Here is a 144,179-nt window from a genome sequence, read left to right as displayed (position 1 = left end):
ATTCTTCTTGCATGTCCAGCAGCATCTTCCCATTTCTGGTTGCAAGACCCTCTTTTGCAATTGAATGTTTCTCTGAGATCACAACAAAAATTAAACCTCACACCTTAGCTCGGGACTCAGTGGTCTTGGAAACAAGTGGTGCCTTAAAGGATAGTTCTGGATCTCCAAATATCATCAACAGAGCATCTGGACTATACCGGCCAGTTAAAAAGTAGCCGTGACGCTACATCAGTGCAAATCAGCCAAAGCGTAAGACTACCTTTAGGCTTCATTTTTCACTACACTATTTGTTCTGGGAGACAATGTTACGAAACAGAAAGGGCTAGGCTGAAAACTGCTATTTTTTCACGTTGACCCCTTCTGGCTCTTTCTACTTTCACCCAGCTGTGCTGCTTTTTGGGAAAGGACCACCTGACACCTCACAGGGGAGTCTTTAATGTGCCAATAGCCCTGTAAACAGCTCATTTAAAGAGCAGAGCCAGGTGGGCTAACGAAACTGCTGGGCAGATAAGTTGAGTGTGTCTCATACTGCTGACTCACTCTAGCAAAATACTTCTATCCAGGTTACAAGACAAGACAATATTTTGTTGAGTTATTTCTCACATCTCAAAAGATTCACTTTTGAGTTATCTGAATCTGGTGATTGTAACCACTTAATGCAGTGGTTATTAATAACCATTTCATTACAATTGACTCATAATTTCTCAAATTCAATTTATGTACAAAATTTCATTTAACTAATGGAATTGATTTAATTATAGAATGTGAGGCATGTATGTTATTCTAAAAAATCTAATCGTTTGTAATGAAGATGGATAAAACTCACAAAACATCTCACTAGATACATTTTCATTACTGTTTAGAAAGTAATAAATCATAAAAATTCTTTAAAATTCTTTCTTTTCTCAAAGTATGCACACTGTCTTGTAAAAACAATCTTGCCTATAAGGTTCTCACCCATTCCAAAAGGGATCCATTTCTGTGCAAAATCAAACATATTCTCAGCTTCTAAGCTGTTATTTGTTTCTCAATAGCTCTGCCTCCCTTCAATTTTTATAAATATTCATTTAGTTTGGAGTATATTAGTATTACTTTATAAGTTTTAGGGCTGTAATAGACACAGTGTGTCCCAACCTAGCCAATTCATGAAGTAGAACAGATGGTGGAAGTTTGTTTAAGCAATTTTTACTGCCTGTTCTATCCTTGTTTTAAATGTCCTTCACATTATTATTTCCTAATTTCATACTATTATTACTAACTATATGATGTTGGGTTGTTGGTTTTTTTTTGCTTAGCAGATAATTCACCTTGACACATGAGCTAATCACTTTTGTTACTGTGAATTGCAGAAGTAATTATTTTTTAAGCTAGAGCCTTTAGGTCTCTCCCTGTACAGTAAATGAAGGTGTGATTGCAGCATGAATAAGCAATAACTATTTATGCTAGCTTTAATCTTGTCAGCAGGAGTAGAGAAGCCATGACTGACTCTACTTAGCATGACCTGTACAAGCACACCAGAGACTCTGGGTTTCTCCTTCTGCACTAAGGTCTCTGCTATCACCATGTTGTTATCATTCTTAAAGACAGTAGTAGAGCACTGTAACACCACTGTGAATGCTAATTAAACCAAGGGTAACTCGGACTTACCAAACTACCAAACCTCTCTTTTCTGTATGGACATGTTAAAAAGAGGAAACAAGGCTCTATGCAAGTTGTCTTGTTATAAAATGACATAAAAGGGTGAGGCTAGCTCCGAAGTCAAGTAATTATGATGGCTGTTCTTGAAAATGCTCCATTGGAAAATAACTTTCCAATACTGCCATCACTTATAAAGAACAGTGGAAAAGTTACCTTTAACCACTGGGGTGGCTGGGAAGGAACAAGTATTAGCTCTTCCCAGTAGGCAATAATTCAGTAATTTAGTGTGATTGCTCATTTTGTGTATGTGTGTGTGAGAGAGATATTTCATATTAAAATAATTTTAGAGGAAAAATATTCTGGTGCAGTGTTAAATCTTGTAGAGAGATATTTTAAAATAAAACTTTGTTCTGACTCATCAATATGTTTCTTTGCAAACTGCCAGAAATTTTTTTCATAGAGGTTAATACCACTTTGTAGGTGGTTGAATTTTTTTCTAAGCATCTCAGTATTTTGGTGTTCCTTCTATAGCAGTCAGTAGTTGAATCACCTCCTTAAGTGAACAATGAAGCACAATCTAAACTCTAGCACTGAAGGAGGTCCTTCTATAATTAAGGTCTTCTTCCCACCATTAGAGTGAGAATATTTTAAATTAAATACTGCAAAGCATGTACATATCATCTGGGCTACAAAAATACATCAGGTGGGCATACATAGCATAAAATGGGGTTTACTGTGGATGGAAATCAGTACATTTTCAAAAACACAGGGTAAGCATTCCCAGCAATTGCTCGTAATACAAATTTGCTTACTAAGTGTTACTAGCTTTCTTCTGTGACTAGGACAGAAGATGTTCCAAGTGGGGAAACAAATTATTAGTGCTCTTTTCTTCTGTGTGAAACTGTGAAAAGCCGTGATGGATTATCACAAGTTAAATTCTTTTCAACACTAGGAAAACATATATTTTTATTCTGTGTTACATAAGATATGATTTGTTTGGGATATGATCTTAGCTTCTCTGGTCTTCTAGAAGATTGAGATAAACCAGCCATATTCCCAAAAAGTTTTATCTGCCAGTCTGTAAAAATGGCAAGCTCTCTTTCTTGTCCTCACTAGGATTTTATGTCATAGTAATTACAATATTTTTGCTAAGTGGAAGTAAAAAGCACATTTTTGTGTTGGTGCACATTAAAACTGAGTTTCTTCCTCTTTCCTGGCATGAGAGAATCTGTAAGAGCTCATACACACCCATGACATTTTCTGTCCTCCCAGTGAAACACCTTTCTGAGCAAGCAGTCCATATATGTGACCTAAAAAAACTATATTGAGCAAAAATTATTTTGACTTTTCAGTTTGGCTGCTGTTCACGTATTATGGCAACATACATTGCTAATTAAATTTTATACAACTTGGAAAAGTCAACCAATAGCCAAAATGTCTTCAGCCAAGGGTGAGAACATTTTAAGCCTTTGAAACCTGGGCTAAGGCAGAAAAAACCCAAAACACCTTTCTGGCTAATTTCTATGTTGGAGTGATACAGGATTTCTACTACTGTATTGGACTGTTCGGCTATTGTTGACAGAGTGGATGAGGAAGAAGCCACTTGGTCCTTAAAGACATTGACCAGAGCTTTACCCCAAACGCTGAAAAGATTTCACTTGGGGCTGGTGTATTTCAGTCTGAAAGAGTCTGAAAACCCTGTTTCCTCTCCCCACCCCCCCAAAGACATCCAATAAAAAGAATTAGTTGAGACAATTCTTGCCCATTTAAAGAGCATGTGAAATGGCTCCAGTGACACGGATATCCAGTCATACACTTCCAGCTGGAACTTCAAACTTTGTCCTGTGCATCCTTGCTTCTCCTAATGATCCTGCTTTCTCACCTCTGCCTGACCAGAAGAAGAGGAATGACACTGGAGGTGACTGTGTCAAACTTGTATAAAAAAATGGTCCCAGAGAAATTGCTGCAAGACTGCTTCCCAGTCTGGTGTCTCAGAGAGCCCTGCTCTTCTGCATATGCAATGCAGAGGCATCAGTGCCCTCAAAAAGCCTTGCCCTCTTCACATCCCTTCCAGTTCCTCCTCTCCTCTACCCCTGCAAAATTTCAGTCATTATGTGCACAGGACTTTCCCCATTGTGATCCCCAAATTGTACCACTTTTCCTGTTTTGCTTCCTTTTTTATGTTACTCTGCTATTTCTTCTCCACCCTTCTTTTACTCATTCTTGGTTTTGCTTCTTGCTTTCATGAAATTGCATATCTTTGCCAACCCTGTCCCGCTGCTGGTTGTACCATCCCCACCCAATTTCTTCTTCCCCAGAATCATCTCCCACGCCTTTATTTTCATCTTTACTTTCTGTTTATGGTCAGTTACCCTCGGCATCCCAGGTGTAGTGCCGCAGGTTCAGTATGTTCTCCACCAAAGCAGTTTCTTCCTCCACATAATTTTGTTTTCTTCTTCTTCATGCCTTCTTTTCTCCTAAACAAGAGATGTCCACTCAGGTAGTCCACAAAGTGATATATACTCTTTGTGAGTTCAGGAGGTTATGATAAGAAGAACTTTGAAACCCTGTTGGAATATCTGACATCCTCTTCTCAAGAGCTTCTACCTTAAACAGGTAATTAGAGACAATTCAATGTCTCTAATTTAAAGGTGGCTGTATGGTAAGAATAATTTTGATTAAAGAAAACTTCATGTTGCCCTTCACCTGCTTTGGAAAATTTCAGTTTTCATATGAGACTACAGTCAATATTGCACTTATCACTATGTCTTTGCAGTCTCTTCTTTTTTGGGAGGTTGGGGGGAAGGTAATTTGCAGAGATTAATATCCATTGAAGATGAGTGATATGCCCAAGGGCATACCTTGTGGAAAAATTCTCCAGCTGAATGCATAAAACATTAAGAGGGGTGGAACAGCAAATAATTAAGAAATGAACCAGAGAGGATTACTAACCTAACAGTTTTGTTCTTGTTCTATACATGCATATATAAAATCTAACATCATAATGGCAAAAGCAGCCAAATGCATGCACTGCAAAAGTGTTTAAGGTCAGTTATTTACTTATTTATTTTTAAATAACTGCCATTGTTTGGCACAGTCACGAGTGCCATCTTGTACTAGCATACCATAAGGCCTAACAGAGGGAATGTTCTTAACAGAGGAAGGATTCAAGGTCCTGAATTTTTAAGTTGTTTTCACATGAAAATATCATATACACTTACATTTAAAACCTAGTAATTTCCTAGTGTTTTATTGTAGACATGGAGAGTGTTTATTACAGCATTGGTCAAAACATGGTGGCAGTTCTGGGCCTTTCTTTTACTGTTGTCCAGAACTCTTTCCACCAGTTTGATTTTTGGCAGATACTCTTTGTGCTTGAATTTGGCCTAAAGAGTAAATGTTTTTTTTGAAAGTTAGAGCAAAAGTGGAACAGCCATGATGACATAGGGATATATTCCAGCCTGCTTCACCTGGGAATGGAGTTTACTTGAGAATAATATCCAACCGAGGTTGTTTGTAGAGCTTATCAAAGGATGCCTTGCTCTTGAGTCGGCATAGCAATCCCTTCTCATGTTAGTTCCCATTACGTCAATGGCAGTGTAACCTTTCCCTTACAATGAGTGGCACAAATGATAGAAACTGTACTTTTTAATTAGGAAATATCATACACGCAGATATAAGTCTGGGCAGGAGCTCTGTTCATGGCTGCTTCCTTTATGCTGCTGCCTCTCATTTCCCATTCTGTTTGCATCTACTCTCTAGGCTTGAGTTGGCCCTGATTTGAGGTATGGGGGGAGGAGAAGTTCTTTGTGGTTACAGGAATAAAAGTTTAGATTAAACTAAGTTTGAAGTTTAATTTAAGTTTTCCATTAAAGAAAAGTGTAGGAACTCAATTTTATGCTGAATACAATAAAATACCTTGATTTTAGGAGCTTAGGAGAAAAACAAGGACACGAAAAGGTAGATTTGCAGAGAAAGAGTCTTTGTCTTTTTTTATGGTAACCTATTGATTAGGGCATGCGTCCAGAGTGTGAGAGATCTGGACACCAGCCTCTTCTCACATTAATATTTAATAGTTATACAAAAGGAAACAGCATCTTAAGAGAAACTAAGAACCTGGTACCATTGCACTGTCAAGCCAGTCCCTGGGGCAATGGGAGACTGATAGTCAAGTATCGTCACACAGAAGAGTGAGCTGAACTTAGGGCTCCTATATCCTGGCATGTCCTAAACGTCAGGTTACTAAGTAAAGGAAGAACATATTTTCTGCCAATATATCCTACAAAGGTTCACTAGCTCTCCTCTCTTTCTTCACCCTTGTTTACTGCAAGGTAATAAGTCAGGAGAATGCTTGAAGAATGAGACCTACATGTCTGAAAAATAACTAATGAAAAAAAATATACAAAGGTTTATAACATTGCCTCTGACCTTGCTCAGCACTGCTGGGGAGTGGTTTCAGAGATATGTGGACATATTATAACAGAAGTAACACAACTGTGATTCAAATTAGTATATTATGTTTTACGGAAAATGAAATCAGGAAATTCAACTGAAAAACTCTTAGCTAAATTTAAGTAAAATAACTCTTTTTAAAAACAAACAACTGAAGAAAACACATGCAAAATAACTACAGGTAGTATGAATTCAGAATTTGGGAATGATGAGCATTCATCCTTCATTCTTTTCTCTTATATAAATATGTGTATGTATATATGTCTATTCCTATTTTATGGCATATATTTATATGTTTTCGGCTATGTTTATTTTCCTTTTCCTGTTAAGTTTGTTACCAATGGAAAACACTTTTAGTTAGAATGTCTTTCTCTTATAGGCAGTATATCCTGTTCTATATTATCAAGCAGAATTGTTACTGAACAAATAAATGTACATATTTAGCCTTGCAAACAAGCAGATGTGATCAATCAGTCTGGGTGTATCCATAATAATCCTTTTCCTACTTTCTACCTCCCCAGACTACATTTGACCCCCTGGCCAGGGTCAGGCACAGAAGACAGAGGCTTCAACAATGAGCAGGAGCAAACTGCTCAGCACCTAATTCGGATCCTGAGGCACTATTAACCTAGACATTACTTAGTTTTCAGGTGCAGAGCAAAGCAGTCCTCTTAGGTAGCTGTTCCCAGTCCACTGGAACAGTTAGGTCCACTGTTTCCTCAGTGGATGTCTTTCAAGGTCTCAAAAAGCAGCAGATTACATCTAAATTTAGATAAATTTAATGTTCTTTCCTTTGGGATCCTTTGAAAGCACCTCCACCCTTCCACTGACTTTATTGGGAAATGAAGTGTCTATGGCTGTAGGAATAAATTGCTCATACTGAGGTTTCAGGCAAAGTTAAGTGTCTGTGTTAAGCAGACAGTTTTCAATACTCTGTTTCTACAAGTTCTGTAGGTAGAGCCTGGGATTCAACTACACACAATTTCATCCCATAATTACTTTTGATTTTGTGGGCTGATAGCTGGAGTCAAAGCAATCTTCATTTTGCTATCAAAATAACCTTTCAGAGGAGACTATAAATAGGCATGAAGATAGTATGAAAATAATCTTCTTTAGGTCAAGTGTTCACCCAAATTACTTGATTTTGAGAAGTTTTCTAAGAAACCCACCATGTAAATTCACTTCTTATATACACGTCCGAGGTTAAAAGTTAGATATGCAAACCAAGGTACATGTTCAGTGTATTTAAAGTGGCGGACTGATCTGCAGTTCTTTATGGGACTTTACAACAAGGTATCCACAAATTTGCGGCCTCCCCTATCTCTTCAAGGAGCAGACATTTAAAGCAAGCTCAGGCAAAAGCAAGGTAAGTTATATTCTTCAGGAAGTACTGCTTTACCTGCAGCAAACCAATATACATGGAGAGGTTTCCGATATCTGTACTCTGCATTTTGCCCGAACATGGGCCAGGAGGAAGTGGACTGGAAAGCATCCCAAAAGCAGGGAATGTGGAGGACAGGTGGTTACTCTTCCAGAGATATGTCCTCTAGCTGGAACAAAAGCTCGGAGGAGTGAACCCCTCTCTTATGCTGGTTGAACTCCTAATTTATGAATCTGTAGAAACTTGGATCCTGCAAATATTTGTGTTCACGCTTGCTTGATTTTAAGCACAAGCAGCACAGCCAAAATCAGACTACCAACATGCCTGGAGTTCAGATTACAGAACATCTTTGCAGAGCTGGACACACTTGCTCACTGTGCCTTTGAAGTGAGCCAGTATATAATGGTGGTGTCAAGGGGGAGGATGTGGGGCACTGGCAGCAGCAAAGGCTGCAAGTAATAAAAAGTGCTTTTCTAATTGGCTGCAATAATGTTTAAATTTTCTAATAAATAACATTCACACACATCACAAATAAGCCCTAGGTGAATGTTCCAATAGCGATATTTATTTGGTATACTGAACAGATTACATTTACAGAGTTATACTGCACAGCAGGGAAATCACTCTACATGGAGTGACAGGGCAACGGCCTTATAGCCATCCAGTCCCTTTTATAGCGAAGCACTTAGGCACGTGAGTATTGATTTCAGTGGAGCAGCTCAAGCTTAGTATTATGGATGTGTATTGCTGAACTGGGTTGCGGAGCGGTGCAGAAACCAAGCAACCTTTAGGAAAATATTTATAGGATCCAGGTGGTGTGTGATAAGCCCAAGTTCAAGTGAAAGAGGAAGACTGACTGCTTGCTTCCTTGTTCTTAATATTATGCCCTTATATTACAGGTATAACTGTCAGAGATCTTATTTTTTAAATGTGTTAAGAATTGCATTCTGCAGAAGCGTAAATGTGCTCTGTCAAGAGAAATATACTCATAACAATTAATTCATTTTTTAATTAAGAGATTTCATACTATTTGGTACCTTAAGCCATGCAGCTGCCAGTGTTTACTGCATCTCTCTGTGTATGTGTGTTTGGCCCTTACTTCCGTCAAAATGTTCTCCTCCGAGAACATTGCTTTTTTTCCTGCTCTGTGCAGGGATGCATGAGGGAACAAGATGAAACCTGACTAATATTGTTTGGTAATATGGTTGTTTGCAGTTTATTTGTTCTCTGGTGGATTTTATTATAGCTGCTGAATTTTTACTCATTAGTTTAATGATGGTTATTTTGCAGATTTCTTTTATCCTGTATTTTTTATTGAATCCTTATTCACAATACCACAGTGATTTGAATATGCTCTTCATGATGCAAAATTTAATTAGATACTAACTAAGTAAGTGGTCCATTAAAATATTATTCAGCTTGTTCAGGGAAATGTTTTGGTAAACATTTTCTTTGGAAGTTGACTTTTTGGTAAGGGAAATGGAAAAAGACAAATGAATGTTGCTGTTTATTTTGTCTCTCAGCATGCAAAGGGTGAGATAGCATGCATCTGAATTACATCTCCATTTGCAGTGGGGGAAAGGACCTTGTCATTAGAGGAATCATAGCATCCATTTATTATGCAGTTCAGGTCTAGACTGGCTATACTGTAGTCCATCAAAAAGTATTTTAGGGGAAATATGCTTATAATGTAGCAGGGAGCTCCACTGTTTGAATGATGATGATGATGATGCACTGCAGTCGCTGAAGCCACAGAATACACATTGCTGGAAAACGTCCCCAAAAAGATTTGAGCTGGAAATAAAGATATACATTGTGTGTATTTAAGTATGGCTCCATTCACTAACAAGAGAGGCTTTAATTATACATGGGTTTTCACAAACAAGCTAGTTCAGAGAGTGTTCAATTCACAAAGGTCTCTTTCTCTATACTCTGGACTCTCAGTTCTAAGCAGTTTTGCAGCTATTGAAACAGCTGCACAATTTCTGATTTGGTCATGGATACTTTTAATGTGCACATAAAATGAAGAGGAGAGAGAGGGAACATCTCTCTGCCAGCTCCATGCAAAAGAGTAAGCCAGCTTGGTATCTGAAGAATATTGAATGGGTCTGTGCTGACCTCGTGGAGCTGGAAATCAGACCTCCCTAAATCACATGCACAGCTTTGATGGTGAGCAGTTTGCCAAGTAGCAGCACATCCTTCGATGGCAAAAGGGAGGGAGAGAGACTTGTTAAGTAGAGAGGTGAATGGGAAGAGAAAAGGTCAACTGTTAGAAGGAAAGAACAGCATGCGAAGCAATGGGACTAGAAGAAATGTCAGAAATACAAGGGAAGACAATTTCTCTCTCAAGACAGTGTACTGAAACCTTTTAGCTAGAGATCTGTGGTCAACGGCTGTCCCTCATCCCCCAAATAAACTATTTGGTTTAGTACCATGAGGCTTCCTTCTGCATTCAAGAACTCCCTGGTGTGAAGCATCAGCTGCTCTCTGCTGAGGTGTGGCCATGGGGAAATATAGTCAACATTTTAGTTGTGGTGTTCATGCAGACACAGAGCGTGGAAACATTTATATCTAGGAAGCATGTTTAAACCAATGCTATGGATAAAGGGAAAATTGAAGTCAGAGGCAGAGCTCCAAACTGGAAGACCTCAGTCAGGAATTATTATTCTTTGATGCTACCATTTGGCAGATCAGTAGTCCTGTTGTGGGAGAAGTTCATCTGGGAGTTGAACTGGAATAAAAGGCAGGGTCTTAGAGGGATATGGAAGAAGTGAGCCCTTCAGCATTGCTAATGGGATTTTTTTCAATGTTAAAGGACATCTTGCTGGTTAAAAAAGAAAGCCAAACCCAAGTAACATTCAGGGTGCTCTGGGTGGGAAAGATAGCCGTGTCCAGGAAAGACAACATGGTCTCAAGATACCTTATAGCCAAGACTGGTTTCTCAAAGAACTAACCTATTGGTTTTCTGGCAGTTCCAAAACCTGGTAGATTTTCCATCAGCAGAGTAGATGATACCTCGTTAACAAATGCGTTTACATCTTCAGGCTCATCTCCCATGTAAATTGTCTGTAGTGTCAGTGCTTTCATTGCAGCCTTTCTCTCCTCTGGGGCAGGAATAGGAACTCCAATTTATTTCTAGAACCACTTAATTCTACAACACTTGCAAAAATGTAGCACCTTATAAAATGGAGTTAAAATTGGGCAACATATCTGAAATTATGGTGAGGATGACAGATACATGTGCATACAGGTATGACAACATATACGTACACAGATGATCACAGAGCACTATCATGTGAGTTTCATATCCTTTGGAAACCAGATAAATTATAGCATTTCAGGCTGAAGAAAATAATTATGTTTGTCTTTTGTTGATCTGAAAGGTTGAGAGTTTGAGGTGTTTGAAGAGTATAAATAAGATTGTAATAAATTTTAAAAAATGCAAATTAATTAGATATTCTAATATTTTCAGGCTTTTTTTTGTCCCAAAGTATTTGCAAGACTACCTTGGTATTGCCAACTTTGTGGTTCTCAGCCCATTCTAAATCTTCAGTAGAAAAATTACATCTAAGTCTGAAAAAAACAACCTTCAAATCCTCCCCCAAAAAGCCTAAAAACCGCCAACTATGGATGCAGGTTTCTAGACAGTTTTTCCTCTCTCCCATGCCATGCTGTAGCAGTTGGAGTCTCTGGGGGATCAGGATGCCTTTCTGCCATAGAGATTTCATACAAGGGCATGCTGCAGGGTCCCTATGTCCTTTTACACAGATGGACAAGACAGCATATTTTCTGGAAAAAAAGGATCTTCTCCATTTCCCTTCTTTACTTTCCCCTAAGTGAGTGTGGAAAAACCCATAGCATCTGTGGGGATTTGTGCCTGATTACTGTGGGAGTCGCTGAAACTGTTAGAGAGATGCTAGAAATCCTGTTTCCTGTGAGAGCCAGATCGGACAGGGAAAGACGAAAAGGCACTGCAGGAGACGAGGGTGGAAGAGGGTGACTATTAAAGCCCCTGTTATGCATCTCAGGCTCCCTCCCTCCCTCATGCAAACATGTTCAGCCAACTGGCACTTTAGCTTGCAAACAGAAAGCAGCAGTTTTCTCTTGTGTGTACTCTTTCAGGTTTCTGCAGTGCTTGAGTAGTGTTGCTTTTAAATGTTTATATTTTATTCAGAAAGCTTAATTGGGAGTTTTTCCTATCCTACTGAAGCTATGGATAGGAAAAGTTAAAAACTGCTAACAAATTACCACTGGCAAGTAATTTTTAAAGCATGAGGCACCACAAATTCTCTTTAGAGGACCAGCAGTCAAGGACCATGCTGAAGGGACAGTGAAGTCGTGTTTTCATTGCACTCGTTATCACAACAGTGTCAGAGACAAGGGATCCCTGGCCTCATCCTACTTTCTTTCTATGTAGTTTAACCAGGTAATATCACTCCTTTTATGTTTTTAAGAGTAATGGAGTAATTGATGACACTAGAGATAGTGTCTATTTTAAGTGTTTTGGGCAGGTCTACCCCAACCTGGGTCTTTGTAAAGCATGTATGATGCTGCAGGTGATGTGCCTGAGATGCCTGCTCATGCTTCATCAATGGCCCAGACACGACTGTGGGATCCCACTTTCTCTCTTCTCCTTTCTGCTTTCTCTTCCTCACTGCCTGGCAAAATTCCTCACTGAAGACACTATATCCACTGTTTCTGGTATCTAGTGCTGCAGACGGGTGTTACTCTGCCAAACTTGCTTGTTACACTGAACTATATAACAAAAGTGCCTTCTTCCTTTGAGCTATGGCTCAAAACAAAGAGGTTTCAAGAAAGGAGGTAGAGATAGGATCAAAAGAGAAACTGTGGAGGACTCAAGGATGTTTCAGTTACAACTGGGCCCCCTCATTAAGTGATTTGGTCAGGTGCATTTCTGGGGGAAAAAAAAAAAAAAAAATTCCTAGTATGCCATTCTGCTTGTACCTATCCCTATACACTTCACCATCAAAATGGTGGTTGTGTGCCAATGATGTATGTTTTCATGAGAGTCTAGAGGAGACAGTTTCTAATGCAGGTTAGCACAAGACTCTTCCACAGAAGCAACAGCTACACAAATTAGGTAGGTCCCTGCTGAGTCTACCTGGCTCATCCTGCGTGAGTAACTTGGGATCCTATCATAAAATACAGTCCCAGTAAGGTCAAGAGATGTTATAGTTACTTCCAAGAAGTAATTTCAATGCTTCTATTCTTTCAGCACTTTCTGTTAACTCCTCCTCCAGAGTTTCTTGTGAGAGATCAAGCTGTTGTAGGGACACTGACAGCAAGCAGTTGATCTGGATACTAATCCAAAACACAGGTCTTTGTATTGAAACTTATACTGACTTATAGGGAAGGTCTTAGAGGGAAAAGAAAGAAGCATGAAACCATTTGCAGAGTTGCTATGCTACATAGCCATTTTCTTCTAACTACTTTTTATCTCAAAAGGTGGACACATGGCAAACTTTTCCTTAAATCAGTAGGTCAGTAGTTTTCTGTGGAGTCAGGAAAAGACATGACGTTGGCATGCAGCCATTTTAGGTTACTGGAAATATGAATGGGCTTCACAAGCTCTTACTAGTGGTGCTGTCTGTGTAAATACTTTAACATACTGCCACTTAGTGATAGGAATGCAGCACGGCAAAAGAAGCTGCACTCGGCTTCCATGAAGGAGTAGACATCTGCCATGATGAGCTCATTTATTTTCACTCTATTAGGTGGGCGTAGGTGGGGGGTGGGGGTGTTGGTTTGGTTTCAACTGGATTTCATTTGTTTTTTACACAAATAGTTTGGAGATAATCTTTTATTTCCAGCCATCAGAGGTTACAAGGCTATTACTGGTTGAAGTCAATGTGCCTCTTAGATTAAAGCTTTTTATTTGTGTATTTACACGTTCTCTTCATCGTTTCAGACATCTCTCTCTCATGCTTTGCCTGCAGCTCATCTTGTATGCAAAGTTGATTTTGGACCTGACATGTAGCTTGTCTGAATCTTACTGAATCCAGTGAAAATTAGCCTCAGAAATAGGGCTGAAGAGTTGAGCTCCTAAATTTTCTCTTGATTGTATCTTGACTCCCAAGCTACATTCTCTAGTTTTTACCCTGTGTGACTTTTCCAAGAGCATAAATATCTCTTGTAGGAGGCACTGCAACTGATGTAAGATTTCCTGTTTGTTGTTATTGTCCTGAGCATGACATAAAATGACTCATCTCAATTTAGTCACAAAAAAAAGTAATATACCCCGACTATAGGCTTTACTTTCGTTATGGAAATTTAGGACTAACAGGGTCTTCCTGATCTTTCAATTCAGTTCAGTATTACCAAGGGTGACTGGGTAGCACACATTGTCTCTGTCATGAATTTGACAAGCTCCACATTGAAGCTGTTCCTTCAGGGGTTTGCCCCCATTTTTCACATGGGAAAGCTTTCTTCTTCCTGCTGTACTCAATAGAATAATCTATCGTCATCTATTGCCTACCTTTATTATGAGCGAAACTTATTTTATGAAACAGCCGAAGCTCTTTTTTTCCCCCAGAAGTTACCCTGATACACTTCCAGAAGGCACTCTTACCCTGCTTTGGTCCTTGCTTTGGTGTCTTCACTTCCTTTCTAAATGTGAGTTTAGACCCTGCCTTATTGTCTCATATTATGATAGAAAAATTATATTATCACTTAGAAGAAGATTGATTTGGAAAGAGAGATTGCTACTACTACAGGTTACATTTATGTTGTCTCACTGGTGAATAAAATGAGATAGGTATCAAGTTTTTGGGCAAGTTCTTCTATCTCTTTGATTAGTTTTAGAAATGATAGTAGTTAAAAGATCTCTTCTCCTGGTGATTGCTTTGTACTTTCCCACCATTTGCAGTAATAATTGCAGAGGCAAGTGGTGGAATGTGAGGTTTTAACCCATATTTTATGGGTCACAAATGGGCTTTAAAAACACTGCAGTCTTGCAATTTCATCTAGAGATAATTATTAGATAATGCCAGTAGTAAATTATTTGCTGCTCATATACTTCCTAATATTCACTACCCACAGGTAATTATTACACCATTTTAAAGAGAATGTACATTTGAAACTATTTGCTAGCACTTTTAAGAATTGTACACACAATGAGCAAACCATTGCGCCAGCATTGCATACTCAAAGTAGCCATATCATTATGCGTGCTGACTAGAATCAGATATGCCGCTGCCAATCCAGACTAAGAGTCCTGGACTTATTGACCTGCACGGAGTTGCCTCCTCACCCCTGATAGATCTCAGTAGAATTGCTCTGGGTTCACACAGGTGGAAGAGAGGCCAGAACCTGCCTTTTTTGTATCATGTTCTAAATGCACCTATATGTCTCCATCAAATACATGGGAAGTTTTTGGTTCAGAAAACCTGTTTTGGTTCGGTTGTCTTGTTCAAATGACTCCTACCCAGTATGGTAAGAACTCATGTAAGACTCTTCTGTCTTAAAGTAGAACTCAAAGGCTGAAAGAGAGGCCATTAAACCATTTTGACAGCACAAGCATAAAGGGTTTAAACTTCCCATTTCTGGGATAACTTTGTAAAAATAAGGAGGATTATCAAGTTGCTTTTTTAGAAAAGCTAACTCACTTGGTGATGGCTGGCATTAACCATTTTACCACAGAATAATCAACCACATGACCACCTATAACTTACATGCAGAGTAAACTGTGCACTATATTTCTAATCAAATCCATATTCTATTTGCTTGTCCATTCCAGAGACCTCAAAACCACCTTTTCTGTTTTAAATTATAATCAATTCAAGCAATCCAGATTGTTTCCACACTACCACAGACCTGGCTGCCTCCCACAAAACAGTTCTCCTATGGTCAAGTAATTTAAATGATAAATTTAATCATAAATTAAATTAATCCAAAACAGACTCTTTACCTCCAAGAAAGCAAGATTGGAAAGAAAAGTATATTGACAGCAATTTCCCTACTAATGTATTGTGCTGAAAGCTCTGCATGAAGTTGGTTCTACCACTATAAAAATAGCTTAGAAATAATCAACAAAAGTACCGAGGTAGCCTTGACTGAAGCATTCAATATCTCTGTGAGTGAAGGTCTTCTGCAGAAGCCTTTAAAATGTCTTATGACTTTTAGTAATGGCATCCGGATTCCCTTGCTAGGCAGACTTTTTTCTGTAAATACATCTACTGCATGATGCCTCACATGGTTTTGTATTAGGATCTGGAACCCCTCTAAAATCCAAAAAATCCTTTAAAAATTCTATTACGTATTGTAAAGCCTCTAAAGAAAAAAACCACCTGCTTCAATTCTGACTACCAATAACACTGGCTGAGTCACACTAATAAAACTATACTCAGTCCTTAAAATTGGGACATAAGGAGCTCCCCTCTACTGAAACCACCAAAAATCGTTCCCTGTTCCGTGTGTTGGGAGCGCACTTCCCATTACTGGGGAGCTGAAGAAAAGGAAATAAGTCCCAAATCCAGGGGAACTCTGTATCAGTATCGGCTTCTTGGTTTGAAGTCCCCCTTTTTCACAAGACTCACTGCTTGAGCAGATGTCCCTTACTAAAACTGCTGCTGGCAGATGGAGGGGACTTGTCAGAACTGTGCCTGGAAGCTCACAAGGCACGCTGGCATGGTATCTGTGTTAGCTAAAGCCATCAGAATCTCTTTCATGAGAACTTAAGTCATCCCAAATTTTTTAAAAGACTTGTCATTGTTTCTCAAGTAGATAAAAGCTTCATTACATTTCAGGCTACCAGTGCCGCCTTCTTCATGAGTTAGGTGATGTTAAACACCACTAAAAATTGATAAAGTATCAAATCGCTGCCTAATTTACAAAATAACAGTCAACTGACACCACATTAAAAGGCTGATCAGCCTTCAAAATTATTGCAGTGTGTTTATTTTTTAGATCATTTTTAGCCTTTGAAATGTCAAACGCAGTGATCCATCTGAGCTGCAAATGTGGATGAACATACACGGGGATGTCATCCGCTTGGAGAAGAGTTGAAAGCAATTGCACATGGATTCATTACAGAACTTATACATGTTCTGCATAAAATTCATGAAGAACAATGTAACCAGCCAGCCTCAGTTCTGCTACTTAATGGGTTTAACTTTTGAGAAGGATGCCCACCTCCTAGGCAGCACGCCATTCAGGCACGCAGGAGAGCCAGGGTCATCGTACCTGCCCCCTCCCGCCCCTTTTGTCGCTGGAACTCACGAACCTACCGTCCCTCATCACTCCTTTCTGATGCAACTCTGAAGCTACGTACGGCGATACACTGTTAAAGCAAGAGCCTAAAGCAAGTCTCCTCAAGCCATACCGAGGCTTCGCAAAAGAGCTGAGCTTCGGCAGCTGGAGGTCTCTATAAATAGGGCATACATACTCACCAATTCTCTGTCCAGACGTAGCTAGGAAACTAATGAATTTCAGGAGTATGCAGCCCAGCATATGGGCTCTGTAGAAATCGTTACTTCTTGTGAATTGCAATGGCATTACATGAGTTTCCACTGACTTTGCAACTTCTGGAAAGGAAAGGAATTTCTTGAAAGACTCTGGTTGTTACTGGTTTTATTGCAGAGGCTCACGCTGTACAGTACTAAACAGGGGAGCTCCTTGACCCCAAGTGATTACTGAACAGTGCATGGGAGAAAACAGAACTAAAATAATACTGGAGTATAAGAGTGGAAGAGTGGTGTACTTCAAAGTCCTACCAGAGCTGAAACTCTCAGTATGGCTGACATCAGGAGGACGTTGTGAAAACATTTTGCCCTGTCACTGCAAACGGTAGGTGCCAACAAAAGAAAAAAACAAGGGAGAGGGTGGTTTTATTTCTGAATAATTTGATTTTTTAAACAGTGTCTGTTGACTTGGGCAAAAACACTTAATTATAAACTCATACTTGACATAGGCTGGTGTGTGGTGAATTTTATATATATATGACTTCATCTAAATTGTAAGGATAGGGTAGAAATTTTTTTCCACAGTTGAATGTCTCGGTGCACTGTGGTTTCATTGAATAAAGTGGTGTAGAAATAATTCATAACAATGTCAACTATTTTATTTAATGGAAAACCAGATCCTCTTTACCTCTGGTATCCCATTTAAACAGTTTTCTGTTATAGATGGTTCAGGGAATTTTAAAATGCTGTAATACAAAATACAATTTGTTTCTTTCAAACTAATCTGAAGAACTACATTTTTGATCAGTCACACAGCGAACAGGTAGAGATTGATTTTAATAAACAATTTCTAAAAACCATGCAAGCAAGACTAGAATTATGTATACAGAATGAGGGATACAGAACTCTGCCTTGCCAGGTCTGAAAACATGCATTCACCATCACTAAAACTTGTTATTAAATGTGGTTGATAGATTGAAAATGCAACATTCGTGATATTGTTAGTGCTAGAAAGAAAGCTTATATTAAGGCTCTTACCAGCAAAGCACTCAAGAATCTGTTTAAATCTTAGAGAAATCAATAGGGGTTAAAATCCACGTATGATGTTAAAGATGTGCCTGCATCCTTTGTTGAATATATATGGACTTGAATATATGCCTTTTGGAACATGGCTATCAATGTGAAACATCATTTCAATTGTTTTTTCAAGAGTCATAATTACATTACAAAACAACAGACTTAGTGGATGTGTAGTTTTGGTCCCAATGTGCTATCATCGATAAAAGTTTACCAGAAGCAATTGTCTCAAGAGACTATAAAGTGAAACATTTTTGGAGGCATCTCCAAATAAAACCGGGTAATTAGTAACCATTATATCAAGTGTCTAGAATAAAAGATTCATTAGCACTGGATTTAAATCAAACAAAAAAAGCACCAGTTTTCTCTCTACATTTAAGGTTTAAATTGATAACTATTTTACACTTAATTTCGAGCTGTTGTCATGTCTTGTGTTTCTAATCTAGAGTGTTTGTACTTTTTCCCACTAGTAGATATTCACATCGGTTTGTTCTGGCAACCCTTGATACCAGTAATTTCTCCATCATGGATTGGATGACTGGTTTTCAGTAAGAACTGGTATATAAACAGGTAAACGCATGTTAAGCTACCTCTCTTTTTTCTAACATTCTTTAGTGATGGAGACACCAGAACCAAGCACAATGTACCAACTGTCACATCACATCCTACAAACTATGGTATGGTGTCTCTGGTTTGAATACACGTCCAGTATGTATGTGACAGGTAGGTGTGTTTCAATGTGGCTAAAACATTGCACTGAAAACTTGCATTCATTACATTATATATCTTAACTCTCAAAACCTTCCACCTTCCTTGTATTTAATGGACGCAATCTCTCTTGCAAGCATGGTCCATGCAGACCTATGCCAAGTCTATGTCTTACTTGTTGTACCCTCAATTTTGACAATTTTTATTAAGAGCAACTGTCCAGTTTCCAACCCATACAACTCTGGCTCTGCATTGATCCTGCAAAGTGCAGGCTTTTTCATCACGTCACCTGATGTATGTACACTTGAGTGCTGCACAGAAACCCAACTGTCACCGCAGTTCAGAAAAACCTTCTCTGAACTTTTGCTCTTGTCAGAAGTGCAACATTGGTGTTATACAATTAGATATATTTTCCAAAAAATCACAACATCTGAAATTAACTTCCATTCGTTATTACTCATGTTCCACCTCAGCCATTCTGCAGGAGAAATCTCAGGCCAAATGGCCTACAGTGATCCAAACTCAACCTGTTTGCTTATCATAACAATTTTTTTTCCTGCACTTGTTTTTATATAGAATCTTTCATGACAAAGCAAAGAACCAAGCATTAATAATTTTTAGAAAAGATAATGAATGAATATTTCAAAATAACTTTAAGTGGTCAGGCTTCTGTCCACATTCTTCTATATACATTCCCTTTGTAAATAAAATAATTGTAAATAAATGAACTCATAATCTTTCTGTTCAAAGTGTGGAGACAATTCAACACCAGTGAATTACAATCCAAGAGATGGTATTAGCTATTGTTTTAAATACATTTCTTAGCTAGGTACATGACAAAACCAGTGTGTTCACATGTATACACATGTGATGATTTTTTGCTTCCACTTCTCTCAAGTTTAGCAGGGATCAATTTCAAAAGAATCAGGCTGCTGCACATTTAAACATTTTTTAAAAAGAGTTAGTTTTCCAGTGTGCAGGAATACAGTTATTTTTGATAAATCCCCAAACTCCGAGAAAGTACAGATAGTGACTGCTTAACAGAGGAAATGAAGGCATTTAACTTTTTTCATAAGAGAATATACTAGTGGGTGCATCATTTTCACCTTAAGAAGTTAGGAATCAGGCATAGGATGTAATTGATGTCAAAGGTCTGCTGACTCAGACTTGCAATAAGCCTGTTCGAACACTTCTTAAACTTCCCTTGTTTTCAGCCTGTTGAACTCTTTCCTCTCCTACCTGTTCTTACCAATATAGGAAGAATGAAAACTCAAAACTTAATGGGGGGAGAAAAAAGGAAGAAACACCCTAGATTTGTCATTTACATTTATAGAAACTGAAGTATAATAGCATGTTTTGGTCTGTGAATTTCCCTGCTACTGTTTCATTATTCTTTGTCAGCTATGTCCCAAATTTAGCATAGTTAGCCCACAAATATGGTGTTTCTTCGTCATAAGTGAGCAGTCGTGCTGAAGCACTGGTTTTCAGGTTTTTGGGTGGCCAGTTCTTTCTGAGAAGCCTTTTCTTGCCACAACTGCCTCAACCAAACTTGCTTCCTTCTTGCAACTCTGAACCATGTCAGGAGCAGTGGTGATAAAAAATGTTCAATGTTTTTGAACTAGAAGTTAGATATTTTCTGAAATGATGAAAACAGCTTCACACTGAAGCTTCCTCATAGCTCAGTTTAAAGTCAATCAACCATGTGACACAGTTCTATTGGAAACTAAGCTTCATTAGTTCTGGTGCTCATGGTACTACTTGTTTTTAATTAAATTACTAAATGAGGGATTACGTGCAGAGACTGCACTGATACTGTAATTACTTCCAGTGATGAAATTCAAATTTCAAGCCGTAAGCTTCTGTAATACAAATAGATCCTTTATCTAGCCAGAATGTAGAGCTGCAGTCAGTTAAAAGTAAAATAATAGCTTTATTCACAACGGAAGGGCCGTTCTGACATTAGCATCATGATTGTTCTGTGACCTTTTCAAATAAACATGCATCTAAACATGCACTCATACTGACGCACAAGTTGTACAGAAACTAGAGCTAAAGTTGTACAACAACAACAGCTGTCAGTTTTCTTCAGTTATAATCTGAGTATGAGACATAAGTATCCGTTTTAACAGATTCAGACTTTGCAAAGGTAGTAAGGAGGGACATGAGCACATCTATTCTGACCCCCATATTAACACCAGCTACAGAACTTCAGTCAGTAGTTTCTGCATCATGTACAGTAATCTATGGTTGAATTACAGCACAGCAGTTAGAAAAGAGTTGCAGGAAGAAGATGCATCCTGCCCTTACAGGTCCTCAGTGCAAAACAGGCAGAGAGGCAGGTTATTCCAAAACTCCAGGCTCAGGAGCTGAAAATGCTTGTGTGCAAGAGTGGAGCATGGATATGGATGCTCACTCAACAGAGAATCAGCTGAGCATTGTTTTTAAGAAGACATCAAATCTTAATTTAAGAACATCACATAAGAGTGAATCATCATCTAAATTACCCTTGTTAAAATTTACCCACAAGGTTTGAAGAGATTTTCTTTACATCAAATGTGCCAAGTCACTACTCCACCTTCTTTTTTTTTTTTACTAAACTAAGAACTGCTTACATCTGTCCGTATAGGACCTATTTTTCAGCCATGAGTGCCATTTCTGTTCACGTGTGTCTGCCCGTGTTGATCTGTGTGGCCGGACAGGTATGTTTATTTATATACATATATTGTACACGTGCATTTCTGCACGTGCCTACTGGGAATACATCCATCCCCAGCCTCGCCACTGGTCGGAGCTGAGCACCTAGAGCTGCAGCAGCCTCGTCTCCATTGGGCTGCCAGATTCTGCAACCCCTACAAACCTGTACTGACATTTCAACATGTGTTTTACAAACATTGAAGGCTTCGGGATTAACTTTGATCTAAAGGCACTATACATACAGAAGTGTAACAGCAGCAACTTTTGTTTTGTTCATTCACATTGAAATGTCCCTTTTTCAATTCCTTTACTAATGCCTGCCTTTCGGCCACGTCTACGTTTGTATTTTAGTTTGAAAAGATATCTGGCAACTTACTCTTTTAGAACAGAAGAACTTCTTTCTCTACACTAGTAAAGTTCATCCGAGTCCAGAGGTACCTTCTGCCAGACAGGTAAGAAATACCGCTGTCGCCTCTGCTGTCCGTCTCTTTACAGCACGGTGGTGGCGTTACCCTGGCACTGCATGTGGAAGGAAAGCTGTTGAAATCAACTGCGCACAGCATATGCAGATCCCACTTTTTTATTATTCGTATTAACCTCAGCTCATTTTCATTTTATGTGAGTATTTTGATTCAGGTATAAGGCAGGTTTTATTATATGTTTTATTATTATTCTTCCACCTTACACCCTTAAAGGTCCCAGCGGCCTCCATTTCTACCATTTGACTATTTGCAGTGTTTCAAAGTAACCATCGGGTGCCTGTCCTTTTTAGCATCTAATTACACATTGTAAGGGCTTGATTACCAAAATGCATTAAACAATAATTAGATAAGGATAATTTACATCCAAACAATAAAGTTGAAAAGAACAATATAACTGGTAATTGGCCTTGACCAAGGTAAATAATGTCCTCTTTTTTATTTACATTTGGTTTTCCCCATAAACTGCCTACTGGGTTGTACAGAAGTAAGAGGCTAGCAAAAATCTGAATCCCCATCCATCAGTATTAATCTCACACTTTACTGAGGCCCCATCCATTTATCTTTCCGACACAAATTAGAAATTCAAGAGTTTTAACAAATGAGCCTGCAAATGTAAACTTATTAGGCCATATATTTTTACTACACACTGTGCAGTGCCCTCCACAAAGCTGTCCCTTCAGAGAGTGTTTTCCTATTTTGTGTTATTGATGGCAGCTAACTAATCACATTTTTAATGTTGTCTTTGGGGAGGGCTGTTTGAGTGAATGTGCAAACTAAACTACCCAGAATAAATCTACCTTATTAAATGCTTGAAATTATGTGTCTTTTACGATAAAGAAACTCTCGAGCATTGTTACATTTGCTAACCTTCTTTTTGCAGAAATCAAAAGACTGGGATTAATTAAAATAATACATCAAAACAGAGGTTTGTAGAGAACATGTCTGCGCATGAGAGAAAGGCCAAGAAAAATTGGTTAATTGGTCTCTTCATCCCTGCTCTCTTTCCCTACATTGAAATATCTTTAAAAATTGCTTTTAAACTAACCTTTTTTAGCTAAATGTTGTAATTATCTACGCTCTTAGAGAATTTACTAGTGAATGGATCAAAACGCAAACCTTGAGACACAGCCCTCCTCCTGCACTTGTCACAAGAGTTTGTCAAAGCTTCGGCATAGCAGGAAGACTCTCTGAACAAAGCATTTCAGATTTTACAAAATCAGGTTATTTTACTGATAACTAATTCCTGAAAGTTTCTGTTAAGTGATGTATTTAGTTCTCTATCTGCTTTTTTTAAAGGCATGGTTGTTTGTATAAGTACATGTCTAAATTTGTATCATTTTTAGAGAAGACTGGGAAAAGAAGGGACTGATCTGAATGGCATAGGCTTTTCTACAAGATCATGTTTAAAAGCTTTTAATATGCACAGATAAACACCTTTGACCAATGACATCCATGCTGTTTTATCTCATCATTCTTAGTGTTTAACAAAATGATGTAATTACTTCAAGGATCTTTATTACTTTGCTAAAAGGCGGGTTAAATCATTTTAACCAATGATCAGTAGAAATGCTAATTGCCCTTTTATTGCTCCCTTCCCAGCAGCAAATACAAACAAATCTGAATTCTTATCTTTAAAAATCAGGCATATTAATTGTTTCCAAGACTTGAGCAGTGAAGCTGGTTTGGTTTGGTCAGGACCTTTAGGACTGTTCAATGTAGTAAATTTCATTAGTGACTCCTATAGAAAAGGCAGAGAACATTTTCTGGTTTTCAGATAGGTAGGAAATGAAACTTAAGGACTAATGATTTTATTATTTTTTTTAAAGGGAAATATTAATTTTAAATATACTTCCTCATATAAAGGAAGGGTGAGAGTTTTACAAAGCAAGGTAGGGGATGAAGGTCAGTTTATTTACATGTGTAACAGTGCAGATGTCTGCTTCTGCACACTATTTAAAATCAGTTTCCATTTGTAGCAGTTGTTTATAACAGTGGTTCCACAAAAATGAAAATCAAGCACCATAGTTCTTGATATCAGTCCAAAGGAAAAACAGCTTTAGCACAGGACAAGAGTAAGCCTTGTGAAAGGTACACAAATTTTGTCTTATTTTTCTATATTCTTGCTAAAATACTCCAGTTAGTCATTATTTCATTTCTTAATTAGACTTCAGATTCTTGTATCAGCTGTATTTTTACATTAAATATATGGTTTTGCAGCTGTTGTCCCAAGCAATCTGCTTGTTAGATGTAGTCACATTTTTAGTAAATTACTTGAAATTCTGTTTGAATTTTTTTAATATTATTAATATGTACCAACTGAGAATCCTGTAGATACCACTACAGTGGTAAAATTATCTAGCAGAATTTCAGAGCAATGAATATTCTGCCATTTCAATACAATATATATCCTATAAATAGCACTCTAATGCATATGAAATTACTAATACTGTTATGTTGTCGAAACCCTATGGCTTGTGCTATAGAGGAGGTCAGGCAAGATGATCATAATGGTCCCATTTGGCCTTACGATCTATGAATTTCCAGGAGTTATAGGTATAGTTTAAGTGCACCCTCAGCATGAGTTGCCTTATTATTTAGCAGAAAAGGGGAAAAAGTAACCTTGTTCATGCTTATACTGTAATGCAGTAGGTCAACACACATTTTACCCATAGGGTGAATAAGTCTTCTTTCTTATATAAAAAGAACAGGCAATTTAACATATGTCTGTCTTGGCATATATCCACAGACCACGCGGATGTGTATGTGTAACCTCCTAATCCTTTCTGTGTGTGCTTATTCTTTTGCATTTAGCTATAGTCAAGAGCTAAGCTCATGGGAAAGGGGTCAGCTTTGTATAATAAAATACATTGGGAGAGATGAAGCAGTTGTCTCTCTTACATGCTGATGAAGTTACTTGCAATCTAAAGCAAAACAAAAAGCAAATTAATGGAAGTTTGTTTATTCTAACATCCAACCTAAGAGACTGAGCTGAGGAGAAACCTTTATTTACCCAAGCAGACCTGGGAAAATGAGAAAATTCCCATGAATTGCACAAAGGTACTTACAGAAACAGGGGAGATTGTTTTTAATCAAACATCAATAGATATCTAGTTGAAGGATAAATGGAAAGTGTACATTTTATTAGAGCTGAGGGAATACGGCAAAACATTTTCCATTAGTACTTGTGTTCAAAATTTTAAACACATTTCTTGTCCTCACTCTGTTGTGTTTCTCTGACTTGCCTAGCAAAACATTTTATGGATAAGATTATCAAAGGCTATAGAACTTGAAGAAATTTTGCAATGTAGTTTCTGAAATTATAAATCAGGCATTTACATCAAGAACTCAATTTGGAGAACTGCATGTTCACATTTACTTAGGAGACAGATGAACTCAATGAAGAAAGTTTAGAATCTAATTTTCTTTTTACAAACTGCCTTTAAGTCCTACTGTCACAAGTATTTTGACTGCAAAACTTACCCTGAGAGCTGATACTTTGCTTTGTGGCTGTTACAGTTGTTCTCTTCCATTCTCCTTTTCTTGCACTAATTCAGAATAAATCTAACAATACGCATAACTAAGTTCAGAGAGAGGTAAAGGAGGTAAAACAAGGGATGAGGATTATTTTTTTAATGAATGAAAAAATTCCAGGATTTAACAATAAAATTTCCACATTCTAATAAGTTAAATTAGAAACAAAACAAGACATTGTCTGTTTTCTTGTTAAAATCCGAGAAAAAGCAGGGGACAGAATCTTATCCAATAAGCATAGTTCTTCCCAAGACCAATATGGTGCACAAGCCTACATATTTAATTCAGTTCTACCAATTTTAACATATCTGTGAGATTTTCAGACCAAATTATTACATGGTAAGAAGAGATAACAGTTTATGAATAGGTATTAACCCTACTGTTGAAGAATGGGGTAACTAAGGAATTTTTATTGTTCTCTTTATATGAAGAAAATGGGTTTTGAAAATGGTACCTATTTTCTTTAGCAGACAAATCTTCTGCCTCTTTGATCACAAAGATATCTCAGGACATTTCAGCTATCAGGACGTATTTTGCAAGTGGGAGAAGCTGGGAGGCAATATTATATTCACTATGGAACATCCTGCTGAAGGTTACTCAGAGTAACCTAAAAGATGTAATAACATTTATTTTTTTTTTTACAACCTTACCAGAAAAACGGATGAAAACATCCTACAGTTTTTAAGATACATCTTGATCAGTTTATGAAAGGGATTACGCCATATTACTACCACTGTTATCAGTGAACTCTACTTGACATGAAGGTCACTTCAGGGACTCTCCCCTCTTCACCAACAGAATGAAATTAAATTAAAAAGGATTTTAAGCAAAATGTTTTCAATTTTATTTGTTAACAATATTTCAGTCATATCTGTTGACAAATTATTTTCTTCATTTGAAAACAATTATTTTGATATTTTAGAACTGCTAGAAAAATACCAATTGCTTGTATACATCTAAACACCAGCTTTTCTTATCAGGTTGTTTTTAGAAGCTTTCAATGGTCTTTATAGATTTGTATCCACGATGTCCACGTTATCACCCACCTTCTTAAATTACAATAGTTATGGGCACTCATAGTATAACCAATACCGATAACAAAGGCATGGATGATTTGGATATGTAGATGATTTGGTTTGCATTTTTGTATAGATAATCATTTGGCTGAACCTCCTCTCCCCTCACAAAAAAGCAACATGACATTCAAATGTTTTAATTGGTGATGTTTTGGTACACACTATAAGAAGTGATGTGTAAATCATACAGATAAGAAAAGGTGATCTGAAATAGAAGCATGACAGCAGTTGTAAGTACATTTGGAAAGCTATGTAAAAACCCAGAATTTTGAAAAATCACAATAATTTGAACAATACTTCATCCATGACCTTTCAATGCCAGTTCAAAAATGGATCTTAATTTCAAATGAATACAGCACCTCCGTAATAGGCTGCCATGAAGTACTCAGAAATAAGGATGTGTTTTTATTTACTATTCCCTTTTGAGAAAAAAATCTTAGTCTTCATTTTGAAATAATATATGTTCCTCCTATATATAATCAGAAGCAAAGACATTTTCAGGGTTTACAGGAGGACAAGATAAAATGGCAAAATGCAAAGGCATATACCAGTAATAGACTGCAAAATCAATTTAAGAAGTGCAACTGCAGTTGTCTTTCCCAGGTTTTTAATTATGTGTTTGTTTGCCATGGTGGCCTAATTTAGTCAAGTAGATGAGCCAACATTAAAAGCTGGTAGGAGAGGTAAGTAATCCCCAGGGTGGGCTGCTTGTGTAGAGAGTTTAAAAGCTACATGTACAGAAGCAGAAGCCAAGGCAAATTTGAGAAGGGGGTCCACATGATAAACAGTGAAAAGCCAGCAAATCAAATTTTTCACAATTAGTTGAACAACAACTGTGACAGGTTCAGCGCTTAGCATTTTCATTTGTGTGCTCAAATTTGGTTATCCGTCCTCTTTTATGCAAATGTGATGTGACAGGAGAAGCTGGGAGCACTCAAGCAGGCCGATCACTCACAACAGGAGCTAGGTCTGTACAGCTGAGAGGCCTGGATTAAATGGACTGAGTGCTGATGGATAAATGACATAAGCCAGGCTGAAAGCCTCATGAAGTGATTTAGAACTTCCACAAGATGATGCCCAGAACATAAATTGTACTCTTATCCTCAAATGTAAAAATAGAGGGGAGAAAAACATCAGCTTCTGCTAGTAAATAACCATGCTTATAATCTCACTAAATCCAACATGCCTACTAGAATACAAAAGTTGGGAAAACTACCTCTAATAATCACTTATGCACCAACATGTAACTGTACAACTCACTGCAGTGTTTTTGTGCCTGCATGGGAGACCCAGAAAGCTGATTAGACAATTAAAGCATTCACTCTACTTTGACGGATTGGAGCGTGGCTGATGAAATACGTGTACAGGCACAGAAAATATTTTCACAATGTATGTGCAAGTAATTTGGCAACAAAAATTATCTGGTCAGAGAATTCTATCCTGCTGCAGAAGGCATAATAATTAAGGTGATATATTGTGCTAGAAAGCATACTTACACATGAAGGGCTAAAGGACGAACTGTCTGTGTATAGCTCCCCCTTTATCAGTTTATAGGAAACTGCAATTCTATAGGTAGGCTTGCCAGAAAAGTATCATAGCTTACTCCTTCAATTACACCATTGTGTTATTACTAGGTTAATTTTTAAGATGGCTAATAATACTTAGTGGATACTTCAAGAGACCTCCAAACCTTACTAATGATAGGAAAGTTTGAATATAATGGTCTATGTGTATTTCAAATTTAAGATTTTTATTCATTTTAATAAGGTTTCTTCCAACTCTGTATCTCACAAGACCATCATGTATTTTACACTTTTCATTAAATCCAACACTTACTATGGTCTATAAATCTTTGATTCCTAATTGCCATTTATTTGTATGTTAGCAAAAGGAATAGGATTATTTTTTTTTTAAGTACCCATTCTCTCTTTTAGCTAGTGACATTTATCGCTGGAGAGGATGGATTCCTTGCAGAACAGCGTTGTCAATTGTCACTGCCTTTCCAAAGAACAGATCTTCCTCAAGGCCCCTCTGTCTACCAGTAGACCTAGATCCCTTTATCTCCTGCTGTTGGACAAAGCTTGGCATTTAAATATACTGCACAACTTGGACAACATCTCAATTAGTAAAACAAAGAGGTCCAGCATATATCACAGGCACTGGAACTTTGTTGTCGGTACTATTGAATTGTTAGGCCTTAGCACCGCAGAGACCTGGATCAGCTATCCCAAGCCAGAGGCCATTCCTAGCAGAGAATGTGGATGTGGTTGTCCTGTTTTGAAGCCTAATAGTGTGTATGAGAGTTGTTCCACGCCAGTTGGCCTCAGGATCAGAGAACAGTCCCAGCCATGTTTAATTTACTAGTATTGATGTAGACTGAGAGGCTGAGTACCAACATTCAGACAGGGAACAAGACACTGAAGTAACCTATGTCTCCGGTGAGTTCTGCTAAAAGCAAAAGCTACAGAGACATGCTGAAATGTGATAGTGCCGGATAGGCAGCAGACTAAACCACAGCATGACTGCATGACATCGAGGCATTCAGAAGTCACCACAGTCTACCACCTTGCAAAATCTTCAGGCGAGGTGCTACAGGCAGGAGCAGTTGGTGTTGCAAGAACATCTATGGGCTTTTCTCACCACTCATTTGATTGTTGGGGTTGAAGTACAAGTTGTAAGCAATCATTTGTCCTTTGTCCCATAAAAATTGTGTAAAATTCAGAACAGCCTGAGATACCCATATCATTTAAAATGTCATTCAGTATCTTTGTAAACAAAAGTACAGAATTCATGCTGAGGGTTCCTAATACGTTATTCCCATAACCACTAAATAATACTAAACAGAGGGGCTAGAGAAGACTACTCACTTTTTGTTTGGACATTTAGAAGGAAACAAACTGTTGAGTTCTTCAAAAGGCAATGTGTATTTTTGCAAGTAACAGTACATATGGTATTTGGGTACACTTTAGAGATTTGCATATGTGCTACTGTCAGCTTTGAGAACTCTATTTAAATTGACCAGTAGATCCATGGCAATAAAAGTAGACAATTACTTTTGATTGTGATTTTTGGACTCCAACAAAGATGTAAAATTACAGTCTACCTTTCCTTTCATACTAATATTTTCATTTTAAATGTTTTTGATTACCTGATTTTAGAAAGTGGTCATCAAAGCATACGCAACCTTTCTCAGATAAGACAGTACTTGGTAAGGCTCCTAACCCTTCAAATGTTCACATCAGTTCCCAATCTGTTCGGAGAAAAAAGGGCAAGACAGGACCATTGATTCTTTGGACAGCTGGAGAGATATCTGAAAGGAGTTGGCACTGAAATGCTTTGCACTGCAAAAGTGTCCATTTCTTAAGATTCAATTGACACAAGAGGCTAGACCTGTACCTTCCAGCTTATTCTGCAACCATGATGACCAAAGAGGATCCCCTACTACTATATCACAAACAATAGCTCATCATCATTCGATTTCCCATCTGAAATGATGACCTGCCTGTTAAGCTGCTCATGTAACTTATTCCTAGCTTGTTCACTCAGGCAACTGGGTTAAACAGTTTAAACAACAGGAAAGATCCATTACTTGACTTGTTTAAGCTAACCTTCCTAACTTGGACAAACAGGTTTGAACACACAAACACCATTTGACTGGAAAAGCAGTCTTTCAAAACAGCAACTGACTGATGACACAACATGCTCCACAGGGATTCATAATAAGGAACACTGAATTCTGCAATCCCTAAGCCATCCAGAACGAACCACCAAACTCAGGTTTCTCTAAACTGTTAGGTATCTTGGATGCTACTTTAAAGTTCCAGATGGAAGCCTCTGTGAAAACACAAGGCAGAGAACCAGTATTTCCTTGCACGATTCTGTGGATTTAGCAGTATTACCCAAATGTTTATAACAAGTCTTTTCTCTTCTGCAACAAACTAGGCTACCCATAGGTGTGGCAGACAGTGGATGAATTGCAGGAAAGGAAACATGCACATAACCAATTGTTTGGCCAAGAACTTAAAACCTCAGCTTCCATCTGCCTCAGCACCTCCTTCTAGTAATTTAATACTGGTAGTTTATTTCACCAACACCCAATAAACTTCAATACGCTGCTTAACCTAATCGCAAGTCCTATAGCACATGGTACATCCCTATACTTAATCTGCTTTCTTCCCACCCACTTGGTTCCCTGACTGGCTAAAGTCCCTAAATGTCAGAATAGTTTTTGTTCCCTTCCAATGGTTTAGCTTGTCTACACAGATCCATTAGAGGCAATGATCTCTTCCTGCTGCAGCCTAGCCTTGGGGCTGTTGTACCCAGCTGGCAAACCCTAGTTCTCCTAGGAAGTGCAAGTGTGGGCACTGTGGCCCTGCCGCACGACGAAGCATCTCCCACGCAGCCTGCTGCTGCATTAGCAGTGCACTGACACAGGGGCCTCATCAGCCTCTGACTCAAAACCACTGTACTTACAATAAGCTAAATGAAGGTCCAAAAGGTCTGAGAAAATTCTTCCAAGGCTTCTCACACCTCCTTTGGAGGTGATCTTTGACTCATCCAAGGCTGCCTTTCCCACCCCATCACAACCACTGAGCCATACACGAAAAGGAGCCAGAGCTCCCACAACAAAGTCCCTGCTTATAAGGCTGTTAAGACTACGTTTTTACTGACTTCCAAATGGGTACGGAGGGTCAGCTCAAATGCAGGGCCATGCAGCTTTCAATTTAGCAGGTCACTCTTGAACCACAGCTTGCCTTGTGTTTCTGAGGAGCCTGTGCAAGTGCGATGCTTCTGTCCTCAATTGCTCTTCTGATCTTCTGTGGAAGCGCTGCAGCTTCCACATTCTGCTCACTAAATGCTTTGTTAAAGGTTTGTCCTAGCTCCTGTAAACGAGAGGAAAAGAAAAACCAAGAGTTGAAGCCAAACACGTGTGAACCAAGAACAGCACAGTGGTGCCAGTGTTTCCAGTGGAAGTAGCTCAGGTTGAACCAGACCTGTGGGATGAAGAGCTCTACTGATCCCGGCTCCTCACTCCTGCCCCAGCACCCCCCACCACGTACATCTTCTCAGCCACCTGGTGAAGTAGATTAGGAAGGTAATTCAGTTGGACTACCTCATTTTTAAAAGCATAGCCCAGCTCCTCAGTAACTACATTATCACATAAATACCTGCTGTGTCAAGCACAAAGGATGGGCAGGACCCACCAGTCAGGGTCATCTAATGCTGGCATGGAACAAGACTATTTATGAGAACATTTCACACAACTTAGTCCTGGCCATGAAAGAGTTACTACTGCTTTATCTAGAAAATGAGTTCTTGAAAAACACTGTTAAGTTCAGTAGTGGGCAGAAATTATTTCACAAAAAGATTCAAAAGCTAAAAGATAGCTCAGTATTTGTTAATTCAGAGTGACTCCAGAGAGTAATTCATAAGCTTCTAAATTAATATTTTTAAGGAGGTCATAAAATGTGAACTTTAGTAACTGCTACAGCCAATCAAGCTGCCATCAGTTCTGCCTTAGACTACTAAAACACTAGTAATTACCTACTCAAATTACTTTAAAAGTTTAACAAAAGCTTATCTACAGATAGTAGCGTAGCATGATATACTGCCATCTTAAAAATTGCAGTATAGTGAATGTTACTGGTTAATCTTTTTATTATTTCAGATTCCAGTTTCTATAACTTATTCCCCTAATAAAAACCTATTTATTCAGTGTTTTCCTGGCAAGCTGTCTTCAAAAAATTCAATATATAGTAAATTTGCAGAGAAGGGCCAGTACAAAAGCAAACACATCAGTGTTTTCAGTACAGGAAGCATTACAGTGAATGAGGATTGAAAAGAAATAGCACTTAAACTCACTTGAAAGGATGTTTAGAGATAGTTCAACACAGAAACAGAAGAAACTGATATATTTTAAATTATTTTAATATTAAAGTTATCAAAACATAAATTTAGTGAAGACATACCAATAATATTGTGGGAAGTTCACCAATACAAAATTGCAAATACAGACAGCATTAACCTGTTAAAAGTTAACAAGGTCTAATGGTGACTTATGTTCCTTAATTTGTCACTATGTATCGACAGAAAAAAGTGCTCAGTTTCTTTCTGCTATACTGCCAATACCCTTACCTAATTTCTAATACGAAAAGTATTTTGTAATTCAGGTCAGGCAGTAAGTCTGCTGACCAGCACTTTGCGCAAAACCATCTCTCAGCTTCTTCTACCATAAAGGGTCCTGCTATTGCTCTTTGGTCTTTAAGCTCACATTTTTCAGTAACAGAATATTCCCACACATATATGTTGCTGCATCACAATAATACATCTAAATACACTATGTACAGGATGTTGCTTCTGGGAACAAAGACTTCCAAACTCTAAAATCAGAAAATGCCTTTTTCAGATTCCAAAAGGTAGTTTTGCAAACCAGCTGAGGAAATTTTTTTTTACCACAGCAAAAAAACCCCAACAGAAGTAGCTTGTAGGACCCCCAGTGTTCAGATGCCTGAATATTGGAAACATATATTCACCAATTATTGACTTAGTATTTTAAAAGTAGACAGATTCCCCCCCCCCAAAAAGGTACTGAATAAGTGCTTCTGGATATAGCAGCAAAAGAAGTTTTGTATTCTCTCTGTAGAAAGGGCAACCCATTTAAAAGGTGTTCCAGTAGATAAGCAGTTACAGTTCCACAACCAGGCCCATTCAATCACTAGAATAACGCATGGAAGCAAAGTTTTCAGGTATAAGCAGAGAACACTTCCCTTCACTGTAAGAATTTGTTTGAAAGACAGTCAACGTTTTAATTACTCGGGTATAGAAACTCCACCTTTGTGAACATCTGCACTGTACAATTCTATACTGCAGCAAGGTTTTCTAAACCTGCTCACTTGCTGCCTACTGGGTTTTTCTACTTTTTGTTTGGGGTCTTTTTGTTTTGTTTTTTTATAAAACGTGCAATTTCACTTAACCTTACACAACTTTTTTTGTCTTATACGTGAAGGATAGTGCAGCCTATGGGCAGTTTTGAAAACAGCAGCAATAAGAAACATTAAGATTGTAGAACTTTGCAAATAAATAGTATCCTACCACTCCACAGTTTTCTAAGGTAAAATATTACCATGGAGAATATAGAAGGAAAAACATAATTAAAAATTGTATAAAAATACATATGAACATAGTACATCTCTTCTATTTGCTACCAAACTGGTAGAAATAGCACATGGGGGATATATAATTTTAAACATTATCAAATACCTCTGTGAGAGCAGCAGCAGATAAACATTAATTACCTATTAGATCTGAATGCAAACAGATAATTGTGATAAATAAAACCAAAGAATATTTTCAACAAGAATTTATCTTCTCACAATCACTTCTGGTAAGCAAGGTTTCCATCTTTAAGCAAACTCAAAGATACTAACTTCTTGGAAGTTTCCCAGCATTTTATGATGTCTATCCACAGGTGATGATACAGCTGCCACCTTACAAGAAAAAAGAGAGCATGTAATAATCTCCACATAGCTGAATTTGTGAGTTAGGAGGAACGTTAACAAGATTTGTGATATCTCAGCACTTTCTGATATCGCACTACTGACTGAGAGGGAAAAGAAGACAACACAGAATGAGTCACATGCGCATCCTGCGTGTTTGTTGGCCTAAACGTTAGTTGTACACATGGATGTTGCACATTCAGAGTTCCAAGCGTAGAGATGTGTGGGCTACCAGTAGCTTCCCGATGCACTTGGGCAAGACAGTAACAGACAGTGTATTGGAAGTACCAGGACGAACTAGTATTCCATATCATAGTTGAAAAATTGTTTCATGTAGTTACACTGCACCAGCCGGTGGAGCTACAGTAGTAATTCTTTGATGTATTTAACATGAGTCTACCACAAAGCACATAACTGGCTACAGTGGTAAAATTTCTTCACACCGTGTTAGGTTGGCAATTTCTTCTGTAGTTTATATAAAAATGTATTATTATCTGCCATTTCTGCCCCCCCCCTTCCAGCAATGAGTTTTAGCTTTCCATTCACTGCATAGCTCCTATTCTAGAGCACAAAAAAAGATTATTATTTATGAAAAGCTTTGACAAACAGGATGCAGCTATCCAAAGTTTTCTATAACCTCAACTGTAATCTATCAAAACCTAATTCAACTCCCAAAGCAGAAAAGGAGATGGATATATGCCCGTTGCAACACAGAAATGTTCTTCTGGTTTATTCAGATTTAAACACCTGGAGTCATGTTTTATCACTGGTACCTAAATCCAAAGAGAGATACTTTTTTTCAGTTCGCACAAATAGAATTTCTGCTGACATGGTAGAGATGTATACAGGTTTCTGCAAGAAATGCAAATATTAGTATGAGAACTGAAACAGGAAAAATATCACAGAAGTGTTGAAATGGGAGCAAATGACTTTCAGTTACTGTTTCACTTGTGTAGCTATAGTGCCCTCTAGCAGTCGAAAGAGAAAATACAGGGCTTTATCTCAAGGAAAAAAAAAATCCACAAATTCAGAACTGCCTTTTTTTTTAAGCAGAGAAAGGACAGTTTGCAAATGTGAGGAAGAACATTTCTTCATGTTAAAAACAAGGTACTTTAATGGAAAGGACACTTCTCTCAGCTTTTATGCAACAGAATCCTGCAAAACTGGGAAGCTCTATAAAAGGAGAGTTCTTGTACCCTAAAGGCATTTCCCTGCTTCTGTAGATCTCACCTACACTGTATATGCATTAGCAACATGCACAGGATTTTGGCAAAAGGATATAGATTTTTACATGAATAGATCAACATACATTTTTGTGAAGTCTTTGTTTTCCCTACAAGGAGGAAACATTTTGGCTCAAACATCTTTATTGCATAAAATTCTGTGCAAGATGAAGAATAAATTATGACCTTTAAAACCTAAGAAAGTTTTATTTCCCTAGAGAGCAAATTATTGTATAGAGAGAAGAGTTAGCGTGCCTTAGAGCTGAGAAATTTTCTGTCTAGCTGCAGATCATTAGGAAAACGTTTTGGATAAGTTAGTGTTTCTTTTTTCCTTTGCATTTAAAAGAACATTAAGCCCAAGAAGTATAAGTCATTCTTTAGCAACTGGGAAATGGTCATCTGCACTGTTTGAGTCTTGAGGTCTGTAAATAACATTTCTGATTTCAAATAATCTCCATAGCTCGCCATCATGCACAATCATACCAGTTTGCTTCCTTTTTTCCCCCTTCCTTTTTAAAGAAAAGTATACACTAGATGATATAAAAAGATCTGACTTCTTAAAGAAAATATTTACCCATCAAATTACTATCCAAAAAATCTTACATGAAACTGCAACACAGAAAATAGTGTAAAAGAGTAAAAAGACAATTTTACCCTCTCTGCATCCGAAAGGTCAAAATAAAAAAAAAGTCTACTGCAGATGTTTCTCAGAAAAATGAATTTTGAAGAGCACATGCCTCAAAACTTTTTTCTCCCAGTTGCTGACAGGGAAATACTAAAATCCAGCATCAACTAGCACAGATTTGCTTAATATGGTATTCCAGTCTTCACCAGAGAAAGGTAAGAAACTGAATTAGTCTGTTGTGCTAACAAAGCAGGAAGGATCTTGGAATTTAAGAATTCAAACTGTAACATCAAAACTATTATAAAATACCACAGAGTCAGATGAGATGATTTTCAAAGACATCAACTGGTCTCAGGATGACAAGCTTACTGTAAGAAGAAAAACAAAATTAATCTTCACTCACATGGACAAAGAACAAAGTACCAACATTCAGATAAACTTTAGCATTAACACATATAAAAGGACTTTACAAATAACAAGCCATTAGGAAAAAAAGAAATTTCTTGTGCAGTATGTTCTTGAAATCCTTCTCATTAGAGCTCCAATTAGATCTAAAGAGAATTCAAATAAAAGACTGAAACACCAAAGTCTATTTTTGTTGCAACTATTTTTGATGTCTACAGATTTAAGACATGGTTCAGAATAAAAAATGCAGGCATATTAAAGTAAAAAATGAAAATAATTATTTTATAAAACTACAGTATTTAGGCAACTGTGTGACAAGCACACTAACACCTTTATAAAGGTCTACATGAGTCCACAAAAACTAAGAGTTCGTTTTCACCAAAGATCAGTTTACACCTATATTGGCTCAATTGAAAAATTTTATTTTTTTTTTTTTTGGTAGTCTTGATCAAGAACTTCTACTTTTGTCTGACTTAACAGGATCATTTGAAAGTAATGAAGTGCTATAACATCAGTACAGTAAGAAACAGCTCCACTCAGAACAGGATGATGAAGAACAATCAAAATTGTTCAGATTTTTCACAGGTTTTTTTTCCCCACGAACCCCTCAAATTTCTGCTATTTGTTACAGTTGTTCTAATCTTGTTAATTGTAACTTAATCTGCTAATTGTAATAAAAGGTAAGCGATATAGGATTAAATCTGACTACATCTTTAGTTGCAACATGAAGACAGTGATGAATTACAGTAAATGAGGTGCTTCATTGAAGGTCTCTGCCCCTTTATGTTACTTTGTGCAGTGGTACAACAGTAGTGTATGCCTTGTGGAAGAAAAAAAAAATCCCCTGCTCCTCCCCATCTGTTTTTGGTGAGACCTACTAGTTCAGGGATTAGTTAAAAAAACACAGGGAACATGCAGAATCACTTCCTTGAGTCAAAACCAATTTCTTGTGCATCTCTTTTATGCTCATGCGACAACTGACAATTACAAATTGTGCATTCCATCTAAAACACCCTCAAATAAATGTACAGTTTTTAGAAGTTATCTAAGGGCTGACAAGAATACTAAGCTTAGTCCCTCTGAAGACCTCTTCAGAGTAGATGGTCAACAACAAAATCAGATGTTTTAAATCAGGTACAGTCATGCTACGCTGTTCTCAGATACCCAAGTTACCTGGATAATCATTTTTGACTCCTTTTCTAGTTAAGGAATAGAGACTGTTTTCAGACTGTGGTTTAGAACAGAAACCTATTTTAAATGCTTGAAGTTACACCAATACTTTTCAACAGGTGCTTTTTCTAGTTAAGAAATAGACCTGCTTACACTTGTTTGTAAACTAAGTACTATACCTTTGTCTTTCACTAATAACTAACTTGTATTTCTTCTATGACTTTTCTGATTTGAAATAAGTGAGTTTTAAGAGAAGAAAAAATATGAATGGCACTGGCCATAAGTAATGTTTGAAAGAGGTTTACTTGTTACTTTATTGTTTTGTAGACAAACTGTAATATAGTCTGAAATACTGAATCCCATTATTTACATTTTTTTGTAGCTCAACCAAATGTGGTTTACTACAATATTGTCATTGAACTACATGTCAGATCACATCTTGCTCAAGCCCTTTAGCACCTAGCCAGAAAAGAAAATACCTTCTTAAATGTATACCTTTTTTTCCACAGAAATTTTGAAAAGCTGTCTGGGGAAAACCAAGGTAACCCTGCTCTCGGTGTTTCAGACTAGGAAAACCCATTTGCAGAACTGTTAAAACAAACAATGATTTAGCTAATCACAGTGGAGGCGTACTTGGGAATGCATTCAGAAGGATGAACTAAATAAGGGAATGAGTCAGCAGGATGCTTGGTTTGTTGATTCAAAAAAGGAAGGATGCTGCTTCAGGTGACAACAGATTTCACTGAAGTCTATGCTAGTAAGGATGTGACTGAACTGAAATGACAAGAGTTGACTAAGATAGTAGCAAAAAAAAAAGGAAGGGGACAGCAGAGCTAGACAAGGAATACAGGGACAGAGCAAGCCAAAAAGAAATCAAATCAAGAAAGTAATTTGGTAATGACTGAAATATGTACAGAATCCATTTAGATTGCAGCCAGGACACCGTTCTCTTACCCTGAATGACTTATGCTGAATAGCATACAATCACAGATTAGTTTTGACTGAAACAAACATTTGTGTTTGTTTCTTAAAGAGAGAGCAATCAAGCCATTCTGATCCAGGTGGTTTTCAACCATTCAGAGTTCAGAATGTAACAGCAAGGGACAAAACACATGCCAGTAAGAATTCCCCCCGACACCTTTCATTGATGGAAGTTTGCAGGAGGAAGGTGGTAAAAAGAAGTTCAAAAGGTTTCATCCCCTTACAGGCAGACCAGGGTGCAAACATGTATTAAGATATGAATCATGCACGGATCCATTACCGGGCTGAATTCAAAACAAGCAGGCAAACTTGGAATACCAATTTTAAAATTATGTGATACAGTAATTTCAGATGATTCATAAGAAGCATCCATGTAAAGAACACGCTAGTAAGTTGTCATTAGTTTTGCAGTGACTGCAGACTGTCATGAGCACTGCAGATTGACTGCAGTGAAAAGGCAGGTTTGAGCATGCCACACAACCACCTTAAGGCAGCATGCACAGTCCTTTCCTGTGCTGTACCTGTTCTGTAAGCCAACACACAAAAAACTTCCACCTCCCAGACTGTCAATCTGGCACCCTTCAGATGTACTAAATTATTGAAAAAAGAAAAGTAGGAAAGCTTGTATTTAATTCGGTGAACTAGAACAGCTCATTCAGAGCACTGGATAAAAAGGTTCTTAAAATATTTTATTTTGCCTGACATTCAGTGTAAAAGGAAATCAATTTCCCAAATACAATTCCTTATGGCAAGATTTAGAACTTACTGTAACAAGCATGGCAGTCAGTTGTGAAATTTCAATGTGAAACTAAGACTATACAAAAATTTTAAGTGCATATTTTTGCAACAAGATATAGATACACACAGGGACACAGGGGAAAAAAAACCCAAACCAAAACCAACCAAACAACCACCAACAAAAAAACCCCAAAACAGGATCCAGGTCTCAAAAACCCCTCAAATAATTGAAAAGCACAGAACAAAAATCCTACAGCTGGAGCTCTTCTCTCTGGGATACTACTACCTCCTACTTTCCTCCATTCCTATCTTGAAATTAAAAAAAAAAAAAAAAAAAAAAAAAAGGCAGAGACATGCTTTATAGCAGTTCTCCCCCACCTCCCCCCCCAAAAGACAAAAACACAGACTAAAGAAAATATACTGTTAACTGAAGTACTATCCCCTGCATCTATCTGATAAATGAGATGGTGGTTTTATGCTGCACTCATTAATGAGTTGATGGGGGAAAAAAAACCACAACAAAACCAAAACCCCAAAAAAGTAAAACCCACAACTCTAATAATTTATGAATGAATTTTCTTTTGAAAACAGACCAGCAGAATGCCACTAAATGGAAATAAAAACAAGTCTTGCTGGTGAGAGAGGTCCTTTGTAGTAAAGGACTAGGCAGTTCCCCTTCCTAAGAGGGGAAACTTCAGACCTCAGGTAACAGAACACCCCATTAGAAAGAGCCAATGAAGTACTTCTGTGGAGTATACTAACATTTCATGTATGTACATTTTTAAAGGGTGAATATACACTATAGTGTGAACTTATTATCTGCTGAGTGTTACTTTTGAAATGGAAAAACGTAATCATAGAAGTACAGGAATAAAAAAGATGATTTAGTGTGAGTAGTCAAATTTTTTAGAATAATACCTACCAAATATTCCACTTCTCTTAATGTATTTTTCTAAATTACGTTTCAGTACTGTATGTATTTTTGTGGGATCAAATTTTCTTCTACAGTTGCACAGTGCATGGATACAGAATAAATACCTTATTATTGGAATATTACTCTATTTACCGTTTGACTTAAATCAGTTTAAAATTCAGAAGACATCCAAAAGCTTTTATGCAACAGAGTACACTGGTGTGTTAATGTAAATGAAACATCATTATGTTGAGATTTTTTTTATATTCAATACTCTTTTAGCATTAAGTGATAGTGATTAGAGCTCCTTTTGTGAATATGGGGGTGGGGGTTGCCATTTGGAATGGTCTTTGTTCTTTTCTTTTTTTTTTTCTTTCTTTCTTTTTTTTTTTTCATTATGAAGGACCATTGCCTTAGCTTTTTTGGTTATTGCTTTTTTTTTTTTTTTTTTTTTGAAGACCATTCCATTTCTTTATTTTTTTAACATCTTAAAGTCATAAGGACTTATATGCAAAGCAGTCATACACTTTATCATTAAAACCCATAGGTAAAATACGTACACAAATCCAACAAAAGGCTAGTACATAGTAAAGCCTAAGCATACTACTATGCAATATTATGAATACATAACTTTAGAGACTTCGGTTTAGTACTGTTATCTATCCATTTCTGAAAACATTCACAAAGATTTTAAATGCAAATTTTCATTCCGTATCTGGAATAGAACAAAAATTATCTATGTTATAACAACTTTTGGTCATTTGTGTTTGACCAATTCGGTAAATTACAAAGAACCCAAAGAATTCTGTAACTTTCTGTAGAACTATGTAATAAAAACATTGCATATGTTCCTAGTATGATGTCTTTAGCAATCATTTACTGAAATGTAACTCAAACATCAATCTCTCAAAACGTATAACTGACCAGCTGCTTTTTAGTCTATATCTGAATCCAACTTCATCACAAAACCCCTTTTAATACAAAGATGCAGAAGTACATTAGGTAATACTAATGCAACACAGGTGCAGTTCTAGCATTGTCATTGATTAGTTGAATCATCTTCTCCATGAACGAGATTCGTTATCCTCCTCCTCTTCATCATCATCTTGAAGCAGCGAGTCATCCACCAAAGATTCTTCCTGAAACTTCAAGAAAAAACCATGATACTTTGTTACATCAGAAAATTTTAAAGATCAAAAGGCAAAATACAGATCTCTCAAACTTGTGATTTAATAAAGAACAATTTATTTTTTAATAGGTAAACAGTAATGCTTTCAAAGAAGTATACTGCATGCATATGTATTATATTAATAAATGGCAAATGAAACATTTTTTTTTTCTTTTCAGTGGACTTCAAAATGACCAGAACATATGCACCTCATACTTAAATAGCTCTTCTGATTCTTCAGCATAACATTCACGCCCAAGCTGCAATGTTCCCATGACGCTATACTGAAAACTGATGTTAGTTTTTGCACATTCAGAGTAACCATGCCTGTTTTCATCCAAGAGCTTAATCCACCTGTGCCTGAGTATCAAAAAGGTTGAACCTGAGACATTTTGATTTTGACAGCTTAATCAAGCTTAAAACCAATATAAAGGTTTAAAAGATCAGGACAGGGAGACAGGTATTTACAGAAATTTAGACAAAATATATTAATGTATTTTCAATTTGTTTCAGTAACAACATAGTAATTTCATAGACTTCACAACCCTCTGAACATTTCAGGTCAACAGTTATAGGCTTCAGAGAGGCAAAGTTAAAAAAGAAAGATAAACAGTGAGTTGTTTTAATTTTTATCTACATATAGGCAGGGGCGTATATATAAACTATCCCATCTCAGAACTTTTTTAACAATTGCACCTATCACAGCAATTTCTGGACAAGGATATCCTTCCCTAGCAAAATCTCCCAGCTGTTAGACACAAGTTATGGTCTTCCTTGCTTATTTTCTTCTCATCCCAGTAACTGTAGTTTTTTGCTACAGAATTTCCAAATTCAACAGGGAGGTGTGAAGATTGACTGGTGAAGTTAGGGAGCCTTCTGGAGAGATGTGAAGCTGTAGGCTGAAGAAAGCCTGTAACTAAGCCTTCTCTATTTCCACTAGGCTCTTTTACAACGGGAGAAACTACTACCTTCATTACTTTTGCCTATGGAAAGTGCATTTTAAAAACCAGCTCTGTCGACACCTGACCTGTCTGTCAATGTATGCTTGGATACTCTAAGCCAGACTAAACCACAGAAGCTTTCTGAGGAATTAGCCTCTTCCCCTGGTCCAGGTCTGCTGGTCTAGATGTCCAGCAGGCTAAAATACAACAGTATATGACCCCTTCCATTTTCTAGATATATCCTATAAAGTTTTTTGTTCTGTAAGAAATGAAACGTTTCTGCAAGGAAAAGTAAAGTATGTGGACTTTCGACAGCCTAGAAAACAAGAAATGTATTTATAGATAAATACACGTTCTGATAACAAAACATGAGTTAGATTAAAAAATAGACCTATGAATCAACAGACCATTTTCTTTTGAAAAAGCTACACTATTTCATCTTAAAAAAGAAAAATGAAAGAAAAAAAGAAAAAGCAAACTTACTTCTTCTTCATCAGGTTCAGCTTCTTCTGTTTCAACAGCTGACATACTAGCAACAGGCTTGTTCCACGCCAGCTTTAACTCTTGTCCTTTAAAACGAGATCCATGAATTGCAGCCTAAAACAAGTTTAAACGTTTTAGTTACATATTTCTTTGTCAGGGGAAAAATTAACTTCAGTAATACTTAAATGCCAGAAATAAACCAACAGCCTGCTTTTTCAAAAGAAAATTCTAGTTGTAATATGTTCTTACTGAATTACTGTTAATAGGTTAAACCAAAACATCATTTACTGCACATGGAATTCACACATCCTTTCAGGAAAAGGATCAAAATATATTCAGAAGAAAATAAGCTTGGAAAACCATAAATCATTTGGTAATGTGGGTAACATACTGAAACAAAACCTTGCTGGTTTTTAGTATTACCTTGATGGGTTCTTCTCCTTTCAAAGTTGGACACAAAACTGTTAATGCATAACTTACTGGAAGAAGAAAGACATCCCACAAATACAAATGATTTACTATATTAAAAAAAAACCCAAAACAACCAAACAACTCAAAAAGCCCCTTTGCGATTACAACTCAACTTACTGGAAAGCATTCCACTTCCTGTAAAGCCATTGTAATTGAAATGTAAAAATTTTTAACTTATAGGATATTGATGCCTTTCTAAGTACCAGCTGCATTAAATGGCTGCTTTGGAAATAGTATGTTCAAATTAAAGTAACATGAATGAGCATAAATCAGCGTTAGCAACATTCCGAAATAACCGTCATGGTCACAAAAGATATATAGTACAATCTGAAAGCACAGCATAATGTGAAATGCAGAAACAATTACATGTTCAATGACATCTGAACATGAATTGTGTGATATTAAAGTCCCCAGGTATAAATTTTAAATCTGTACATATAAATTTATGATAAATTTAAAAGATTCTATACTTATTAAAATGCAGCTCAGGAGCTTTTTGACCATGGTCTCATCACAATGTCACACAACTAGAATTTTTAAAAGTACTTATACGTGACATTTAGGTCCAGAAACAACTTGTAATCTTTGGAAGAAATTACTACTACATAAAAATGTAACATTTTACAATGTTCCTCTTCCTCTTCCTTCCAGGCTACAACATATATGGTCATAAAGCGTAGGCCTATTTTCATTTAAGAAGGTAAAATATTAGCTGCATTTATTTCACAATTGGCCTCAACAGAGGTTTTTAATGATTACCTTCTACAACTTCTCCAATTGCCAGTCTTAAAGTCTGCTTTAGTAGTAAACACAGAAATTCCAGTGGAAATATATTTAATATGTAAGAAAATCTTAAGGAAAATACAGATTTTACTATATTTGACCAGCCACAGTTTTCATAAAATTTTAATTTAAAAATGAAGGTGCAACTAGACACAAAGTCATTCAACAATTAAAAGTTTTAATGCTAACTAGAGTGTGGATCTCAAACATCGATCATGAATTCTGACCCAGCTAGAATATCCCCACTTTCCAGAGCATATTCTGAACTTCACCTTGAATACAGCTTGAAAACCCCACCTATTCTATTTCAGAGTGACTGATGAAAAACATATTGCTTTTTAAATGCAGTGAAAAGCATCATAAAAAAAAAAAGTACATAATGTTGACTTCAAGCTTTCCACCAAACATATCTCTCTTCTCTCCCTGCCCACATCTTTCTTCATTCTCTGCACTACCTTCTTTTGCAAGTGCTTCCTACCTCTACGCTTCTATGTTTGGTTCCAAAATACTACCATTCCTTGCTTTTTGGGTACAGAAATTTAGCTAAGGCCAAAATGACTCTCCATGCCAATTTTTAGGCAAAACAAGTTATAACAATAAAACCCTTATTTTGCTGATAAACAAGTATCTGTAGCAAGATACTGTCAAGATCGTTGTTGTGAACCATACTCCACCTGGAAGAAATAAAGACTTTATTTGGACAGTCCATAAAAACAGATTATTGTTCTAGGTGACCTATTCTTATTTCCAGGGAAGCAGAAGTTCCTCTCAATACTTACAATATTCTTATGTAAACTACAATATCAAAGAATGTGAAGTTGCAAAATGAAGTACTCAATGTCAGGAATCAGGAAGCGCCAAAACTAAAATGCTAACCTTAATGAAGTCCACTTGTGAATAAACTAATTATGACAGCTTTTATCTGCGAGCAGGTATTTCTTATTCTCCACAAAACTTTGGTTCACTGTTGAACAGTGTTCTTTCTATACAGTTGTCCAGTACTGTTTTTCCCTATCACTCAGTACATACTATGTGCTATTAACTGCACTTCCTTTTTTACAGAATAATTACAATCTCCATACAGTTAGTTCTAATCATTGCTGTATCTAAGAGTTTCACAAACAAAATTCCCATGTTTCTGTAAAACATATTTGGCACATGCTTCAAATTGTTTCTCAAAATATGTAACCATAATGATACTGTAAGTGTTCAAAACTATTGTCCCCATTTGCATAATTTGCATTGTAAATATCAGTATTTTTGTCAATCAGGTCACTGGTGTCTCAAGATAAAGCATACAAAATGAAAAGGCTCTCGCCAGCTATGAAAACTGTGTTCAAGTAAACTCCACAAGATGAACTCTGGAAAAACAGACACTTTGTGCAAAATATAAACATAAAATGAAATCTTTCTATACAACCATATCGTTGTATATCAATTCTTTCTGTGAATCAATTCTTTCTGGAGTACCTATTATTTTCAGGTGTGCTGGTTTTGGCTGGGATAGAGTTAATTTTCTTCACAGTAGCTAGTATGGGGCTATGTTTTGGATTTGTGCTGAAAACAGAATTGATAACACAGGGATGTTTTTGTTACTGCTGAGCTGGGCTTACACAGAGCCAAGGCCTTTTCTGCTTCTCACTCCACCCCACCAGCGAGTAGGCTGGGGCGGGGGGCACAAGAGGTTGGGGGGCGACACAGCTGGGACAGCTGACCCCAACTGACCAAAGAGATATTCCAGACCATATAATTTCATGCTCAGCATATAAAGCTGTGGAAGAAGGAGGAAGGGGGGACATCGGTGGTTATGGTGCTTCTCTCCCCAAGTAACCATTGCACATGATGGAGCCCTGCTTTCCTGGAGATGGCTGAACACCTGCCTGCTGATGAGAAGCAGCAAATGAATTCCTTGTTTCGCTTTGCTTATGCACGCAGCTTTTGCTTTCCCTGTTAAACTGTCTTTATCTCAGCCCATGAGTTTTCTCACTTTTACCCTTCTGATTCTCTCCCCCATCCCACTGGCGGGGGAGGCGAGTGAGTGGCTGCGTGGTGCTAAGTTGCCAGCTGGGGTTAAACCACAACATCAGGATACTCCTTCCCAACGGTGATGCAAGGATTTTAAAGAAAACAAAACCATTTGCTGAACAACTATGTTCATTATTTTGCGCAGGTTCACATACTGCCTACACCACAGAGGCCCGCTGAGCCAAACGTATAAAGCCTTAATGATCCATACGTAAACACGCCAAATTACAACATACGTCAACTCTGGATTTTAGTCTCTAAAAGTTACTTCTATAATTCTATACTTCTGTAATTTCCTAAGTTTCTAAAAAATATGGGGGGGGGGGAGAATCCCATCACGTCAAATCACATTTACACTATTACAGGTCTTCAGGCAAAGGTAAATCAAACTGATCCCAAACAAAATATATAGGCTTACTCTGCAGGATGTCAGTGAAATTTCAGGAAGACTGTGAAGGTACCAAGTCTTCAGGTGAGAAAAAAAAGAAGTCAATTAAATAAAGATAAACCAAGACATCCAGCTATCAATTCCCAAGTGTTTCTCTTAATTTCTCTCTTACATCCTGTACTTGAGTGTGCTATAGACATCCCCAATTCCTAAGTATGTCAGTAATACACTGTTCTGATAGATTTAACACAGAATTAAACTTTTGTGTCAGACTTGTTTTAAAATGTTTTAAAATAATTAGCAGCATTACATTTAATCAAATATAGAAGTATAATGTAACTAGAAAGTAGTTGAATGTTGCAGAGTATTTTCAACAAAGGTTATACTCACAGCTTCAGCTTCTGCTCTTGTTTTAAAGGTAATCACTGCATGGAGAGAAGAGTCGTCTATCTGGCAATCTTCAATTTCACCATATTGCTTTTAATAAATAAAAAAAAAGCTTAGTGAAATAGATCTCCACCTCTAAAAAATGCTGTCCTAAATGAAATGCCCTCAAAAATCATATAAAATTAGAACAGTGTACCTTTCACAGCTTTAATGACAATCAGAGCATTTGTCTTTGTAAGGAATACAGTTACTTTTACTTGCATTTCTAAAACACAAGTACTGTAGTTTCTGGATTTCCTGACTGTAAACATACAGGTATGAAGTAAAATTATGACAGAAAAATAGGTTGTTCTGCTTCAATACTTCTCTCCTGATCAGAAAGAAGGAATCTTGGGATGATTCCATTAGTCTACTATGAAACTCTTCCACAAAGATTTATTAGACGCAGGGACTGTAGAAGAAGTTTCAAAACTTAACTTGATTTCAGCATCTTAAGAACCTAACCCATCTATTCCTGTAATGGACTCTATGGTATTGCTACCTTTAATGCCACCATCACTGTAGGTGATGCATAGGTGGAGTGCACTGCTGATGTACAGAGAGTTGTGATACCATATCACAGAAACAGAAATACAGCTCAGTGCATTTCCATGGAATTTGGAGCAAGTTTAAAACAACAAATGCACAACCTGTAAAATGAAGTAATTAACATTTTTTCTCAGTGTTGTACTACTAACACTGTGAATAGACTTGTATTTGTTGACACTACTAAGGTTTTTTTGTTAATATTTTTGTTTGTTAAAGATAGTAAGTTTAATACTCCCTACAATAAAACCAAAGTGCAAGAAAACACTAAGTTCTGAGCAAATTTATGACCATAAACCAACATTACACAGCAAGCTTTTAACAGCGGCAGAGTCTCTGTCTTCATTTTTATACTCTTTGCAGTCAGTAAGAGAAGTACATAATGAAATGAAAAATACGAAATGACCAGCGAAATTTACTTTAGCGATATTCATAAGGCCGACTAAATCAGAATATGATACTGTAGATTAAAAATAAGTTTTTTCTTATATGCATCGATACTGGACTCAGAAACAGCCTATGCTTGACCAAGTGGGTTGTATTGCTGTGTTTTAAAGTTATACGTTCTTAGTTTTACACCAAAAATTTATAAAGCCATTGCTCAAATGTTCAGTCCATCATACATCTCTATAGAAAGTAATTTTGTTCCCCTTATGGGTATGATGGTTCCCTTTTTGTTCCCCCATATAGGTCTGATGTGGAGCATTTATTTAAGGGGAACACGTACATTTATGTACATATAGAGAGAGAGCTCCTGGAAACATGACACCTTAAAACCCCCAGTATAATAGTAGTGTTTTTTTTGTCGTGGTTTTGGTTTTTTGGTTTGTGGTTTTTTGGTTGTTGTTTTCTGGGGTTTTGGGGGGGGGGGGGGGTGTGGTTTGGTTTTTTTGTTGTTTTTTTAAGGGAGACCCAGGTCCTTGTTGACTTCTGTCCTTTGAAAAGCTACTTGCATGGCTGCCAGACAGGAAATATTAAGTACACTGACTGGAGTAGAATCTACTGGACTTACTGCCTCCTGGACTTCTACCTTCAGAGAGGACAACTGCAATTAAATATTGAAAAAAACAAAAACAAACCAAAAAAAACAAACGGGGGGGCGGGGGGGGGGACAGATGAAGATTCACACAATTTATGCCACCAGATATTCTTAACATTCTTTCCATAAAATAAACAAATTTCCTTTTATTATAACATTTTTTTAAGGAGGACAAGGGTTTTTATAAATTTATGTTGATCTCTCACTTCATTATATTCGCAAATAAAAATTTGCTAAAAATTATGTACATCAATTTATCATTTTTTAGACTAAAACCCGAAAAAAAAAGTAGAAAGAGCTCTGACTTCTTAAGCTTACAGACATGAAAAGACAGAAACCTCTGGCTGCCTTGCCAAGATCTGCATATCGTTGCACAATTCTCGTCTTGATTCTTAAAATTCAGGAAGTTAGGCAAAAGCACTGAAAATTTTCCGTGACAATTTTCATTAAGCACTTGTTAAGATACTTCAATAAAGATAAATAGACTTCAGGTATTGAAAGTTTCGGCACTGAATCAGTCTTTGTTCTCACCATCCCTTCAATTATTTTATCTTTCTGTACCTAAAAATTCATAACAAGTTTACATATACCCTGAACAAATAAATATTCTAAGTCCTTACTCGATATTCTCAATTTCCTTTCTTTTTAAGAAAAAAACCAACCCTTATAAATGGTATGCAGCTACAGTTATAATTAGTTGAATCAATAGTGTAATTTCTCTTTGTTTCACCTTTTCCTGATGCATCTTCTTTTTCCATGAACAGGTATATCATGTTAAAGATTCACTCCTAAATAATATTTCCACATGAATTGAATCAAGAGAAAACAAGTAATTCAATACAAGAATGTCACCCAAAGAACAGGAAAAGTGAAATTGCCACATACCGCAAAATGAGGAAGAAGATCTTCTCTATCACTTTCTGTAAATGCAGAGATTTCTAATGCCCTAGGTCGATGATCCACAACTGCATGCACAGGAACTCCTCTGCCTCTACCCCGGCCTCGTATTCCTCTACCTCTGCTACGTGATGCACCCCGACCTCTTGCATGAACCCCTCTACCACGAACTGAAGAAAGAATCCCTCGTTTGGCAGCCTAAGATGTTTGTACATAACATATTCATGTATTAAAATTCATAATCTAAGTATTTAGACAAAATTAACAAACACATATTCTGACGTTTCCTAAAAACACATCCCCAAACAAACCTCAGAAAGAGCAGCTTACAGGTCTTAAAATAACAAAAGGTGAACATGTTAATAACGTTAAAAAGCTAATACTGTTAATAATTAAGAGATCAAAAATAGGATGGAAATAGGAAAAAAAAGAGGTATTAAAAACAGATATCAAAAGAGCCCTTATCTGTGAGGATAATTCCTCACAGGAGAAAGGAACTGCAGTACAACATTTGAAATTTCATTAACAAATTTTCTTGATGTGGTAGCTACCTACTTAATTTGTCTCTTTATCTTTGTCTCTTATTTGTCTCTGAAGGTCCAGCCAGGACTTTTATTCTGACCAGAATTAATGCAGCATAATAGCTTTTGGCCGCAGAATTGTGTGGTACGAAACAGAAGCTCTAATGAGCACCTCCAAGGACAAAGTAATCCCTAAAAATTTGGCTCTACATACTCACTAATTTCCGTTCCCACAATACCTGTGTATCCCTTCTAAAGAACTGGCATGCACTCTCCAAGAAAAGTCAAAAGGCCGATGACAGTATCTCCGACAGCCATTTAAAAAATAATTTGCAAAAACCTATTTTAAGTTTCAAAAAAGTACTTTCAAGGATTTAATTTTAACATTTCTAACAAGAAAAAAAAAAATCTTTCAAACCCAAATGGATCTGATGTAGGAATCAAATGTTAAATGAAATCATTATAACAATGTTTTTAACATATCCTACAGTGTTTACAACTCAAGGACTGATAGCACTACTTTAATGCATGCCAGTGATATCACCCATGAGGAGATCAATCTGTTAAGGCTTTATTCACTAAATTATTCACATAATTTTACAATAGTATATAGTTAATTTTTTTTTTTTTTGTAAATAGAATCCTGCAGGTTTTGGGGTTTGTTTTTTTTTTTTTAAAAAACATTTTAAAATGGTTAAAGGATTATAATCCAGAAAGTTAAAGATAATGCTGACTCAACAATCAAGCTGTATACTGTTTGGGTTTTCTCACAGTAAAATCAGGGCCACCTGGAACAGAACAGCAGATTATGAGCCACAGAAGCAACACATGAATATTGTGGGAGTTAAAGTCACAAAGACAATGTGTGAATAAAAGTTTTTCTAAAGAATTTGTAAGAATACTGAAGAATCAAACAAACATCAAGGCAACCCCCCCATATATCCCTCTTGTAAATTATACAAGGGATACATTTCATGCTGTTCCTTGAATCATACTGGTGTGCTTTACTAATAACCCTGGTTTTCTCCATCTACTTTGATTGGTATTTTCTAAAAGCTTCAGAATATTCATTTTACTAGCAAAAATTATTTTCCTGAAAGAGCTACAATTGTCTTTTCCAACTCAAAATACAAACTCAGTGAGAGATGGAATAGGATTAGCACACTCAACTGCGGTGTAACTTTATCTTGAATGAGCACGTGCTTTTCTACTGCTATTTTAAATATCATTCAGTTCACATATTTTCTAAAATGTAAGATTTATAAATAAGTTTTTAGTACACTAATGAATTATTATTCACCATCAGAATATATATTGTTAACATAAGCTTTTATGTCATCTCTTAAATTGGCTTGGCTTATTAACAAACCTATTTTCACAATTACCAAAGCTGCGTAACAACTTAGTTTTAAAGTAAGATTTTAATGCAACTTAGCCATACGTATGTGCACTGTGTTCATATGTAGTTATACATAAGACATGACCAAACTTCATTAAGACAAGAGGGATTTAAGCGACACAGCAGCCTGCTTAACAGTAAAAAGAGATAAGATTATCATGCAATTTAAGTACATATTACACAATCATATAGGCAAGACAGTGCAATATAACAGAATAACACCCACAGCATTCAGAATTTCTCAAAATAAGACACAGATATGAAGAATCTTGCACAGCCTTCTCAATTTTTTAAAAAGCAAGTACTTTAAGAAAAAGCGTGTTTCTATACATTGAACGCTTCTTGAAACACTGTATTTGTTTTTGATAAGTCCTCCTCTTGAAACCAATGCTGTAATAATATTACTTCTGGCACCTCAGCCTTTTGGTTAATCTCATTAAGAGGATGCTAACATTTAAGAATAAAAGATCAAGCAGTGTTTTTAACTCTTCAGTATCAAACACACCACCACCTACAGGCAACAATTTAAAACCACTCCATGTTCTAAAGGAAGCATTACTACCACAAATCTGTAAGAAACCACATCATCTAAACAGTTACAGAAATTAAATAAATTAGCAATCAAAATTAAAGACAATACTATTTCTCTACCTCAGTGGAATTCAGAAACTGATTTTTTAAAATATTATTGCTAAATGCCTCCATTTACATGCAACTTAACATTGCACTCTGGAAAAATATATTTATGATACAATATCCAAGCTAATAAACATATATGAAAATATTTGATTAAAAGTTAATTGCTACAAAAGAAGAGACAAACATACTTCCAGCTGTAGCTCTGTATATTTTCGTCTTAATTCAGTAACTTCCTCCCCAGCTTGCATCTTCTTGTATAAATCCAGTTCAGTATCTAGTAACTCTTTCTGCATCTAAGAAATTGTTACGGTACATTATTAGTTCCACAGTTCATATTCTCTACTGAGGAAACAATTTTCTGATAAAACCCAAGAATCCATTGCTACGTTCCTATCAGAAGGCTATTTCAGAAATACACAGCGAATTAAAGATTGGCCAGCGTTGACCTCCAGGCAAAAGGTGCTGTGGCAGACTTACCTATCTGGAAAACAGATTCCTAGAAACATTAACAAAAGGGAATTTGAAAACTAGAAGCTGTACTCGAATTTTAAACTTAACCAAGTTGTGGCTTATTAATTCAAATCACAGCTCTAACTTTGCAGGTATACTGCTTACTACCTTAGGTTTCCATCTTCAAAAACAAACTAAGCACAAGCTTAGGTAGCCTTCTTGGCAAGATAAAACTTCAATGTGTAGCAGTATGTTTCTGAGCTTGCTGATGTCAAAACTTTTAGACTACCACACAAAGCCAAAGCCAAGAGAATTTTTTCTAAACTAGAGATACACAAAATAGAAAATATAAGAATTATATAGTAGTGATAATGAGATAAAAAGGGATTCTACACAAAAAAAGCAGTACAATTATGAATGAATACAAAATCCATTATCAGTATTGAGAAAAAGCATCTAAGTTTATCACAATTCCATAATGCAAAAAGCACAAATGGTAGTTCTGTTCAGACCACAGTAGAAAAAAACCAGTAACAAGACCTCTGCTAACAAAAGGTTGGTCTCTGATGTACCCAGTTGCCTTCCAGCCCACAATACCTTAAAAAAATATATGAGAAAGTTCAAAAATATATATGAAACTGAAAGGTGTCTCTGAACCCAAATTTAGACCTGTTCATTGCAACCATTGAGGTGCAGGTGCTGGTACAGGTGCAGGAAAGGGCTTTATGCAGCCATGAAAATTTTATTTGAAGTTCTGTTCCAAACTGAAAGCTTTTTTTTTTTTTTTTTTTTAATGGAAAAAGCAGCAGCCAAATGTTCCGGTGATATCACAAATGAAGGATAAAGTTATAGATGATTGTGAAACAGTTTCACATTTACACCCATTGATTCAAAACCACAGCATGTGTTCAAAGGCTGGTTGTCAAGAGATGAAGGTTTCGCAGTTGTGACAGTTGGAAACCAAGTATTACCACTAAATGATAAAGGGTTTTTTTTGTTTCTTTGTTTTTTCCTGGAAGCTTTAAAAGAAAAAAAGCTGGATTATTCAACTGGCAACTTCAACCTGAACCCCTTTCAGCCGCATTTTCTGATCATCTACAGCAATCACAGAAAAAAATCATTATCTCCTGTATAATGGTTTTCAAAGTTTTCAAAATTGGAAACAGTGTTTCTCTCAAATCCCACTGAGTTGCAACACATCAATGACATGGCAAAACAAATGCTTCTGAAGTTTAATAGTGACCAGCAGTTAGAACTCACAAAGCAGCCAGTGACACTTGTGTCGTAAAGACTTTTGAGGTTTATTTCTAGTGCTCTTAATGAAGACTTCTCTTATAAAGCTGTGCCAGGTCTCAGGAAGAAAATACCTCCTTCAAGATACACCAATAGGCAGCAAAGGTTTCTACACTCGGGGGGGAAGAGTATTTTGTAATCTGCATGAACTGGAACAAGACAAAAATAGGTAAAGATAATGGCACAGTCACATGGGCCTCATCTTCGTTTGCACGGTATTCAGAGCTCCCCAGGTTTTAAACACTAAGAAAATGCAAGAGAACCTAGAGCAAAGTCTTTCAGAAAATTGTCAAAGTTGTAAATTTTAACTGAAGGCTCTGTTAGTTCCTCACTTCCACAAAGGTCAGATGGGACCGACTGTTTTCTCTCTTTCAAATGTTAACAAAACAATGCTCAGAGATAATGCACAATCTCCCAGAGAGGAAAGCTATCAATAAAATCAACTTTTCTACAGTTGGGATATTTTGCCCATTATGAAATGGATTTGCTCAAAATGTTTCTTCACCTTCATATTACAAAGGAAATGGAAAACCAGCACAAGAACTTCATTAAAATTGTAGTTCAAATTACCATATTGCCTCACTTTACTAAGCAAAACCAACAGTCACACGAGGAAGTGGTGGACCAGGTTGCCAAGCAAAGGGTGATGTGGGCAGACAGGATCTCAAGATCAACAAAACAGGGTTGAAGGAGGACCACTTCAAGCATACACATACCAACCCACATAAATGAGGGAGGGAGGGCCTACAGAACAGTATCACAAGGGAAGATCTCATTTCTTTTCTGGGCAATCAGTGCCTCTCTGAAGAGCCTGTACACTAATACACACACCATGTGAAACAAAGAGGAGGAATTAGATGTCTGTGTGCAGTTACAGCACTACAATCTCACTGGGACTACAGAAACATTGCAGGAAGACTCACACGACTGGAGCGGTGCAGTGGACGGATACAGTCTCTTAAGGAAGGACAAGCCAGGATGGCAAGGAGCAGGAGTTGCCTGTTATGTGAGAGAGCAGTATGAATGCACAGAGCTCTGCTTGGGGACAGACAATGAGCCAGTCAAAAAGTTTATGAGTCAGGATTAAGACAGCAGACCTATGTGTGCAACTTTGCAGCAGGTGCATACTACACACTGCCTGATCAGGTAAAAGAAGTAGATGAGACCTTCTTCAGACAATTGGATGAAGCCTCCTGTTTAAAGACCCTGGGCCTGGGTATCTGCTGTAAAGGCAGGATGATTTTCAAGAATCACATCCTCCAAGTTCCAGGGCATGCAGGAAATAAAGGACAGGTGGCAGGATGCCTGCCTGGATGAACAAGGAGATCCTAACAAAACTTAAATCCAAAACCAAGGTGTACAGGAGGTGGAAGCAGGGTTAGATCACAGAAGGAATATAGAGAGACTGAGCATGCAGGCACTGGTTTGGAAAACCAAAGCCCACCTAGAGTTGAATCTGGCAAGAGGGGTGAGAAACAAGAAGAAAGGCTTATGCACATCTGTCCTGGTTTCAGCTGGGATAGAGTTAATTGTCTTCCTAGGAGATGGTACAGTGCTATGTTTTTGAGTTTGGTATGAGGAGAATGCTGATAACACACTGATGTTTTCAGTTGTTGCTAAGTAGTGTTTAGTCTAAAGTCAAGGATTTTTCAGCTTCTCATGCCCAGCCAGCAAGAAGGCTGGAGTGGACACAGCCAGGGCAGCTGACCCCAAATGGTGAGAGGGGTATTCCATACTATGTGACATCATGTCCAGTATATAAACTGGGGGGAATGGGAATGGGGGGATCGCCACCCGGGGACTAACTGGGTGTTGGTCAGCAGGTGGTGAGCAATTGCATTGTGCATCACTTGTATATTCCAATCCTTTTATTATTACTATTGTAATTTTATCAGTGTTATCATTAATAGTTTCTTCTTTTCTGTTCTATTAAACCGTTCTTATCTCAACCGACGAGTTTTATTTTTTTTCCCCAATTCCCTCCCCCATCCCACTGGTTGGGGGGAAGTAAGTGAGCAGCTGCGTGGTGCTTAGTTGCTGGCTGGGGTTAAACCATGACAACGTCTATCAGCAGCAAGAGGAACACTATGCTGTGAAAAATGTGGACTGACTGCTGAATGTGAAAGGGGACCTGGCAACAAACGACATGGAACAGCTGAGGTGCTCCTCGGTCCTCCTCCTCCTCAGTCTTTAGAGGAAAGACTTGCCTTCAGCAATTCCAGACCCTGACACTAGAGTAAAAGCCTGGAGCAAGAAGAATTACCTTTGTTGGAGGAGAATCAAGTTTGGAAACATTTAAACAAACTGGACATACACAGAAACCTGGGACCCAATAAGATGCAAGCATTAAGTACCGAGCGAGCTCGTTGATGTCATTGCAAAGTCAATTTCAATTATCTTTGAAAGGTCATGGCCTTTGGGGGAGGTTCCTCGGGACTGAGAAAAAGCAAGTATCACTCTGATCTTCAAAAAGGGCAAGGAGATCTGGGGAACTACACGCTGGTCAGCCTCACCACAATCCCTAGGAAGATGAAGGAGCAAATAATCTTCAAAACCATTTCCGAGAATGTTAAGAACAAGGCGGCGATTGAGGAAAAAGAACGAGAAATCATGCTTGACCTTAACAGCTGTCTACAGTGAGATGACTGACTTGGTGGACAAGAGCAGAGTAGTGGAAGTAGTTTATCCTGACTCCAGTAAGGCTTTCAATACTACCGCCCACAACATCCTCACAGCCAAAGGATCAAGTGCTGACTAGATAGGTGGACAGCGAGATGAACTGAAAACTGGCTGAACTGCTGGGTTCAAAGGGTTCTGATCAGTGGCAGAAAGTCCATCTGGAGACCAGTCACTAATGGTGTACCCCAGCAGTAACGTCTTCATTAGTGACCTGGATGGTAAGACAGACTGTACTCTCAGCAAGTTTGTGGACAATACAAAATTTGGAGGAGCGGCTGGTACACCAGCTGGTTGCGTTTCCATTCAGAAAGATCTTGGCATGCTGGAGAAATGGGGCAGGAGGAACCTCCTGCATTTGAACAAAGGGAACTGCCAAGTCCTGCACCTGAGCAGGAGTAACCCCAGCCACCAGCCCAGGTTGGGGGCTGCCCAGATGAAGAGGACCTGAGGGGTCCTGGTAGCAGAAAAGAAGTTGAACACGAGCCAGCAGTGCATCCCTGTGGCAAAGAAGACTGACGGCCTCCTGTGCTGCATTAGGAAGAGCACCACCAGAAGGTCAAGGGAGGCGATCCTTCTCTACTCTGCAGTGGTGTGGCCACACATGGAGTGCTGTGTCCAGCTCCAGGCTCCCAGGCACAAGAGAGACACACTGGAGTGAGTCCAGCAAAAGGCCACAAAGATGATTAAGGGATTGGAGCATCTACTATATGAGCAGAGGCTGACAAAGCTGGGATTGTTTTAACTTCAGGAAGAGAAGCTGGTGGGGCAGGATCTTATCCATGTGTATAACTACTTAGTAGGGATGAGCAAAGAAGACATCCAGACTCTTCTTAGTGGTGCATGGTGATGGAACAGGACAATCCCCAGAGATCCCTTCTAATCTCAATTATTTTGAGCTATTTTGTGTTATCAGACTATTTTCTTGTCCACTCCAAGAATTTACTAAACCACTCTCAGGGTAAAATAACTGTCATGGGTTAAAACACTGCATTTAAGTTTTCTAGACAAGAATTTGCCAAGTTTTCATGATGCAACTTGCTTCTTAATTTCTATGGGTCTGGATTCATTTCCTTGCATATGACAAAATCCACAACCAACTGTTATTCTTGGATCAAAAGTGATATAAACTATTTTTTCCTGTTCAAATTTATGAAGCACTGTACACCACCAGCAGAAGACTATTTCTCAAAAACATAAGGCTTTCACAATCAAATGCAGCTTTAAAAATACTGCCAATTTCTAGGTCTTCTATAGTTCAAATTCACTCCACAGGTAGCTTACTTCCTTCAGACCTCTCAGAAACATTTTCTCACCAGACATCCACTTTCTCTCAAAAACATAAACACGTTAAAAAAAAAAAACTTCTCTCATCTCCAAAAAAGAAGAGTTTAATCTTGTTATAGCGGTGCCTGAATTCTGGTATTACTGCCCTTAGTTCCCCCCTCTAAAACACAGTAGAATATTCCACTGCAATGGAACTTGTTTTAAGAGGTATAAACTGACTTCCAAAAATTATAATCTATGCCCCTTTTTAGGATAAAAATATGCTCCTTCAACTTTTTCCTGAGAACGATGTAAGAAGCTATAGTGAGTACATACAGGTCATTTCAGTATTTCTTCCTGATATTTCTTTTCAAAACTGTCTATCACTGTAATTTACACTGCAGTTACTTTTAATACCTATATTTCTAGGTAAAATAAAGCAGTAGAAATGCTGCTTCAAACTGAAAACTAATGAACCATTTAAATTAAATCTGGGTTGTAACATTATACCAGCTTTTTAAAACAGAATCCCAAACGTTAAAAGACTAAACATTCTGAAGATTTAAGAACTGAATGAAATTAGCAGAAAAGATCAAGACTTTTTGTCTTTACTGGAAAATACACTGTACAAAAAACCCTGCTCTTTTATTAGTATGCACTTCCTCACTTGATAAAGGAAGAAAAACTTGCAATATATTTTTAAAAAAACTTACTAATTTGTTAAAATATTATTTCTCAAAGTCTCACTTAATTCTTAATCACCTTGTGACCTGTTTAGGAACAAATACTTCTATAAAAAGCGAAATACTGCATTTTAAAAAGGTAATATAATTGCATCTTTAAGCAGCTGGGAAATTGGTTATAGCCATATACTAACAAGAATGATAGCAGAGGACAGAAAATCCTGCCACAGGTGCAACCCAAACATAGGTAGCTAGATCAAAGGAAAACTGACCAGTATAATCTTCAATCTAAAAAGCTTAATATATTGAAAAATTTCAGTGACATAAAAAGCTTCAGAAACTTATGTACCAGTACAGCAGTCAACTAATTTCATGAAGCATTTTGTGTATTAAACCTGACCAGAAGATATGCACTGCATAATGATAATCCCTTTGCATCAGAAATACTATTTTCATGATTTCTATTCAAAATTTAAGAAAGCAATAGACTATACACAAAAGATCAGATAAAACAAAAGAAATAATCATAAGATTTGGGGGAGGGAAGGGGGCGCATGTGTTGATTTTCCAGATGATGCAATATCTGTGTAACAGTGGGTAAACCTTTTAGCCAACAGCATGGTTTTAAAATTAACTATGTTCCTTTAAAAAGATGACTTCAAAATTAAACCAGTATAGTTCTAAATACTGCTGATGTGGCTGCATATTTTTATTCTGCTAACATAAGCATGTGAATTCATCTTATTAACAAGCTGACCAAAACTTGAGTACCTGAGTCTTAGTTTTCATGCTTTTTAAAGGAGTCCCTCCTCCTGGTGATACACCTTTTAATTCATCCTTTAACTTGGTAATGCTATTAGTCAAAATTTCCAGTGTTTTCATGATTTCTGCTTTGTCTTCTGACTTCATGGCTTTATTCTTCTCCAGCTTTGAAATAAGCATCTGTCCAATTTAAAAAAATCAATAAAATAAAAAAATATCTTTTTATTTAGCAACTACTATTACAGATTTCTTTTCCAGTACTCATTACAACCAATGGAAAACCAGAATATTGCATTTCTTTTGCTGTGATCTTCAAACTCAATATATAGTGCTTTTAACAGCTTACATTAAATTAAAATCTTTGTCTGAATCTCTGATTAATTAATTTGCTAACAAACACCTGATATCGCCACTTCATTTGGACAGATTTGCTCAACATAAATTATTTCAAAATTTTTATCCAACTTAAATGACATTGTGGCCTTTTTCTTCTCCTAAGCTTAAATGCAGTCATGCATACTTTTCTACATCAATCTTTCCTGCTCTTGTGAAGTACAACTCTCAGGCTTTCATTTCTCCCCAAAAACATAAGTATGTCACACCCAAATTAAGCAATTTAAACTAAAATTGCACCTAAATCGCATAAGCTTGTAGTTAAAGTGAACTAACAAGACAAGTTAGATTAAAACTCTAAACTTAAAATAATGTCGTAATACCTTTCTACGAGAATGTTTATTTTACAGGCCAGTTTTGTAGCTCACACTTACAAAATCTGAAATATTTTAAAGTAGTGAACTGAGATTTTACAACTGTATTGCTGACTTTCTTTAATGCTAATATCTCACCTTTTGTGTTTCAATGTGCTTCTCTAAGATTTCTTGCTTCTTTTTTCTCACGTCTTGTTGAAGTCGTAATGCTTCCTAGAAGCATAAAAAAATTAAAGTTTTTAGATTTTGAAAAAATAATGCTAGAAGAATACTACACTATACCTGACAACTATACAGTAGTAACTTACAGTAACAGGGAACAAAATAATAATAGAAACACAAGGGACTAATAGGCAATATTTTTCAAATTATGTTTTGGAAAATAACACATCACCGAATTAGTGAAGGATCTAATGATCTTTCTTAGATCTGTGCTGGGAAGACTTCATTATTACTTATGTACAAAGTAACCGCTTACACAACTCCACTGAAAGCTGAAAGGCAATATAATACACTACCGCAAGACATACAATATACAAGAGTTCCAATGTGCAAGGACAGTATCTTGAAAACTGTAAATGAAGTCCATCAATTAAAACACTCTGCAGTACAGTTAAAAGCAAAAAGAAATACATTCTATTTTCTAAATCTGAAGTGTTACCCAAAGAAAACCATCACTTTTGCACCTGACTGCTACAACTTGGAAGTGACAAGTACTAGCACTCCATCTGCTAAAACCAGAATCTTGACATTGCAATGGGCCAATAAAAATAAATTGAAACTGATAAATTTGTGACCTATTGCACTCAGAAGGAGAAGCAGGAGGAGATGCTACAGCTGCTGTGCTTAGCTCCTACTAATGTCACTTGAGAGAAAGCAATTGCTTCTTGCTCTCAGATACAGACTGTAGAAGTCTTAGCAGGATACTTGCAGAAAACAATTAAGAGCTTTGATATCAACATATTTAATGGGATAAAAGAGGACAGGCAGATGATGATTTTGCACCTCTAGATCACCCATCAACCGGGATTCGTTATCTTATACAAAGAGTATAAATGCATAACAGTCATAAAAAAGAAATAGTAATAAGGTTTCTGTATGTCTTCCCAAATACTGACAAATTCTGCTGCATGAAATGTTAGTTTTGCAATACAGTGTGCAATAATTTTTCTGAAGGGAAAAGGAAGATAAGACAAGGGGATGAATGCTAAGAAAAACTAGGGAGACAGGAAGAAAGAAGGGAGTGAGTCCCACAAAATCACGTTTTCCCACAAGTACTAGTATATTGTAATAGAAATCTCTGAATAGAGGAAGGAGCACAAGAGCACATGAAAAAAGAGCCAATCACTTAGCACATCTTCAGTGTCTTCTGTCAAAAAAAAAACCCTACAGATGTCATGATGAGTCAATAATTTTACTACGAGCTTTTTGCCATTTCACAGGCACTTAGCATCTTAACTTGAAAGGTAAAGGCTCTAATTCTGAAAAACATATTTTAGGGGACAAATATGAAATTAAATTCCCAAATTAGAAGTGATTTCTTTAAAGTCTGGACCAATGCCACAACTGACATGCAGCTACAAACTGCTATTTCAAATTATATTAGACTTTAGCTACAGAAGTTTACCAATAGGTTAAAATCTTTGTTTAACAGTTATACTGCTTTCAATACTTATGTTTGAATCTAACTTAGTATTGAACTCTTAATTTCTGGTTTGAAACCAATAAGATAAACATTGTCCTATATTTAGTTTTTCTAAATGGTAAGAATAAACCTGAAAAAGGAGCTTTACTGGGCTCTTTTGAAAATTCTACACAAGCTAAACTACAACTGAGTGACCTATTCAAGGCCAAATGCATTTTTGTTGCATTGTTGCATTTCCTCTCCAACGTAAAAATAAAAAAAAATGGATGCGGGAGAACTACAGTTTGGAAACAATAAAATGCAGAGTCATACACTTCTCACTTCTGTCAAGTGAAGAAACAGTTTTGGTCACAAGTACAAAATACACTGAGAATGAAGGCCAGTCTGATGATGATAAAGGCCAGTTCCAGAAAGCCTTAAGAGAGAACAATAGTGACTATCCTATACTGCCTTCTCACTCACAATAGACAATTCATGCCTCAACATCCAGATACTGCTTCCAGGAAAAAGTATTTGCCATTTTGAACTTCTAGAGAGTTTTAAACCTGCTTACACTGCCTGAACATACACTGAAAAAGTAACAAAACAATGCTGAATTTTCTTCTCCTTTGAAAAGAAATCATCACAGCAAATTTAATCCTATAACTAGTTTCATCTACGCTCTTGAGATGAATATATATAGTGCACTACCTCTAGTGGTCACAAGTTCCCAATCTAGGTCCATTTTATAAAGAAGCATATTTAATTTACCTGTTTTTTCTTCTGTGCTTCATTAGAGTCTAGCACGGAAGTGGAAACAACAGGCAAAGATTTCTGTGCTGCCTTCAAAGCAGCAGGGTTGTACACAGTTTTTGTCAAGCCAGTAGAAGTGGATAAAACCTATAGGAGGAAATCATTTTATTTTTTTGCCAGTGAATTTCAATTTTTTTTTTAAAAAAAACATGAGTGCTTAAAAATATATAAGCGTCTTTTCTTTTGTCTGTTTTGATGATATGAAATATAAAAATTTGGTGTAACAATAATATTTGGAGTTGCTGAAGTTAAACAATTTTTTTAAAGAGGCAGCACCACATCAGATACAGAAGAATTATAAACATCAGATGATAAATCCTTCCCATTGAGATTTCATATGTACTTCTGAGCTTCAAATATATAAAATTTTATGCATTTGAGCATCATTAAGGAAACAGAAGACTGAGATTTTCCCAAGAATAACTGAAGTTTTTCTTTTTTTGTTTTGAAGTTTAAAATACAATTTTTCATGGCTTTGTGAATTTTCCAAGCAAAAATTCAACATAATTTTAGAGACTGAGGTCCAAAGTAGATACAATAGTTCCTTTTCATATGCAGTTTGTGCAAAGTAAAGCTTGTACAATCAACAAGAAGTAACTCAAGTACAGGGAAGTCTTCAACATCATACAGCAAAGGAAGAGACTCCTATGTCTCTGTTCTCTTTCCTACATTTGTAATGAGGTATGAAATTTCTCCACGACTTACTGAGAACACAGTTGTCTACTTTATAATCTTTCTGAAGTATACTATGTACATCTCCGCAATACCTGAAGATTTGGACTAGTCTGATTTTTTATCACATTCCTTAAAGGACGTTTTGGTCCATGTTAGTACTGAAAAAATCCATGGCTAAGTGCTAGAGATAATATAGGCATGATCTTGTCTGCCTTGTTAGCAAATCACAGCAATTATGCAATTGGTATCATTTCCAGGAGTTTAAAAATACTTTATATGTATTTGGAAAATTAAAAGATGCATGCAGAGTCTATTGGTCACCATGCACTCCATAACATAGACACAATGCCCACCAAGAGAAGAAAAGAAAGAGACAGCCAAGAAACATTAGAAAGACAGAAAAGACCAAGAGATCAGAAGAATTTACAATAGGAATGCTTCATATAAAAGCTTTTCACTTTGTTGTGCTATTTATACTATTTCTTCCCACAGTAAAGTATTTTCTAGCATAGGCAGTGCAGAGAGAACAAAAAAAAAAAAACCCCAAAAACCACAAAGCATGTTATGGGGTATTATAAAAGGTGATATAAAATGCTCTAAGCAAGCCATTAAAAAGGACATGAAGGAATTTTTTTAAAACTTATGAAAACACATTAACGTATGCATATCCCAATCATACAGCTCCTATTACAAAGTATCTTTAGGACAGGCTACATCACAAACAGAGGACCAAGTAAAGACAAAAATATTGACACACTCCTTTTGCCCTGAACTGTCTTGATGGCAGTGAACCATGCTTCCTCATCTCTTTCAATATAAGGAGAGATGCAACAGCAGATGTACCTGCATCAACTAATACAGAAGAACAAGAAGCCACACATTAATGTCTTCTAAATCTTCTAATACTATTCAAGAGAAGGAATAGTGTGAATCTCTTCACAAGTTCATAAATTCCAAGTCCCTATACAGATCTTAAAAGGCCTCACAATGACTGTTTCATCTCCTTTTCCTCCTCCTCTTTGGGAAGCATAGCTACCAACTTTCTTACTGTAAAGTTCTTGTCAAACCCTGCACTCAGTCAGAAGCAAAAAAAATACCTAGGACATGACATCTATGATTTTTGATAGCTGTCAATCATTTAATTTCTAATGGTTATAGAGCATTATCACTGCAAACCAAGCAAGGTATTTCCTTGTAAAGGGACAGTAGTAGGTAAAACCAGGTCAAACCAAGTTTCAGAACCCTACTAAAAATGCCAAAGGAAACTGCTGCTTCACAACCAGTCCATTGAACAGCCCAGCAGCTAATCAAAATCAGTTTGTACTATAAGACAACACAGCAGAAAATCATTTTAGCATGATTTTACTCTTCGTAGAGAAGTGTTTCAGGATAACTCAACTCCTAGGGAATGAGAAAAAAACCTGTTTCCACTCAAACTGAAGCAGACTTCCCACTTCTGAACTAAGTGTACAGTATGTATATAAAATGTAGTTCAGGAATACACAGCAAGATACTTATCTGCAACTAATTTAGGGCAACAAGAACACAACTAATCAAACTACCAACAAAATATAGGCAAGAAGTCAAGATCAGTGCATTCAGGTGGACTGCTCGGCTTGAAATGAGTCGAAGAGACATCATCCTCTACAATTACAACTCAAGTATTGTTACCTTTGTATACTAAGTACAGCATGGTATCTTTGGAGCAAATTTTACTTTTTAGATTCCAGTAAATGCACTATCTCCAATATCGTACGGGCGCAAGGGGGAAATGCAGTGGATGCTTCATTTCAGGTCAAGCCAATTCCCAACAGAAAAGATACATACCTAGGCAGAGGAATCTTGTTACCAGGTAAAACTTGCTGCCTTTCTACCAAAAGGCTTCTCAAATGAATGTTATAAACACTGAGAAAGCCTGTCCCCTAAGGTGCTAAATAGATCTGAAAACATGCATCACGAAGTTTGCTACTAAAGTAAACACATCAACAACTCCGTGTTCTAAAAATTGCAACCACTGGGCAAAATACGTAACTCGTAACCACAGTTCAGGTGCACTTTTCCCACCTTACCTCTCTTTGTCCTTTCTATACTGATTAATTTCCACTTTTATCTTTTCACAAGTACTGCAAATTGTAAGACCAAGTAAGAGGGTAAATGTTTACAGCATCACCTTTTAAGGGACAAAAAAGCCCCAAAACATTTTTAAAGAAAGGCTCTCTATAGATTCCTATGTAGTGTCAAAATTTATTTATTTTTTGAATTTATTTCTGTATTCTTCTAACAACTCAGGATCCTGGAACATATCTAGTTATTTTCATGATCAAATAAATGGAACCTACTATATTAAAACAAAACCCACAGAATAGTAGCTTCTGTCCTAGCATATTTTATTCTTCTTATAATCATTTAGCCATCTGCTGAGTTTCGATACATTATACTTCATAAAACTAACCTTTAACAAATAACATTATTCATAGGTATGAAACAAACTTAATATTAATGCAAGTGATTTTATAATAAAATTAATTCTACTGAAATTAAATGTGAGAGGAAGAGAATATGAGACATTCTCTTACCTTTTCAGTTGTTGGAGTAACTGGCTTTGACACAAAACCCAGTCTATCCTTCACAGATAATTTAGTCACATTCTAAGAAAAAAACCAAAATTATAGTTCAAATATACCTTACTTTATGAATAGTTTACTGTTTCCTGTGTAATTCCAGATGTTAGAGATTTAGAAAGAACATATTTAACTAATGAAGCCATAGACTTTTGAGCAACAGTACAAGAAAAATAATACTAAAGCAGTTGATGAAATGAATTTTAGATATTTGATTTTACAGTTAATATACACCTACAAATAGACTGGATAAGACAAAAGTAAAGCCAAATTTGGAATCAAATATAATACTACATATTTTTTGCGAGAAGACCATGACATGCTAGCTGGCAGAGGATTATCTACACAGGCCCTTTTAAATACACTTCAGGTTTTGTGTTTTATAATCTGCTATTTGCAGGTATCAGTTGTAGAAAGTTGTTGTTTGAATTTAAACTAATGTTTTCTGAAGTGTGGTGGTCTTCCTTTTCAGACCTAAAACTAAAGTAGTAACACAATGCTAATAATGAAATACTTCTAATAAATATTTAAAGGCTATTTCTAATGGGAGTAACATGCCAGATTGTCTTAGTCATATTGGTACTGTGGTTACATTCTTCCTTGCATTAAGAGTGATGTACAAATACTGAAAACACTTTTAGATGCTCACCATTGGTCTCTAATGGTTTTAGCTGTTTAACAGATATAATATTAAAAGTTTAATATTAATTAATGTTAATTAATATTTAGTTTTTTGGATAGAAGCCACTTTATTTTGAAGGTTGAAAACTGCTATTTAACACAGCATTACTGCAATATTTTCAGAGTCTCTTGGTTTTTTTTTTAAACTAACTAAAAAACTATGATACTAAAAATTAAGTACCATGCTTGGGTAAGAAAGCCAAATATCATTGCACTGAGGAAAACTTTAAAATCAAAACACCACTCACAATCAAATTAGATGAACTTATAAGTAGTAATGTGTACTTGCACTATATGAGTAATTGTAACAGATACATTAATACACTATGGAACCTATTACAGAAAGAAAAACGTGCAACTGATTTTTTGACTGTCATACATACCTGAGTGACTTCTGTATTGGCACTCTGTGCTTCTGCAGGTTCAATATTACTTGCAGGTACCGGACCTAATCGCTCCTTGACTGATTGTTTCACTACCGGTAAACTAGGTTGCTGAACTAAGGGTTGTATTACCTGTAACACCACCCCATCCCCAAAAAAGCACATCATAATATTAACAACAAAAGGCTGTTACACACGTAGTTCAATAAATACACAATGAAATTGCAGCAACTGCATTTAGATTTACACTTCTTTGTTTCTATCATTCAATAGCTTTTCCACCTAATGGCAAAAATAAACACTTCATGAGATTTAGGATGTTACACTGACTATTTGTGTAGCGCATACAGCAATAACATCTATTTTGCACTTGCAGCTCACAGAAGTGATCAACCAACTCTGGTCTATTTCTATTAATCACATCTACTTAGATTATCTTAATTTCCACCTGTTAGAACTGAATAAAAAGTAAGAAGCAGTCTTCTGATTCCTCTCACAGATCTTTCATCATCAACCATTTAGTTATGGAAAGGCAGATTACAAACTTGCATCATAAAGACTCTCACTTTTTATTACAGCGATATGTCGCTTTTCATCTCCTATGTGTTTAACTTAGACAACACAGAAAAAGAAAGGATATGGAGACATGCAGTCATGGGACTGAGGAAAAAGAAAACAGAGCAGCTAATCTTCAGACCTACCATGAATATGACCTGACAGGTAATACCCTGCCTTTTTATTTTGACAAAAACATTAAACACTTAAGATCAATAAAATACTCTTCCAAGCAAGCTTCCTGTCATATTTATGACACTCCCAAGGTCACCTAACCCATTCACCCACTCCAGGCTACACCTAAGCCATTACTGACAGTATCTATGTAGTTCTTATAGATTTCCATGAAAGAGGTCCTATCACCTCTCTAGATAAAAGTGTTTCAGTATCCTTTAGCATTAGAAAATTTTTTTTAATATCTAACCTAAATCTCCTGAGCTGCCTTTTAGGCCCAGTACTTCTTGTTTTATCTACTGCAGATGTCGAGAGCACATTATTTCTGCTTCCTGGCAGAAACCATTTATTTGATGATTTATTATGGTTGACTCCCACCATCTTTACTAAATGCTTCCACTCCTTTCAGAATTTCCACAGTAAGAATTTTCCAAAGTAATCCTGCTGAGAAAGAGCAATGGTTGAGAAATTGTGCAGGACCAGATAGTACTGAAAGGACAACTTAAAAAGCCAACTGATTTTACATAGAAAAAAAATTCAAAAGCCTGTCTTCAGTGCCTGACAGAAAAACTCTGGCTGGAAACCATTATAAACATAGGTGAAATTAATTCAGCTCTAATTAATTAATAAACCAGAAATATTCACAAAAATTAACATACTTTCAGTATGTGAAGTACTGTAAGAAAAGAGCTTCCGTACTACTTGTAGATATGATACCAAATATTAATTTCAATGAAAAGGGAAGTAAATATTCATGCTCCTGAAAGGATTATGAATTAAAAATACCTGTTTACTGACTCAACAATTTGATAATTGCTGTATTTTGGGGTAGAACAACATTGCACTTAGAATTTTAATTTTCTGTTTAAATTTCTCTTGTCACTGTGTGCCCTCTATCACCCATAACAGCCTTCAAATTGTAGTCTCCTGACACATGCTGAAAGGCTGTTCTTTGTGAAGCAGGAACCCTTAATATTGCCACCTAGTACCAAGGGGAATTCATTCTCAAACCATCAAGGTTAACTTGCCAAAGGTGTTGTGCTGGGAAGCTAGTAACGTCACTAAAAAACATAAGAGTATTTAAAATCGATGTTTTGCAAAATAACAAATATACAGATCAGGTATTTGTTTGGAAATACACAGTTAATACTCCAAGATGGATAGCATAATCAGCAAATAAGCTGATGGCAGTAACTGTTCAAGCTATCCTTCTCAAGAGAGGTAATATTTGTATGAATGCAAATGACATACGCCACTGCCCTCTTCTGGCTGATAAGATGTAAATCAAGCTTAGAAAATAAATATCATTTTGAGTAGCACTAGTTCAGATCAAGCATCAAGGATATTCAGAAATTTGATTCCAAACTCAAGTCTAAGGGATGGTAACTGGTGAGATAGTGAGATAGGTGTTGTTAAAACTTCATTTTTGTAAATAAAAAGCGGGGCATTTGTTACAAAAGGAGAGAAAGGAAACTGTTAGAATACCCTACAGCAGGATTGCTATGGAAAACTGGGTCATTGATTCTGAATGATAATGACATACACCATCCACAGAAAGAAGGAATTAAAAACTTAGAGCAATAATTGAAAGAATCCTCTAACAACTTTTATATATATATGCTGATGTAATGAACAAATAAGTGAACATTTCTTCTACAGAGCCTGCCTCACATTTACTAAGTGTAGAATGTACTGTTCCACACTGACAGCAAATCCAATAAAGCAGGATACACAAGTTATTCAGAAGAAGTTGCTACACTGGGAGCTAACTGACAAGACTCTATCCAATAACCTACACGACCTGGGAGAATCCAAGCTTCCTCTTATGTTTGAGTAGAACCACTATACCCGCTAACAAGTCTGATTTGGCTTGCCACAGGTTACGCATCTAAGCTCCGCAACAGTAACTGCTGTTTCATATTCTTAAAAAGTTGCTAATGCTACTATGCACATGACAATTACCAACAGGTACTCCACTATGCAATTCAATCAAAAAATACAGAACAGAATTGCTCAGTTGGAAGGGACCTACAGTGATCATCTAGTCCAACTGCCTGATCGCTTCAGGGCTAACCAGAAGTTAAAGCATGTTATCAAGTATATTATCCAAATGCCTCTTTAAACACTGACAGGCTTGGGGCATCGGCCACCTCTCTACAAAGCCTGTTCCAGTGTCTGACCACCCTCTCTGCAAAGAAATGCTTCCTAAAGTCAAGTCTGAGCCTCCGCTGGTGCAGCTCTGAACCATTTCCATGCATCCTATCACTGGATACCATGGAGATCAGCACCTCCCTCTCCATTTAAAAATGTAAAATGTCCCATATCCATTCCCACAAAATTAGTCTCTCTAATGCAGCTCTCCTCTTACACTGTTGCTTGCATGCCCTTTTTCTCTACATATGTGTATATGTGTGTGTGTGTGTGTGTGTGTATCTGTATATACCTGTATACATTTGTATTTACCTTTGTGTAAAAAATTCTACTGCTACTTACTATAGCAGTATGCATGCTCAACAGGAAAGGAGAAAGGAAAAGAATGGAAAAAACAGCTCCTTTTGAAAGAAAATGGAGATTATCTTCCAAGAAAAGAAATATAACTCTCTTGTCTTTCTTACACTCACCAGAAGAAAAAAAAAAAGCCTATACTAGTTAAAGCAAAACATGTTATTCAGCAGACAGTACCATCAAATCTTGCTACACATGAGATGACAGAGTGGAATTCTCTGTAAGTCACAGCAGGGCTTTCTTTAAATACATTCAGTTTTATCTTGCTAATCAACTCCTGAACCTTCTATCTGAGGTCAAAGAATCTACAATTAAGAGTAACTTTCGGAAAATAATTACATGAAGCATTCATTATCTCAGAAGTACTTAGTTTACTTTCCATAAACATTTTTTTTAGAAAGTTTAAAATATTATGTTTTACATAACATTCTAGATAGAATAAACTTAGATCCTCTACCTTCTGTGTGGTAGTTTGGATTTGTGGTGCACTGCCTTCTCGATGCCAATAAACTTTAATAAAACGATTATTTAATACTGCTTCTGTACTTGATATAGCTTTCTTTGCTTCCTCGTGTGTGGCGAACTGAATAAGGGCACCTTCTGGATCACCTTGATATGCAACCTAAGATTTAAAACAGAAGAACAAAAACTGCATGTAGGATTCTCATTTGTGTCTTGATTATCACAAAATCATTAGTTTCAAGGCTCAGAAGCTTACAATTTAAACCCAATATGGGTCTTTAGATAAACACTTCCCATTCATGATTCTGTTTGAAAAAACCTAGTGTCAAGAAGCAACCTTGAGATTAAGCTAATAAATTTTAAGAACAGTTAAAAACCCCCAAGCAATCAAACTGAAGTAAAATACCTAAACAGCCAAATAGTATTTCTAATTGCAAACACAAGTAGTAGTTTGAAAGACAAGAGCAAGCATCACTGAAATAAAAAATTTTGCTACCAAAAAAAAAATACGGAGACCAATCAATAGATGTCCTATCTAGTATCAGAGCTAGACAAAGTTCATTTTGATTTTCCTTCCTTTAAGCATTAAAATGCTATTTTAGACACCCTCAAAGGACAAAATTATACCTTTTGGAAGAAGAAGAGTAGCTTGCAATATCTATCTGCGTATCTGTCTGTCTCTCTATACACATCCACGCAAAATTTTACTTGCCTTACTGAATCATACTGCTTGCTAATACACCCGTATTCTTAGGCAAACTATGGGAAGGCTTAAGAAATATTTAAGAGCAATTCAGAGAGATTTAAATTCCCTCAGTGTTCAGACAGGCACAGGAGGTTTATTCTGTACTGTACAGTATGCACAAAAATATTCTATTACACCTCTTCATTCAACAGCTCAGTGCAACCAAGAAAGCATACATAAAAACACAAGCTAGCATCTGAAACCTGTTGATAATGAAGCATGATGAAAGGTAAGACTGAGTAGCTTAGAGACTGGATATGAAATACTAACATTACACATACAGCCTGCAATATGTAACATCAACCTAAGTTAGGCCCTAGTTCTTTGCATCCGTCCTATCTTCCTCTAGTTATTTGCTTATTTCTGTTTATAAATGTGGGTCACTCAGTTATACAACAAAGTAATGATAAGGGACAAACTGCCACTACTGTGGGACTAGAAACCAATTATATCACAGGGGCTGCTTTCTGGATGAGAAATACACGTTTTCTGTATTCACAATTTATCTCAAAAAATACAGAGGGTTTATATCAGAACCGAACTTGAGAAAAGGGGTGAAGGAAAAACACTTCCAATCAATTTTCAATGTTTCAAGCAATGTATCTTAAAAGTCTTACCTGTGAGGAAAACATTTGTTCAAAATCTAAAAGAAGACTAGAACATTTAATTTCTGCTTCTTCAATGACAATTCCATTAAAAATAATAAGTTCATGTTTAAGAAACAAGTTAGAAAAATAATGAGAACAGTTTCAGGGAATCTGAAAAAACAACTGGCATTCTCCGCTTAGCAGCTACCTCTATTATTAAGTCAAAGCATACTGGCTTCTCTTTGTTGCCTCTTACCTGCAAGTTGACTAAGTTTCCAAACTTACTGAAGTGCTCATTAAGTTTGCTGATATTGTTAAGTTCTGGGGGAACTTTTCTCAATTCAAGTTTTGTATTTTCATTTCCAAACTGCACCTTCTTCTGGAAACCTGGACTATTTGTTCTGTTAAAATTTTGCCTGTAACAAACAAAAATCAAGCCAGAAATCCATAGCAAGCTAAGAAACACAATGTTAAATTGTATACGCTTACATAGGAGCATGTATGAGACATAAAGGTCTGCAGACTTAAAAAATGCAATTTTAGAAAAGTGTAGAAGAGTATAGCACACAGACCCATACACCTGCAGTTTTCCCCACTGATACTCTCAACATACTCCAGTGCATAAATCTGTGAGATAATTCATAATAATTTGCTTGTGTCAGTAAGACCTGACTTCCACATTGCTTCTCTTCAAAGACTATTTATTTCACAGCTATTCCACAGAATTTCCCCACTAACATTTTAAATAACTATTACTTCAAGGCTCGTCTCAGTCCCAGTAATCTCTTAAAATCCCTTCCAACCTTTTGTCACCCCAGGTACAACTGCGCTAAGCACTGCATCCTATATTTCCTGTCAGTAACATACCTGGCAACTCAAACCAAAATAGCAGTGACACAATTCACATTTCAAAACAAAAAATCAGTCATCTCTAGCAACCATCACATTGCAGCTTCTCTGTTTCTTAGATCATTCCAGCTTTCACAGAGTAGATCTTGGTATCATCCAAAGCAACTTCAGCTATCTCTATACTGCCTTTGAGAGAAGACAGTCAAATACAGACTGCTCTCCAGTGTGATTTATTTTAGTACAGACAGCTTATTCACAGTTTAACTTGCTTGCAATTTATATAGACTTATATGTTTCAGATTACAGAAGAGAGCTCCATGGAATTCCAACTATTAAGCCAACCTTGTGTTAATGATCACTCACTTGTCAAACCAAGTCTTCTTTGTAGGAACTCCACCATCCCCTGCACCAATTGTTCTTTTCCTGGATTCAGCATCTACCACTATTCTCATACTACTTTTATTAGGAGGTTTTTCTGTAAACAGATGAAAAGATTTCACAATATTTTTTGCATTTTCTGTGTATTTGACTGTAAAAAGGTATTCTGCTCACATTGAATTTGCACTGAAAAGCGTAATTGTTTATATTGAAATTACTACGGTCCCTGTTCAAACTGAATCAAATCTTGGTCACGGACTTTTCTTTTTAACTATCAAAAGATGCTGTGACAGATCAAAATAGCTAATAGCTTTCATTTTGTCACAGTAACATCACACATAAGGAAAACAAAAGAGGTGTGACAGAAGGCATCTGCCTCAAGATGGCTGCACTCACTGATTCACAATATCCCATACAATACTCTGAGGCTCACACAATTTCTGCTAATACCTCCATTATATTAGATGACACGCACAAAAATGCTCATGGTAGGAAATGTACAGTACTCCAGAGCACTAACACCTAGCAGCAAGATTTAGGGATGGGTGGGAGAGGAGTGGCTCTTGCTGAAGAACAGGAATCATACTGGGGGACTCCTCACTGAAAATACACCAACAGAAACATAGCAAGATTAAATACAAATACATACAAATGTAAACAAAACCACATTAAAAAAATTGGGTTTATCCTTCTTCCCTTCTCATTTTGTATGCTGCTGCTTCTTCTCAGGGCCACAGGAACTAAGAGGTTAAGATGACTCATGCATAACTGTCTGCTACCAGATAAAAATGACTCCCTCCTCTCCACAGCAAAAATCATCCTAAGATTCTGTTACAGAAACAGTAATGTTTTTCTGTATGGAAGACGTACAAATGTGATCAGTTATTACAGCCAAGTGTAAAATGTGCAATACCCTAGCAAGAAATTTCATTTTACCTGTTAAAACGCACACACAAAGAAGCTACAAACATCATTCCCTATTCAATTAAACTTCTCTTAATTCCAGAAGATTTTAAAAAATGCAATGTTTCCCAGTATTACATTCTCTGAAAACTGCCTCAATCTGCATTAACGTAAGAAAAACAAGCTAAACCAAATAAGTGTAGCTTTGAAAGCTTACCTCTGGGTGGTAGATCCATATCACCTGATGTGAGTCCTATCAAATTTGGTCTTTGGGCGTGTACTCTATGTCTATACATAGGTCTTGAAGTATTTGTTATACTTGGAGCTTCTGGATTATAGCCATCTGTGTCATACGTTTCTGGTAACAAAGAAATTGTCTCATTAAAATAAATTGCAGTTAAAACCCTTAAGGTTTCAAATACAGTATTTCATTTAATTACAAGATACAGTTACAATGGAAGAGTTGTTATACTACTATCCTAAAAAACTGCCATGACAAGTTTTCTGCTTAAACACAATGAAAATATTATTCCATAGTCAAGATTCACATTTACATGCAAATTTTTCTGTCCTGAACCAAGTTAGAAAAAAGTGTTAAACTAGTGTTGCTATCTAAATGATACAAACTTATTCTCCCGAACTATGAAATTATAATCTCTAAAAAGTACAGTATAATATGAATCAATGTTATTCTATTTAGCAAACCTTGTGGGCAAAGCCTCAGTACTACACCTGCTGTAAAAAGAGAGGGTGGAGCAGGAGGCGGCTGGTGATGAATACCCGTTGTAACAACAGTAGGAACTGAGCTAGTTGCTGAGTTTGGGGGAGCATCCATGCCAGCAGGCTGCAATGGGGGAAGTGGAGGGGGTGGTCCTGTCAAAAACAAAAGGAAAACACTGCATTCATTTATTATCCTCTAGACCTACACTACACCCAACTCATAAGGAAATTGATCTGACATGTTTTTAAGGCTATTTAAAAAAAAAGGGGGTGAGAGGCCATATATACAGACATGATGCTGTACCATTCATTCATATGAAACCATCCCCATCAGCGAGTGACTCAGAACTTAGATTACAGTGAAAAGCATTTCAATAGTTCAACATTTCTCTGAACACCTTCTTTCTATAAGCAAAATTTAATTGCTAACACAGTATTTATCTTCACCAACAGAAGATCTTTAAAGCTCTATAAAACCCCCTCAAAGAAAAAAATTCTATTTTTTAATAGTGTATAACAAAAATATTCTATGATGACAATAACTAACTTGACAGAAATTATTTTTCCAAACACCCAAGAAGAAACCTACAACTCTGATGGAAACTCAAACAGATCCTTCTTAAAAGTGAGGGGGTTTTTTTGGTTGGTTGGTTAGTTTGACTTTTTTTTTCCCCACAGGTAAGGTGACACTTTCAAAGCTGAGCAGTCAAGCCTGACATTCAATTTAATTGTTGGCAAAACCAGGTTTTAGAAAAAGATACAAAGTCACATATTTGGACTTTTCACACAGATGCGGGAATAGCATGTGAGGCAGAACTGATCACCCCAGCAATACAGTTGCTCTCTATACTAAGTGAAATAAATACATGCAAGATCTTACTTAAATATACTATCAACTGGAAATGAAAACAGGTCAAGAAACTTCCAAGCAATAACAAATATTATTCTTGAATAATTTTACCGTGGGACATATAAGTTAATAAAAAAGAGAGAATCACATAAAACTAACATAACAGTTTTTGAACAACACAAGGGAACTGAATACTAAACTGCTATTTTATAAATGAGAGCCAAGCACACAAGTCTCCATGTAATTTTCAGTGCTTGAGTCAAAGAACTTTCCAATGAAAGAGTAAACAAGCTAAAAAATTTTTCTTAGTTACTTTGAAAGTTTAGTTTCAAAATTAATCGCAAATGACATTTTCAGGTGTAAATCTGATGTGGTCATGAATTCTCTTTAATTTTATTATTACAAATGAAATGCCAAATATCGGCTGTTTCCAGGGTTTTCCCTTCTTCGCTAACAGTAGTCGATTTCAGACAACTCCTATAAAACTCAAGGAACTGAGTTTGGCCACACCATGCTTTTGCTTAAACACAATTAAAATATTATTCCATATTCAAGATTCACATTTAACATGGAAATTTTACAACAATCAACTTTGCAACAATTACCATAAAAACCAATAATTTGGGGGTAAGCTATGCCATAGCAAAGTATAGTACAACTTTCTAAATATAGTTGGCATTCTTAAAACAGCTTTTTGCACGGCGTACAACCCAAGTAACATCCAGGCTCTTCTACTCAAAAATGGGTTTTAATCTTTTTTTAATTACCTGTTACAGGTGGAAGGCTAGGTGGTAAAGGGCCTGGTGGTGGTACTGGAGGTCTAAGATTAACAGGAGGAGGACTCAGAATTGGTGGAGGGGGAGGAAGTCCAGGAGGAGGTGGTCCTTCGACAACAGGGGGTTGTGCTGGAAAAGGCAGAATGCCAGGAAGATTCACGTCTTCTACCACTACTGGATCACTTCCATGATCAAAAGGGCACATGTCTCCTCTCATACAGAAACCCTTTTCTGAAACATCAAAAACCAAAAAGAATTGTTGTTAGTATTCAATAGCTGTAGTTTGATTCAGAGTAAATATGACATATTCTATGTGTAATGCAGCAGTTTGTAAATTAAAAGCTTCACACACCAGCAGAAATTTATATCAGAAAATGAAATTGACCATTTAACTTTATTTTAACAGTCAGCACATAGGAAGATTGCAGCGACATTCTACCAGAGTAAACACAGGTTGTTGGTTTTTTTTCTTGAAGACTAAATTCTGCACTGAATTGTAACAAACTCTGAAAGCAAAGAATAAAGTGTTTCTAAGTAAAAAATGCAGAAACTGGGACTGAGAAATCCCTATTAACGTTAGAAGTTAATATTATAAAATTCCAACACGACAAAACTCACTCCAATTCCTTTTTCTCTTTTGCAATTATTTCACGAAGAATTAGAATATGTTCCCATAGTTTAATGCAATTATTTAAGAGCAAAAAATATTATTTACATATATATGTACTCTACGTGTATATATACATATGTATTTAAATATGAAATACACACATATAAATAAAAATGAATATATATTCACTTTTCTTTTACATGCAAGTAAAACGTTGGAGTGGGTCCAGAGGAGGGCCACAAAATGATCAGAGAGATGGAACACCTCTCCTATGAGGAAAGGCTGAGAGAGTTGGGGTTGCTCAGCCTGGAGAAGAGAATACTCTGGGGAGACCTTATTGCAGCCTTTCAGTACTTAAAGGGGGCCTATGAGAAAGATGGGGACAGACTTTTTAGCAGCATCTGTAGCGATAGGACAAGGGGTAATTGTTTTAAATGAAAAGAGGGTAGTTTCAGACTAGACATAAGGCAGAATTTTTTTACAATGAGGGTGGTGAACCACTGGCACAGGTTGCCCAGAGAGGTGGCAGATGCTCCATCCCTGGAAACATTCAAGGTCAGGTTGGACGGGGCTCTGAGCAACCTGATCTAGTTGAAGATGGCCCTGCTTGCTGCAGGGGGGTTGGACTAGATGGCCTTTAAAGGTCCCTTCCAAGCCAAACCATTCTATGATTATCTGTTTAGCAACAGCCCCCACAAAAAAACCCCAATACAAATCAGTGCAATATGGCAGAAAAGTTCAAAACATCTTCCAGTAAAATAGGAAGAAAGCTGAGTATAAAATTCCTCAAAACATGATGCTGAAAAGCAGTCTGTATTACCTCATCTTCAGGAAGAGTTAGAAAACATATAAATTGAAATTGTATGGAAAAACAGAAGTTCTGCAGAGGGTCAAGTAGAAAATATGAAAGTGCAGAATGGAAGAACAGTATGTTGGAAGCAACTATCCACTGAAGAGACAGATGAGCTTGTAAATTTAGAAGACACAAACAGCCATGAGAAAAGCAAATGGAAGAGACATCTACTGAGAGATTTTAGTAACGGTCAGAAACGTAGGGAAAAAAAAAAAGCCACCAGTAAAAATTTGAGGATAACTGTATCACAGATTTCCAACATATTACTGTTTGATTCATACTCAGAAATTGGAAATAAGCTGCTACAGAAGACAGACTGTTGATGGTACAAAGACCCAGTGTCATGTCTGGAGATGTTATTTCAAAAGTATACTAGCCTGCATGTTTTGTTCCTTTCTAAAAAACCTGTAGTGGTGGGAGACCATGACAGAACGTTCTGCAGCTCAGCATGCATTAGAAAACTTCAAAACAAAACTACACTTTCACAACCCTACTTGTTCCAGAGTACTGTGACGTATACTGGCAAAGCTATTCTTCACAAGTACAACTCTGCCAACGCTTGAGAGCTCAGCCTCCCATTTTCTTTACTTAAAGAACAATTCTATTACAATCAGAGTTCTGAATGTAAACCAGCCTAGATCTTAAACTCATCATTGTGGTACACAACAACAGCAACACCACCCCCTCCCCTGCAACCTCCAAAAAACCAACTCAGAAAAAACTTTAGGGGGAAATTTGAACTCTTCTGAGCTAACAGGATGACTGGCTGAATTTAGCTAGGACACTGCCAACTGCAGCAGCCTCTTGTGTGAATTTTGGCACACGACATGCAAAATGTTTAAGACATAGATAAGCACAAAACCCCACCCAATTTTAAGAAACACCTACATGGAAAAAATGGGTTAACATGAGCCTGGGAAATTGCAGCTCTAGACCTTTCTAGTTAAAAATTATCTCTTAGGATGGAATAAAAAATGATGAGGTCAGTAAGGTGCTAATCATGGCCAAAGCTATCAAATACAGTATTTGGCTTGAACATAAGACAGAAAACCTGGGTAAAATTTGATTTTTTGGATAACTTTTTAATATAAATATACTAATTTTCATCTATATAAAATAATTCTAGCAGCTAAAAAACCTATAAAAACACTAATAAAGAAAGCTGTCTAAAAGCTAAGTTAATAGAAAGTGGGATAAATTTTGCATTCAAGAATTGCGTAATAGAAAAACCACAGCTTTAGAGAAGATAAGGAAAAGAAAGGAAAATTACTGCAATCTTTTCAGAAAGGGGCCAACCATAGCTGCAGGAAGCAATTAAAAAAAATACAGACTTACCATCATAATCTCTACAGCGTTTCTTTGGCAGCGGAGGTCTTCCATAGGAGTTGTGGTCCAGCTGCTCTTCATGGAACTCTGACCAGCTTTCAGTAGTGTTATTTCCATGATGAGCAGGAGCAATAACAGTAATAGTGCTGCTCAGTGTAGGGACTGGGTAGTGGCCGGATGAAATATTTGTCACAGAAGAAACTGGAGTATAATTGTTCTCTAATGGATCTGTTCTATCCATATCATATTTTGGCTTTCCTAAATCCCTTTCTGTAAAAAAAAAAAAAAAAAAAAAAAAAAAAAAAAAAAAAAAAAAGTTCTATTGGATGATTCCTTCTGCACATTTTCACCAGAAGCAGCCGCTAACCTCTGTAAGTAATCTTTATTCCACATCAATTCAACTCAAAATATAAAAAAGATAATTGAAATGTTCTACAGGTTGCCCAGAGTACCTGTAAAGTCTCCACTCTCAGAGTTATTTATAACCCAACTGGACAGGGTCCTGAGCAACCTGCTCCAGTTTATCTGCTTTGAGAAGGGGTGTTGGACTACAGGACCTTCAGGTCTCTTCCAACCTCAGCTACTCCATGATTCTACATTCCAAAGGTTTAATCAGAAAAATAATTATCTTAAAAGTACATAGTCAGCCACTGGGATATTTTAATAACAGCTATACCCACAGTAAAGCAGAAACCCTATTTAACTTCAAGCTGTAGTAATACATATATTCTAAGAACTTCAGATGGAATGTTATTCTGAATAAAGGGAAGCAATGGGCAAGAAAAAGGTAAACATGACTTGAAAACACTATAAAAGTTACACATCTTTAACGTTTCAAGACACTTATTGTTGTATCTTCATGTTTATCTTCATTTTATCTGCATGCAAATGCATATGTTTATCACATGCAAAGCTTTGTCATGACTGGAGACATAATAGTACTTGATAGGTGTGGAGCACTCCTGCACAGACACAGCTGTAACGTGACCTTTTATTCTGATTACACACAAACTAATTTGGCAATATTACCATCAAATAAACAGTAAGTATCCAGATGAAGACAGCAGAGTTCTGTCATGAGGTAAGTTGGTAGACTCAAATAACCCCACATTAAAGGAACTTCAATAAAAATGTCTTAAAATGGCAGGTAAGTGTCAGTAAAACAGGCTTTTCTTAATGTGCTTAGAAAAAGAAACAAAGATTTCACTATAACATATTGTCCATAAGGTATTACCATTGCAGTTTATGTAAAATAATCCTTAAATTAAAATTTAATCACATTGTAATGTTTTAGTTAAACTGCTGCATGCCATTTAACTTGGTCGTTCATAAGTTGTTTGGAAAATATCTGTTCGCATATTTTCAGGAACTCTGCATTCCTACTTTTAAGGCTGAGTTACCAAAGCCCATTCTATAGAAAGAAAAATAATACACAGACTTAAACCAGACTACTTTTACCTCTACTTAGTCTGAGACAGAGTAAAGATATAAAATGACTCTCAATGCTCTCTTCCAATTTCTCAGTAACAACTATTGGGGGAAAATGCATTCTTTTTAGCTGAATAAACAGCTTTGTTTTTAAAGAAGTTTAATTTGAAAAACTACTGTACCGAAGCCTTAAGTCCTACAGATATGTAAATAAATACAAATATTTACTGTAATAATTTCAACCCCTCCCTATGACACCAAGCAGGGGACAAGACAAAAAGAACAGAGCTGTACTGTTCTGCTTGACAAGTCATTTGCTGCCAAACAGGTAATTTCTGCCAGTTCTACCTCCATACATGGGTATTAATTTCTGTATCTTCCCAAACCAGATTCTGAGTTTTCTAAAACTTAATGAAATGCAATCAATTCTGATTTTTCTGCCTCTCTTACAACATTGCTTAAAAGTAGCCAACACAGTCAAAGGTATTAGAGAAGAATGGAGGGAAAGAGGGAAACAGGCACTGAAAACATAATCACATAGGCCTTATTTCCACAGAAAACCAAGCTAAATTTGAACAAAGAAACAAAAACAACAGAAGAAATTTCGGTACATTTTGAACATAGTGTTTTAAGTTTAGTGTCTAAATTTTGTAGGCAACATTCACCGTATTTTAGAGACCAACTGTTGGTACCTCTGCTTCGTGTTCTGCTCCGGCTTCTGCTCCGGTCTCGGTCCCGGTCCCGCAATCTCTCTTTGCTCCAACTTCTACTTCGACTCCTGCTGTAGCTCCGACTCCTCCCTCTTCTTCTGTTATATCGATCCCTATAGGAATCTCTTCTGGGAGGATTTCGGTCATAGTCCCTCTTCCGAGAACGTTCATCTTTTTTCCTTTCATCACGGCTTCTAAACATGTAATTTTGTAAGTTAATTACAAGAATTATGAAGCCATAATTTAAAACCTTAACTACCATTAAAAACCTCAAGAAATGGCAATGGAAAATTAGAGAAAGGCTACAAATGGAATCTAACTGTGGCCCTTCCTTTCTTCTCAGAAGACTTCTAAAATTCTTTATTTGGTTTATGCATTTTACTTTTACCATCCACAAGATTTTAAAACGTATGTAATATTCTGTTTCTGCCCAATACAGCACCTTCTCCAAGTTGGAAACACCAAAAAGATAACAGTTACTGAAGGGAAGGCTTCTAAATTAGAATTATCACAATTCAATCTCAATACTGAGAACAGTAAGTGTTGTAATATAAACCGCAAATCCAACATTAATATTAATCATAAAACTCAAATGTGATAGTTGTGCACAACTCAGGGACAGTTTACACTATCACTTATATACTCATCATTTAACTACATATGCATAAAAGCAATAAAAGTCTTGGTTTTAGGCTTATTAGGTGACCATACAGAAAGAAAATATTTAATTTAGTAACACCATAAAAATCCAAATCCATCTGATTACTGATATAATACAAGAGGTTAAGCAAAATTTATTACCTGGTATCTCTGTAGCGAGAACTTGACTGCGGAGGGCTGTGATTTAATCTTCTAGAAAACTTTTTTTCTCGCTCTTCCTCTTTAACTATCTGAATTGAAAGTATATACATTAGATCAAAACATGAGTACACTATAATGGAGGCTTCTGCACAATCAAATAAAAACAAAAAACTCAAAATGCTGAGCAAAGTCAGCAGTAACATTGAACTGAAACAACATTTTTGCATCTAATGCAATTACAGAATCTTCATAATGTATTAAGATTTCTATTTCTAGGAATATTCAAAGCATGGGTTGAGAGAAAATAAAGCAGAATAAGCAATACTTATTGTGCTTCACTAAAAATACATCTGCTTTTGCTACAGGTGGACAAAAATCCATACTGAGGTGCAGCGACAGATCTACTCAGTGACATGAATATTCAACGACTGACACAGTAAGGTCTTTTCTTCATCAGCAGATTAGCTGGTTCAGATCTCAGTTAAAACACTTTCATGCAGCCAAACCTAGGCTGCTGTTGAAAAGGACAAACCTACTCTTCTGGCTCATAAGAACAACATAAACACTTGTGTCAGAATAAGGATGTTATCTGGATTAAGCAGCTGGAGGAATGAGGACTGCCATTTGGAATGGCAGCCTGGATTTATGCTGAATTAAAAGGCAGCATAATTACAACAGCAATCCTGAGCAAAGAACTAATGTAGGTTGCACTGCAACTCCTACACTACTCAATAACTTAATTTACATTTGCCTAGTCAGAACCACTTTGGTTCACCTTTGAAGCACCCACTTATGTTTAGGAAAATTGTGCAGCACAAATCTTCTGACATATTTTAATGCTGTTTTGGGACTATGAACCACATAATCGAACCACAGGAATGAAAAAAAAAGACAAACATTTAAAATAAAATCAATGCCTACCTCTTCTTTTTTTGTCTCTTTTTCTTGGTGCTGAAAAAATTCTACTTTCAGGCTTCCTGACGATGGCTGTTCTGGTGGAGGTAGATAGCTTTTTGTATTCACAGCATCAAACAGTTTTTCCACAAATATCTGAGTTTCTAAAAGTAAAGTGTGTACAAATATCCATTATTCAAAACTTCAGTTAATATTTGCTTTAAAAATAAATAATTAAAAAGAAAAAACAAAATCAGTGTTCACCAAAAAGTTAGAACAACAAACTTATTTAATGTCTCTTAATAAAACATCTGGAAGAATATTTCTGGAATATATGCAGAGCTCCAATACTTCTAATTCTGGCAATAACTCTTAACATTCATAATTTTCTTCCAGGAATACCACAGATACAAAACATATACCTAATATATGCATATTGTGCTATATACCTGTTTTTTAAGACAAATTACTTCAGTAAAGTTGAATTACTTATTTCAAAGTAACAAAGCTAATAAAGAGACAAATGCATGATTCTATGGTAAAAGATTGTTTGAATGACTTAAACAAGACAGACTTTTCACTCAAGCTTAATTGTTATGACAAAGACCATACCTTTCTGAAGAAATACGTCCAGCTGATCAACACACAATGCCTTTAGTTCCTTTTCACTTTTATCCTTCTTTACCAAAGCCAGAACATATTTAGCTAGGGCAGATGGATCTGCATCACATCTGCAAATAAATTAATTAAAAAAAAAAATCAAAATAGTAAAAAAAAAATAGAAGCAATTTAATTACAGAAATTAATGTCTGAAACTGGTACTACCAATATATATAGAGGACCAAAACGTTTCGTACCAAAGCAACTGGAAAACACTCAGGGGTATTTTCTAAGACAGAGTCCAGGTATGTACGATTGCTAAGTATCACCCTTCTTCCCCAGAGAAGCAAGTGTCTAGAATATTTCCACAACAGTACTGCATGGAGCACCTCATAGCAAACTAGAATGAACTATTTGGAATGAAACAGCCTCAACTGCCTAATAGTCTTAAAAATAATTACAAATACAACAAATATTTCCATAATTCCCCAATGATGAAATCAGTAATTCTGAGTGTAATACTGAGTGACTGTTAATGGGGAAAAGTCAACCTACCTAATTAAAAATTAATACAGTGATACAGCAGAAGTGATCTATGCTATAAAAAAATTCAGACTCTCAGAGAGTCTTAAATATATTTTTAAAGAATCTTATTACTACCTACATCTGAACACCATAAAAAGCAGATTAACTGAAAAATCTTAATTTCGAAAGCTTAAGGAAAAAGCAGTCATATATTATTATCACAGAAATCCCCATAAGAGGTCCACAGACAATGAAGGGAAGTTTAGGGGATCATTATCCATTTTAGACATCTAAATTCCATCTAAAATTAAATATGGAGCACTTCAGCGTAGAAGCTGATGGTCTCGTGCACATCAACAAAGAACTTAGAATGGAGTAAGCTGTATATCCACATCAAGTAGAACGTTATTTAATATAACTGATACAATTTTATTATAATGTTTTACGAATAGTAATCTACAAGGAACTTTGTAGTGGTGTTACAGAGTAAAACCCACCAAAGCAAGTGAGAATACTGCAGAAAAACATTTCACGCTTCATAATTCAAGGTCAGTCACTAATGAAATGGTGCCACATTGGTTTATCAGGCAGAACAGCGGCATCTTCTTAAACAATTTAATCCCATTATTTAGCATAAACCAAAGGAAGACCTCAGACCCCGCAAAACCAGGCAGGATTTAACATGTGCACACTGGTCATGTCATTCAGACAGCTGGCTTGTTCGGGTGGTGATCAAAGTTAATACTAGTGTTTTAAAGAACTACAACGAGGAAAAAAGAAGTGCACTGATACATCCTAACTGTACATTCTCTCTAGCAAAAATAACTGAGAAATAAGTAAAATTAAACCATGGTCAGGGAGTTGCACTGAATAAGAGTATCACACAAATACTGTTCTAGCACAGAAGTCCACTAGTCACAACAGAGGAATAAAACAGCAGTTCCCAACCTCTTCCACAATAAAACAGATGGAATTTCAATGCTGAAGCTTAATTGTAAATCTGAATGTTGATCATTTAAATCACATGTATTTTAGACACCAGGCAGAAGAAACAAAATCCATCACCATATCACACTACCTAATTCCTCTCCCCGAATAAACTATCTCCTGCACAGCAAACAACATCCTTGGTGCAAACATATCCACTAAGCAAAAGAAGCAGATCTGTCAGCATCTATCCTCAGGAGATCTTCTGGATAGCCTGCACCCAGCACAGAGTGCTCTGAAGTTAAAGGTCAGAGCTTCAAACATAACTCAGCATCCTCTAGAAAGCAGGCAATAGCAGAATTTCATGCTGTAAAAGCAACTTGAGCTGCTAGGGGACGTACCACAGTATTCTGTATTAGTCTGCATTATTTATAGACACAGAAGATGGGAGTTCACAATCAGTTTACATTCCAGAAGAACCCACACACACTAAACCGACAAAATGCAACTAAATACTGTTAATTGAAAAACAGACAGCACACCAATGGAAAACGCAGAAATGTTTTCCTTCAACTGTTGTATCTGGTTTGCCCCTGTTCAGATTTAACAATTCTTTATCCAGAATAAAATGCTGTCCAAGCACAAAGTCATCTTGGAAGCAGGCACATAACCTCCTACAAGTGGGAGCGGTAGGACTGCATGGTCCATTTTACACTGCTAGCACCTGAGCACATCATCCAAGCAGATTATCTGAAAGCCTGATATTGAACAGAGTGTTCATCCTAGGCTGCAATGAGGAGGCCCTAAGGCCAGCATTTCCTAACTTCTCAATGCTCGAATTTGCAAATTTTTTTTTTTTTTTTAATTTTTTTTTTTTACTGTTCCTTAATGCAACTTTGATGTCACTACAGGACATATTCAGTCCTCTCCCAGTTTCAAGCTGAATCATGCCTCGGAAAATTAGTGTGCTATTTTCATATTATCTATCTATAGTCATAACAGGAAAACAATTGGGGGGGGGGGGGATGACAATTTTCACATGATAATCCTCAATTCTTTTCTTCTCCTTTCTATTCTCCGCAAAAATCAGGTAAAACATTACAAGCTGAATTTTTTTATTTCAATTTCCATAAATGTGGTTCTCATCTGATAATACAGTCAGCTGTCACTGTTCAAAATCTGCTATAACTGATTTAAATGACAACATGTGCACTCAAAATTTAGCAAGGGAACAAAAAAAAAAGAAAAAACAAGTCAGTCTAGAAGTTAAAACCCACTGCTGTTAGCTATTGCAATGTACTTTAATTCTCCAGCTCCTACAGCAGTGACTCTACGACAACTTCATATTCACTTCAAAGTAATTCCTCTCTCACGAGCAGGGTAGAAAATGGAAAATCTTGTCTGGAAAGCCACCTAGACTCCAGAAGGTGTAACAAAAAAAACTAAAACAAAACCCCCAAACCCAAAGAAAACTGTTTAAAAATAACAAACAATTAGTGCTTTCACCCCTCTCCACCATGATGATTTTGGAAATCTTAGCAATGCTGTCCACCCTGGAATGACCTTAGAATTTGAATCCATCCACCCAACTCCAAGATACTCTAAAGAAAATATCCTCAATAAAAATGTACATAAATGTATTTTTAATTTCGAAAACATAAATTCATTTTTTCCTGTGGCACTGTAATTTATCACTCTGTATATGATACAACCACATATGAACAATGCAAAACAATTGTACTGAACTCTATTATTATTATTATTCAATATGTAAGTGTCGAAATTCCGCTATACCCAACAGGAAGAACTTACATGCTTTCAAGGTAAAACCCTGTCTTTATTTTGGCTTTTCAACAAATACTGGTTTTTGAGAAATACTAACAGACGAATTACTTCAACTGATGCTAATTAAGCAATAATGAATACAATGCATTTTGTGGTAGAGTGAGATGAAGACAACGTTTTTGTAAATTGATAGTATGATTTTATGTGATTTCTTTTCACTTTTTAAAATTAAACTGCAAATGATCTTTACACAGCCAAAGGTTGACTTCCTTTTTTATGTACCAACTAGAAACAGAAGTCTCCTCTTCTATATTTGCTGTTCAAAGCGTGAAAAAAACCACAAACTGATCTGTTTTCTCCACACTATTGTGAAGACCATGCTTGTTTCTGTAGCTAGGATTTTAGATAGATTTAACAAGCTTACAGTCTGGTCTTTTACCGCTTTTCAGACTCTTACAAAATGCTTTGCCCCCCCCCCCCTTTTTTTTTTTTAAAGATGATGCTAAAATTCAATTGCTAGCAACCTGAAGCAGTGGTATAAAGGAGTAACTGGTCTCATGAAGTAAAAAAGAAATTTAAACTTCATAGAACTGTGTATACAGGAGGCCTGCCTGAAAATTTCTGTTCTATATAGCCATTAGAGTTCTGGATATTATCGTTAATGGCTTTGGGGACAGCTGCTTTTTTTAAAGCAATTCCTTTCCACTTTTTCATTCAAATCAAGTTCTGAAACGTTGTGTATAAATTCTCCATCCTTTGATTTAGTCAAAATCCGCTGGTTTGAATTATAGGGGCCTCGAGTTCTTCTGATAAACAAGTTCTTATGTTCTCTCGCTTGACAGTATTTTCTTACAGAATAGTAGCCTTTTTGTGTGAATAATATGGAATATGCTTGCTTTATCTTTGTTGTACGTACATAGCTTTTTCACCCATTTTGAGCTAGCTTTATCAGTTTTTTCTAAACCTCGCTGTATTTTACACTCCTGTAGTTGGCATTGTTTTATTAAGTGATATCAGTTTAAAAAAAGCAGGAGGCATCCATGCTGATAGCAGCAAAATATACTGTGTAGCACAAGGACTTACACAGTACATATCACGCTTTATTCTTGCAGATTATAAGATTAATAGAAAAAGGCCTTTAACTGACAATTCAGAAAAATGAGAAAAATCAGAATACCACCTACACATTTCAAATAGTCTAAGCTGCATTCAAATTTAAAAATAAATTTATATTTCAATTCTAGTGTTCAATGAATGATACACATTTTCAGTTGTTAGATACAGGTTTGAAACCTCAGCTTAACTTGAACATGGTGAGGTACATCACAGACCTGAGCATAAATGGAATCTGTGTGTTAGAAGTGTGACAGAAGTTTAGACATAACTTCATTCTTATGCTAAAATTTGGCTATTAGAAAAACGTTCACCTGCATTGAAACATGTAAAACAACAATTCTCAACTTTGAATCCCATACCTACATCCCCTCAACTTTTTGTAGGCATGTGCTGCAAGCAGTGATAAGCATCAGTAATCACATAAATTTCTCCTCTTGTTTTCTCTTTCATGTTTTCTTTAACAAACAAACAAAAACCAGTTGGCACAAGTAATCTGAACTCACTTCCACTGCAGCAAGTACATCCCAATTCCTGCTACAATTAAACACCACAGCATGTTTTCTTACATCCACTTTCTGAATATATGATCCTAATTGGTAATGCTAAATGCTTTTACCTCTAGTACTGCTTTTTTGCAGAGTCTGTACTGTATTAGTCAGAGACTATGCAGTGTCTACTGCTCTACATTAAACAAGGGATATTGCTCTTGTAATTCTGCTTTTATAAACAGTATTTAATATACAGGCATAGATAGAAGAATTCTTTTGCTAGAGCTCTACATGTTCTTCACAGAATGATCTGGATAGCTCCAACTGCTCACCACCAAAGAAAACCTTCAAAAAGGAAAGTAACACCCAATCAAATATTTTGTTCAATTGCAGGAGCAAGAGTTCACAACTGCAACAAACCTCACAGAAAAGTTCAAAATCCTTTGTTCCTGATCCCATCTGGTTTTGCAGTCATTATTTTAAATTACCATTTCAAATAAAGAAAATAAAGCAGAAGAGGAAAGCTGAAGTTGTTAAATTTAAGTCTTAAATATGTTTTTTTTTTTTAATAATGTTTGAGAAGGGGAAAGTAATTTGGCTGAAAAGGACTCACTTCTCTGTACAGTTGGGGTTTTTTATTTAATTACTTTGCAATTCATTAAACACCACTCAATCTATCCATTTGCAATACTCAGATTTACATATTTTAAAATATAAAATACTAAATATGCTCTGAGAACCCACTTTGATTTTTATAATCACCATGCAATTACAGGCATCAGCCTTAACTTACAAATGCAGTAGATGTGGAATACATACTAAAGTTGTTTGAAAAAGAAATGTTACTGCTGTAGCAGTACATACAATCCCCCTTATTAACACCTGAGCTTATACAGACTTAGGAAGACTTTTCCAAAATAGCTAAAAGTAATTCAGAAAGGCAGATAAGCTAAACCAGCAAGATACCTTTGTACATAAATATTGCAGAAGAAGCATTTTAAAAGATATTGAGTAGAAGCATACAGTAAATACCTCTCAAGCCTTAAGAGAGAATAAACACAAACTTTGCATACAGTATGATGAGGAGATATTTTGCCAGGTTAGTGCCTAAGAACGTGTTTAAGCATCAGTACAAAAATACATATTCAAACGAAAGGCAAAACATGCTGTTTATTCGAGTATTTTTAATGTAAAAGGTATCAAAAGGGAAGGCAGATCTGAAAGTCTCTGTTGGACTAAATAATTCCACTATCAACTGAGAACTTTGGGCAGGTCTCCCCAATAGAGCCCTGAACTCTCCATCAAGCAAATATTGAATATAAGGCCACTAGGACTCCTGTTCAAATACTCACACTGACAGAAAAAAAAAAAACAACCAAAAAAACCCCCCCAAAACAAAAAAACAACCCACCTGATGAATTCTTAAAACAAGAGAAGGAAGAAGAAATGCAAGGAATTAAAAAATTGCAAGCTGACTCAAGAATGATAGTTGTGAAGTTGATAATGTATCTGAAAAATTCACATATTTAAATAGCTTATTTATGTTGCCTATCTTACTCCAGTCTGGCTTACTCAAGTAACGTTTTCCAACATGACAAAGCACAGAATGAGTACAGATACATATTCTAGGTTTCCTACATATATACCAGGCTGAAGCCTTTTAAATTATCAACTAATTAGCTGGAGGAAAGGTCTGAAATATCTAAACCCAGATACTATCCTCTCAGAAAAAGCACACATCTCCAGTGCTATGAAGTTCCTCATACTGCAATTCATCATTTAAGTCAGTTCTTAATAAGCAAAGTAGCCACTTTGAACTGAAGCCTTAAAAGAGTAATTACTTCTGGCCATTGTTTTTTTTTAAAGTAGTATTTATAGTGTTTGGTGCAGACCTGGTACTATGGTGCTGTAGTAAACACCACAGAAATCAGTTTAACAAGTGGATAATCCTTTGTTTTGCTAAAAATCTCACTGGCATGGCAAAACAAACTGCTGCTTAAATTTTACCGTTATTAGACAGCAACGCAACCATTACATAGAAAATTAATTTGATTTTTTTATGCTTTTTAGCAACATAACTTAATGCACACTCTTCTACACAAAGTCTACCGTCTGGTGAAAATGTTTGGAAAATGTATGAACATTCCCAAAGGGAGATATATATATGTAGTGTTTAACTGTAGAGTACATAACCCTTTTGCCAGCTGGGGGCTGGGGGGGGGGAGAAATTCCCATGATGAAGCTGTCAAACTGTTATCCGACAGTTTTCACAAAATGAACATGGTTACTCTCTTAAGAGAGAAAAAGTGTGCTTGGGGGAGGGAGAGGAGAGAGGACAGAACAGAAGCTTCCATAAAGTTTCCTTGTAACAAAAACACTACTTGTTCATTTCAGATGTATTTTATCGATTTTTTTCAAGCTAATGCAAAGACCCTCAATCTAGACTTCAATTTGGAGACAGCTAGTGCACATACACTACTTTTTTAAGATGTTAAAAGAAACTACATGAGGGGTTTCTTTCTCATTTTTTAAAATGAATGTACAGACCAAGAAGGTGCTGCAAGTCCTGAAACTAGTTCCTTGAAAAATTTAAACTACCACAATACATTGAAACCGCAAAAGCACGTCTGAAGTCCTCCAGGCAGTAAGTGATCGTTCTGTAAAGGAAATAACATGTAGGTGCATGTTATTTGTCATACTCTGATCCTGAGAATTTACAACCTAAATTTCAGAGTCTAGTTTTGCTGCCTAAAGATTAGTATTTATACTTCCCTAGAATACTGCTCAGTTCCTGACATTAACCAAGGTGGTTATGTTTGAAGGCTGAGACATGCTTCATATTTGCAGGGCTGTGTGGGTGCAAAAAAATGTCCACTGCATATTGGGCAGAGCAGCTAGTCTAATTTAGACAGCTGTACCATTCTGTTGTGCTGCTACTAAAAAAAAAAATTATAAAAACCTACAGTGTTCAATAAGTAAAATGAATGACAGACTAATTCAGCAAGATCCCACTTTTACCTTGAGACACTACTGTAGATGAGAAGGACCACTTTCATTAACTCTTTAATAGTACTTACTAGAAATACACTGAGTAATGCAACAGCCTCCAATGCTGTTACATAAATTACTGATGTCATTACAATAGTTCTAAATTATCACGATACCCAGATCTGACATGTTTATATAGCTGCAACCAATAACCAGCAGCTTAAAATGTCACCTCTAGATTCAAGACAGCTCTCATGAGGCAGAACAGCTGTCAGCTTGCTGGTTGTCCAACACACATTCAATGCAGAAAGCAAAAATCATCATAGCATCTCTATGATTTGCGATGCAGCCAAGGGGTTCCATTTCGCTGCTGATGCTCAGCATAAGAACAAGAAAGGTTTCCTGTAACAGGAATAATTTTCTCCTCTTCATATTCTGCTTTCAGCTACACCTTATAATATTGATACTTTAATTCTGTCACAGTATTTTTACACAGAAGCTTAGCACTATCAGCACTCTAAGCTAGGAACCTAGATTTCTCAAACACAGCAGCTCTCCATGAGTCAGGTGAACAAACCATCAAGTTTCATAATAGATGTAGAAGAGCAGCTTCACTAGTGTTAAGAGAGTGACATACCAATGATGTGTATTTGTGCTTTATTTACCTTAGTTACAAATAGCCTAATGTAAAGTGTTAACAAAATTAAATGCAGAGAAACATCTATTGCTTTTGAACTTCTTAGGAAGTTTCACGGGAAACGAGAGTGAAAACTCCTGGTGGGCCAATGACTGTTATTGGTAGGATGGTGTGTCACATGTATGTGGAATGGAATACCAAAGTTTTGCACTTTAACTTATTTCTGTTCTTTCAGTATCTTGGTTTATTACCATATTCCTTAAATCTTTTTTATTCACTACCTTTCTTAAATAACTGGGTGAAGACAACTAATCAGTAATGTATTAACAATGAAGCAAAGATCCAAACAGCCAAAAAATATTATGAGATTTAACAAAGAAAGGTTGAAAAGCATGAAAAACAAAAACAGAACAGTGAATGCATAACTGAACACCAGAACATACTTACTGTTTGCCATAAAATATTTGAATGATAAATATAGTCAAAATATTCTTAAACAATTTGGATTTTATTCCCTCTGACATAAGTAGTTACAACAGCACGATCACTTACAGAATTAACCAATCCAAAAATCCTTTCCCTTTTAATGAGGTATGCTTAAATACTGCATAAACATTGTTTTAGGTATTTTTTAGTCTTCCTTGCAAGTCTGATTTAGTACATGGACAAACCTTCATAAAAATATAAATACAGCAAAGTGGAAAAAATTAGATATGGGAGCCTTAATCAAGATGTAATTGGGCCAGTGGAAGATTTAATTATTTTTTTAAATTTTTTACTTTGTAATTATATTTCTTTTATACAAAGTAATTAAAACCAAGAAAATTTTCCACTGTAAAGAATTAGGGCAAAGGGGAGAACACTACAATGTCTTACAAGGCAAAATGGTCAGTGCAGCATTAGTACAAAAGAGCTTATTTTTTTCACAGGTAGAGATTCAAACAAATTCAAGGAAAAAATGAAAAAAAGACATCCCTACTTGGAACTTTGCCAATCCAGATCCTGATATTCCAGCAAGGATTATATACACAATTTATATAGGATCTGGAATGGACTAGCAGCAAAGAAACCCATCACAATAAATACGGCTCAGTGAGGACCTCATTAGTACAGAGTTTAGAAGTGACAGACACAAGGTTATAGTCCAAGTTTAACATTACTTTCAAACACTTTACAGGAGCCATGCCATGGATAAGAAAATGTGTATAACACTAGAAACTAAGCATACCGCTGTCTGCAAGCAACAAAGATGACTGTTGACAAATGCCTTCTTTGTAGAGCTGACTGAAGTTGAACATATAAAAGATAACTCTAGTCAAATACAGAGCAGCCACAGCACAAAAAAATACTCTTGCCACTTTGTTTACACTGGTACTACATTCACATAGCTGTATCTGTAGTGGTTCTGTGTGCATATTTAGCAATTCTCTGTACATGAAACTGACCTACTCAAAGAGTTACTTCCAAAACCACAAAAGCAGCCTCTCTTTGGAGAACTGCAGAAAGTTACTAGAGAACTACCACCCTTCAAGCAGAGCTGGACTGTGTAAATGCTCCAGCATGGTAACATTTGCAGTTTCTGCCTCACTGCAACAAGATAAACTCACATAAGCAGTGTTTGTATGGAGGATCACCAAGACTTTGCCAAAGGCATTAGAGCAGTCCAAAACAAACAAACAAACAAAACCCCCAACAACCCACCACAAACAAACAAAAAATTCCAAAACTTAAATCCTCTATCATCCCTCTGTTCCAAACATTCTTGTCTATGAACAGTGTTTCCCAGAGGCACCATGTGCAAGCAATCCAACAACCAAATGATGTCCAGTCCATACAATTAAACAAACACACATTTCATTACATTAAAAAGTTAGCATTTTTGCTAATGCTTTAAAATAGTTTAAAGATAAAAATTCATGATGAAATGAAATTATATTTATGGATATTGCTATCTTCTAGTTCTGAAACATTATGTTTCTCAAATATGGATGTTACAGGCTTTGGAGCAAGCTATACATCATGATTAAAAACTGCTAGCTACTTGGAAACAGGCAACTTGGAAAATAAAGCATGTTCTAACTACTCAGCTCTAGATAACTAGCACATAAATATAGACCTATACACGTGTGTATAAAATTTATTTATGTAACTTCTTTAAAGTGCACTTCTCCCCTTAAGACTACCGAGACAACACCTCCATAATGATCTAATACAGTGATGTCTTCCTTAGGCTAGTTAGGAAATTCAGCTGCCTATCTTGCAGCTAAAGATTTCTGAAAGAGCTATGACACAAAAACAGCTGGCACAATTTTTTGTTTCATTAAAAAGAAAAGACAAGTCAAAAATTCTTTTCAGGCTATGGTAACACTTCCAAACGACCAGCACGTAGGGCCTCATTGTACTACTACTACACCAACAGCAGTTAGGGCTTTAGAAGCAAGTTCTTTAGAAGTAACTGCACACTATAATTTCCATACAGCCAGGAGCTATGGTTGTAGGCACACATTTCAGATAGCTAAGATCAGAAGCAGCCCCAAGAGTATCTGACTGCTAGGAAATGACAATACTTCTCCACCAATTCCAACATTTATTGGAATAATGCAGCTACACAGGACTCTGCACAAAACTGTTGAATGACAGTTGAGTTTAACAGTCCCTGCTGGCTTGCTTTCTCCCAAAGCTAAAAAATTCGGAAAACGAAACATCCTCCAGGTCAGCAATTCTCTACCCCACGACATAGTTTTCCAGCATGAGAACCACATTTGAACTGCTCACACACCACATTTAACTTAACAGAAACACGTTGGTCCTTTTAGTGCTAAAAAGCAGAAACTTGCACTGATCACAAAAGCTGAAAATCCTAGTTTCACCCTTTAACTGCTGACTATCACTAGCAGATATCACAGTTCAATATTCAAACAGAGAAACATGGAACAACTCGAGTTTGTTACCAGAGTAAGAAGTTACTACTACATATTACCAGTGAATGGAACTTGAGGGGAAAGACTGAGGAACCATACTGACCTCTACCTAAATAATATCTGGCAAAATTTCTATACTTTTTATATTGTGAAAAGGAAACTTGTACTATTCACTCATGAAAGTTAAACTTCAGCTCCTGATGCATAATACTCAAGAAAGAGCAGAAAAACTGTATAAATGAATTTTTGGATACAGATCTGCAAAATCCAAAGAACCTAATGTATTTACTCAATAAAGGGATTTTGAAGCCAACTGAAGCACTCCTGTACATGCCACTAGTGGACTTCCAGTTTCAGATTTCACAGAATTTAAAAATGCTCTTTGTAAACTGTTTGAAACTAACATATCAATCTCCAGCTGCGCACCAACTGAGAGGTAAGTGTGTATGATTTATCATTTCAAATTACCAACATGTATTTTGGAAATTACAAGATCTTCCAAAGTTAAACATTGTCTGTTTCAAGCCTCCTGACCAGCACACTCTACTGATATCAAACTGCTGATTGGCATCAACAGAGTATTCATGCAAGACAGCACCCAGAGACTAACAGGGAGCATTCTGCACCAGAGGACTAGCTGGATCTATTACCACAGAGCACAATGTGCTTTGTTATTCTAATACTACCTTACCAATGTGCTCTGTTATTCTAATATTACCTTATGTTGACCCAAGAGGACAATGAATTCACCTTCCCAAAACTACACCTTTACAAGATGATGTAGTTAAGGAAAAAAAAAAAAAATCCTACCACAGTCTTAAGGATCAAACCTTTGTATAAAGGCACTCAGCATAATTTGCTGCAGGCCTAATTCAAAGTCCACTGAAATTAAGTTCAAGACTCATCTATTTCAGTGTGGTTTGGATTAGGTGCTATGGAAAAAAAGGACACTGCACCCACCCCCCAAAAAACACAACTGAAGCTCTCCTAAAAATGACCCAGCATTTTATAACTTTTTCAGGTTATGTCAGCATAAGCCATATACACTATACATGTACATAGATATACTTAACTATTGACTATGGAAACCATAAAGCAGACTTTTTTTTTTTCCTCTCCCATTTGACAGCATCAGCGTAAAACCAACAGTGGCCAAACACCTCAAAAGCAAGTTAACACTAGAATTAACTTATAAGTTCTAGTTCCATTGACTCAAATCAAGCTCCAATAATTTAATTCAGACATGTTAAAATGGTGTTTCAGAATGATAAGTCAAGTGCATGCTTTGATCTAAAAGTCTATAGACACCATACTTCCAGAAGACGAAACCTTTAAAACCAAGTTCACATCTCAGTTCATCATTCAGAGAAGGAAGACATGGACTCTTTGCAGAAGAACCCCAATTACTCACATGACTGCTATGATTAGAGGCCAAGCAGGTATTCACAAACAGGCAAATCACTCTCTGGGGCTCCTACTCCCAAGCGCGCTACTGATGCAATTTTTATTCAGGGGGAGGGAAACAGCAGAGCGTCAAATATTCAAAACAACCGAGAAGGATGTGCGACAAGTCTATGGAAAATGATACTGGGAAGGTCCCAGGATGCCGGAAAACGTCTCGGTGGCACCTGAGCTCTCCGAGAGAAGGTCACTGGACAGGGCGGCAGGCCGTGGTTATTAACCCGGCCTCTACGGGGGCTGAGAGTAGGGAACAGTGAGCTGCACAGGCAGCACATTACCTCCCGCTTACCCCGGGGTACAAAGGGAAAGGCGAACACGGTCGCTAGGGGGGGAAGCTGCATCCTCCGGAGGAAGACGGTCCTATCTCCCAGCCGAGGACGGCGCCGGGAGAGCGGGGGAACGACGCAGGCCCCCGCAAGAGCCGGCCGGCCGCGAAGGGCGCTGGGAGGGCATCTCCCGCAGTGCCCTCAGGGGCCTCTCCGGCGCAGCGTTCCCCTCCCCTGAGGATCCCCGTCTTCTCCCAAAGAAGGTTTATTTTGGAGGGGGCGGGAGAGAGAGGAAGGGTCGCGGCTACTCACATGGGCTCCAAGGTTTTGCTGAGCCAGGATTTCAGCGCCTCGAAGTTTTCTATGATCATTTTAACCACCATCCAGAGCGGCCCGGGCCCCCCGCCTCCCCGGCAGCAGCAGCAGCAACAACAACGGCGGCGGCGGGGTCCGCGCCGCCCCGCCGGCCGGCACCCCGGCTCCCGCCGCGCTTCCCCTCACCCGCCGAGGCCGCGGCCGCCTCCCGGTTCGGCAGAGGCCGCCTGGCAGGGGCCGGAGGCCCAGCGCCACGAAGGGGGCGGAACCAGCCGAGCAGCGGCTGCTCCCTGCGGGCCCCGCTCTCGCCGCTCCTCGGCCGGGGAGCGCGGTCCGGCCGCTCCGCAGTTCCCCCCCACCTCCCGCCTCAGGGGCGGGCGGAGGGCAGCGCGGCCGACGGGCCCGACGAGCAGCGGGGGCCCCGAGCGCGGCTCCGAAACGCACCGCCCCCCCCAGCTCCCCTTAGCCGCAGAGCCAGACGGAGCGAGCGGGCGAGCAGGTAAGATGGCGGCGCCCCGCTGTCGCGAGAATAAGGAGTCTCGCGAGGACGGGCGGTGCGCGGGGGCTGCCGGGAGGCGGGGCCGGGCGGGGCGTTGGCGTTGGTGACGTGCGGCCTGTGGCGGCGCACGGGAGCGCGTTCGTGCCGACCTCCCGTGAGGGGAGAGCGGTCGCCCGGGTGGGAGGCGGCGTTAGTGAGGGAACGCGCCCTGCAGAAGCAGAAAGGGAGGCGTGGCGAGTGCTCCCTCCCCCGTGGTGCGAACTCCCATAGATGTCTGCCACTGACAGAAAAATTTTTTTTTTCTTTTTTAAAAAAAAAGGTCGGAGTAAAAAAAATTCTGTGAAAACAGGGGAGTTGGCAGCGAGGTCCTGTGTCTTGCCGACATTGGCCCCGCGTGGGGTGGGGTGGGGTGGGGCGGGGCGCTGCCGTGGGCCGGCGGGTGCTGGGACCGAGCTGCCTGTGGCGGTTCCCTGGCCCATTCAGGCCCCGCAGCATGGACCTGGCGGAGGAGCTGAGCCCACACGGCTAATCGGTCACCCCCAGAGGCGATGGCAGTGGGGGCCCACAGACTGGCCCCCTCAGAACCGGTGCCCGCCAGTGTGGGGCCTTCCCATGAAAAGTTAACATATGCTACTGCTTTCGCTGGTACTTTGGATTAACTGAGAGCTGAAAGAAAATGTCTGTGTTGAATGTACTTCGGTCAGTTTGGTGGGCTTCCAAAAGACCGGCATCTCATCTGAGCTCATGTTTTGCACAGTCAATGAACAAAGGCGAGTATTTCAAGGAAATTGTTGACTCTGCCTTTTGCAGGGCAGAGTGCATGACTCTCAAGCTGCCTGCCTGGTTTTCTCAGAGAGGAACAGGTAATTGACTTAGATGAGACAGCAACCGTGGTCTTGGCTGACCTGTCAATTTATGAGCATCCTGAAGTCCTACCTTTGTCATGCAGAGTCGGGATAATAGCAAAGGGAGCCCTAGAGAGCAGGGGTGAAGGCAAGAAGATGTGTTTGGATATAAGGTAGGATGCCTACCTGTTCTCCCAGCATGGGAACTCCTCCAAGATCAGTCCCCAGCTTCATCCTGCCTACAGGAACCCACCACAGACCGCTAGTACTTACTTCGGTTTGAAAAAGCTCAACATAACTTTTCTGCATCTGTAGCAGAGCAAGGGTCATTGGCAATTCTGACCACTATTTACAATTTTCCATGCAGCCAAGAAGCACTTGACCTCGGCAGAGAGACTGCCAAGAAATCCAGTGTCTGAGACAACTAAATAAGAGCTGGAGGAAGCCAAGGCTGCTTGTTGTCATCCTTGAAAGTCTGTTGAAAACCAGAGAGTGTAGCAAGCCGACCAAGTAAACTGCCAGCTTAGTAGGTGCTTCAGTGAGGACTTCCCAATTACAAGATGCAGTTTGGTTTCCTTGGATAATGGAGAGTGAACAGCACATCCAGTGAGTAGGCAGAAAATCACCAGAGCCTGAAATTCTCTGGAGACTGTTCTGTAGACATCTAAAAAGTCCTTGGCTCACAGGCACCAACTTGTAAGTTAACTCCCCCTGAACCCGTAAAAAGGGTCACTAAGCTTGGGATTCTGATGGATCTTTGAAGGGACAGGCACATAGAAATTAGGCATTGTGATAAGAATCTAAATTTGTTTTTGGATCTGGCCCTTAATCCTTTGCAAAAGCCAATGTCTAGTGGAAATAATTCAGGCAAGCACTGTGTTGGTCCACTTCACTCTCATCTTTGTAACTACCTTTGATCCTTGAATATACAACGGCCAGCAAGAAAACACAGCCTCTAAGGCTTCCCCACATAAAATGTATGGGTCTAATCATGGTAGCAACTTCTCTGTGTTTGACATTTCATTTTCTAAACTGCTTTCCAGCCATTCAGAAGCACAGTGCTGTAAGTAAATTTGTAATCAGCAAAAGGACTTCATGAATACATTTTATGCAGTGGATAAGACTTGTCTGGATGTGGTAATTTTTTAACATTACTGTGTTGATAGAATTATGCTGTTACCACACTTTTGTGGCAATATTCAGAGTAACTATAATAAATAAATAAATAAATAGAAGCTGCTGACATTCCCAGTTCTAGAGTTTGCAGACTTGAAATCTTAAGGCCTTATAAAGGTTTAGATCCCACGTCATAAAAAGTGTCTGCAATGTTCTGTAGCATCTTTCAGGCAATTTTAATTTCATTTCATGGCAGGAATTAGAGGAGTACAAACTAAACCTATTAGACCTGAGGAAACCATTTCCTCTGAAATATAAAGTGGCTTCTATACATAAGGTGGTTTTTATTTAAGACACAACATCTTTGGGTTCTTAATAACAATTTTAAAAACAGAAAATAAGGAATGGTCTTTACTTAAATCAAACTGTAGTCACACGTGAAATCAGTATTTAACTGAAAAAAATCCTGAAGATTATGTTTCATTTAATACAACATAATAGAGAATCTGTGCAAAGGGTCAAAGTAATTATTAACTTCTACAATGTCATATTTCCGTAAGACAAATAAGTTTCTATTTCTCCTGTAGCTGTTCAACGTAAAATTCATCAACCGTCCAAAGGAAAACAAAACATACCCTAAATTTCATCCCTACCTGTACAATTAAAGCCCTGAAGAAGATAACAAGGAAAAAAATGAATCTTTGAAAAGATTGGAAAGTAGCAAAAGAAGAATTGAGCACGCTGTCCTTAGGTTTCAACAATTTAACACCTTCATTTAAAAAATCAGTTCCTATTGCTAAATGGTAGATATTCTGTATCATGTATATGATCTATGGATGCCAAACTTTTAATAGGAACTAAATAATAGAAATCTCAAAAACTTGAAAATAGACATACATATTCTGTGGATTACTATAAAAAATGCATTTTAACATCAATAATCTTAAAATATAAATAAAGTGTTATGTTAATAAAGTAATACAAATCTAATTCCCTTATTTATTCATGTGTCAGAATTACAGACTCCTAACAGCCCTTTTGCCTTATAAAAACTTTGTGAAGTTCTTCACAGTAGTATAGATGTTTTCATATATAACAATTTTCAAAGTTCATAGGTTTGGTGTGTGCTTAGTTTGCAGTAGTCTTATCTAACTCAGTTTAGTGACCTTTGACATCTAAAAATAATGGGTTGTATTTATTAACATTTTTATTGTTTCACGTACTCACGTGAGAGCTGAATGTTGCCAGCCAAGACAGAGTTATCAATCGTTCCTGAGATTTCTGAGATTTTATTTCTGCTGACTCTTCTCCAAAGCCATTGGACTTGTGCTCATAAACAAGCTTTGTCAATGTGTAAAGCTGCAATTTTTAAGTGTTAAAGATTTTTCTTTGAAAGCTGACATTTTCTTAAATGTCCATAGATCTCCTTTTAACTCAGATTTGCCCCTGTAATTTTTTAATACAAAAAGTAGTTGTAGAAGAGAATAACTTTAGGGCACATCCGTCTTTTTGCCAAACCTATCCTACCTTCATCGGTCCGTGTTCATGTCATACAGAAAAAAGGTTAATTATTATTGTTTTTTAATTTTTTTGTGTGTTTGGTTTTGTTTGTGGGTTTTTTTTAAGTGAATTTTTTTTGAAGCTGCCGGACTGGTCTAGAGCATTACAAAATTCTTCAGTCTATGCCTCTAACGCTTCATCTTTTTACTAGGAAAATGTGATTTAAGCATTTAAGCATTATGGGCCTCAGATGTATCTGAGTGGATGATCTGGAGATGAAGGGTTCCACGTCCTTGCAGCGTACAATGGCCCCTAGCATCAATGCATGGGCTAAAGCAGCAGGGCTGATAAAACTGGATGGCATCAGGATGGTTTGATGGAACAAAAACATTTTTGTATATTGTTCAGATTTTTAGTTTGTACTTTCATTGAGTTCGGGGTTTTGGTGTTAGCTGTTATTTAGATATGTATAGATGTACTTCTTTGTACTTCTGTAGATGTACTGCCTTTGCTCTGTGTTGAAGGGTCAAATGATACTCCTCCTGATACTCCTTGTCTACTCTATAGTGAGTTTCATCTCAGGAGGCATCAATATGATTTTTGAGGATAATGTCACAGAAAGGCTCGAGACCTGAAGACTCCCCCTTCCATCCTTCACAAATAGCAAATGTCTATCAATTCCTGAGCATCTGAAAGCTGAGGCACTTCTGCCTTTCCCCATAAATACACCTACTGTTGCTTCAACAGAGCAGCAGGTCAGCTTCATATTACTCTTACTTGACTGTGCCTCAAAAAGATTAATGTTTATATGAATGTTTAGCCCTTTGCTTTTTTCTGTTGAGTCCTGCATAGTGAATTGAATCAAACTGAGCCATTGCCACTTAAAAGCTGGTGCCTGTAAAAGCTCTTAGAGCAGATGGTCTTTAAGATCTGAATGTCTTCCTCTAATCTTAAAACCACAAAAATTTAATCACAAAATATGCTGTGGACGGTAGGTGACTTTCTGCGGCCATGGTCTTTCTATACAACAGACCTAAGCTATGGGTTTGTGTATCTCTCCTGCTTTCTGTTGCTGCAGGAAGAAGATAGGTGATATAACTGGAGAAAAGGGCTCTACCTGGCCCTGCTTGAGCAGAGGGGTTGGACCAGATGACCTCCAGAGGTCCCTTCCAACCTCAATCATCCCATGATTCTATGAAAGGCTTTTGGCAGAGTGTCCCAAAGCCACAGGTGTTTGAAGTATTTGTAGCTGGTGCATGTAGTGTTTAGCCTGAGATTGCAAGTCATAGAATTGAGCATTGGTTTTTTGAACTGACATAACAGTTGTTTAACAAGCTTTCTTGAAAGCCAAGGTCAGAACAAGTTGTTACAGTCAAAAGTCAAACTTACAAACTCTGTGGTTTTTATTATTGTTTAAATAGAGAGATATTACCAGTAGTGCATATTCAACAACATACATCACACTTCTGAAGTCACACTATGCTAATTCTATATTGTGTATCTCTGTATGGCCTTGTGTTTTAAAAAATAAAATGGGTCGGTTTTGTAATACAAGATGCTCGTGTTGTGGAACCTCATTAGCTTGTACTAATGCAGGGACAGGATTGCTCCACCTTGCCAATGGCAGCAAAATTAAGCTTAACCCCTGCTTGTGCCTATGGGAGGGATGACTGGGAGAGGGCTGAGGATGTAATTAATACCTCCTCTTCTTCCCAAAATGTGGCGGAGCAGGAAAGGAAAGACATAGCTCATAACTCTGCCCCTATGACACCAACCAGCAGAGCTTCATCTTCCAGAAATCTTCTTAGTGTAGTCAGCAAGTACCAACTGTGTCATTCTGGTCTGCACGAGCAAACAATTATGGGGCAGAGCCACACCTGGATTTGTGCCTGCATGTGGGGTAAGCGGCCGCCCACGCTCCCCAATTCCCTCGGGCGAAGCACTGTGACAGAGGCAGCTGCGAGGCCCCTGTGCTTTGCAGGAACACGGTGGCTCCGTGAGCCTGGGTGAGGCTGGAGACAGCTGTGATGCTGATGACAGTCTCTACTGTGGCCTCAGCTTTTCTGTCATGAAGCACATGCTCTGTGTGGGGGATTTACTGCTAGGGAAGAGAGGCTGGCTTCCTAGGAATTAAGTGGGTCCATCCCAAATGTTATTTCCAAACTCCTGTCTACTGTGTGTCTTATACACCAGCTAATGGCTCTGCCCCATTTTTGGCCGTAAGCCTATGGTTTTGGGACACATTGCACAGCACATGGACTGTTGACTTCTGGAGTGGCAGATTTTGAGTTGGTGCTGTCTAGTGTATTTTGCTATGTAAATCCTATGCAGAAATAGAAGATGCAGTATCCTTTCCATTTCAGATGGTAGTCATACACAAACCATAGGGGGAAGCAGGCAGGATCTTGACTTTCCCCCTTCCTGCTATCCCTTATGCCTAGCCCACCTTCCCGTTAAATTGAACAAGCATAGAGAAAAATTATTTTTCTGAGCCAGCATTTGTGAGGGTACACCATGCTGGACGTAGGGCATTCCTGAGCCACTGTATGAACCTCCTTTGCCTCTGAGATGGCTCAGCTATCTAAGATAATGATCAAACTTGTAGTAAATGAAAAGAATAATCACAAGTGGCAGAATGTATGTTATCCATTTATCTTGAAACCATTAATTTAGTTTTAATTATAAATAAATAGTCTTTGAAAAGCTTAAAAGTTAAAACTGAATGCCAGCCGTCATTAAAGACTGCTCTGACAAGTCACATGACTAACCCAGCAAGGATGGCTTCGTACAACAGATGTAAGAGCTCCATGTTGAACATATTAGAAACACTGTCAAAGAATTTTAAAGGATACCTTCTGTCATTTTTGAGGTGAAAGTTGTATTGTTTATAGTATCTATTCTTCACAGTATTCTACTGTATATAGAATCACTTATGGTGAAGATGCAAAGTCTTGGTTGTATGACTTCTTCCTACAGAAATATACAAATAAATTGCTTCTGAGAGGATGAGGCTATCTATTTTTTATTTCTGTTACTGTTTGTTTTGGGGGAGTTACTGGGTTTACAATTAGACAATTAAAAAGGGTCTAGTTTTAGCACTAAAAAGGTTATTTAAATCTTCTTTGTGAACAATTTATTAGATAAACTATTATTTTAAAGTTTTCAGATTGCCCACCACAGAGATCAGGATTTCTATAACTGATTAAGTTATTACAAAATAATTGCAGTATTACAAATATTGAAAAAGTGCTGTTGTCCATTGCGCAAGGCATTTTTATATTTTTCAACTGTCAGGTCTTCGAAAAATCTTTCAGGAAGTTTGGAAATAAAATATTTTTTTACCATTGTAATTTCCATTTGAAGCAACTTTTAATTTTTCTCTTCAAGGAAGCTGAAGCAGTACGGTGCTTTACATTTTTCTTCTCTCTGTTGTGCACAGGCCTCAGCCCTGATGTCAGTATGGTTAGGATTTGCTTAGGTCAGTGCTGCTGCAGAACCAGAAGAGGGAGCACAGACATTGTTTCTTCTTGGTCATGCTGTAGAGGCAATTTGGATTATTTCACAGAGGAAAATCATTAAATCTATTTTTAGAGGAGGTACGGTAGAATACTTTTTTCCTTCCTTTTTTTTTGAAAATTTTTTAATAAGATTTAATTGAGGAAAAATTAAGAACTGAATATTTTAAGCAATTCTTATAAAGAAAAAAATCTGGTTGTAATTTTATGAATGGCTGGTATAGTATTTTAACATTTTTAACACCTTTTACAGAATATTTTTACATTCTCTTCTCCAGCCACTGAGGAAGGTGAAGCTTATCCTCCATCTTACTGAGATTTAACAAGTTATTCACCATTGACGTAGTCGCTAACACAAACATTCTTTGGTTACAGAGCTGTGGTGGGCAGAAGTTGGCATTCTGAGACTTCTGTGCTTAAAATACAGCCCTTTGGTAGAAGACCCCCACCAGTAGTGGTCCCCATTTGAGAATTACTGGATACTCTGCTGAGCTCCCAGGAAGTAATTCTGTAATTTGGCATTGAAGAAAAAATATACCAGAGAGAAAGCCACAAACCTTATCAAATTCAAAATGTAACAGAACATGGCAGTGCATACTCTGGCAGCTGGCACAGAAGTCATTGTCATCAAAGATGCAATGGAAACACAACACCCCAGAAGCACAACGGGCTGCAACAGACCAAGCCCTGGTCCTTCCCTATTTGCACAGCATCAGCCAATGTCGTAGACACCAACTCCAGTAGTCTGTGGTTATCTGTAGAATAACAGATCCTATTCCAGAGGTCATTTTTCTCTACAGGTTGTCAGTGGCCCAGGTCCAGGCAGCACGGAGTCTCAAAGAGATGGCCGTGACTAACAATTCAGCTTCTCACATACAAAGGGTTGTAGTGAATGGGACTGTATATGGCTGGCAGCAAGTCACCAGTGGTGTTCCTCAGGGCTCAATTCTAGGGCCAGTGATATTCAATATTCTTCTCAGTGATCTGGATGGAGGAGCTGAATGCACCCTTAGTACGTTTGCTGATGATACTAAACTGGGAGGTGCTCTTGCCTCTCAAGGAACAAGAGGCCTTGCAAAGGGATGTAGATAAATTGGAGCATTGGGGAATCACCAATGGCATGAAATTTAACAAGAACAAATGCCAGATTCTGCACCTGGTACAGAATAACACTGGACACGTATAAATTGGGGGAGAGGTGGCTGGAGAGCAGCCCTGCAGAAAGGGATCTGGGGGAGCTGGTCGACAGCAGGCTCAGTGTGAGTCAGACGTGTGCCCTGGCAGCCAAGAGGGCAAACCCCATCCTGGGTGCATCAAACACAACACAACCAGCCGGTCAAAAGAGGTGATTGTCCCGCTGTGTTCAGCCTTGGTGCGGCCTCACCTTGAGTACTGTGTGCAGTTCTGGGTCCCACAATTTAAGAAGGATGTTGAGGTCCTTGAATGCGTCCAGAGGAGGGCAACAAAGCTGGCGAAAGGGCTGGAAGGAATGTCCTATGAGGAGCTGCTCAGGACTTTGGGATTGTTTAGTTTGGAGAAAAGGAGGCTGAGGGGCAACCTCAGTGTTCTCTACAGCTTCCTGCGGAGGCTATGTGGAGAGGGAGGTGCTGAGCTCTTCTCCCAGGTACCCAGTGACAGTACATGTGGAAATGGTTCAAAGCTGTGCCAGGGGACATTCATATGTGACATTGGAAAACATTTCCTTACCAGGGGGGTAGTCGAACACTGGAGCAGTCTTTGTGGTGGTTGATGCCGCATGCTTGTCTGTTTAAGAGGCATTTGGACAATGCCATTAATAACATGCTTTAATTTTTGGTCAGCCCTGAAGTGGTGAGGCAGTTGGACTAGATGATTGTTATAGGTCCCTTCCAACTGAAATAGTCTATACTATTTGACTCTAACCTAGAAGTTGTAGTCTGTCAACCCACAGAACAATATTAATATAAATATTTGTAATACAGATCTGATGCTACATTTTTAGGTGATGGGCAGAGTAAATTATCCTTCCTTCACTAATTTTTACTTCCTAATTTCCACACCACCTCTTCCTGACAAATCATAAGAAAGCCACATTTCACCAGTTCCATGTTTACGCATTTTCAGTTAGAGGTTTCAAGGGGACTAAGCTAAGGTGTTCATGTGGATGGAACTCAGCTCTGGGTTCTTCTGGTGCAACAAACTGCGCTGCCGTTAACTTTGCTTTTTCTGTTTCCTGTTTCATGGTTTGTTTCTTGTGAAAAGCAGACACCACCAGCTGCAGACAGGTCAGCCACTGCACTTGTGGCAGCAGCAAGCAAAGCAGCAACAGGAGCCAAGGCTGTCCACTTCTACCACAGCAAAAGTTTATGACAGACCCATCATAGCTGTCCTTCAGAAAGGCTTCAAAATAAACGGCCAGGCAGCACAAAAAAACTATTTTACAAGGCAGCTTTAATTGTTGTTAAGTAACATTTCTCTGTCTCAGGCCACCATTACCAGTAATGTCACAGGGAGCCCCTCAAGCCGCAGGACCCAGTGGTTGCTACTGTAGCTGGAGGTGGAACAAATGTCAGCGTGCGTTTTGGCTTGTGAAGCTCTGAAGAGGGCAAAGAGCAGCCCTTCCCACCTCAGCCAGAAGGTCTCTTGAGAAGCTAGAAATACCTGTGGCTGCTTTTTGGTGGGTGCTATGGTTTGTCTGCAGCATCAAGAGAGCAGCAGAACTTCCAAAAGCCCAAAGTCACTTGGGCAGTCGGCCACCACCCCATAAAGTAGCTTGTGTGCAAAGAGCGGAGCTTGACTCTCAGTGGAGTCATAGGCAAGAGGGCTTGGCTTTTTTCACTGTCAGCAGCAACCCTTGATCACTTGCAAAAGCTGTGGTCGTACTTAAACCATGCGTTCTCCTGCCTATCCCTATAACAAATTATTGTAGGAGGCACCAAAAGTATATTCCTCTTCCGAAATGGCACCTGGGAACTTACTCCTTTCAAGCCCTTTCAAGGTCTTGTCTTCCTCAGAAGGGCAGCAGTCAATGACAGCACACACAGTCTATTCGGGAACAGACGTCTTGCGCAGAGGCAGGCCCCGATCATCCTTTGGTCTCCCCTACCTTCCCATTAGCCCTCTGCTCAGCTAGAAGGTCCCGACTTGTGTCTGGTTCCTGACTGTGATGTTGTCTTGCTCTTGCAGCATAGCGGGGTGATGCTTTGCTTTGAGGCACAGTACATGCCAAGGGACTGATGGGAAGGAGGAGATGAAAAAGCCAGGTTAAATGGTGCCCAGAAACCCTTGTAAAATGCCAGTGGCAGATGCAAAGACAAAATATGTGTGTGCTCCCCTATCTCACTTTCCAGCCATACAGTATGTCCTTCTTCAGACACGCATCTTTGCAAATAAGCATTGCATGAGGTGGAGGCATTGAGTCCTGGAAAATCTTTCCTACCACTACTAGAGGGCTTCCAGAGAGTGCTACTCACTCTTTCTCTCTCCCTCCTTCCTCCTTCCTTCCTTCCTTCTTTCCTTCCTTCTTTCCTTCCCTCCCTTCCTTCCTTCTTTCTTTCCCTCCCTTCCTTCCTTCTGTCCCTCCCTTCCTTGCCTTCCACAAAACACCATACAACAGCTTGGGTTTTGGTTTTTTAGCTTCTCCTGACTTAGCTTCACCCATTTGGTCTGTCTTGAGCAGGCAGAAGGACGGTTTTCTTCCCTCTGCCAACTCTCTAAAGCATCCTACGAAAAGTGGGAAGCGGGCAGGATGTGTCTGCAACTCCCTGGGCTGCACTATTGTGGCCTGCTCTGCTTCTGGGAGTTTTCCCCCAAGGTTTTAGGGGCTGGGGTCTAAAAGAGAGTGCCAACCACCATCTTTTACCCAGACATTATGCGAAGAACAAAGTTGGTGTGAAAAAGTTGGAGTTAAGGGAAAAAGGCAAAGGTGGAGTTCCCTGGAAACGCCATCTCCGGACTCTGTCACCAGAGCGCATCCATCCCCTTTCTCCCTGTCCCCTAAGAAGAGAGAGCCGTTCCACTTGGGCCACTGCTTTGGCTGGAGAAAAGATGCTCTTCTCCCCCTCACCGCAGTGGCACCAGGAGACCTGCAGAGAGAGTGTGGGACTGACTGCGATGGCACCGGGACAGGCACGAAGCATCCCGGGACACATCCGTACCTACTCATGACCAAAAGTGCCTTGGCAAACTGCTGGAAAGCAGCATGGCAGAAATGGCCCCGGGAGTCCTGGTGGACACCAAGTTGGCGAGGAGCCGGCAAGGTGCCCTGGCCCAAAGCCGGCAGCCAGCGGTACCCTGGGCTGCACTGGGCAAAGCCTTGCTGGCAGCTGGCGAGAGGTGACCCTTCCCCTCTGGTCAGTGCTGGTGAGGCCAGGCCTGCAGTGCTGTGCCCAGGCCTGGGCTCCCCAGTACCAGAGAGACGAGGCCATCGTGGGGAGAGCCCCCAGTGCCCCTCCTGGTGCCACCATTGAGGTCACAACCCCATGCCGTGTTGACCCGGCGCTGCCCCCGGCAGCAACAACAGAACCTGCAGGGACAGGTTCTGTGCTGTGCCAGGACAGAGCAGCACTGGGGAGAGCCAAGCTCCCCCCGAGCAGCGCTTCCCAGCACTCTCGCCCCCCTTGGCAGCCTCGCTCGGGCCGGCCGGGCACTCTCCCGAGCCCCACCGCCACGTCCGACGCGAGGCTTCTCCTGACCTCGGCAGGATGGGCCAAGCGAACTGCTGCCGCGGGTCCAGGTAGGCTCCCCCCGTGGCTCGGGGAGGCGCCGGCACAGCCGGGCCCGGCAGCAGCCACCTTCCTCACGCCCAGCACCGTCTGCTCTGCAGGGACGACCCTGACCCCGTGCAGCAGTGCGCGCCCGTCCCTGCATCACCAGAGCCGCTGCTCCGCCAGCACGTGCGGGTGACCCAGGGCCGTGGGACGAGGAAGAGGGACCTCCTCCTCTTCAGCGACGCCTTGGTCATCGCCAAGCCCAAGTAAGAGCGGCAGGCCCCGGCTGCCTTTTTCTCCCTGGCCCTGGCCCTGGCCCCGGGGCAGGGGCGCCCACGGAGCAGCCCCAGGCCCCCGGCACCCTGGTGCTGGAGGTGCCCACGGCCGTGCCCATGTCAGGGGGACACCGGAGGGGAGCCACCGGGCTCGGCCACCTCCAGCTCGCTCCCTGCCGCTCCGCTCTGCAGACGTGGCAGCGCCCTGCGCCCGCAGCTCTGCCTGGCCCCAGGCCAGCTGCAGGTGCTGACCAGCAGGAAGGGGGCGGCCGGCGATGCCGCTGGCGAGGAGGAAGGTGAGCCCGCCAAGTCCCTCGTCCTCGTCTGGCCCTGCGGCTCCTGCGTCGTCACTTTCCGGTGAGTCTCGGTGCCGGGTCCCCAGCAGGGCTGGGCAGCGCCTCTGTCCTGCCCCACGGGGCTCCGTCCCGCCTCCGTGGCCGTCCCCACAGGGCAGGGCCATGCTGGTGCCCACCTCTGCCCGCAGGCTGGGGAGCAGCGGGCGCTCAGGCTCTTTCTCCTCTTTCTGCAGCTCCTGGGCGCTGAAGGAGCTCTGGGTCAGCGCGCTCCTTGGGTAAGCCCTGCCTGGTGGCGCAGCCTGGGGGGGCTGTGCTCGCATCGTGGGGGGATGCTCCAGGTGTAGCCGTACGAGGTGGACACACCACTCCCCTGTCCCCAGGGCTGTGGGCCGCTCTTGAGCGGGCAGAGCTGGCGGAGCTGCTTCGCCCAGCCGTGTCCAGCCAACACCTGCCCAGCCCCGTCCTCACTGCTGCTGCTGCTCTCTGCTCTGCTGCCGGGCGCTGCCCGGCTGCAGCGGGGCACCTCGGGAGCGCTCCCCGGGCTGGCGGGAGAGAGAAAAGGCGGCTTGGGTCTCACGCGGCTCTTTCTCTGCCCCTTCCCCATGCACAGGCCGCCAGAAGGAGTGGAGGGAGCCCGGGTGACCCAGCTGCCCTCCATCAAGCTCCTGCTGGAGGAGCTGAGCGGCCGCAATGCTGTGAGTGTCCCTCCTGGCTCCTCTCTGCCCCCGGATGCTGCTCCGGCCCAGCATCAGGTGCCCCGCTTCTCACCTTCTGCTCTTCTCCCCTTGCCCAGGCGACGACGCTACACGCCAGCAGCCTGGAGAGGCTGGTCAAGCGCCAGGCAGAGGTAAGGATCGCTCGGGGTGCAATCGCAGCCCTCCCCACCTCTCACACATGGCCAGGGGCCGATGCAGCTCGCCGGGGGCCCGTTCTGCAGCGGGGCTGCTTGGCAAGCGCAGCGCGTGTCTTGCAGGCTGGTGCAGAGCAGCGGCCGCTGCCCATCCCCTCTGGAAGAGAGCATGGACGTGGCCACGTGGCTGGTGAGTTCGGAGAAGACGGGGGCAGAACGGCCCTCCTCTCCTCCTCCTGCAGGCGGGCACTCGTGCTGCACTGGGGCTGCTGCTGCCCTTCCCACAGGGCGCGTCTGTCCCCAGCACTCTGCGGCAGGGGAGAGCTGAGCCCCCGGGACCCCTCGTTCCCAAAGGACACCTCTCCACCAGGGTTTTCTGCTCAGTTTTCCTTGGCAGCAGGCGGGACCCGCAGGAGGAGGATGGGCCTGCCCTGGCCCTTTGCGCGGCGAGGGACCTCAGCCGCTGCAGAGGTGCCCGGGCTGTCGGGCTCTGGAGGCGGGGGGGCTCTCTTTGGCCGGCCCCTGGCAGCTCTCTGCAGCCAGGACGGCACACTGCCCCAGCCCATCCAGGTAAGCAAGCCTGGGCAGGGGGTCCCCACCCCGCTGGCTCCAGAGGAGAGGTGGTGCCCCCAGCAGAGGGACCCCAGGTGGGGCTCGGGGACAAAGCCATCTCCTCCCCACGTCGCCCACCTCCAGCCACCCCTCCGCCCCGCCCCGCCCCAGTGAGAGCTGTGGAGCCGTCCACACTTGCTCCTGCCCCTGAGGAAGGTCCGCCTGCCCCAGGGCCTGTCTCCAGCCAAGCAGCTCTCCTCCTCTGTCCCCTGCAGGACCTGCTGGCTCTGCTGCATGAGCACGGGCCATCCACGGAGGGGATCTTCCGGCTGGCGGCCAGCGAGCGGGCCTCCTGGGAGCTCAGGGAGGCCCTCGACAGCGGAGTGGAGGTCCGCCTTGAAAGCCAGCCTGTGCACCTGCTGGCCGTCGTCCTGAAGGTGAACACTGCTGACCTGGAGCCCGGCAGCTCCCGGCTCTGTCGGTGCTGTCGGCCGGAGTGCCGGGGATGCTGCCTGTGCTCCCGGCGGCGGTGGTCCAAGACTCACTCGGAGCCCTTGGCGTTGCAGGACTTCCTCCGCAAGATCCCCTCCAAGCTCCTCGAGGCAGAGCTCTACGAGGAGTGGATGAGCGCCCTGCAGAAGTCCAGCAGGCAGGAGAAGCTGGCAGGGCTGAAGGAGTACGTGTGGCGAGCAGCCTGCCTGCTCCATGGGGAATGGCAGAGGGCGGGACTTGTCTGCAAACGAAGATGCCCTTGACAAAGCTGTCTTTTCTGCTGCCAGCCACCTCTTGGGGGTTGCTCCATGAAGGGACTCTTGCCAGAAGGGCAGGGAGGGAGGGAGGGAGGGAGGTGGCCGTATCTCGGCAAAGGCAGTCCCTCTGCTGGAGACCAGGCATGCCCAGGGAGCCTTCCCTCAGGTGGCCTTGGGTGAGATCAGCCTGGGAGGCCTGTGTTGACAACATTGAGTTGATTAACGTTGCGCTCCTGTTCCGTTCCCTCAGGGTGGCCAGCAAGTTGCCCGAAGCCAACCTCCTCCTGCTCAAGCGCTTGCTGGCCCTGCTGCAAAACATCAGCAGGAACGTGGCCACCAGCAGGATGACTGCGGGCAACCTGGCCATCTGCGTGGGGCCAAACCTCCTCAGCCCACCCGGGGAGCACATGCTCCCCCTGGACGCCCTGGTGCAGGTGACGGGCAAGGTACGCTGTGTTTACCAGCCGGCTACAGCCTTCCAGACCCACCCCAGCTTTGCTGTTCAGAGGTACCAGGCTGCCTCCTCTCTTCAGCAAATGCTCGTGGGGGAGCTGCTGGGAAGAGCAGCCCCACAGCTGCAGCTTTCTGCACAGAAGCAAGGGTCAGGAGTGGGAAAGGCTGTTTGACCCGTCTTTGGCCACCCAGGTGGAAAGCTATGGTTTGCTGTGTGCAGGTGACGCGGCTGGTGGAGTTCCTCATTGAGCACCACGGGGAACTCGAGGAGGAGGAGGAGGAGGAGGAGGAGGAGGCAGCTGGGCTTGCTGGTGCTTCGGCCGAGGAGTCACCAGCACCAGGGGCAGAAGCAGGAACAGCAGAGGTATGTCAGGTCCAGAAACAGCGTGACAACAAAAGCCTCCCCCTCAGGAGGTGGGACTGCTGCCGACAGGACAAGCAAGGTCATCCACGGGCCTGCAGCTCTGCAAAAGCGCAGAGCGAGGCTGACACAGGTTGGCCATCCCGCTTTGTGCGATGATCCCACCAGAAATGGCTCAGCTGAGCTGAGCAAACCCATCCCCAGGATCTGCCTTTCAGAGCTAAGGTAGCAATCGGGCAGGTAGGTCCTTGCCACCTGTTAGCTTCCATGTTTCCATTGCAGGTGCCTTCAGTTGTTCCAGAAAGCAAACCCCTGAAGAGCTCATCTGGGGAGAGAAGGTAAAATGAACTAGCTTTGGTTAAGAGGAGAATTGATTCATGTTTATCATGGCTTTACCTGTCTAACAATACTATTGAATGGAAAGGTTGCCAGGCTCTTCGCAGGAAAAGGAAGAACACTCCAACAGAAAGAGAAAACTAAGCTGCGAAGAGGAGAGTGATGGCCAGCCAGTGAACAAAAGGCAGAAGCTGGAACCCGAGATCTTGGGAACGGGCAACTGCAAAAACCTGGGCAGGGCGAGAAGAACAAGGAGCCCAGGTGTGTAACAGACCGACGCTGCTGTCCAGCTTTTGACATTTAACGCTGCTCTGAGTATTGGAAATATTGCCGAGGTGCACAGAGATGGCCCCGGAGAGGAAGCATGCACCTGCCCTTGGGAGAACATGTATGTCGGGAGAAACATACCACTCCAGCATTGGCAGTTTTCGTTTTGCACAGGTTGAAGCTCTGTTTCTACAAGGCTGAGCAGACACCCAGGCAAGGTCACAAGACTCACAATTCTGAGTTCTTTGACCTGCTACCTACAGAAAGAGGCAATGTCCCACCTTTCTGTTCACATCAGCTGGCAACCCTAGCGCTGACTGGTATCGTCTGAATCCCAAAGACACAGCCAGCAGTTGTTCCAAGTAGCTATAGACACTGAGATATTGGCACTTCTTTAAAAGCTCCCATTTTGCCTGAGATAACTGAGGCAAGGAAAAAAAAAAACAACCCACAATTAAAAAAAAAGCATTCTTTGGCTGCAAACCTGCCATTTTAGCATGGAACACTGAGGGATGGTGCTGTTCAGGTTTTGGAAAGGACCACGTCATAGCTCCTCGGGGGCTCCCTGCTTGAGCCCTACTGCCTGGCAAAGGGGCACTGCACATCTCTGTCAACTTGCTGTGCCCTGAGGGTATCACACGTGTTGAGAAGGGACCAAAGCAATACCACGGTCGCTGCCAGTAAGGGTTCTCCCTCCTGTGCCAGGAATGACCCCTTTTTTACAGCATGCTTCCCAAAGGACGGGGGACAAAGTCCCACCTGTTCCTGCCTTCAGGGTTTCAGCGGCGCTTTCTGACTCTGTCCTTGTAGGTGCCCATCTACGTTTCCTGCTCGGATTCCCCAGATGAGCTCTGTTACCTGGCCTTCGAGGGGCACGATGCAGCCCCAGCACCACCTCAGTGGAGGCGAGGAGAGAGTCATCATGCCCTTCTGCTCTGGCTGGCAGATTTCACTCGCGCATCACCAAGCCAGAGCCGCCCCGCGCTGCCCGCAGACCCATCCCACCCCTCGCAGGAGGCCTTGCTGGCTTGCTCCTCGGCTCCGTGAGCAAATGCCCACCAGCTGGCACATCTCCGCAGGTGGGGAGCTGGCATGTGAACTTCAGGTTATACCGAGCAACTTACACAGGGCGGTGCCTATCATCTGAGAGGGACCCGAGGGACATGCTGGACAGCATGTTCCATACTAGAAAACCCTCCAGGTTTTATTTACAACTACTCATTCCTGGCAGAGAGAGATGCTGAACCAACTTGCTCGATACAAGAAGGGAGCACCCATTGCTGCTCTTTGGGCAGTGCAAGTACTTGTGTGCAGCACAAGTACTTGTGTGCAGCACACAGCAGAATACCCTTTCTTGTAATTCTTGCTCAGACATGACCAGCTTGCAGATTCCATAGGTTAGCAACTCCAGATCAGCTACATGGAACATGTACAGGAGCCCTGTACGATGTCTAATGGGCTCCAGCTCTTTTCAGAAGGAAAAATACAAGTGCCAGGCACAACAGGGGAAAGAAATTGCACAGCTGATCTGCAGATCTTGCAATGATTGTGCAGGTGTCAGCAGAGCATGGAAATTCAGGTGCAGCTCTCCTAGCTGGCACCTGACGTGTTTCAGATGCAATGCCATCTTTTCTTCACAGGCAAAGGCTCACTTGACACCCTCAGCAATCACTGCACAAAGTAATTAAACTCCCAACTGCTAGGAGCTCTGCACCATGGCAAAAGTGAGGCATTTTAGAGAAAAAAAAAATGCCTAAATCCTCTTTGGAAAATAAAAAATCCCTATGCACTCAAAAGGGAGAAACATCAGATCTCAAGACCTGACTCTGGTCTTTCTTACCATCTCCCTGCCATTCATTTACCTGCCTCTGTAGCTGAGAACTGCAGATCAGCGTTTCGTCTGGAGTTCCTAACCACAATGCGCACTCCAGATGCTGCTGCTCTGCGGGGCCAGTGTGGGCAGGCAGAAGGTGTACCTGCCATCGCTGGAGCTTATTCCACACAAGGGTGGAAGGAAAAGCAAGGATGCCAAGCGCACTCCCGCCACACAACCATGTGGATGTGGGAGTTGATGCTGCTATTGTACACACAGCTGCCTATTTGCTAGTGCTTTATACAGACTTAGAGTCTCTGCTAACACATTGCAATACAAAGTTGTGCCCCATTCTCTTTTCCGTCGCATGAATGTCCCAATGTATATTGCAAGCAAAACACCCAATAAATAAAGGATTATTTAAATGCCATTAGGAAATGATAGCCAGCATCCCAGCCATGTGCAAACAAAGCTGTCTCAAATCTAAGTACTGACAGAGCAATTTGTTTGCAATAGGACTGAATGACCAATATGTGCCTGTTCCCCTTGCCTTTGCTAGAATACATTGCATGGACTGTCTGCAGTTCTTAGCATTTCTTCATATGCCGTTCTTTCTAAAATTTCTTACTATTTCTTTACAGATATAAAGTGTCAAATGTCTATGTGGCCAGTCTCAGTATTTGCATGAGTCCCTTCCCTTCCTTTCCCTTCCTTTTTTCTTCCTCTCTTCTGTTTCACCCCTCTCTCTCTGATATTTAACTGTCCAAGAAGACAAAAAGTTCATGTGAGGGTTGCACTTGTATAAGTCTTTTCTGTCTCCCAGGAGCTTTGTTTTTTCTTATAGGAAACCTGAGGAGACACCTGCATCCAAGAAAAGGTCTTGACAAGGAAAGAACCGCGTATGTTACTACTTCTTCTGATCTGGGAAACAAAAGCACTATGTTTTTGCCCATCACAGAAGGCCACCGGTCAATATTTCTATTATCTGGCTATGCTTTTGATCTCCTCTACCTTCCCATTGGCCCTGTGCTCAGCTGCGGAGCGACAAGAAGGTCCAGACTTGTGTTGGGGTCCTGACCATGATGTTGCCTTGCTCTTGCAGCATAAAGTGGTGACACTTTGCTTTGAGCCACAGTACATGCCAAGGGACTGATGGGAAGGAGGAGTCGAAAAAGCCAGGTTAAATGGTGCCCAGAATCCCACCCACCCTCCACGACAGGAAAAAGCCTCTCACAGGACTGATTAAGACCTGGATGTACGTTCCACATCTATATTTATTCTAGTATTTAATACAGCTTATTTTAACACAGACTGCAATAATCATAACTACAATCATTGTTGAAGATTGGAGGAGGCCGGTTATCCATTCCGAGAAAGAAAATACAAACATATCAAAAACCTCTCCCAGCCCATTAGTCTCTAGTGCAGCAGCAATTGCCATTGAGTCTTTTGCCACTTTCTTCATTTTGTTTATTTGGTCCTGAAGCAGCATTGATACCTTCGGAATGTGGACACAGCAGTCATACATCGACACATTCAAAACCCCACATACACCTTTCTCCTTTAGTAGCATCAAATCATCGGGAATGTAAGTGGCTGTCGGAACATGCTCACACTAAGTTAGGCGATGCAGGGACAGTGGATGTTTGACATGAACCTGGTATGGTAGTAAGGGGATGACAGTAGTCTTTCTTGGTGTAATTCAGGACAGAAGGTTGTGAGTAGCTAGTATTGCTACATAGACAGCCTCATATTAAAGCTTCTTGGACAGGAGGATACAGCCATAGTAATGGCATTTTATCTATGTCTTTGCACCCAATTTCTACCTGACAGTTCCAGAGCAGAGATTTCCCTGCCAGGAGTATTCTATCCTTTTCTCCATACCAGCTAGGTCCATGGATGTGTCTAGCCCACGTGTTTCGGTTACATGTACTGGGACATTCATTGTTATCCTGTTCGTGGTGTTTGATGCACCATGAGGCATTTAATGGCTTTGTGTATTGTAGGGTATGGTCATCAGTGTTCCATCGAGTACCATATTCGGTAGTCCCCCATGGAATTTCAGGGCATGGTGTAGTACCATTCCAGCTCGACCCCATGGCCTCATGGGTAGGTTGGAGAATGTAATTACATCTGGTATTTCATACCGAACTAGCCTGGTGACCAACTATAGACAATATAAGTATAGCCTCCTCCCCCATCCTCTTTGAACCTCCAGCTATAACTGTTAAATTGCTCCCATGTGAGCTCAAGGGCTAGCGATATATTGATGTCCTGCACAAAAATTGGTAGAGGGTCTTCACCTGACTTGGGGGAACCATTACAGAGGTTAGGTTCATCATTCAGGTGAATCCCACCATCATTTTTGCCATGACATTGTCATCCACACCTTCACCATCCATGCTGGCCACCATCATCGCTGCCAGTAGAAGCACCAGGATGGCTCGTTTCTCCATTGTCCTGTAGGAAAATACAAAGCTAGGCCTCAGTCCTGAGACCGAGTCTTGGGGTTAGAAGTCCAGGATTATCCACCAGGCACTGATACGGTGAGTCCTTCTGCTCCCATCTAGGGCTTTTCAGGCATATAAGCCTGTGTTTTGCCAGCGTCATAGGAACAATGCCAATGGAGGGCAGTTTCACCATGACAGGTTGGCCCACGTATGTCCTTAGTGGGAAGTGGCATCTATGAACATCCGGTATAGAGTTGTCACCTGTTAATGGACCCGTAGGACAAAATGCTCAAATTTTTGGACTTCCATAAATTCCCCATCAGTTATTAACAGTAAAAACCGCTTGTGGTAATTGTATGTCCCAGTTATGGCGTGAGATGTCAGCATGTCTTTTGATCAAACCATTGGTTTGCTCAACTATACCTTTAGCTTGGGAATAATATGGTGTGTGAAACACCCACTTGATGCCTTCCCCTCGTGCCCAGTCTTGTATCACTGTGGCCGTGAAATGCAACCCATTGTCACTTTGAATACATTCAGGAATAGGTAACATACTAAACCATTCTTGCAGAGCTTCAACTATCTGGTCCCCGGTGGCTGTGCTAATGGCTGTGGCCAGAGACAATCCCAATACCACTTGCACTCCTAACAAAATACATTTCCTCCCATGGGATGGTTTCAAGGGGCCAACATAATCAATCTGCTACATGCTCCGAAGAGCCTTGCCTTGTCTGATATGCTGGGACGAGGCTTGATTTGGGTGATCAGCCTTGAGCCTTACTTGGCATTGTGGGCAAGCTGTGAGAATTGCTTCATAGGTTTTCATAGGCACTGGCCAACCCTGGGATCGGCATTCATAATAGAGATCTGCTTTCCCTGAATGGCCTCGCTTGATATGCAACCATTCAGCTAATCAGTCCCAATCTTCCTTCTCACTGGTAATCGTCCTGATTTGGGTGAGGTGGTCCACCTGTTGGTTCCATTTCACAGTGGGGGTTCCATCCCATGCGTGGCCCTTTACCCACCCCACCTTTAAAGGCCAGGAGCTCCCTATTGCGAGGAGACCTTGTCAGTCCTCTGTCCTCCATACCTTTGTATGACCTATTTCCCATTTACTAGATTCCCACTGACATATCCATTCTGTAGCACCCTTAAAGGTTGTGTAGGAGTCGTTATAAATGACAGTAGCACCATTCTTTGCGGCCAGTAATAGAGCCTGTAATTTTCTTACTTGTGCACTACCTTCACCCTCTTCTTTGTCTGTCTTCTCAGTACCGATTTCTAATGCTACAGCTTTATATTGCCATATTGACGGGCAGATGCATCAGTGAACCATACTCCATGCGTATTTGAGCCTGCCACAAATTCAGGTGCCTCTTCAATCGGAGAAGGGTTGTAGGGTCAACCCAACAAGGTCAGATTGGGGTTTACAGGCTGTTGTAGTCTGGAGGCCTTAACTGGACCCTCTTTTAGTGGGAGCAACTGGCTAATCTCTTCTAAGTATGCATACCATTTCCTAACTGTGGCCTCTCGGGCTACTCCCTCAGGAGGAGGCGATGCATTGAGGATTAAGAGATGAGAAGGGCCCTGTACTGTAAAATCTTGTGATGTGCACAGCTTTTCAGCCTCCTTAACCACTCTAGTGAGGGAAAGGACCCCTTTTTCCCAATCTGAGTACCGTTGTTCAGTCTCCTTAAATGAAGTGGAAGAGAACAATAATGGTCTAGCTTGCTCTTGCTGTCCCTTTTGAAACACACCACAGTATGAAGCATGTGTGGCAAATCCCCACTCCACATTTAACAGATCTCACCAGTGCAATGGGCCTAGCCTCTGATAAGCCTTGAGGTCATCTGTCAGGATATTGAGGGCTTCTGTATGTTGCAGAGTCCAATCCCATTTCCTATTCTTTCAAAGAAAGTCATATAAAGGGAGAGCAATTCCTGACAACCCTGGTGTATGTTTTCTTCAGTAGCCCCCAGTACCTAGCCACTGCTGTAATTCCATCTTATTACCTGGAGTCTGTCCCTTCTCAATAGCTGATAGAGTGTTGTCAGGTACAACAACTGCTCCAGCTATCCACCAAGCTCCTAGGAATTTAATTACTTGTCCAGGACCCTGACATTTCGAAAGCGGAATGTCTAGCCCATTCTTGATCAACAGGTTCCAGATGGCTTCAGCCACTCGACCTACCTGTTCCTTGTTATCTCCACCAACTAGGGTATAATCTATATATTGTTATATATGGATGCCTGATGGCACTTCCACAGCATCAAGAAGATTGGCTAAGGCATTGTGGGCAATAGTGGGGGAATGCCTATATCGCTGGGGAAGTCGATTAAAGGTGTATTGTGCTCCCTCCCATGTGAAGGTGAACTGGGGTTTGTTCTCTTCCCTTAGGGGAAGCATAAAAAACATACCCTTGACATCTAAAGCAGCCATCCACAGGTGGGCAGCTGCCTGCATTGCCGTTACTATTGAGGTTATGCTTGGGACAGCAGCAGTTAATGGTGGGGTATTACTGTTTAATCTCCTGTAAGCAAAGCAACTGTTAGTCGCCACCTCCCATCTGGTTTACAGACTGGCCAAACTGGAGAATTATAAGGGTAGTGTGTGTGACACAATGCGTCTTTTCTTGACATTGTTAATTACTTCTGAAATACCCCATTGGGCAGCAGCTGGCAGCGGGTATTGAGAGACACAGGTTGCTTTAGATTGCAGTAGTGCAGGAGCAACCTGCAAGGTCCTCACATGGGTGCCTCACTCTGCCCCCCGCCTCCGAAACCCCACACCCTGCCGTTGGGGAGGTACCATCGTCTGCCCGCCAGCACATCGGATCCCACCACATTTCTTTCCCTCGTAAGGGCTCAAAGCCACTTCCACAGCCGCAATTCTCCTTTCCCCAGGTAGACAGAGTTGAGTTCGAGCTGTGGGACATTTTTCTGCTGCTCCTGTCTTTCCTGATTGTCTGATTCCTAGCTCATCAGCTTGTTGTTTATTCAGAAGACAAATCAGGGCTCCTGTATCAATTAAGAATTCTACATTTTCCTGTCTCGGACCCACAGGAACAGGTATATAAGTGTCTTTACCCGCAGCCCACTGGCACCACGCAGACTGGGCGGCCGGAACCCCAAACCGCAACTTCTCGTTTTGTAGCTCTTCCCGTTCCCCTCTCAGTGCTGCGAAAAGGTTAAATTCCCTTCCCGAGGGGGTGCGGTGGCCCGGCGTCTCCCCCAGGTCCCTCGTTTTCCCCTCGGGCAACTGGGGACGCTGCCCCCGGCGCCCCGGCTTCCCGCCAGAGCTCGTCCCTCCCGGCCTGCCCCGGGGCGGGGTGTGTGTGTGTGGGGGGGGTTAGGCCGTTCGGACCTTCCTGCCGCCAGCCACCCGCCCCACCGCTGGGCTGCGCCCCCCCCCCCCCCCCCCGTCTCCCTCCCGGGAACGCCCCTACGGTGTAGTGGTTCCGCCCGGGTCGGCCCGCGCGCGGGCGGGCTGTGGGGCTTCTGCTGGGTGCGAATCCTGTCTGTGAGGGAGCGGGCGAGTCTTCAAAGCGCCCGGCAGCCCTCTGGTACGGGGACGGAGCACCGGCGGCCTTCTGCGCCCCTTCCGTTAGCTGCGAGAGCCCCTTTACCCGGCCGGTGACAGGTTCTCCTCGGTCCTCGGGGTCCGCACCCCCCGCCCGGCAAGATACTCGGGGCCTTGTGGGCCGACCACCGGCCCGTCTGTCACTCAGGAATGCTCCCGGTCCCCGGAAAGCCCTCGCTTCATCATCCCTCAACAGTATCTGATCTCCCACGGTCAAAGAAACTCCCCACAAACGCTCCTTTGGTTTCATGAAGACTTGTGCAAAAACTTAGCTTGTAGCTCGCTGAGTTCGGGTCCCATCCAAGGGGTCGCGCGGACAGTGGTTCGGGGGCTCCCACCATGCCGTTCTGTTAATAAGGGGTCCCACATCCCTTTCCTCGAATTCCTCTACCTCTTCAGAGCTGTTTTCATCAGGGTCTCCCCAAATGTCCCCATCCCAGTCCTCAGGGTCCGTGCTTAACGGCTTAATCCGTGCCCGTGATTAACTTTTGGACTTGGACAATACTGGGGGGCTTTTTTGCTTCTGCTAGCATAATTTCAATTTTTCATTCCAACAGACAACGTCTGCTGTCTTTCTTGTTTCAGTTCCCCTTTCAAACAACCTATTTCCACTTGCTTTTTAGAATTATCCTTTGCCAATCTGTCGGAATTATTATTTTGGTTTGTGCTTGAATCAAGCAGGTGCCTAGGGCGGCACACACACTGCCTTTGCCTTTGCTATCTCGACGACTTCCGCGGCATTGTTCTGTTCTCTCCATGACCGCTACTGAGTCGGACCACTTCTCCTTCGCCCATTCCAGGCCTGGGGTGAAGGGTTATAGCCATGCCTCCACAGTAATTCCTCTATTAACATCATCCTGCCGACTACGCCAGTTTAACGTCACAGAGGCTCACACAATCAAATCCAACACGTGGTAAAATCAACAGATTTATTCTTCAATAAAAATCGTTTAGAACTCCAGTAACATTAGTAAACCACAGGCTCAATGATGTAAGGGGAAATTAGTACTACACAACTGACTTAAGAATTCTTAAGCTTTAGAAATGGTAAGCCAAAATGCGCCTATCTCTCACCTATAAGATGAGGGCTCCCAACCTGCAGGAGTTACCTTGGGCAGCGTCCCGACCCGAAGGAAGAGTTCCCAACTGCAGACCCACTGCTCCAAGGAGGACCGTCTTAATTTGCCCTCTGGTGGGGCCCTGTTTATACCCTTATCGAATCTGACCTGTGGTCATATGTGGTCTTTTCCATGGTCAGAGAAGTTTCACTCTCTTGCAGTGCAGGTGTGCCTGCCGCATGGGTACATGGTGCGCTGGGTGAACAACTGGCTGAACAGAAAGGCTCAAAGGGTTGTAGTGAATGGCTGGTATAGTAGAATGAAGTAAATGAAACTTTCCCATTTTTAACACCTTTTAGAGAGTATGTTTACATTTTCTTCTACAGCCACTGACGAAGGTGAAGCTTATCAGAATGGATGAATCATAGTGGATGAAGGGAAGGCAGTGGATGTAGTTTTTCTGCATTTTAGTAAGGTTTGTATGTCCTGACACAGCAAGAACATAGAATTTTCTCAGAGGCTAATCTGAATTTGAATTCTTCCTAGAAGAATCAATACTTATACAAGGATTTTCCACCTGCTATTTATGCAAAGATGTGCGGGATCTTGTTATAAAAAAGCATCTAATAAAAGAAACCTGTTTTTTTTTTCCTTTAGGAAAAGAGGAATGAAGACATACAGAAGATGACAATCACATTTTATACAGTTCCATAAAGCACTCTGACCTGGCCTGATCTACAATGATTTTTTTGCATCTAACTTCTGATTATTCTAGCAAAATGCCCATTTTTTCCTTTCCTTTCCCCATGTTGCAGCATAGGCCTATCATGTATTCCAGTCATGTGGTGTGACAGAAAAAAAGCTCTTCCAAAACCTCTCCTCTTTTCCCACTAGAGGGCTCTCCCAAAATACTCATAGGAGACAGTTCCACTGACAGACTCTTCTACTCTAGATAGGCATTTATAGTAATGTTTTGGGCATGGTAATGGTTAGCCTGCAATGAAATTAAATGAAATGTCTGTCAGGTTTTGTAAAAATAATTGGATATTGGTATTTGCTTATTGTTTTAATATAGGCATATATTTGCTGGAGGGTTAACTCAAAAAAACCCCCTATGCACATTCAGAGAGGTGAAGCTGACAGAATTTTAGGTATATAAATGTTGGAAATGTAAGAATAAACACAATTTGTACACAATTATTTGACATGTTCATTATCACCTATAGTAATATGTCCATAAAGCTGTTGGCTCAAGAAACCTTAACTGTGTTACAAATCTGAAACTAAACACTTGCACCAGCGCTCTAGTAAATATGTCGTTCAACTAAAAATAGAAATTACTGTCATCAGTAAAGGGTATCCATGAAGGAATGATATTTCCTATAAATATACTAAGATACATGTGGATTAGTTTAATCTAATGAAGAAGACATAAACAACTCAAAGGACAGTGCTTTCAATGGAAGAAGTAGGGTGCATAGAAAATGTTCAAGGGAAACTTCTCTGCTAGTTAAAATCCTTAACATTATGCCTTGTTTAAAAAAACAGCAACAACAAAGTTTCTTGTTTGCTGAGCAACTATTACATTAAGAACTTGTAAAATACTATCCCTAAAGAAGCCAATCAATTTTAGGAAGAATTTCAACAGGAACAGGATTTCTTCTATACTTAGCTTACATTTTCAAATAGCAACCTGTGGTTTTGAGTATCTGAATTTCAATTTTCTGTCTGAGATACTTGAAAAGGGGCAGATTTTCAGAGGGTGATTGCTTAATATTTTCTGATTGTAGCACTTTCTCAAAACCAGGCACATTTATAACTCAGGTGAGGCTCCCAAAAACTCACTCAAAATAATTGGTGACATTTTAAAATTTAGGCCGTGGAGTTAGAGACATGAGAATTTTATATCTTATAAAGAATAATTTATTTGGTTGCTATAACCCTTTTTATGTTTCCATATTTCTCTGTAATCAGAAAATGATGGCTAGAAATTAGTTTGATATTCAGAGAGTTTTGGCAAAACTCACACATAAAAATATCAGAAGTTTTAAAAATATTGATGAGGATAATAGTATGGATAAAAATACTGATAATAATGCAGTTTACAGTCATGGGTTACAACAGGACTTCTACAGAAATAAGTCCTTTAAATGTATTCGCCATGAAAGCATAGACACAAGACACAGAAGGGAGCTCTTTCAACTCCAGAATTTGACTCCCAACATTTATTATAATCTTGGTTTAAAAACCAGTGCTCCTCACTATTTATTCAAAGAGGGTGGGGGGTACAGAAAGCCCATGGATAGATGCCATGTCAGATTATGAGGGAGCAACAGGAAGACCCAGCTTTGCTAACTGAGATGTTCTCAGCTAAGCCATGCAAGGAAGATACCAGCTGGCTTTGAAGCCCAGCCAGATTTAAGTGGGTTAAATTAGTTCATGTATGGCCCCATTACAGTCAGTTTGTATCTGGAGTCAGTGGGCAGTCTTAGCTAAGTGCACAACTAATTTTTCTTTGGCAAAAGTTATAAAGCTAATTAAACTGTAACTTAAGTAGAGTACAGTTAATCTCCATACACACATTAACCATTTAATAAATGAAAATGAAGTAGTGCCATCTTAGCATTTAACAAAAACCTGCAGACATTTTCTATTGATTTTCTCAAGGGTATAGCCCAAGATTATACTGGGCTATATATAGCCCAATATATGTAGCCAAAATAATCCACTATATATTGGATAATTGTTCTTCTAGAGGATAATGAGCAGGAAGAGCAGATAAAGGACTTTGATGTAGCTAGACAATAAAAAAGGTTTTGCCCAGATATACTGTCTACACTTGGCCTTTTTTCACTGTAATTTTGGCATTTGTTGGTTGGCAGAGGTCATACTTCTGTTATTTATTGATCCTCAAATGCATGTTTGGTTTAGTACAAATACATAGGAAGTAGCCATGTTCCTGCTCAAACATTAGCTACTTATTATACTTTGAGGCATACACAAAGCAGTAAAGTACAAGGCCATATTGGGGGGAAAAACAAAATATATATAAAAAGTATTTTAAGAAGAGAGTTAAATAAGGAGGGAGGGTTATTTGGTTCATAACAAGTTACAAGCAGTTCCAAAAAAATCTGTAGCACCACCTATAATAGAAGTACCCACGTGCATCTCCTGGTGCTCAATACACAGCTGTGCTTGCTGATTGCTTTACAGCAGGGCTGTCAGGAGGCAGCAACCATGGGTTGCTCCACAAGGGCAGGGGAGCTGGCAGCTGGTAGTGATGGGGGGGGCTGGCAGGGCAGCAAGTCCCTGATGGGGCACAGTCCCATGGCTCCCAAACAAGGAGAAAAGAGGAAACACGGGGATGGCGAGTGGCCCAGCCAGCAATCCGTGTTGCTGGACATGTCCGTGGGGATGAGGCAGGTCTGGGGTCAAGGGAATTCAGATCAGTGGGTGGGGATCATGTCTGTGACAGCAACCAAGGTCAGCCACCACCCAGCGATCTCCAGGCAAGCCCATCGTGGTGAGGCAAGGCCAAGGTCAGGGTCCTGGCATGATGGACAAATGGATCGGGAAAAGATTCATGCAGTCTATCAAAATACTGATATATTGCAGGTTTTTTGTTATTAGTCAAAGTTTCATGTCAAGTATTGGAACAGTGCTGTTGCCAGCAACATGGCCAAATGCTATGTTGCTGGTTTTCTCCTTGACTGTTTCTATTTTTTTAAATACCTACAAATTCCAGCTGATGCTGAGAACTTCGTCAGAATGCCAATGCATACCATAAGATTGTAGTGGAAAAGTTTACAAGCTAAACAGAAAATACCAATATTATTAGCCCCATTTTCCAAATGAGGAGCAGCACTTGGTCAAAGTTATACAAGAAGACCTGAACTCACTTTCACAATTTCTGTGCAAGACCAGCCTTCTGTCCATCACTTGGCTGGCAAGTGGTCCAGGTTCCCTGGTAGCAACTAGCGGCTGCGTGTTCCCAGCTGGAAGTGCCCATGACACAGAACTGCTGTCAGTACTGGTGGGTTTCTGTGCTCTGACCAAACTGGGTGAAGCATTTTCACTACCTGAGCAGTGCATGACTGCAATGGTAAGGTTTACATTACCAAACCCAGGTGTATTTTCACATTCCTCAGGGCAGATGCACAGCCAGCTACAAGACACAGGCATGTGCTGGCATCCATATCTACTCCTAGGCCCTCATTTCTGAGGGAAAGAAAGAGGTACTGAGGCTGGAGAGAAACCATAGAGCCACAGCTGCCTCCGTGACTGTTCTGTCAGGGGTTCAGGACCCCACAGCATGACCCCAGCAGGTCAGGCTAGACATAGACAGACTTACATGGCTGCTGAAGTCTTATCCTAAACAGAAATGCTTCTCGAATGGAGGCATTTCCTGTCATCATTTAACCCTCAAGTCCCTTGTTTTCCCACTACCATTTACCCCCTTCCTGCTGCACACACTGTTACTACTCCCCTTGACCTACTGGGCTCCCATTAATGTTGCCGTGGACGCTGCTGGCTGCCTTTGGTGCCAGGGTGCACCGCTGGCTCACATTCAGCTCACTGTCCCCCAAGAACTTCTTCCCACAGCTGCTGCTCCCCTGGCCACAGTCCCCTGCTTGTACCACCGCCAGAGGGTCTTCCTTCCCAGGGGGAGGATTTTGCATTTGTTCTTGTTGAGTTTAATGAAGTTCCTGTCAGTCCATTTTTTTTCCAGCCTGTCTAGGTCCCTCTGGATGGAAGCCCTGCCTTCCAGCTTATCTACTGGTCCCTCCAATTTGGTATCAGCTGCCAACTGTATTCCCCAATTTTTTATTTTTTTTTTTTACCCAAAACCTCATTGATAGCAAAGTAATAAATGTGTGGAGTATGGATTTTTCCATCTCTCTGTTAATTCTGTCTTTTTTCTTGCCTCATTCTCTCTCTGGCCCCTTATGCCTTCCCTCTGCCCTCTGCCCTGTGCACTCGCTTCCATGGAGCTGTGGCTTCCTCCTGAACGAACTGCAGGGCCAGGTCTCCCTGTTCCTCAGGAAATGGTCCAGCTGCTACTAAGACTATTACTAGCTTGTCTTGACACCAGCAAAGTTATAAATAGCTCATTTAGGTGCTTCTGCTGGTACTTTGATCTGTGGCAAAGGGACACATTCTGAGTTTTAAATGGAATTGTTTAAAAACACCTTTCTTCGTGTAATTTGTAAATAGGCTACAGAAGTAACATTCGTGCTACCACAGCATCTTGACCCTTTTACCAGCGTAACAGTAACTCTGACATAATCTGTTTATACGTGCATTTTGTAGCTGTACATGTAGACATAAAAAACATTGCCATGTTTATTTATGTTACTAATAATGTCTTGGCAACAAACAATACGATTAAGTACATCAATAAATTATCATAGGGATAATACTGTTGATTTTTCCCTTGAATACTCTATTCAAGTTACATGTGTGAAAAAGCTCAGTAGTTTTCAATCCATTTCAATGTGTGGATCTCCTATACAGGAGAAAAATATCCCAAAGTTAAGCTTGCTAGAAACACCCTTGCTGTTCTTGGCTGGTTTTATTACAAATAGTCCACAAACCCCATGGTATGTCAATACCACTCTGATTTCTAGACTTTTCAAAACTATGTCTTTAGCTTAATTATAACCATGGTTTTCATGCCTCGTTAGTGTTCTGTGCTTTATGACCTTTGGCTTGTTTCTCATGTATATTCATTATACCAAGACATCTTTATGTTGCTTTTCTTCTATCACTTTGCATGTTAGTGCCCTTTTCCTTTCTGATTCAAGCAGCAACATCTTTGCTCCTACTAATTCAAAGCAAGAATGTGATGCTGCATTTGAAAGCGTAGGTGTTCCTGACAAAACTCTTGCTTCTACATGGTGTATTTTGTCTTCAAACATTAGCACCCCAAGGCAAATGTGAGATTGAGCCTTGGGAATGTGTATTTCCTTTTGAAGTTTGTTTGCATTGCTAATTCACAGCAGGGTGCAAAGTTAAGATTTCTGAGCACAGAAATAAGGACTGATTACCATCTTTTATTTTCAGCATCTCATCCATAGACATGTACATTTTGTTTCCATAATTATTGCAAACTGTAGACTTCGTACATATTGACAGATTAATTTTGTACTAGACTATTATAGAAAACTCTAACTTAGAGACTGATTTGCATCTATTTTGCTAACCTATTATAAGGAAAATACCTCCTAAATAACAAAATTGATTAAAAATCATATCCACTGAAATAACATGTTTGTTGGTATATAAAATACAGATTTGTTTTAAAACATGAGTGTAAACATACCCCCCCCCAAGACTTTAACAACTGAATAGATAAAATTTCGTCTCAGATATCCATCCAAATAATGTTGCTTTCCTTTTTCACTTTGTGAAAATGCTCTCCTTCAAAAGTCTAATCATCCTATTTTTTGGTCTTCAGTCTTGAAAACACTTATATATGTTCTTCCATTTCAGACAGCTCAATAGAAACGGCATTAAAAGTACTGTTCCCATGTAAATTTTACACTTGGGAAAACCTGCAGGATAAGTCTTGATGAAGAATTACCTGAAAGAATATTTGAGCTATATTTTACAAATTTCCCTCCTACCCGCTTCACTCAATACCCACACTTTATTATATGTCAGAAGATCTTCTATATTATGTCATAGATCTGTCGTAGAAAGCAAACATTGTTCAAAATTATCTTGTCTATTATTGTTACTTGGCAACATTAATGCTTTCACTGTTGCAAGGTCTTCATTGGAATATCTGCTGTACACAGGAGTCTTTCTGCACTAACGTGCCTGAAGACTGCTGCAGAGAAGTCACATTTTCTTTGTAGGAACCATATTTATCACTCAGCAAAATTAATTACTGTTATGTCTCCAGAATTTTTCTTTCAAATATTGACTCTTGACCATGAGTGGCCTAGGACAGATCTTGCTAGCCTAGGTTTACTTTTTTTCATGCTGGTATTGTTATAATTACCCATTTAGGATTAAAAGACTTCTCATCCTCCTTTACGTTTTTCTTACAACTGTAGTAGGTTAAATAACTGAATGTCTTTCCAGTAGACATTCACAGAAAAAACTGTCAGGATTTACAGTTCAGTCTTCTGTTGTCTTTATTCATGATTTTTACTGAACTCAGTCTGATGACTAATTTGAGCTATCTCTAGATATGGAACTCTGCAGCTTCTCTTTCCACTAAATTGAACCAGTCAGTGTTTTTGTGGATATATGCTGAACAATCACCTACTTGAATGGCAAAAATGAAAATAAATAGTACTAAAATGTGATCTCATACAAGCCTTCTATATTCTTCATTAAAAGTCTGACTGGTAAAACTGATATTCGTGTCCCTAGTTATTAAAGCAGACATTGCTCAAATATGCAAGCTATTCAGTTGCTTATCCCTCCCCTGCAAAATATATGCTATGATAAAATAGAAAGTAACTGTTGATCAGAACACTATCACTTCAAGTCCTGTCACTATTTGAGAGATGAAGGATATTTAGAAACATGGATGTCAGTCCTGATTTATATGGAAAAGCTCACTAAACAGTAAGCTGGAGTGCCTAGCCAGATTCTTTTGTATGGCTATGAATAATAAAAAAATTATACTAGATTCTTGCTTGTTTCATTTTTTAGAAAAAAACAGTATTTTGATAATGACTGCAATTTTTATTTAGAATTTCCATTAAAATGTCCTGATAACATACTAAATTTTGGGGTTTGATGTTGCCCAAATAAAAAAAATTAAGAAAATTAATAATGTGGGTATATGAGAACGTGTAACCATTTTATGCACCTATTTGTAATGCCTCTACTTTGCCAGGTGCTACTCCTTTTGTAATTATGTTACTGATGTCACACACAGATTTTGAATATTACCAGAGTTTCAAATGGAGTTTGGAGTCTCAAAATCAATGTGCAGCCCTTTACACAGCCTGAACATGAAGACTTCTAGATGAAAAAATGAGAATCAAGATTTCAGTAGTTCTTACACACATGAAATATACTCATTAGTCTGATTAACCATGGTACAGTCTATAAGGAGGTTTTCAGTATAAACATTAAACATTTATATGCTTTGGGAAAAAAATTCTTCAGTTCAGTTCTGCTTACTTCACTGGCATAATAAAAGGATGAATTTTACCCTGCATGTCATCTCAGGGAGAAAAAAAAAGAAAGACCAAAAGCCTCTCTGAAGAACAGAGAAAAATATACTAACTATTTTCCAGCTCCTTTCTCTGTCTGTGTTTGCACAGCTGATGTATTGAGGCAACTCAACTGGAGATGTAAGCACAATAGGCAGCCACTCTAATAATTGTACCAGATGCTTAAAAGCTTCTCCTCAAAGTTCTGTTAAGATATTTTTTTCCTTTGTCTGAGGGATCCTAAGGCTTGCTGCACTCTCAACAGGGAGCAGTGTCTTTTTGCTTACGGAGGAAACTTCATGCTTTAATCTTAGCTTTTGTTGCCCTTTGGCTGCTCTCTTTTACAGTATTTTAGAACTGAAAAACATAGTTTCAAGATCTCATATGTAGATAATTCCCTCCTTAAATTGATACCAGAAGAAGTAGACAGCTCTGGCAAAATACTTTTTTTTTTTTTTAAATAGCAAATCAGGAGGAACAGGAGCTCCTTTTATGAATTTTTGTAGCCTTTATCCAAATGGAAGATAAGAAAACTTTTAAATTAAATTTTAAATTAAAATGATTGAACTCAGTTTGAGTCAACTTTCAGATTATAATTGTCAGTTACGAGAGAATTAGACATGTCCTCATTGCCACTTTCTATGGCATTCTGCACCACAGAAGACTTGAATATAGGTAGACCACTGTTCTTTTTCTCAGACTTTCTAAATACTAAAAAGAAGCAATCTCAAAACAATTTGAGGTCTGAAAGAGTATAATTTTCTTAAAACATGTGATTAGACTCTCCCCCAACTCCTTAATGCCAATTAAATCTAGGAATTTTCCCGTCCCTAAGTTTCCTTTCATACAGTCCTGATGACAGTTCTCTTTTGACTAGTCCTTCTGTCCTCACATGACACAGCCCCCACCAGTACATCTCATGCCACCCGCTCGTGCTGGTCATTGCCTGAAGATAATTGCGGGACTAAGGATACATTTCCGCTTACCAGTGAAACCGAGCAATTCACAGAGGTAACTTTTTAAGAGTGTCTTTGGAAAGTTCATCATGTTTTGTCTTTCAAACCAAATAACTACATGTTTATTTTTGCTAGAAAGCCAAAACAGGCATGAAGAGATGCAAATACTTGGCTGACTGATCTTTCTTGGACATCTTTAACATTTAAACCAGCATAGTGATCTATTTTTCCTTTCCTTTATTGACTTACTACTTTGTGAAAGGCTCCAAGTTTCAACTGCTGTGTGATAGAGACCAGAAAAAATCATAAACCCATGGAAAATAAGGTGGGGAGTGACTCCCAGGAAATACATATACCAGTGTTTTTCACCATTGTTATTTATTTCCACCAGAAAGCAATCACACTGATGCCAGTGGACTACTCAGAGTAAGATACTGTTTAATACAAGCAAGAGGATTACAGTCTGGCTGCCTATAAAGTACAGTACAAGGAACAGGACTGAATCTCCCAAGTACTGCACCAGTCCACGTCTGACTTTCACAGGTTAATGTGTAACCCCGTATCTAAGAAAGCGAGGTGCTGAAAAGATGGAAAGAACATCCTAGTCTAGTGGGAAAGACATAATGGAAGGTCTTTTCTCACTGATATTAGTAAAGAAACAAAAAGTGGCTTAGGCTAATCTTTTCTGAACAGGAACAGTAAAAGAGTAAAAGAAAAAAACCCGAGAGGCCCTGCTTTGAGAAATCCTGAGCCCCTGGGAGTGCTGACTAATCATGCTTGTGCTGGCAATGTAAAGACTGGGGAGAATCCTCAGGCCCTGTAGTTTAATGCTTTATATCGATCATTAAACTGCAAGTACGATCCCTTGGAGGAGTCTGGGCTTTGCCCAGCTTTCTAACAGTTCCCAGGCGTGGTTTGGGTAACGGCATGGGTAAGAGACCATTCCCAACAGGCAATTTAGGCCAGGCCACCCCATCCTGGAGAGCCTAGTCCCATAGGGGTGGGGTGGGGGCTGCTCCAGGCCAATTGCCTTTAGTGCCAGCGAACAGTCCTTGGTATATTTGATTTCTTAATATAGACCAGCCAGCTGATACGGAAATTTCCAGATGCCTGACAATTCAGAAAGTCAGATTGCTTATGTTGAATGTATGGATTTAGGGCCTAATTATAGACCTATTTTTAAAAAGATGTTGGCCTGAATAACTGAACAAGTACAGGGCAAAGAGTTCCTCCTTAATGCAGGAGGAAACTTGATGGCTAGGAGGCATGGCAGCTGCCAGCTGGATCACTCCCTCCGAGCACTGTATTGGCTTTCCCCTCCTCTGGCTGCTCAATAAATGTCCAGAAATGCTCCTTCCATTGCCCATTTGTACATAATTTATGCACACGGAAACTTAGGTTATCACCAGCAAACAGTTGTAACAAAAATAGCAACACGAATGACTTGACTTGGTTTGCTTATATTCCTTTACCCTCTTTGTTACAGCACGGCATTTTCAAGCAGATTATGTCTAAAAACTAGTTGATGAACTAACAACTTTCAAGCTGCAAATACATAAAATAAATCCTCATGTTAGATACTTGAAAAGGGAAAAAAACCCCACTGCCCAGATTTCACTCCTTGAAGGGCACAGCTTCTTTTGGCTTTAATGAACCGTGAAAATATCAAGGGGATAACTTGCACCTAAGTATTTTGATGTTCATCAATTCTCAGACTGCTTTAGTAAGAAAAACAGTTGTATCGGTATTGTACAGCATTGCATCACACACTTCTACTTTAGTTTTTTAGTTGGTATGACTGTCTCAAATTTTTAGTTCTGTTAAGAACACAGATTCTTTAGCAGTCATTGCAGGGTGATGATCCTTTAAAAACCCACAGTGGCAAAATGTGCAGGGAAAATGAAAGAATGAGCCTGTTTCCTATGAAAATGACACTTGAGTGTGTCCTTCCTTTGGAACTTATTTACTATTTCAAGGTATTCTGGAAGAAGTGATGGAAAATTCAACTGATAATTATGTTCCTATAAAGGAATGAAAAAAAAAATCACTAACCCAAACATAAATTCTTACTTTATTTTATAATATATTGAGTTGTCTTTCTTACTCAAATGTTCCATCCATAGAAAACAAAACTTCTAAGAATCTTTTATTTAAGAGACAGTCTTCTGCAATTAATTTTTGGAGCTAAAATTATCTGAAGAATAATTATAAGCATTCCACCTGTGCACCCAGGCCTTAATTTACTCTGTCCCCAAATAATTCTCAATTAATGCTTGTAGGTATTTAAATTGCTTTAACTTACTGATATTTATGTTTACAGGCTGGTGGCTAATATCATCATTTGTCAGTTTATAACAATAAATTTAGTTTTCTTTTTGTTGATCTGGAATTCCTTTTTCTTAATCCAATTCCACACCTTATGCACCTCCTACCATAACCAAATTATTAGCATATCTAAAAAGACAGTAGAAGTGGTTGTGATATTCTGAAAATTTTACCTTCTGTTAAACCATTTTTTGAGTAGTCATTTTAAAGAGGATAGAGTATATCCCATGGTGCTCATGAACTGTTACAAAATTGGAGAGATTTCCCTCCCTACCTCTATAGTACATTTTTCAGTTGCAAAGATCTAATTTTATCATTCAAATGTTTTATTTGAGATTCTAAATTTTTCATCAAAACCGAAGACTGTTTTACAGAATGTCATGATGTTCCTTTTCAGATTTGATAAAATCAATATATTTAATAGTATTTTCCATGTTTTTCTTGAGTAGCTGACAAATGTAAAATATTGGATCCCCCAGGGGTACCTTTATTCTAAATCCCATATCGATGTTCCCTTCTCATTTCCTTTGATTTTTGGACAATGTAATGAAGATGGCATTAATGTTAGAGATGTCATGATAATCTTTTGATTTAATCTTGTTATACTTTCTCATAATTGGGTATGTGTTGATGTTCAACTGTTCCGCTGAGATATTTCCAGACTACTAAGCCTAGCTTGTTAAAGTCTTTTTGTTATCTTACACATTTAATAATTAATCAAGAGATTTACCAGTATCTGTTACCTTGCTGTTCCCAAGCAATCTAATTTCCTCTTCAGTTTCTTTTAAAAATTACTTCTCCCATATTTGCTTCCAGGAGTTGTTTGCTTTTAAGACAATTAAGAAGCGGACTCAAATCTTCCCTCAATTTTTCTATAACTGTATTCTTTGAAATGAAAAGATGTCCATTTTTGTTCTTCATCAGAACAACTTCTCCAGTTCAGTGATAGTATCTTCCCATACTCCTTTTGCCCTACTCCATCTCTTTCAGAGAACTACATATGCAGTGCTTTTACCACCAGCTCTTCACTGGCTCTTTCAATACCAGACCTAGGAGGTCTGGAAAAGAGAAGACCCAAGAGAAAGATGACAGCGGTCTACACAAGTAGGATGCGCAGTGTGAATAGAGATCAATTGCTCATTGCCTTTCTGAGACAAATAAATAGGGGGTATCAAATAAACGTGGTGGGTGACATATAGAAAAACAGAAAATGAAATACTTCTTCACACGATGTAGAAGTTTTGGCCATGTGGCACTGGAGTATTAAAACATCACAAGAGTTCAAAAAGCAATGAAAAAATGTATTGAAGAAGATCCTACCGGGGACTGTTAGTCTAAGTCTAAGATGGTGCATACGGTTTGTAAGTCACAGGTTGCTGGGAGCTGGGCGACTATTCTAGGAGTGTGTCACTATATGCTTGTCTTGTTCTTACCCTCTTTGTGCATCTACTATTGGTAGCTTTTGGGACCAAGATCCCGAGGGAGTGGGACATTTTGTAAGACCTAGAGGCCAAGGCTGTCCTTGGCCTCTCCTCTGCCTTATCACATTTTTCAGAGATTCTCTTTCCAAAGACATATGATCTTTGAGGCGCAGCAATTCTCAGTTGTTCTTTTCCAGTCTTTATCAAAACCCTGTTCACGTCATTCCTGTTGCCATACTATCTGACAGCCTTCTTGTTTGCGTCAAGATCAGTCATAACATTCAAAACAGTTTTAAAATCCACAAGCCTCGTTTTTTAATATTATCTGATATCCCTATCTTTATTTGGATTCCTCCAGAACACTGTATTTTATGAGCAACTCAGCTATTTCTTTCCTTTCTTTATTGTGCCACGGGTTGTTTTTTTTACTGCTTTTCAGTGTTTTACAGCTTCACAGTCAACTTCCCTTATTAGTATTCTGATAGACAAAAGTTAAGTAGCCACCAGCTGGCATCATAATTTTTCAAAGCATCTTCTGAGTTTATAATTTTGCATATGTAAAGCATATCTATAAATTCTACATATCTAATATAGAAAAGAAGTCAATATGAGTAATGCAAGCTAAAGATATTCCTTAAATATGAAATGGTTGAGAGGCAGAGGCTATTAGACTAGTGTAATTACTGTCCATAGTTTCTACTTTTCATTAATACTTAATTGGAACCCAGTCAGATTCCAGGAAGGAATATTATAGGACCAAATTTTATTATCCAACAAATCCCAGGAAAAAAGCTATTTTCCAACAGACCCAGATAATGGCTAGGAAAGAGAATCTGACAGCTCAAGTTCTGGCTGTTCTCAGTATTCTTGATCTCCTGCTCTATCTCCTCTAAAGTTTACCATTTGTTTGATTTATAAAATATGTGTGGAAGTAGTGTTGTGGTTTTCACGATAGTCCAATAATAGAAATGAGGCAGGACCTGTGGGAGACAGATTTTATTACATAGCTGCTAGAACTGGGAAAAAGGCAAACATAGTCTTTTTTCAGGGTATTATCTCTCCCTCCACACCTTTCCTCCTTTATGTAACTGCTGCATAATTTAAAATGACCCATTATTTGCTTGGGCATTTTTTTTAATAGCAGATTTTTAATGGAAATAGTTATGGATCTATACAGTATTTTACTTATCTGCTGGGCCTTTGTTGTTAGCCTGTTGCTGTTTCATTTACTAATCATTTGTTTCTGTGACAATTTAAGCCAGTCTGTTCATTTTTAATCTGTGAGAACTTAAAAAAAAAAGTTATCTCAGAGAGATAATTTTGCCACTTAAAAAATGAATTGCTACTGTGAGCTCCTTCTTCATTTCTTAAGAGCCTGCTGTGTGGGCTTCCTGAGTTGGGTGGGGAGAAGGAAGAGAATTCTGAAAGAAAAGATACAAAAGGAAAACTGAGGTATCCCCTAAGTTCTGCCAGCCCTGTTAGGATGTCTTGGGTCCCCTAGGGCATTTCAGATGACACTCACCTAGAGTTTCAAATGATGGAAAAACCATGGGGTGTTTTTTTTTGTTTGTTGGGGGGGGTGTTTTGGTTTTTTTAATCTACCATTTCCAGTTGATTTGGTTAAGTTATGTAGTACAACTATAATATGAAGGGAGACAACAAAAGGAAATAATTGTATTAATCCAGCCTTACTTTCCCATTAATTGAGGCAAGTCTAATAACTGTCATAAGTTAACAGTGTCTTACGGCTACTTTTTTTAAATTCCAGTGGTCTGTGTTCTGATTCATGGGATATCTAATCTATTCCGAAAATAATTATTAAAAAAAAAAAGTAAAAAAAAAAAGTTTTGGAGCAATATAGCAGCCTGATTACACCTGAGAATTTATTTCAGGGGGATTTACGAATCCTATTTTTATAGCTGCTTCATGCCTTTGCACATATCAAAACAGTTAGGGACATGCAAACTGTCTGGCCCTTACAGTTCAAAGATGTTTATTTTAGCCTTGCTTATTTTAAGCTTAGAAAGCTCTGCTATTGTGGTACTAACTGTCATTTCAAAGGGCACTATTATATTATTCTACACTCATTTAAAAAGAAATGATAGTGATTCACTGAATGAATTATTCATACTTGGCTGAAGTGACAACATGTTATTGTACCAACATACAGGAAAATACAAAATTGTATTTGTTCTTTAACTTTGGACACAATGGTATTTTTAAAAAATCAAATACTAATGTGTACTTTGGCACATCTTTAGCATTTGTGCCTCCCTCTGATAAAAGGTGATGCAAGAGCTTTCATCCAGCCTCTTCGCAGACAAGGACAGTGCTTCAGGGGAATGCCAGACAGTGCAGTAGCTCGTCTGTAGTAGTCAGGGAAAACAGACTTCCCCTTACAGTTAGCTGCTAAGTAACCTTGGTTTTATCCTCTTTCCTTTTTAGAGTACCCAATTCTGCTCTCACTGAGGTGAATGAGAGCTTTTGCAGGAAATTTGCTTTTGTTCCATAGAAATTTACGAGAAGGAAACGGTCCTCCAGGAAGAGTTCATTCCTGTGCCTTCATGAATTTTCTATAGCAAGGTTCAAGCAACAGCAATTCCACTACATTTAACTGCAATTCAGAAATAACTTTAAACTCTTATTGCTGTCAACTACATGTGTGTTTAGCTGTCTTAAAATCAAGACAGACATTTAAGATCCTCCTATGGCCTTAGAAAACTAACTTTATGTGCTTCCATAAAACACCAAAAACCATCTATTTATGTCTTTTTGCATCCATTGCCACCCTTTTGATGAGATACCTGGTGCTGAGGTGCTGCACATCAGATGCATCTTCTGTTTTGCTCTCATAAAGGGAAACCACACAGTTTGTATCATTGTGTGTTACTATGAGAGAAAATTAAGATTACACCTTGTACTTTGAAGCAAAAAGAAGAGAAAGCCATGGCAGATTTTACAGGCTATAACAGATAGTAAGTCATGGAGGCATTATTCAAAAATCACAAGCAATCATTACACTCACTTTTGCTTGCTTTGTTTTGTGAAAACAGCAGAGAGCAGTTGTGGTTCTGCAGCTTTTCTTGGTTATCGTGGGCATGAATCAATCACAGATTTGGAGGCAGGTATTACAAATCTTGAACTCTGCATGACATTCAATACAAAGTCAACATATAGTGGTTTATTTTTCTGAAGAACCAAGTTTGAGCATTTGCCTATGAATATTCCAGCTGTGATGTACCTACTGCACATATTTAAGACATATTCTCGTTAGCAACGTCTGTTGGGATTGTGCTTGTGTCCTGAATATTGCCGGATGTCCTGGTTTCAGCTGGGAGAGAGTTAATTTTCTTTTTAGTACTTGGTATGGTGCTGTGTTTTGGATTTAGTATGAGAAGAATATTGATAACACACAGATGTTTTCAGTTGTTGCTAAGTTGTGTTTAGCCTAAGCCAAGGATTTTTCAGCTTCTCAAGCCCAGCCAGCAAGAAGGCTGGAGGGGCACAAGAAGTTGGGAGGGGACACAGCCAGGGCAGCTGACCCAAATTGGCCAAAGGGGTATTCCATACCATGTGATGTCATGCCCAGTATATAAACTGGGGGGAGCTGGCCTGGGGTGGGATTGCTGCTTGAGAACTAACTGGGCATCAGGTGGTGAGTGGTGAGAAATTGCATTGTGCATCACTTGTTTTGTATATTCCAATTCTTTTATTATTGTCATTTTATTGTTGTTATTATTATAATTATTATTTTCTTCCTTTCTGTTCTATTAAACTGTTCTTATCTCAACCCACAAGTTTTACTTTTTTTTTCTCCTGATTCTCTCCCCCATCCCACTGGGTGGGGGGGTAAGTGAGTGAGCGGCTGTGTGGTGCTTAGTTGCCAGCTGGGGTTAAACCACAACACCAGACTTCTGTACCGAAGACATGAAGAATGAAAGAAGCCTAGTCACCACTTAGTGGTTTTTTTTCCTATTCATGCTGTTGGGAAATAAGCCAGTCACTTAGTATTGGGACCATCGATAGACTCTGACTCATCGACATTTTTGCCCCAGTCATTTGTTTTTGCATAGAAAGTTGGTGGGGGGTTTTGTTGGGGCTTTTTTGGTACAGGTATTTCATCTAAGCCTGTCAGATTTAAGAGGTCTTATAGCATGGCTGTGAGATCATGGTCACATAAACCTATTCTAATGGTGTTTGCGAACACAGGCACTAAATATAATTACTTGCCTTTAGTGGCTAGAGTACCAATAGTGAAATGAATTAGCAACTTGATCTACTGGATATATTAATTTGCCAGCTAGATTTGGACAAAAGTAGTATAAGAGAGTGTGGTATCAGCCTCTTTAACCTAAAAGACAGAGGATACCAGCACTGATCTCCTGAATACTGACTGATTCACTATTACTTTCTCTAACATATGAATCACTACATTTTTGTGTAATAATGTCAGGTATAATGCTTAGAAACAGCAGAGTAACAAGTTACAGCAAAGATCCATACTGTTTTTCCCTTTGTTAAATCTCAACTTTGTATCAGTTATCTCTACCCTGGTGATAAGTAGCCTTCTCAGAATTAGTAGGGGCTAATTCTGAGAGATATCCCTAGACTCCCATTACAAAAATGTCTCTCTCCTATTTAATCAGTACCTTTGTTTCTCTGTTTCAGAAAAAAAGTCTGAAAAGCTGTCTTTTTTCCTCTCTTAGCTCTGTTCTTACGGGCATCTGGTTCAGATGGAGTTAAGGGTCCTCTAGTTCATTCAAACATCTGGTGCTATAAATATTCATGCCTTGGTAGGATTCCAAATTTTCTGTGTCCATTGGCTTCTTTTTCTAAAAAATATATGAGCATTTTATATGAGGGGAGCTTTCCTCCATCTGAGTGCTTGCTCAGAGTTATGACTGTATCTTCAAAAACTGCTGAAGGAGGAAGAGAATTGAGGTTGTATAAAAGCAGTATAGCTATACTGAGTCACAGAAAAAACCCCACAAACATTTAGACCAGCATCCTCTCTGTGACACCAATCAACAACACATTACACATTCGACACTGCTAGCATGATTATACATTGAGTTCCTCAATGCTTTGTTAAGCCTTGTCTAAAGTTAGCGGAGAAGCCCTTCTTACAGCCAACAGAGAGAATGGAGTAAATGTGGACTCCAGTTGAAACAGATTCTCCATCCTTGGAGATACCCAAAATTTGACCGGGCAAGGCCTGAGTAACCTGATCTAACTGGGCCTGCTCTGAGCTGAGAGTTGGACTAGCTAACCTCCACATCTCCCTTCCAACCTACATGATTCTGTGACTCTGACTGTTGTATTTAGCTTCCATGAATCCACTGCTAATCCCTTGGTAGGAGAAAAACAAATCCTTCTCATACTTATCTGAGAACTTTTCAGTTATGCAATGAGAACATCAAAACACACATTCGGTAGCTTTCTGAAGGCACACAGGGTATAGCTAGATGCCTACATACCAGCTGGATGCCCAAGCTCCCATTACAGTCAGTGGAAATCAAATCAATAGAGTCGATAATTGGACTAAATTTTAAGAATCTAGGTTGCCCACATTCTCCACAAACTTGTTATTAATTTGTTGCATTTAAACTACAGCTTAGGTCACCCCTGCCAATGTGATGCACTACAACTTGTACAGTTTATGTGGGTCACACATGTTTTATGCAGAACTGGGAATTTACTGCTAGTCTAATTAAAAGTCTTGACAGTCTAATCAAAGAATTATTATTAGTCTGGGCACAATGATACTAACAATTATAATACAATTTATCCAAACATTATGGCTCACTCCAATAATGATACAGTGAAAACCAAAATACCCAAACTTTATGGTAATTGTCCCTTTCTCTGGTATTATGCTCACCTTTCCACTGTCACTCTGGTGACACAGATCACGTCCTAAGCCTGATGACTACTGTCTAGGGTGGAGGGTGTCATGGCGAGTCATCCATGGAAGAGGTCTGATGTTGGGGAGGTTCTTCCTTCTCTTTTCTGGAAATGTGATTTGGTGTTGATGGTTCTTCTTCCTCACTCTTGGGTCTGCTTAGCATCATTATTATGTACTTGCTAACACAGTCCACTTGCTCCTTACTCATTGGTTCACAATTCCGTATTACATCCAAATCTACTATGTATGGTACGTTTTACATACATCAGATACCTGTTCTTTGCTCTTTTTTTTACCTCTAAATTGTTTTACTGGGGTCCCAAGGTTGCATTCCTTTGGCAGCCAGTAACTGACTACTGCTGAGTTGTTTATGACCCAGGGGCGTCTGTTATCATCCTGTGTCTGCACTTTCAAGGCTCCGGTTATCATCCTATGCCTGTACTTCTCTACAATGCATTTTTATTCTAGTGTTATAGATAGATCACTAGAGAAAGAAAAACTACATGTTGTATCTACTACTCATAAAAGTGTATATTACAATAAGACTTACACCATTCAACTGTACAAAGCTAAGCAAAGGCTGAAACAAATCAGGTAAACAGTCACCTGGTTTTCAGACCACTGCTGTTACAGATAAACAAAATAACCCAACCTCCAGGCAGGTCAAGACAAGTCCAGATCAATCCTGACATGTCCTAATGTCTGCGTTGTCAGCTTAACACAGAGTCTGCAGCCTGCTACTCGTAACGGTAGCACCGTATGCACTGGGCTGTAAGGCTGAAGAGTCTGGAGAGCTATTCAGCTCACCCTGTAACAGATGCCTCCATCTGAAGAACCCAGTCCCACCTGTAGTGTCCTTAATGTGTTTTGAATGCAGACATCTGTAACAGAAACATCTAAATTTAGGTGAGCTAACTGCTCTGTAGTAGAATAAATCTGGGCAACACAGTTGACGAATATTTCAAGATAAGCACTCCTCTTTTCATTTAGCTGAACTCACATAAGCATGTGCAGGACCAAACCCTTAATGAACTGCTCAGTTTAGATCATTTCTGTACACTCCTGGCAGCATTTAAGACACTGAAGCACAGCACTGTCTTTTTTGCCCCCAAACTGACATGAATGCTGCAATGTCATACCTGAAGCTACATAACATGCACCACACAACCGAACAAAAGCTAGCTTCAGTGGAAATTGTCATTGGAAATTATTTCTCAAAATTCACTTTTTACTTTCTGCCACTGCAGTCCTAGGTCAGCTCAGATGTTGATGGATACTTATACTCGGATTCAGCAAAATAGGCATTTTGTCCAGAAAGCTACGTGCTTTTGAAAACAACAGTATGGAAAAGACTTGAGCAATTTTAATTACAGTTGTGACTATGTGCTTGCATATTATTAGTCCCTGAGGTGTGCCTGGACAAAATTTAGGCAACTGCCTGTAGCTGAAATAGTACAGTGTATACTGACAGGGGGACACATGTTGTTTGACTGTTAATCATGCTAGACCAGTGAAAAAGAATATTTTTCTCCATGTTTAACAAGTTACCTGTTGAGGTAGGCAGTCATATTCAGACAGTTTTAACTGCTTCCTACGCTTACGTGTCTAGCCAATAAGTAAAAACTATGCATGTCAGAAATCCTCTAAAAGTCGTTTGAAGTGCTTTGCAAGATACAGAATGCTTACTTAACAGGAAACTCCAGGCATGGGGCCTTAGACAGAATTTAGGCTGAGTTAGCATTGCAGCTGGCTAGGTTTGGTTGATGATATGGTGGTTAATGGCACGGTAATGCTCTCTTTTTGTTTATATTCTGACTTACATTCAAAGGAGACTAAGCTAGCATTACAAGAAGCCACTGTAACAGCACAACACTGTGTGGTTTTTAATGCAGTTGTATTACAAACACAGAATAAAAGGGTGGCTCCTAATCCAAGAGGTTTATAATTTATGCAGAGCTTTATTTTATATAGAAGAAAATAAATTTGGGCATAAAGCCTGCTCAAGAGCTGTATATATGGGAAATATATATAATGATGAACAGACTGGAAGTTATTTAGAACAAAACCATTATCAGTACTGTGCAGGACAGTGCGTCACAGGACATCTAATCTGAGATCATTTTCATTTTATAGCTTTTTCAAATAGATTTTTATATTGTGTTATAAGTGTTAGGAGAAATGCCAATACATTAGACTCACTGACCTAGCAGTAACTTGCTGTGAATATATTCAGCTTCCCTCTGTTCCTGTAGGACAGAGACCATGCATTGCAGTTGATACTTTAAAGCAATACTGGTGCTACAAGAGCATGGAGTTACTTGTGTATCTATCACTTGGTCTTTCCTCTTCTAGTTGCATAACAAAATGATTTTCAGATAGCATCCAGGCATGAACTGCTTAGATTTTTTCCATACAACTGATTTTAAAACAAAGTAGCTTTCAGATTAATGGCTGAACAAATGTTTGAATAAACTTTTTCCTATGGAATACAAGCTAAAGCTGTTTTCTTCTTAATCATACTTATTGATAGTACAAAAAGGACAAGTATTGCCGAGATCAGAGTGGAAATGTCTTGTCCAAATAGGACTTCATTAACAGCAATGGATGTCTTCTTGCAGTATCCATCTGTACTGACTTTCAATGCACAAAGCATATTACCATCTGTATTTTCTACCATTTCCTCCATTTTTTCCAACAGGTCTCAAGGGTTTGGGTTGGGTTTTTTTTTGTTCTTTGTTTTCTAACTGGAGGTATTTTCTCACATATTTCCCACATTCCTTCACAGTCTGGCGTATATTTACATTCTTCATTCTGTATTTCTACTTTACTGTCATCAGTTTTATCAATTCTGCCTGACTTCTGCACATTCCATTCAACCCTATTTGTTAAATGGAAGCTTCAAAGCCGTACAGGGAATTTTTGCTTGTTAAACATTGTTTATTTCCATAACAGCACATATTGGGTACTGACAAGACTAGGTTTTTAACATTAGATCTGTATCTGAAAAAACACTGAAAAATATACCACATAAATTTAAAAAAAAAATTGATTACTTCTTGGTTTTGTTGTTTGGGGTTTTTTTAGGTAGTGTCTACCATCAGTGTTTGTTACACACAAATATTTAAATGATTATATTTTATTACAAGGCATTTTCAAAAAAATAGTTATAAACTCAGAGATTTTAAAGAGACAAACTAGTTTTAAAGAGAACAACTTCAAACTGGCACACACTCATATGTTTACTCCCATGAGTCTTCTGCTTTGTGCTGACTTCTCTCAAAGTACACATGCCTCTCCCAAGAGGTGGAACTTGGCAGATCCTTCTTACTCACTGTTAGATCCTCCTCTGTTACCTGTGTAAAACATCGTCAGTCTTTGTATTCATTCTTCATAGCAACATCCAGTTTGTCTCACATTATGTGGAAATACGATTTTTTTAATAAGAACCCGCTCTGAGAGAAAAGCACACACTGCCTCAGCCTTTATTTATGGACTCTATACCATTTCCTCTGGATTCATAGTTTACTCCACAAAACTGGCTAAGCAATCATCTCGCAGTGGCAGCTTGCTACGCTCTTTTTTTCTGCAAAAACACCAAGCTATACTGAAGAAGCTGTACTGCTTGCTAATGTGAGCACTGGCTCCCTGAATTTGTCTGAAGTGTAGCTA

The 144,179-nt window shown here is 39.3% G+C and overlaps 1 protein-coding gene across 8 annotated transcripts; it reads right to left on the bottom strand.

Moving 5' to 3' along the window:
- Positions 1–39,026: 39,026 nt before the first annotated feature.
- RBM26 (RNA binding motif protein 26) lies at positions 39,027–96,980 on the bottom strand. Of its 8 annotated transcripts, none has more exons than XM_075045982.1 (23): positions 96,522–96,980; positions 83,108–83,226; positions 82,523–82,659; positions 81,602–81,690; positions 80,756–80,994; positions 78,672–78,932; positions 75,865–76,104; positions 74,233–74,400; positions 73,745–73,885; positions 72,610–72,721; positions 71,654–71,813; positions 70,061–70,225; positions 66,370–66,501; positions 65,261–65,332; positions 61,968–62,096; positions 59,711–59,785; positions 58,875–59,045; positions 51,924–52,028; positions 49,165–49,374; positions 46,659–46,745; positions 46,299–46,346; positions 42,602–42,715; positions 39,027–41,154 (listed from the first exon to the last, which is right to left on the bottom strand). In XM_075045982.1, the coding sequence occupies exons 1-23, from the start codon at positions 96,590–96,592 to the stop codon at positions 41,065–41,067; spliced, it is 3,135 nt and encodes a 1,044-aa protein (XP_074902083.1). In that variant the 5' UTR covers positions 96,593–96,980; the 3' UTR covers positions 39,027–41,064. The 8 variants fall into 8 exon arrangements, with proteins under 8 accessions (XP_074902083.1, XP_074902085.1, XP_074902084.1 ...); XM_075045984.1 differs by having other exon boundaries at positions 74,260–74,400; XM_075045983.1 differs by having other exon boundaries at positions 80,783–80,994.
- Positions 96,981–144,179: the final 47,199 nt, after the last annotated feature.

This window comes from Buteo buteo, chromosome 14, assembly GCF_964188355.1.
Source record: "Buteo buteo chromosome 14, bButBut1.hap1.1, whole genome shotgun sequence".
NCBI classification, from domain to species: Eukaryota; Metazoa; Chordata; class Aves; order Accipitriformes; family Accipitridae; genus Buteo; species Buteo buteo.
Note: the sequence above shows the minus strand (reverse complement) of the source record. Positions and strands in the feature narration are given on the sequence as shown.

Coding starts and splice junctions, on each gene's coding strand:
- RBM26 (XM_075045982.1), bottom strand. CDS start 96,592: ATGGTGGTTAAAATGATCATAGAAAACTTCGAGGCGCTGAAATCCTGG. Junction 83,227..96,521: donor AGCAAAACCTTGGAGCCCAT/GTGAGTAGCCGC, acceptor ATTTATTTGCAG/ATGTGATGCAGATCCATCTG. Junction 74,401..75,864: donor TAGCCTTCCACCTGTAACAG/GTAATTAAAAAA, acceptor TGTTTTTGACAG/GACCACCCCCTCCACTTCCC.